The following is a 144,179-nucleotide window of genomic DNA, read 5'->3' as shown; positions in this document are numbered from 1 at the left end:
CATCTAGCTGTGTGAGCTTGTTCACATTCTGTCTAAATATCCATAATATTACCGTCTCCAGAAAAAACACCGGAGTGACTTTTTTCAAGCAGCCATAATATATTTTACGTAATCCGTATCCACCGCTGTAGTAGTGTATACGTTGACCTTGTAGGCATTATTTGCACACTGTTTTCTTCAACCCGCCATCTAGCTGTGTGACCTTGTTCACATTCTGTCTAAATATCCATAATATTACCGTCTCCAGAAAAAACACCGGAGTGACTTTTTTCAAGCAGCCATAATATATTTTACGTAATCCGTATCCACCGCTGTAGTAGTGTATACGTTGACCTTGTAGGCATTATTTGCACACTGTTTTCTTCAACCCGCCATCTAGCTGTGTGACCTTGTTCACATTCTGTCTAAATATCCATAATATTACCGTCTCCAGAAAAAACACCGGAGTGACTTTTTTCAAGCAGCCATAATATATTTTACGTAATCCGTATCCACCGCTGTAGTAGTGTATACGTTGACCTTGTAGGCATTATTTGCACACTGTTTTCTTCAACCCGCCATCTAGCTGTGTGACCTTGTTCACATTCTGTCTAAATATCCATAATATTACCGTCTCCAGAAAAAACACCGGAGTGACTTTTTTCAAGCAGCCATAATATATTTTACGTAATCCGTATCCACCGCTGTAGTAGTGTATACGTTGACCTTGTAGGCATTATTTGCACACTGTTTTCTTCAACCCGCCATCTAGCTGTGTGACCTTGTTCACATTCTGTCTAAATATCCATAATATTACCGTCTCCAGAAAAAACACCGGAGTGACTTTTTTCAAGCAGCCATAATATATTTTACGTAATCCGTATCCACCGCTGTAGTAGTGTATACGTTGACCTTGTAGGCATTATTTGCACACTGTTTTCTTCAACCCGCCATCTAGCTGTGTGACCTTGTTCACATTCTGTCTAAATATCCATAATATTACCGTCTCCAGAAAAAACACCGGAGTGACTTTTTTCAAGCAGCCATAATATATTTTACGTAATCCGTATCCACCGCTGTAGTAGTGTATACGTTGACCTTGTAGGCATTATTTGCACACTGTTTTCTTCAACCCGCCATCTAGCTGTGTGACCTTGTTCACATTTTGTCTAAATATTGATAATATTATCGTCTCTAGAAAAACCACTTGAGTTACTTTTTTTCAAGCAGCATTCATATATTTTACGTAATCCGTATCCACCGCTGTAGTAGTGTATACGTTGACCTTGTAGGCATTATTTGCACACTGTTTTCTTCAACCCGCCATCTAGCTGTGTGTATTATCGTTTCCAGAAAAACCAACTGAGTTTTTGTTGTTGTTGTTGTTTTTTTAAAAATAATGCCAGGCAAAGGCAGGCCGCCACGCAGAGGCCGTGCTAGGGGCCGTGCTGCTATGCAATCCTGTGGCCCTAGCAAATTGCCCAGTTTTAAAAAGCCAATGACCCTGAACTCCCAAAATGCTGAAGAGGTAGTTGACTGGCTTACACAGCACACCCCATCCTCTACCGTTTCTAACTTTACCACAACATCCTCCTCATCCTCCACTGCTATGGCCACCCCACGTAACACTTCCTCCACCACCGGTGCCCCTTCTTCACTGGGGTCAGAGGAGTTATTTTCCCATGAGTTTCTTGAACTGAGTAATGCGCAACCATTATTGCCAGAAGAAGATGAAGGAGATGAGGACCTTACACCAGATTTAATTCTGGCAGAGAACACGATAGAGATGGACATAATGAGTGATGAGGAGGAGGTCCCCGCTGCTGCTTCCTTCTGTGATGTGTCAGAAGAAATTGATGCATCTGAGGAGAATGATGATGAGGAGATTGATGTTTTGTGGGTGCCTAGTAGAAGAGAGCAAGAGGAGGGTAGTTCAGATGGAGAGACGGAGAGTCAGAGAGGCAGTAGGAGAATAAGACTTAGAAGAAGCAGGGAGGACAGCCCGCAGGGATCAGTAGGGCAACAACATGTATCGGCACCTGTGTTCAGCCGGCCAACGCACCCGCCATTGCCGCCAATGCCGCCAACTTCTACTGTTACCGCCAGATCGCACACTTCCAAAAAGTCAGCAGTGTGGGATTTTTTAATGTGTGTGCCTCTGACAAAAGCATTGTAATTTGCAATGAGTGCAGTCAGAAACTGAGCCTTGGTAAGCCCAACAGCCACATAGGTACAACTTCTATGCGAAGGCACATGAGCGGCAAGCACAAAGCACTTTGGGAGCAACACCTCAAAGGCAACAGGCAAACTAAAAGCCACACTCCTTCTGGTCCAGCATCTTACTGCTCTACCTCTGCTCTCCTTGACCCGTCTGAACCACCCTCCACTCCGCCTTCCACCTTGACCACCTGTTCCCATTCCCAGTCATCTGCCACCAGCCAAGTTTCTGTGAAGGCCATGTTTGAGCGTAAGAAGCCAATGTCTGACTGTCACCCCCTTGCCCGGCGTCTGACAGCTGGCTTGTCTGCACTCTTAGCCCGCCAGCTTTTACCATACCAGCTGGTGGACTCTGAGGCCTTCCGCAAATTAGTAGCAATTGGGACACCGCAGTGGAAGGTACCCAGCCGCAATTTTTTTTCTAAAAAGGGAATACCACACCTGTACCAACATGTGCAGAGCCAAGTTACCGCATCTCTGTCACTTAGTGTTGGGCCAAAGGTCCATATGACTACTGACGCATGGTCCTCCAAGCATGGTCAGGGCAGGTATGTCACCTACACTGCCCACTGGGTGAACTTGGTAATGGCTGGGAAGCAGGGAATGGGTAGCTCAACAACAACAGTGGAGTTGGTGTCACCGCCACGGATTGCACGCGGTTCTGCCACCACCTCTACTCCTCCATCGCTCTCTACCTCGTCTTCTTCCTCTTCTTCTTCTTACTCTGCTGCTGGGTCCTCCTTCTCCTCCTCCACACCTGTGCACCCCCAGCTCCCCCTAGGCTATTCGACGTGCCAGGTACGCCGTTGTCACGCTGTCTTGGGGATGACGTGCCTGGAAAGCAAAAACCATACCGGATCTGTACTCCTGTCATCTCTGCAGTCACAGGCCGATCGGTGGCTGACCCCACACCAACTGCAGATCGGAAAAGTGGTGTGTGACAATGGAAGCAATCTGTTGGCTGCGTTGAGACTAGGCAATTTAACACATGTGCCCTGCATGGCACATGTGTTAAATTTAATAGTCCAACGTTTTGTCTCCAAGTACCCAGGATTCCAGGACGTTCTCACCCAGTCCAGAAAGGTGTCGGCCCATTTCAGACGTTCCTACACAGCCATGGCACGCCTTGCTGACATTCAGCAGCGCTACAACATGCCAGTCAGGCGTTTGATTTCTGACAGCCAGACTCGCTGGAATTCAACGCTCCTTATGTTGGAACGTCTGCTGCAACAACAAAGGGCCGTCAACGAGTACCTTTTTGAACTGGGTGGTAGGACTGGATCTGCACAGCTGGGGATTTTTTTCCCCCGTTACTGGGTGCTTATGCGCGATGCCTGCAGGCTCATGCGACCTTTTGAAGAGGTGACAAATATGGTCAGTCGCACCGAAGGCACCATCAGCGACCTAATACCCTTCGCTTTATTCCTGGAGCGTGCCGTGCGACGAGTGACAGATGAGGCTGTAGACCAGCGTGACGAGGAGCTGGAAGCGCACGATTTCTGGTCGGAATCACCAGAACGAACCCAGGCACCTGCTGCAACGCAGGGAGAGGTGCCAGAAGTGGAGTCAGAGGAGGAAGGTGGCTTTGTGGAGGAGGAGGAGGAGGACCAACAGGAGCAGGCTTCCCAGGGGGCTAGTGGTGACCTTTTGGGGACCCCTGGTCTTGTACGTGGCTGGGGGGAGGAGACCGTGGATGATGCAGTCCTTGATAATGAGGAAGCGGAGATGGATAGCTCTGCATCCAACCTTGTGAGAATGGGGTCTTTCATGCTGTCATGCCTGTTGAAGGACCCCCGTATCAAGAGGCTTAAGGAGAAGGACCTGTACTGGGTCGCAACGCTACTAGACCCTCGGTACAAGCATAAAGTGTCAGAAATGTTACCAACATACCACAAGTCCGAAAAGATGCGGCATTTACAAACCAGCCTGCAAAACATGTTGTACAATGCTTTTAAGGGTGATGTCACTTCAGGAACTCATCAACATTCCAGGGGCAGAGGTGCCAGTAATCCTGCCACGAGCACACCTGCAAGGACAAAGCCCTTTGGCCAGTCTGTAACGTCAGACATGCAAATGTTTTTCTGTCCAAGGCAGCGCCACAACCCTTCTGGATCCACCCTCAAAGAACGCCTCGACCGGCAGGTAGCGGACTACCTGGCATTAACTGCAGATATCGACACTCTGAGGAGCGATGAACCCCTGGACTACTGGGTGCGCAGGCTTGATCTGTGGCCAGAGCTGTCACAATTTGCCATGAACCTCTTGTCTTGCCCAGCCTCAAGTGTGCTCTCAGAAAGGACCTTCAGTGCAGCAGGAGGGATTGTAACTGAGAAGAGAACTCGCCTAGGTCACAAAAGTGTCGATTACCTGACCTTTATTAAAATGAATGAGGGGTGGATCTCGGAGGGTTACTGCACGCCGGAAGACTTGTTCTGACTTCTATGCAGCTGTCCTTCTCTTCAAGCCTCATGACTCCACACACAGCTGTCCTTTAGCGTTCTCCTCCTCCCTCCGCCACCGTTACAAACTAGGGTCTTTGATATTCAAAGTCGAAGGATTTAACTTCGACAGTCGAATATTGAGGGTTAATTAACCCTCGATACTCGACCATAAGTAAATTTGCCCCTATGTGTTTGGCCGAATGGAACTGTTAAATTTAGGTAATGGCTCAGGGCATATGATCACACCTCTGGGGTTCTAAAATTGAGCATATTCTCGCCCCAAGGATGTGTGCTTAGCCCTCTTCTATTTACCCTGCTGACACATGATTGTACTGCCCAGTACAGTGCAAATCACATCATCAAGTTTGCAGATGATACAACAGTAGTAGGCCTTATTAGGAAAAATGATGAGTCTACATACAGAGAAGAAGTCAGACATTTTGGCAGACTGGTGCCAGAACAACAACCTGACTCTAAATGTCGAAAAGACTAAAGAAATGGTTGTTGACTTTAGAAAGAAGCTGCTCATCTACCACTATTCATCGATGGCTCCTCAGTTGAGATAGTCAACAGTGTGAAGTTCCTAGGAGTACATATAGCAGATGACCTCTCCTGGACCTTTAACACAAACTCTATCACAAAGAAAGCTCAACAACGCCTACACTTTCTACGGAAGCTAAAGAAAGCCAGTCTTCCCCCACTGATTCTCACAACATTCTATTGAGGCACCATCGAGAGTGGTTTGGAAAACTTGTAGGTGACTATTCTGGTTGGCAACATCAACAGTAATGTTTGAATCCAATGTTAATAAATATGTCCCCAGCTGTAACTCAAACCCTGGTCAGACAGGAAGCATCAACCAAGTAGTTGCCTGTGCCTTCTGATCATTTTTTATTACCACCAAAGCAAAATTAAATTATCTGCCTCTTGGCTTACGGTGTGATATGTCATGGCCTTGTTCATTTTAGACATCCTGTTGTATATTATGCATCTCTGGAACCATTATTAGATGACATACACCGTAGCAGTTTGGGTTATAGAAATTCCAAATGATACATTGCTCAGTAACCATTAAACCAGTACTGGGTATGATGCTGCAGGTCATGTGGCAACACCAACTGACAGATGCCACACTCTTGCTGAGTGACAGTACTTTAAAGGTCCTCTCCACCTCAACCTGCTCTTGGCTACACTAAAGAAACAGCAGGATCAACTGGATATTCAGATATTACTTCTGCATCTTTACCTACTTTGACTTGGAGATCTTAAGTAGTCATTCCCTTTCACACTTGGACTGAATGTTCCTTCCTCCCCTGTTTTTGTTGGTTGATTTTCCACCACCTCCTTGACAATCTCACCCATTGACATCTCAAAAGGATTCTGGAAGGATTTCTGGCTTTCAGATTCCTTTGTGTCCAGGCTGGCTTTAAGTTTATGTGTTAATCCAGTTGGACCAAGCCAAGCAGGTCACTAAGAGATCACTTGCTAGGTTATTGTCTGTGTTAATGTCCACTTTAGCATACCTGAGGTACTCCAACCCTTCCACCAATATCCTGTCAAGAAGGTACATACTATGGAGTTGAAACATCTTAGACTTAGACTTTGTGCTGGTAACCTACATTATTTAAAGGGATACTGTCATGATATTTAAGGTGTAGTTTTTATTTCTAAATTAGGTTGTTTACACTGCAAATAATTCACCCTACCATATACAATTTTATTTCTGAACCAGCAAATATATATATATATATATATATATATATATATATATATATATATATATATATATATATAGTTGTAATATTGGTGTGTAGGTGCATCTCAGGTCATTTTGATTGGTCATTTGCTTTCAGAAAGTGCCAGCACTTTAGGATGGAACTGCTTTCTGGCAGACTCAATGTAACTGAATGTGTCGCAGTGGGACCTGGATTTTACTATTGAGTGCTAATCTTTGATCTACCAGGCAGCTGTTATCTTGTGTTAGGGAGCTGTTATCTGGTTACCTTTCCATTGTTCTGTTGTTAGGCTGCTGGGGGGAAAGGGAGGGGGTGATATCACTCCAACTTGCAGTGCAGCAGTAAAGAGTGACTGAAGTTTATCACAGCACAAGTCACATGACTGGGGGCACCTGGGAAACTGACAATATGTCTAGCCCCATGTCACATTTTAAAATTAAATATTAAAAAAATCTATTTGCTCTTTTGAAAAATGGATTTCAGTGCAGAATTCTGCTGGAGCAGCACTATTAACTGATGTGTTTTGAAAAACCATGTTTTCCCGTGACAGAGTCCCTTTTAGAATTCATAGGATCCTCTTTCAGCCCTCCACAACTTCAAAAAAGTATCCCAAACATAATAACAAATGAAAGAAAATTCTTCAGTAAGAACTACTCTTACCGGTGCCATCTTAGACATATTGGGGGTAATTGATAAACACTGGGCAAATTTGCAACTGGGCAGTAACCTATTGCAACCAATCAGATGATTGCTTTCAGTGCTCAACAGGAAGCTGGCTGAAAAATGCTAATCACTGACTGGTTGCTATAGGTTACTGCCCAGGTGCAAATTTGTCAGCTGTTTATAAATGAGCCCCATTGTTATCAGGGGTTTAACTACAGAGGAAGAAGACCCTGCGGCTGCAGGGGGCCCAGAAGATATAGAGGGCCCCACAAGGCCCCAATTAATGAGAAATTTCAATACATATTGGTAAAACAGGAAACCTCTGGTTATGTTGGGGCTCTAAAATGTATTTGCTGTGGGGCCCAGTAACATCTATTTACACCACTTATGTGTAATGTGGCAATGTTGATTTTTCAATATTACATTTTAAATAAATATCACAAGGGTAGACATAGGGGCATATTTATCAAGGGTTGAATTTCGAATTTAAAAAAACGTCAAAATTCGAATTCAAAAAGATCAACCGAAATGAATTCAAAGCTTTTTTTTGGTCGAATAGGTTAGTTTTCGATCGAATAAGTCCGTATTCGGACAAATTAGAAGGAATATCGAATTCTATTCAAAGTTTTTCCCCAAAAAAACTTTGATTTTTCAAAGTCCACCAATTGACTCCAAATAGGTTCTATGAGGTCCCCCATAGGCTGAAACGGCAATTCGGCAGGTTTTAGATGGCGAATGGTCGAAGTCAAATTTTTAAAGAGACATTACATGATAAACTTAAAAATTTTTGAATTTTTTTCAAATTACACAAAAAATAGCTCGAAATTCGATTTTTTTTCATTCGAAAATGCACCTCGACCTTTGATAAATCTGCCCCATAGTGTCGTTTAGGTGTTAGGAGTTAGAAGATTCATGGTTCATGCCTCCAGATTTGAACAGGAGTAACAAAGAGCAGACCATAATGTCACGGTTGGCACCGTAACTTCATAACCGATGCTAAGCACCTTGTTCTCTGCTTTTGTTTCTGCCTTTAACAGCCGCCTTTCACCTCGAGAGGAGCCCTCAGCTAGTCGGATGCCGCCAGGTCTTATTAAGAGAGGTGCAAAGCAAGGGGTTCTGAACAAGAAAAGGGGCACAACGGTAATGCAAAGTCTTTTGGGCAGAAGGTCGTGGTACAAGGCGTAGACAGAAAGCGTAATCAATCAGGCCGGGTTGGGGCAGGCAGAATACAAATGGAGTCAGGCAGGCAAGGGTCAAACCAGGAGATCAATCAGAAGGGTTACAGAATAGAGGAGTCGGTTACCAGGTAGGGTCAGGATTTTGGAAGTCAGAATCGTCAGAAGCAGGCAAGGGTCAAACCAAGTAATCAAAATCACAGAATAGCAAAAGCTCAAAAGCACAGAAGCACCAGGAAACTCATAAACAAGATCCTATAAAGGGCAATGATCACAAGCCCAATTGCGCCTTTTAAACATTTAAATGTAAGCACGCCAGCGCGCATGCGCCACTAAAGAAAGCAGAGGTGCGCCCGCGTGCCCTAGTACCAGGCGTCCCTGCCGTCCCCCCCTATACCACCACGGTATTTTGTTACACATACATTGAGCAGGTAGGATTCTCTGGTCTTGGAAATTCGGAGAATGCTTCAATGAACCAAAGACTGATAATACTAAACTTCAGTGTTACTTTTGCCTTGTTCTGCCAATTTTATGCACTTTGCTGGCATTGTTTAATCACTTTCTTTTCTGTATAAACAATATTGGTGTTTGCGTGGTTCAGGAGAGAAGATATGTGAGAGTGACAGTAGTCAAAGGTATCACTACCTGCAAGAAGCAGAATCTAAGAGGAATGGAAAATTCAGCGAGATGGCTGGTGAGTCACCTGTGATAAAGAGAATAAATAACAAGGGCTCAGTGCTGTAGGGTCTTTATATATCAATATGAAGACCTTTAACTCAATCCTTTAAGGCTCATCTTAAATGCACAACTCATTAACTGTGCCGCTGATGTATTGGCAAATCTGTCTGCCATTGCCTTACAGTAATATATACAACTGCGTTTAACACCAAGAACATGACGGATCACGATGTGCCGTTGGCAAAGGCTAGCAGAAAAAGACAAATCACAGGGGAAACAGATGAGGGCGAGTTACAGAACATATGGGTGAGAACATGTGACGACATTACCCTGTGCTATCATTTTTTTTTATTCTGCTATCAAAAAGTCACAATAGATAATCTAGGTACGCTCTAACAGATTAATAATCTTAAAGGAGAAGCAAAGCTACTGAGGCATTTTATTGCCAATAGATTAGCAGCAATAGTGCAAGATAGAATGCTATATTTATTCTGTTGAATGTTTTACCATACCTGAGCTTTAGAAGCTCTCTGTTTGTTTAGGATAGAAGCTGCCATATTAGCTTGGTGTGACATCACTTCCTGTCTGAGTCTCTCCCTGCTCACTTATAGCTCTGGGCTCAGATTCCAGCAGGGAGAGGAGGGATGGAAGATGAGCAAACTGAGCATGCTCAAGCCCTAGCCCTGGAGGTTTATGCTGAAAACAGGAAGTTTGATACAGAAGCCGATGAGTACACAATAGAAGGAAAGAAATGTGGTGTTTCATTTGACAGAGGACTCAGAGCAGCATTACTTTGAGGGTTTACTGGTGTATTTAGGTGGACCTTTCTGATAAGGCTTACTTAGTTTTAACCTTTCCTTCTCCTGAAGGAAAAGGAAATATACAGAAATATCTAGGGAGGGAAGTCACTCAGATTCAGAGGTTTAGTTCATGCCTCAATTATAAATAGGCTGTAGCTCACCTTTAGTATATGTAGGTGGATTCTCCTGCAAGGTGTCCTGTGTCCACACCCAAATGGATATAGTCAGTATTATAATAGAAAGCAGGACAAATCCAAGGCAGTAGCTATGACTGCAAAGTGCTTTTATTGGGGACCATTTTTCCCCAATAAAAGCACTTTGCAGTCATAGCTACTGCCTTGGATTTGTCCTGCTTTCTATTAGTTCATGCCTCACCTTGGTGTTCAAACAATAAATAACAGAGAAGACACGCGTCCTATCCAACGTCATTTCTGGACGCAGACCATCAAGTTTAGCGGGCGTTCATCATCTGCGTCAATCAGCGCATTCGCTCTGTGTATTTAAAGACACCAGGGACCATTGGCAGATTGCTAAGTGATCTTTTGCTCCTGAGGTTACTAAGCCTCGTTCCTGCTTTTCTGATTTGATTTCCTGGTTTGAACCTTGATTCTCTGCTGCCTGACCCGATCTTGGCCCGTTTTCCGGTTATGATTCTTGGCTGCCTGAACTGACCTCGGCCTAATTCCCAACTTTTGAAAGAATGCATTCTAACTTTAACAGGACTGCCCATTCATTGGCTGATGGGACCTAGAATGTATGTCCTTTGGTTACTGTAAGTACTAATATAGTACCATGTCTGGTTGCTCATAGTACAGTGGTAGTGATTTTCAGGCTACCATACGGCCCTTCAAGGATGACTTCTTAGGCAATAAAACCAGAGCTACTTTAAGCTACCAGTGGGTTCAAGGCAATATTATCATTGGTGGGCCCCACAATTGCCCCAATAAACTTGTCTTAGGAATATAATATAAATATAGTAAGGTAAGAAATGTCTGTACTTAAAGGAGAAGTAAAGGTTAAAATTAAGTAAGCTGTATCAGAAAGATCTATATAAATAAACCAGTAAACCCTCAAAGTAATGCTGCTCTGAGTACTCTGTCAAAAGAAACACCACATTTCTTTCCTTCTATTGTGTACTCATGGTCTTCTGTATCTGACTTCCTGTTTTCAGCTTAAACCTCCAGGGCTAGGGCTTGAGCATGCTCAGTTTGTTCCTCTCTCCCTTCTCCCTCCTCTCCTCCCTGATATAATCTAAGCCCAGAGCTATGAGTGAGCAGGAAGAGACTCAGGAAGGAAGTGATGTCACACCAAGCTAATATGGCAGCTGCCATCCAAAACAAACAGAGAGAGCTTCTAGTGCTGGTTTCTCAGTAATGGAAAAGCATTCTACATAATAAATATAATAATAATATAGTGTTATAGCCTGCACTATTGTGGCTAATCTTTTTAGCAATAAACTGCTTTGGCAGCTTTCCTTCTCCTATAATGAATTAGAACTGAGGTCCTAACTCTTGGCCTGGACCAACAACGATGGAAGAAGATAAACCATAAGCCCAAATACCAGCTGTTTATTAATAATATCCTTTAGAAAAATTTGTACTAATATAAAGGTAAGGTAAATTCAAATGAAATGGAAGGATTGTACAAAGTCTTTCCAGCTACTTGAAATGAGGGGTCTGTCATTTCTGGGGGATGCTTCAGACAAAAGCTTTAGCAGATAAAAGGTCTCATAGTAGGCCCCTAGTCCTGATGGGCTCTGGACTTTTGCCCATTTATTAAAACGGCCCTACGGTCCAGCCTAAATATAGCATTTCCCGAGTTCCACCAGTAATGAAAATCAGGATTGTATATTACAGAGAGCACTCAAATCCAAGAGTCCCAAACTAACCTCAGACTTCTTCAGTCCCTCAGTTCCACAATGGGCAACTGTTCACCCATCATTTATTTTTACGCATGGTTTGAAATTTATCCAAATTTGATTCTCGTGTTCATTATTTTTCACCATAGAATTCTGACAGTGGAGTTATTAATATCTTTATAATTAAACATAAGGCTTTTAAAAAGGTTAAAGACAATATTTATAGACCTGGACCATGTATTAATTAGATAAGGGGCCAGGCAGGTCACCTACAATCTCCTTATCTTCAAGGAGCTCGGAGCAGAAGGGTGTGCAATCACATGTCACACTTGGATAATAGAACTAAAACAGCGGGTTAACAGCTCTAAGTGAGATAAAATAGCTGGATAATTTCATGGCACATAAAACACTGACAGTTCATTTATTTGGAGTTAATTGAAATTAAACCTTTTTTTTTTTTCTTCCCTACTGACCCGGCCCTCGATAATTAGCTTGTCTGGAAATTGGACAGAAATGTGCAGCGTGTTCTTGAGTAGCAATACAGTCATGTCAATAAATCACTTGTTTTCAGTCGATCGGGCATTAAGGGCTATGGCACAATTTAAATGGCTTTGTCTGAGTCAACATTTAATCGTTAATTCCCTCCATCTAACTGTTGTTAATGTAAGAACATTATAAAAATGAATTTAGGTACAGTAACCGGCACTGGATATAAGTGTATTTAGCTGTACCGTCCTCAAGGGGTGTCATCAGGGTCCCTCTGGGGCCCCATGTAATATACTAAACAGTCCCAAGCAAAGGTTTCTGGATTATTGAAGAGGCCCCTATAGCTCTACCAAAAAAACTAGAATGAATTGCATCTAGAAGCAAAGATTTCTTATTAGCCTTCATCTTTGTGCATTGCTTTTGTGTAAAGGAGAATGTGTAATGAGTCTGTGCTTTCTGTGTCTCAAGTTTACAGATATGGAGGAGTTTATTTTTTTATACAGGGGGTTTCACAGGAAAAACAATGTAAATAACTTCATCCAAGGGTCATTTATCTGCATGGTTTGGGTGTGATGGGCTCAAAGGAGCCAAAAATCCCTTCACAATGCAAAACATGACGTGTAAAGCCTTCTGAAAATTGAAGGTATTTACATGCCTCATTCTACACACATAAAACTGCCTTAAAGGAGAACTAAACCCTTAATTAAAAAAAAACACTACCCCCCCACCTACATAAACCCCCCTCACTGCTCCCCCCCCCGCCAGCCTAGCTGTTACCCCTGGTAAATGCTCCTAACTCTTTACTTACCCCTCGATGCAGATTCAGGGCATCAGAGTTCACGGGCGCCATCTTCTTCTCTTCGGTAATCTTTGGGTCTTCTTCCGGCGCATCTGCAATTTCCGTCAATTTCGGCACATGCACAGTTGACAAAACCCAAAGACTGCTCCAACTGCGCATGCGCCGATATGGCACTTACTTCCCGAAGAGGACCGAAGAGAAGAAGATGGCGCCCGTGAACTCTGATGCCCTGAATCTAGAATATGCCGTACAGTTTTGGTCTCCATCACTCAAACAGGACATAATTGTAATAGAGAGGGTTTAGAGAAGGGAAACTGGTAAAAGGTATGGGAAATCTTAGCTATGAGGAAAGACTGGCCAAATTGGGGATGTTCAAGCTAAAGAAGAGGCGCTTCAGGGGTGATATGATAACTATGTATAAATATATAAGGAGGTCATATAATAATCTCTCTAATGCTTTATTTCCCAGTAGGTCTTTCCAGCTGACACAAGGTCACCCATTCTGATTAGAAGAAAACAGGTCCTGCCTAAATATTGGGAAGGGGTTTGTTACAGCGAGAGCTGTGAAGATGTGGAATTGTCTCCCTGAATCAGTGGTACAAGCTGATACATTAGATAGGTATAAGAAGGGGTTGGATGGTGTTTAGCAAGTAAGGGAATACAGGGTTATGGGAGATAGCTCATAGTCCAAGTTGATCCAGGGACTAGTCTGATTGCCATTTTGGAGTCAGGAAGGAATTTCTGCTTCAGTCCACTCTCCTGCTATCCCGTCCTCTCCTGCTTTCCAGTCCTCCTGCTACTCTATCCCCCGTCTGATCCGATCTACACCGTCCTGTCCTATCCAGTCTGTTCCTGTCCTGACTCCTCTCCCTCTTCATCCTGTTTAGTCCAGTTCTGATCTTTGCCCTCTGTCCTGTTGCGCTCTGCACCTGTTCCACTCTGACAGACTACGCCCTCATCACCCCTTCCCTTTATGTGTTCCCTGGGCACAGCCAAGACAGACATGGAGGAGGTGCATGGAGGCTGAAATGAAGGCAGCCGGATGGACATGGGCTCAGCTGAAGAAGACCGCTGCGAACCGAGTTTGTTGGAGGATGTCGTTGAGGCCCTATGCTCCCCGCTGGAGCAAACGGACTAAGAGGGGCACAGCCAGTCCCTGCCTAAAGGACTCACCTTCCTCCTCTACCTCCACAGCGCCCCCTACCTAACCCTTGACACATAGCCTGAGTCCTTTTCCAGGCTGTGGTTTCTACGCCGGCAAGGTATCAACCTTTGCGCTATAGTTACCCCACTAATTATTCTTGATGGAACCCAGGACTACTCTTGCTCACGAGCCCTGTTTAACTTACATCCCAAAAAGTTGGTTACCTTAGGACTTGGTCTTAGACTTCTGTACTGACGGTTTAACTTCTACTAGTGAAATGAAGTCCAGAAAAAGAGAAAGATCTATGACCTCACTTGTATTATATATCCTATGAAGAGAAACTGGTCACAAAATTCCTGGGTCAGTAGGGAAACTCCTTTCCACAGAGGATAGATGACAAAACTCAGACTTTCTGATCAGTATCATTTGTGAACCCTTTGGGTCCCTTCAATGAATAAGAACAATCTTGGAAAAAAGACCCATAAAAATGGTCCTCTTGCCTTGCCTGAGAATCTGCTATTTGTAAATGTAGAGTAGAATGCTTTGTAGACCAAGACCAAGTTATGACAATCTATCCTATATCAAGCCACATGGAGAACATATCAGTTACCCTCAACAGAAAAATAATTGTCCAACACGTTCCTTGACTTGTTGCATTGTGCATATCTACTCATGTTTGTCTACCATGTGATGGGTTGGAGACTTTGTTGGTAACCAGGCACCTAAACGTCTATGGCAGAGCTTAAATGTTAACAAATGAAAACTGATACAGAACAAGTTGCATATAGTTACCCAAGCATAGGCTTATTAATAATGAAACAAGCTTACAACATTGTAGTGTTACCAATGAAGTCACAAAGAATATGTAGTGAGAATTATTCAACATCTAGCATACACAACTGTTGCTGAGAACAAGGGTGAAAGTAAAGTCTCAGGTTTGTTGGAGGACAATAAACACAACAAGATGCTTAATTCATGTACAGCAAAATGTCAGAGGGAAAGCACAGCAGTAGGGACTGTCAGGGGGCCAATCGGCTCCCAGAGGGAGTAGTCTGGAATGAGGAGGAAGCCCAAAAAGGGTTAAAGTCGAGTATGCAGTACAAATAGGAATCAGGCACAATCGTTAGTAAAAGTCCAGGCAAGAGTTCAAACAGGCAGGCAGATACGGATCAGAGTCAGGATGGAAGCAGGGATCAAAACCAGGAATCAGACGGACAATAATACACCCAGGTACTCACAGGATTGAAGACCTATAATTGGGCAGGGTTTCAGCGTCCAGGGCGCCCTTTTATTACAAAATCCTAGCACCAGTGATGACGTCATCATGCAGCGACGCAGCACCCATGTGTTCAGCATGGGTGCCGCCATCTTGGATTTTCAATGCGACCGCCGGGAAGGTAAACAGTGCCATCGGGTGCTTCGGGCAGTCCTGACAGGGACAGATGATACGATTCAGAACCATGGAACCTCCGAATCCTTTGCGAAAGATTCGGCCAAATACCGAAACGGATCCTAATTTGCATATGCAAATTAGAGGTGGGAAGGGGAAAACATTTTTTACTTCTTTGATTTGTGACAAAAAGTCACACGATTTCCCACCCCGCCCCTAATTTGCATATGCAAATTAGGATTCAGATTCGGTTCGGCCGTGCAAAAGGATTCGGCCGAATCCAAATATTGCTGAAAAAGCACGAATCCTGCCCGAATCCCTAACAGAATCCTGGATTCGGTGCATCCCTACATGGAATGCAATGGGTTGTTGGCTTGCCTATTCTGCATTATCGAAATATCTGCACTGTGTTAAGCAGTGGCAAGAAAAGGAACATAAAATAAACAAATTCATGTCATAAATGTACAGCACCTACTGTATATACTCCCTCTAGAAGAATAATGTAACCCCTTTTTTGATGGAGGCTTCCAATTACAACCAAGTAAATGACCAGAAAGAAAATGGCACCGCAAATAAGTAATTCCCCTATAGTACTGTGGGACTTGTTATACAGAAGGTTCAGGACCTGGGGTATTCTGGATAACCTATATTTCCCTAATTTGGATCTTTAAGTCTACTAGAAAATCATGTAAACACTAAATAAACCCAATAGGCTGGTTTTGCTTCCAATAAAGAAGCAAAACCAAGTACAAGCTACTTTTTTACTACTACAGACTGAGAAAATGAGAATTTGGATAAAATGGAGTCTATGGGAGATGGCCTTTCCTTAATTTGGAGCTTTCTGTTTAAAGGGTTTCAGGATAATGCATCCCTAGTTCTACGGTACCATGATACCATACTGCCAAAGCTTTACAGTTCAGAGGTTCTCTTTGACTATCTCATGTTTACTGGCTAAATGTCATTAGTGGTCATTACAAAAGACACCCACAAGTGTCAGGACTCTAACACTGATGCAATAGAGAGTGGCCATTACAAAAGTACCCACAAGTTCCCGGGACTCTAACACTGACGCAATAGAGAGTGGCCATTACAAACACACCTACAAGTGCTGGTACTCTAACACAGACACAATAGAGAGTGCATATTGATGCAATTCATTAAGGTACTTGCTCCTGGACTCATCTCACTCCTGGACTTTCACAAAGTCGATCCTGCTTCGTCTGATGAAAGATGGACGAATGCGCCTGTTAACATTGAGGAGCCCTGTAGCTACCACCACCATGGACCTGGTGGAAACTCATCAGATTGCATTGATAGGCACATCAGATTTGCCGCCCAGTGAATCGCCCAGAGGCCATTTTAAAAGAACACTCTGGAAGTGATACAACCAACCACTAGAAGTACTAGAGTTGCCACCTTTTCTTCAGGCCCATACTGTTAATGACTTAAGGGGTGGGGCTAGATGAAGCAATGGGCGAATTTGTCCCGTTTCACTTCACCAAAAAATGCTTGAACTTCCAGCGAAATGCACGAACCGGCGAGAAATTAGTGATACGAATAGAAGTCAACGGGCTTCAAAATAATTTTTTTTTTAGACGCCGGCGCCAATTTTTATACACACGCCTATTTTGTCCAAATGCATTGAAGTCAATGGTCATCCAAATAACATTGACACGGGTCAAATTTGGGCGCGTGTTAGAATAGTCGCGCACCCACATTTTTTTGATGCACAAACTTTTCCAGCAGTTTTGCGAATGTATGCGCCTCCGGCAAAACGCGGAAATTCGCTGCGAATTCACCCATCACTGGACGCAAGTCGGCAGGGTTTAGGGTATTTAGTGGGAGGGAATGGGATTGGGGCAGATGGAGGTGGGCTTGGTGCAAACAACTAAGCATTGCAAATTTAGTCTTTCAGTCTTGGCTGATATTTTACTGGCTTGGCCTGTACGACAGAGTCATGTGATTTTCATCAGTTCTATAAACTGTCATCCATGGAAGACCTAGGCAAACTATAGTGAGCGACAATTATTTTTGGAGAATATTTGAGTCAATGGCAGAGATTGGGAGGAGTAGCAATACATTCCCAGAGCTGTTACATTTGCATATCATAAATCAACAAGATGACACTAAAATAATAAGGGAATGTTTAGCAGCAATAGTGTCACCTCTGATCTAATATTGTATCTAGTTGCTAATGTGCAATATCAGGCCGTCATTTCTTACTTTGTTTGTTTTCAGCAAATAATCAGCAACTGGCAGCATTCTGAATATGACAGATCAATGGCTGGCGAGGTGACTTGGAAGGAAAAGTTCATACAGGATTTTCCAGTCTCGGCTAGCAGGACATTTTGGGCTATTTTTTGGAAGGTAAATTAAAGGGATCCTGTCATCGGAAACATGTTTTTTTCAAAACACATCAGTTAATAGTGCTGCTCCAGCAGAATTCTGCACTGAAATCCATTTCTCAAAAGAGCAAACAGATTTTTTTATATTCAATTTTGAAATCTGACATGGGGCTAGACATATTGTCAATTTCCCAGCTGCCCCCAGTCATGTGACTTGTGCCTGCACTTTAGGAGAGAAATGCTTTCTGGCAGGCTGCTGTTTTTCCTTCTCAATGTAACTGAATGTGTCTCAGTGGGACATGGGTTTTTACTATTGAGTGTTGTTCTTAGATCTACCAGGCAGCTGTTATCTTGTGTTAGGGAGCTGCTATCTGGTTACCTTCCCATTGTTCTGTTGTTTGGCTGCTGGGGGGGGGGGAAGGGAGGGGGTGATATCACTCCAACTTGCAGTACAGCAGTAAAGAGTGACTGAAGTTTATCAGAGCACAAGTCACATGACTTGGGGCAGCTGGGAAATTGACAATATGTCTAGCCCCATGTCAGATTTCAAAACTGAATATAAAAAAATCTATTTGCTCTTTGGATTGAAATGGATTTCAGTGCAGAATTCTGCTGGAGCAGCACTATTAACTGATTCATTTTGAAAATATTTTTTTTCCCCATGACAGTATCCCTTTAAGCATTTTTTATGATTTTCCTTTGTGCAATGGAAACTAAAAGTGGAAGAAAGTAAGCTATTGCTGTTGCAGGGTTTTCCTTAAGCCCATAGAGTTGTTTCTGACTGTGCTCAAATTCTACATTATATGTGTATGCAGAACGCTCGCGACATGGAGTTTTCCGGATAATGGATCTTTCTGTAATTTGGATCTTCATACCTTAAGGGGCTACTTCACTAACCTCTGGAAATTTGCCAGTGACCGATTCGCTCACAGCGCAACACTTCGCCAGGCGTAGATTCGCCAGGACAACACTAATTCACTAAAATCCGAAGTTGCGTCCAGAGCGCGAGCGAAGTTGCGCTAGCGTTACTGTGACAATCAAAGCGAATTTGCCCTAGCTTTGGCTAATTTGCATACGGCGGGAAGTTAAAGTTGAATGGACGTTTATGTTGCAGCAAATACATTACACTACACAAGCCCAGGGAACCTTAATAAATAAAATAGAGTTGTTATATTGCCCTACACATGAGCCCAGTGTATAGTTTATGTGCCATATGTTAGGAAATGTAGGGGGGAAGCCTTTACCACAAAAAAAATTTACGCTCTTTTGCAGCCTATCACTATGAAAAAAGGGAAAGACGCCAGGATTTTTATGGGACTTTCCAACTATTTTTTGAGGAACTCATCTACTCTATTGCACTTCTCCTGGTCAGAGGTGGCGAAGGCAGGTCTGGCGCAAGAGGTAACGGTCAGTAAAATCCGCATCTTGGTGAATTTGTGTAGTTACATCCATTCGTCAGAGCGCAACTTCGCCTGGCGTTAGGGAGCGAAGTACCGCTAGAGTCTATCTCCTTCGCTAGCGAAGTTACGCTGGCGACCGTTAGTAAATCGGCCAAGTTACGAAATGACATCACGCTGTAACATAGACCCTCCCCTCCAGCCTAGCTGCTACTCTGGGCAAATGCCCCTAACTCTTTACTTACCCCTCCATGCAAACTCCGTCCAGCTGAGTTCACGGGTGCCATCTTCAGCCGCATCGGTAATCTTCGTAATGAGACCGGCGCAGTGGTGCATGCGCAGTTGGAGCAAATTTCTGTTTAGCGATTGCAGAAGCGCTGGTCTCATTCTGAAGATTACCGAAGCAGCTAAAGATGGCGCAGTAATACTCCACTCGACAGAATCTGCATGGAGGGGTAAGTAAAGACTTAGGGGCAGTAGCAGCTAGGCTGGGGGGAGGAGGGGTCTATGTAGGGTAGGGGGTAGGCTTTTTTTAACTTTAGAGTTTTGTTCTCCTGTAAGGTGACCATAGATGTTTTTTTTTCTCACTAAGGGCCAATTTTAGTGATTTTTAGATTTTTAGAATGGCAAACGCAAACCCCAGGGGAGTGACTGGATTCTTGTCTAGACTGACTCTCCTATTTTTCTTCCCAAGCCCCCTCTGTGTCTCTAACGCAGGGGTCCCCAACCTTTCTTACCCATGAGCCCCATTCAAATGTAAAAATCGTTGGGGAGCAACAGAAGCGTAAAAAAGTCCCAGGGGATGCCAAATATAGACTGTGAATGGCTAATTGCTAGCTCTCATGTGGACTGGCAGGTTACAGGAGGCTCTTTTTGGCAGTACCCCGTGTTTTTATACAACCAAAACTTGCCTCCAAGCCTGGAATTCAAAAATAAGCCCCTGCTTCAAGGCCACTGAGAGCAACATTCAAGGGGTTGGGGAGCAACATGTTACTCACAAGCTACTGGTTGGGGATCCCTGGTCTAATTTAATAGTAAATATAATACAATGATGATGTCAAACAAAGCCATGACTATGCTGGGGATTAGTTATAGGGGAACTTCTCCTGTTTCGCGGAAAAATTTGCGATTTTCCCGAAAAATTTGCAAAACAGCAAAAAATTTGCGAAAATTCGTGAAATCGGAAAGTTCCCGGAAAAATCAGGAAATGTTATCGTTTTCACTCAAAAATTGTGAAATTTGAAGGATTTCACAAAAAAATCATGAAATTTGAAGGATTTCACCAAAAAAATCATGAAATTTGAAAGTTTTCACAAAAAAATCGTGAAAATCAGACATTTTCACAAAAAAAAAAAAATCGAAAATTTTCACCGGCGAATTTCCCGGTTGATTTGCGAATTTATTAGCCGGCGGCGAAACGCGGAAGTTTGCCGCAAATTCATGCCAGGCGAATTTATTCGCCCAGCACTACTGGGGATCACATCCAGAGACAAAGGCCTGAACTAGAAGAACATAAACAGTGAAGCCCTGTCTTAAATATAAAACAAAATTGATAAGGGATCAGCCTCACTTTCCATCCTGTACGTTTAGGTTCAACATCTTTCTTCTCGTTTAAACTCCCCGCTACACAATGCCGGGAATTAATGGCGTGTGCTTGAAATAACTTGTTTAACAGCGTGCAAACGACGGCATGAAATAAATGAATCTCTAAACACCGCCGGTTTCCACTCGGAGGGTTTTTATATTGCGCAATATTCCACAGCTCATAAACTTTTCCGACACTGACGGTAATTGCCGCCTCATCAACACAAGAGGAGCAAAACCCTTAAGGCAATTGTGTTTTTTTTTAGTCTTCTCCCGTGATGTGGCTGTATATCATCCTATTTGTTCCACTTGTTAACTCCAATACTTGTTATATTATCATGAAAATTAATTTTCAAGGGTTTTGCATTTCTGTTTCATTCTGTGACTAATGTAGATCGGTATAAGGCAGTCGCAAACCTTTCTTTAAAGCTTTCGTTGTTTGTTTATTTTTACAGGAAACCTTTTTTTTTATTTTTATGAAGACTTAAGTATTATAGTATTTTGTTTAGGATTTATAAGGTCACACAATTTCACCATTTATTTTCCGCTAGCGTTACTTCGGCAGTGCGAGTCTTTCGTTTGCGCCTAGCAAAAATTCGCTGATGATCTTACCCTTTATTAAATCTACCCCTTATATGGAACTAGCAGAGAAATTAGATTGGTTGTCGGGTGGTCCCTCACTCCAAATGTATCAAGGTTCTGCACAACAGAGTAGGTGGCACCGTCCAAGCCACAGTATATCCAAGATAAAAATAAAAGCAAAATATAATCAGCTTCTATGTATTTTAAGTCACGACATGTTTCGGACAGATATGTCCTTCATCAGGTGCTAGTTACAGGTGCTAACTAGCACCTGATGAAGGACATATCTGTCCGAAACATGTTGTGACTGAATAAAATACACAGAAGCTGATTTGGTTCTCCAGAGTTCAATTTTATTTTTATATGGAACTAGCAGAGAAAGCTTGTTCAGAGCAGGGCCAGATTTGATGGTGGGTGGGACACCTCTAAGTGAAACGAGTCCTATTGTCTCCCATTGACCGTATTGCAACCCCCTGTCATACTGCACATTTTCATCCCAAGACCCACAAGTACTGGCACTTTCAGGTGGTTTGGAAGACATCTATTGTAAATTATTGCCTGCTTGTCATTGTCTAGTGATTTGGAAGACAAAAAATATGACCTCTTGCTCTGTCATTAACTAAAATTGAAATCTGACTTTGATTTTGTAGGTACAGGTATTTTAGGGCAGGAAAATTCTGTACCACCCACAAGCAGCATGGGGCAACTGGGGTCAGTCTCCTTAGGTTTCAAAATGGATTACTCACATCATTCAATATTTTAATGAACAGATCATAGTGACATGCTTTTTATTTCTCCAAAGTCATATTTCAGTCAGTGATGAAGCTCCTGAAACTGGAAGGGTCTTCTCCAAGTGACTATAATGCAATCCTCCTTTTCTAGTGACATTTTCAGGTCAAGGCCACCAAGTTCTGACACTTTCAGGTGGTGCAGAAGACACCCATTGTGAGCTTGTGTGCTACCAATCATTACTATAGTGGAAATCTCGTTTTATATACAGTAAAAGCGTATCCAGATCCAAGAAACATGGGGTAGACTCACCATTTGAAGTAGGTACACAAGTCCCAGACCTTCAGTTGGAGGAGGTTATAGACAATTTCTCTTTCCAAAATAACAGGCTGGCATATGACCGAACCATCCAGGCAAATGTGATGCAGTTGAAATTCATTTTAGTTTTTAAAGAAGCATCTCAAAAAGGACAAGGCTTGTTATGTTTTCTTCCCTTGCGATAAACTGGTCCTCCACAGCAGGTCAGGCTTGGTGTTTGCACAGAACCAAACTATTTGGAAAAGATTGACCCTGGCCATGTGCCATCTGTTAACAAGTAGAAAGACTTGCGCCAGCCCACCCTGCCATAAACTACCTTGGACAGAGGTGTGTGTTGGCCTGGGGTACGAGAAACGCAAATAAATTCAAGGGAAGTGATTAAATCACCCCCCCCCCACCACCACGATTGGCTTAAGGCTTAGTCCACACCAGGCGATTCGGGGAGATTTAGCGCCTGGCCACACGAGGAAACTTCAAGCAACTACGGAGAATGAAGCGCCGCGTGTGTCATAACTCTGGCGACTCTCATTACAGCCAGCGCAGGAGAAGAGGAAGCGGTGTGGGGAGATTAGTCGCCTCAAAGGAGAGGCGATTAGTCGCCAGGCGCTTAATCTCCCCAAATCGCCTGGTGTGGACTAAGCCTTACTTGTGCTTTTGCATTACTCAAGTAACAAGAAGTCAGAGAGAAGGTTTATTAAGAAAGGGTCTGAGAAGAAAAATGCAGACTAACAAAACAAGAAAAATGCTTTCCCTGAACCCTCACAGTTCATCTGTTCCTTGCTTGCCAGGGTCAGTGACCCCCAACTATAGCATTTTCAATTTCAGGTTGGAAATAGACAGGCTAATAATTAAACACACAGCATTATAATAAAGACCAGTTAAAGGTTCATGATATAGTTTCATATAAACATACTAAAATTTAAGTTAAACGTGAACTTCCTTTTTTAATAGTGGAGTGAAACCCTCTGCAATTTGTAATAGGGCAAATAGAGCTTATAGGACAACAAAAACGGGGATGGCTCCTTTTATGATACAATATTTGCTCTAGTGCAGAAAACAAAGCAGATATCCTATTGCCTTCAACATGAACATTTTGCTCCTATGATGATATATAATGATGCCAAAGTGAGCAACTCCACTGCTCTTCTTTATACTTACAAAGACAAGTAGAGAAATACTGACGAGAACTTTCCATATTTCGGGATTGGGCAGGTGCTTGGCTTCCACAAGACATTTTATTGAATTATATTTGCTTGGATATCACTGTGCAGATGATGTTGTACATTCCAAGTAGTGAACAGCAGGCTGCCCAATCTTTCTGCTGCAAGCTGTCAACACTCATCTCCATTCTCCACTGTGGAACCACCACATATAAACACTCTGTGGATTGTGTAACATGCCCCTTGGAACACTCCTGTGAAACCATCATTCTGACTGGGGATGGCACATTTGCTTGGTAGAAGATGAAATAAGTTTAGATTCAACAAGAAATGTCTACAGGAAAAGTTGGAAATAAATATCAATAAAAGCCTCTCGGTTACACTTAAATAAGAGAATATTGGACACAATCCCGGGTGTATTCTCTATTACACTCAAAAATGTTGTGCTAGCCTAAATGTGTGTTATAGGAAGCTGGGGTATTAATATACAAAAATTGAAGCTTTCAATTCAGCTGTCAACTTGGGCCACGTGCCCTCAATTGTAGAGGCAAAGGTTGGCCAAGAAAAAAAGTCAATAGTCTTCCTTACTTTGGTGCAGATATTGGAAGTGCCATTATCCTGGGATGGTCCACGGCTCTTTGCAGACCATCTGCTGTAAATAAAATTAAGATGCAGACTAGTTCCTGCCCCGTCTGCCCTCTGGCTTAGTAAGCAAATGAGCCTTGGTCTGTAGGAAGCTCCTTCCAGCAAAGAGACTCCTGCATTCTGTGCATCACAAATAATGCAAAAGTATTGAATGGGTTCCGCCTTTGCAGTACTTCTGTATTGCACTTCCCCCACAACATTTTTAATGGATAGTAAAAAAAAGTGGAAAACAATTTACCATTTAAAGGATAAGTAAACCTTAAAAATAAGTGAATGTAAAATTTATGAGGGGGCTATTCTAAGCACTTTTGTAATTTACATTCATTATTTATTTTGTTTTTATTCCAAGATATTAAGGGATACGTGTACTGTTAATATGAATGAATTTTGTTACAACAGCGCCACCTGCTGGTCAGTTTCCAACCAGTCTGACCACCAAGTAGTCAAGGAAGTTGTCAGGAGAAAGAAAGAGGCTGCTCTGATGTTCTTCTGCTTAGGAAAGATTTGAGAAAGGTTTCTATTTTTATTCCTAAGCAGAAGAACATCAGAGCAGCCTCTTTCTTTCTCCTGACAACTTCCTTGACTACTTGGTGGTCAGACTGGTGGGAAACTGACCAGCAGGTGGCGCTGTTGTAACAAAATTCATTCATATTAACAGTGCATTTATCCCTTAATATCACCTGAACAAGACACAGCAATTACAGGGAGATCTACATTATTTTAAGGGAAAAATGGAGTAATAAGCAAGTTCTTGAAAAAAAGTCAATGCAAATCGATGAATGAAATCCCCTGAAGGGCAGTAGTACCACTGATATATGTGACATGGCCGGTTGTCACTTTGTTGTTATACAACTTTTATTGGGGTTCAATGATTACTACTATCCATAGTGTTCTTTTGGGGAAAAGGAGATGAATGGCCAACTTTAAGGCTTGATATATGCCAAAAAAATATTCCAGCATTCAGACACAAGACATCCATGTTTATTTTAATGGGGAAAAATCATATAAAACACATTGTTTGTTCTATAGATAACTAGTCAATACAATGGCCCTATCAAATAAAATAAAACAAGACTCATCGTTTTATAGCTGCTCTCAGTTTAGCAGACCGCCCACGTGGGTTTTCTAAAACATCTTGGTATTGGGGTGTGAGCACTTTTTTTTGGATAACAGTCCAAGCTGAACTAGATTGTGGCATTTCAAATTCTTCATCCTCAAACTCTTTGCTGTTTCTCTGGCCTTGCCTTATTTTATGCCTCGCCGCTAAATTTGGCTTATCAGCCATGTCTATTCCATGGAGGAACCTCTTCACAATGCGGTCTTCAAGGGAATGGAAAGAAATGGCAACAAGCCTTCCACCGGGCTTTATGAACCGCTCGGCTGTGCTTAGCCCTGCATAAAGTTCATTCAGTTCATTATTTACAAAGATTCGGAGCGCCTGAAAAGTTTTAGTCGCCACATGTGCTGGCCGTTGAAGAAGATCTGTCCGAGAATGAATCGAAGCACCTGAGAATAAGAGGAAATGTAAAATATTACAGACAGAACATTGATATAAAATACTTTATCAAATAAAATGAGCTTAAATGCAAAGCTTAGTAGCCCCAAACACAATCAAGGTCCATTTCCCGTGAAGCTGGCCTTACTTGGGTCAATAGAAGATGTAGATTCAGCCCCTTCAGACCACGGCCCCAGTTTATTGGCCCATGTATGTGGTCCTCCCCTTTGTCTACTGGACAGATATTTGGCCATAATTCAGCCCATTATCTATAGGGCAGTTTAGTAAATCATGTCAATGATTTGGATCAATGATTGGATCAGACTGACTTGGTTTAAAAGGTTTGGAAACCCAGAAATACAGTACAATATGTTCTAAATGTATCTTCATTTTTCTTAAGCATCATTTTATTTTTTTGGTGTGCTTAAATTCCCTTTAATTACATAGTTACATAGTTAGATCAGGTTGAAAAAAGACCAAAGTCCTTCAAGTTCAACCTCTCCAAATGAAACCCAGAATCCATACATACACACACTGACCCCTCCATACACTCACATAAATTCTATAAACCCATACACTAACTATAGAGTTTAGTATCACAACAGCCTTGGATATTCTGCTTGTCCAAGAAATCATCCAAGTCCCTCTTATAGTCATTAACTGAATCAGCATCACAACATCACCCGGCAGTGCATTCCCCAACCTCACTGTCCTCGCTGTGATGAACCCCCTACTCTGTTCCTTCAAATGAAAGTTCTTTTCTTCTAGTCTGAAGGGGAGGCCTCTGGTACGGTGATCCACTTTATGGGTAAAAAGGTCCCCTGCTATTTGTCTATAATGTCCTCTAATGTACTTGTAAAGTCTAATCATGTCCCCTCACAAGCGTCCTTTTTCCAGAGAAAACAACCCCAACCTTGATAGATTACCCTCGCAATACAAATTACGTTAAAATTCAAATTTGAATCGAGTTTTCCGAAAAAAAACTCAAATATCAGGAAGGCAATCAAGATATTCAAATGGTTCAACTGTCTTGTACATGAACTCAGAAGGTTTTAGGTGCCGAAATTTCGAACTAGAACTGTTTCCAGGGATAAATCTCACATTCTAATTAAAATTCGAGTTGGTGATTTAAAATGATAATTTTTAACCGAACAAAATTAAAAAGAATTTGAATGTACCATTCGAACCTTAATAAATCTGCCCTTTAGTGTATAACTTGCATTTATATTATTTTTGCCAAAATACATAACCTGCATTTATCAACACTGAACCTCATTTTCCAGTTTGCTGCCCAGTTTTTCGAATTTAGTCAAATCATTCTGCAAAGTGGCAGCATCCTGCATGGAACCTATAGTTCTGCACAATTTTCTATCAGCAAAGATAGAAACAGTACTTTCAATGCCCACCTCCAGGTCATTAATAAACAAGTTGAAAAGCAAAGGACCATCTACAGAGCCCTGCGGTACTCCACTAACAACACTGGTCCAATTAGAAAATGTTTCATTTACCACCGCTATCTGCAATCTATCTTTTAGCCAGTACAAATATCCAGGTACAAATACTATGTTCCAGGCCAATATTCCTTAATTTAACCAGTAACCTCCTGTGTGGCACTGTGTCAAATGCTTTAGCAAAGTAAATCACATCCACTGCCATCCCGGTATCAAGGTCCCTGCTCGCCTTCTCATAAAAGGAAATTAAATTATTCTGGCAAAATCTATTACGCATAAAACCATGCTGGCAAAACTCATAGTATTATGATTTGTGATGAATTCCAGTAACTTCCCTTAATACCCCTTCGAAAAGCTTTTCCTAGCGCTGATGACAGACTAACCAGTCTATAGTTTTGAGGCTGAGAATAGGATCCCTTTTTGAATAGTGGCACCACATTAGCAATACACCAGACTCTCGGCATAATGCCAGACCTCAATGAATCCTGAAAAATTAAGTAAAGAGGGTTGGCAATCACAGAGCTAAGCTCATTTTGATTTTTATTGGCCTCCTTGTACCTGATAAATGTTTCTGCTTGAATGCTTGAAAATGTCCAATTTTTGATCCATGTTTAACCCTGTGAAAAGCATTTCCCACTTAATATGTTGCAGAGATGCCCTTATACTGTTGAAGTTTGCACGTCTAAAATGTAGCGTTTTAGTTGTTCCCTTATAGAGTTGTTTCTGCAACAGAATCTCGAAGGAGACCATGTTATGATCACTATTCCCTAAATGCTCACCCACACAAATGCTAGAGATGAGTTCAGTATTGTTAGTTATTACAAGATCCAAAAGAGACATTCCTAGTTGATCTTGAACAAGCTGAAATAAAAAGTTGTCATTCAGCATATTTACAAACCTACTAGCTTTTGGCAACTCCATTTCCCCAGTCAATGTCTGGATAATTAAAGTCACCCATAGTAATAACTTGACCTAGTTGCAAAGCCACTTCTATTTGTAAAAGCAGCTGGGCTTCATTCTCATCACTTATACAAGGTGGTTCATAGCGTACACCAATGATCATTTCTTTGTAATCTTTTGCCCAGTTGAAATCTCTACCCATAGGGATTCCACACCCTCCCCAATGCCATCAATGGATATTTCTTTAATGCATGGCTTTAATTCTGCTGGAATTAGTCCGAAAGTCAGACTATTTCAGGCTTTTCAGGCAAAAATCGAAAACATTCTGGCTTTTCAGGAAAAATCTAGAAAAGATTGAGCGATTTGGTGAAAAAAACATGCGAATCACGGTTTCTCTTAATTTTATCGAGTTTTTCCCGATCTGATTAAATCAAGCTTTTTTAATAATAAATAAGGTCAAATCGTGGATTTTAGTTTGGTCGGACTTTTTTTAATCAATCAGAAACATTCGGGTTTTGATAAATAACCCCCTTAATGCAGGCCTCTGCTACACTGTTAATTGATCTTCAACAAGGGCTGTCTTGCCCACACCTACCTAACTTTTCTAATATTGGGAGTCCGGAATCACGGACACCAAATGGGGTGTAGCTTAACGGCACGTGGGCAGGGGCTCGGGCAAATTATGGGTCATGTCCAAGTATAACTGGGCAGGATTGGGTGGGTTTTTCAATGTCAAAGATTGCAAAAGATTAAAACAAAGCCTCCTAATATGTGATTATGGGTCCATATACTGTATAATAATTATAATTATAATACCATGACAAATCTACAATCCAGTTATAGATTAGAAAAGGATTATTATCAGCAATGGGCGAATTTGTCCCGTTTTGCTTTGATACGCGAATTGCCAAAAAATTTGCAATACGAGAATGTTGATGCCTGCGCCAATTTTGACACCCGCATTAAAGTCAATGTCCAGATAATGTTGACACACAACAGTTTTAACGCTGACACAACGCAAATTTATTCGCCGGTGCGGAAATGCAGAAATTCGCCGTGAATTTGTGCCTGCCGAATTTATTCAGCCATTACTAATTCTTGTTATATTTAGGCATGCTCTGTTCCTGAATGGGTTAAAGTCCTGGAATATATGTGGAATAGAGCAAATAGCCGGATGCTAATTCACCGAAGAAAATCATATTACAAGTTAAACAGAATCTCGCAGGGTAATAGAACAATATGATAATAGAGAAGCATTTGTATTCAGCCGGCAAGATGGATTTCATTCATAAAAACTCGGTGTGCTTCTGGCTAGATGAATGATTTGAAATCCCAGAGAAAGAAATTAACATTTCCCGTGGTAGGAGACTGTAGGGCCCTGCTTCATTTTTTTTTACTCCCTGTTCTTTTAACTGTTTAAGAACCAGCAACCCAAGCATCGTGCAGGGATGCAGAGCCCACCAGGCAGAGGAATGGTTAAGCATCGGGTAAGGTTTCCCAATGAAACTGCGCTGGAAATTTTTTAAGCTCGTGGATGAAATAGTCAACGTGCTGTGGCTGTCAATGCGATGCATGAAAATCCCCAGAGTGAGAGTGGTGGAGTTTAAAAATTAATTCATCTCTCGCACCTGTTTGCAGGAATCTGGCTATTGAATTTGCATTGCATTTAATAAGTCTCTCTGACGCATTTCATGTCCTTTTGTCTAGGCTGCTTAATACAGTGTTGAATTCTCACCAATCTAAAATTCAAGTGATATTACAATTTTCTAACTGTTAATTAAAGTCCATGAACCTAGATATAACGGGCTTTACATATTTAGGTTGTCGTAAAGGACACGGGGAGGAGGGGGAAACTCTCAATGAACATCATCGTAAAGTTTTAATACGAAAGCTGTTGCTTTGGCTTTAAATTCAACAGCCACCCTCCCCTTTAATAATCCTTTCTCAACGGGGTTTTTAATTTGATAAACCAATCATCAAGATGCCGTAAGGTACAATTAAGCTTCTAGCCTGAGTTTTGTGTCTGAACTGAGCAATTAGGATGTGAGTAATAAAGGCAAACTTGAAACGAGACTGTTGAACAATGATTACAAAGGAAATAAGTAAAGATAATGGATTTGATTTAGTGGCAAAGACCCAAGGCTCTCGCACCTGTTAATATGACCCACCAGCTGTGCATGGTTTAAAGATATACACACAGTAGCACAGGCACAATATCAATCTACCTGTGAAGAGGCATCAATATCCCTAAAACAGTTACCGTAATCAGAAAAACTGGTTTGAGAAGCTATACTGTAGGAGCGGAATCCAATCTGTAGGGCTCACCCAACTAGGAGGCCCAAGCTGAGACCAATTAGGCTACATGAATGAATGTATAATACCTGTTTTAGATACTCCTAAGGTATTGTTTCTAAAATCAGTCCTCTTGAACCACGAGCCATGCACTGTGAACACCAAAATTGTTGGTTAATCCACCAAGGCTTATCAACAAACCATGTAGACTTCATTGGTCATGCTAAGAGCTGGGAGAGCCTTGGGTCTCAGCCACTGATTATTACCTCTTCCCTTTGTAAGTCATTCCTCACCAATCTCATTTCGGCAAGAAGAATGACTACAAAAAAATGGTCTCATTTTAAGCTGAAATAAGACTGGTAAAGAATGGCCACAAATAATATAGGTAATAACAATGGACTATTTTCAGTGCATTGTTTGTAGATATCCACAAGTTATTAGAGGTGGATTAATCACTGAACCAATCTACTAGTGATGTTGCATTGGCGCTGCTGCTATAAGGCAAGTTGAGAAATTAGCCTCAGGTGGCAGCAGCCGGGACGTTGCCAGGGATGGCAAAAAAGCAGCTCCTGGTAACTTTAGGAGCCGAAATTCCAATATTTAAATCTGAATTTTCGGCTTTGCTTGTGCGGAGAGTGATGCGGCCCCCTACACCTACACAGGTGCTGACAATGGTATGCGCCAGGTGCGAGGGAGCAGCATCAGAAAGGCAGCAAGAGACCCACGAAACACTTCTGTGCATTAGTAGCCATAATAAAAGGGGTGTCCATGTGTCATACTGGTACCATAGACCAGGGGTCCCCAACCTTTTTTACCCGTGAGCCACATTCAAATGCAAAAAGAGTTGGGGAGCAACACAAGCATGAAAAAGTTCCTGTAGAAGACAAACAGGGCTGTAATTGGCTATTTGGTAGCCCCTATGAGGACTAGCAGCCTACAGGAGGCTTTATTGGCAGTACCCCATATTTTTATTCAACTAAAACATGCCTCCAAGCCTGGAATTCAAAAATAAGCATAAGCTTTGAGGCCAATGAAAGCAACATCCAAGGGGTTGGTGAGCAACATGTTGCTCGCCAGCTGCTGGTTGGGGATCACTGCCATAGACTGTATTGTATGGGCCCCTTGTATAATTATACAAAGCGATGCCCTTCAAAGCCTAATGCCTGGTAAAGACTGGCCAGATCTTCTATACCTTTTATAAGCTTGGTCATTGTCCTCTAAACACTATTTCAGTAATTTCCTTTGGTTGTTCTTCTCTGAACATTATTTCATTAATGTCCCTTGGACACCAAAACTGCACTTTCCTGCCATCACTTTACCCCATTTAAAAGAGAATATCTTGCTGAACTTCTAGGTTCTTCTCCATCAAGGATGCATCTATCTTAAGTGCAAACCTTCTATTTATCAACAATGAATGTCACAATTAACAGATATATCGCTTTCAGTGATTTCCTGCAAGTTAATAAATAAAAGTATACAACTGTAGAACACTATGGCACATCTTTTGGACTCAGCGATTCACAGCAGCCAACTTCTTCTTCTCTGGTGACAGCATTTTTGGTTCATGCGCATTCGGAGTAAATTTACGGTGCTGAACAACTGCGCATGTGCTGAAAGTCACAAATATTTCCGACAAATTTTCATGACTTTCGGCACCTGTGCAGTGGTTCGGAACCGGAAATTTATTCCAACTGCGCATGCACCGAAACTTCTGAAAAAGACAGAAGAAGGTGGCTGCCGTGAACTCCAAGGCCAAAATCTGCATGGGGGGGGCATGTAGGCTGGGGGGGGATGAGGGTCTACCCAGGGTAGGGGGGATGCTTTTTTTTTTAACTACGGGTTGAATTCACCTTTAATTGCTGGAATTACATTATATTTACTCCCATTTGTTGGAAAAATAATAGTTAAGGGGAAGTGTGATAAAGTCTTAACAAGTGACCCGGCTAAATATAAGAGCTTTAGGTGCACATATAATGACCTGTGTTAGTCACTAACTACTACACTGTTAGGCTTGTAACACTGGCTCATGGTCCATTTTCTAATGGATCCACACTCTTGACCTGCATCTTTTTACTGTTGATATACTGAGATTGATCTTTGCCAGTGAAGCAATCAATTCCTTGTTTTCTATTTTTGCCTTCTTCAGTGCTGTTTACAACTCCAATATTTTTAGACATTACAAAAAAATGTCTTACAACTATAAAGGGGTCTCTCTAAAGGGTTTAAATGTTCTCTTCATCCTTCTTATTAACTTCCTTACTTATGATTTAAGCCTCATAGGTTGTCCCTTGCTGCTTTTACTTGTCTCTGAAATGCATGGATTTATGGCTATATGACTCTATAGAGCAGATTTATTAAAGGGCGAAGTGGCCGTCGCTAACGAAAATTCACCAGAAACGCCATTCGCAGGGACATCGCCAATTTACTAACAGGCGTAGAGGACAACTCGCTAGCATTAGAGTACATCGTTAGCAAATTTTCACACCCTATCGCCAAACAAATTTTCAATGTGAATTTTATAGAACGTTACCTCTTTCGCCAGAGTTCCTTCCCCATCTTAGACCTGGCAAACTCATAAATTGAAGCTACATCCTCCTCAATCTTATGTCAGTGACATCATATCCTGTATTCCAAAAAGTTATAAAAACAATAAAAAAGCTGGTGTTTTTTCAGCGGGATTGTCTCTAAATTTTGTAACTATTATACATTTTTGTTTGAACTTTTTTTTTCTACCATTTGAGGGGCATGGCACATTTGTTTTAGGGTGGGCTCATGTCTAGGGCATTAGAGGATCTCTTTTGTCTTTGTTTTGCTTCCTTGGATATTTTTAATAATACAGTAAGTGGCCACTTCAAGCATTTGCACCAACATCTCTAATAAAGACATATATATATATGACTTAATATACAGTACCTTGTCTAGCAACAATTCTAAAAAGGTTTGTAACCGCCATTTATATAGAGAAAAATGTTGCTAAGATAAACTTTAGGCTATATATACCTTAGCCTTCACCCTTGTAGCAAATTCAGTTGGTTTTGTTATTAGGCCAATGTTACTCCATTATTGCTTTCATTGCACCCTGGTTTTCACCTTCTCGTTTTCCACGTACAATGAAATTCTATCTTACAGCCGTTTTTAAACTGTTCTGGTTCAAGATCCTGGTTGCAAATCTGATATTAATGCCTCCTGTGTATTATGAGGGTACATGGCGTATATTATTTATGTCTCGTGTATATTACTGTCCTGAGAAACATATTGGAGCTTTTTAAAGAAGCAAAATGTGCAATTTTTAACACCAGAACAGTTTTTATGTGGGTATATTTTTACTACAAATATAGGTGGGTTTGAAGCGTCTCTCTGTGATAAGAAAATAGCTGATGTAAGACAGTTTGCAAACATTATTTAGCGGTGAGTAATACAGAAGTTATGTAACACTGGCTTTCACCCACACATTCTACATACCCAGATGCGAAACTGAACCAACAGCTTGGATGACCCACGTTAGGCTAAAAACTGTTTTTTGCGTATTTGTTTACTGCTAGATTGCTATAGTAACTTACAGGATCCCCAGCAACTGTCACTTTCTCATCATATGAAGTGAGAATAATAGGGGTACAAAGAGGGAAGGAGCTGATACATAGGGTAAGGTACCTTACCATCAATCCGAATATAGATGCTGTTGCATAGCATTCCATTATAGAATAAAGTCTAGTGATTATGCTATGAAACCTAATTGAAGGAAAACTATGGTTCAAATTCTTCTTATGGGAAAGAGTATTTTATAACATAAATATTTTGCAGCAAAAAAAGGTGACTCTTGACTACCACATATAGCTTTTCTTTTCTGACCTAAACCCACAAACCTGCACCCAACTTGTACCCACACCGTCTTGCACTCTTTTGTACACTACTTATATGTATCTTCGGAAACAGAGGAGGAATGTACTTCCCCAGTTTGACGCACACCTAACCTGCACCTGCAATGGTTGGCCAAATTTCAACCCAAACTCACCCACAGGCTTTGGGCCAACCGTACTATTGCCTGTGTCTGGAATGATCATGTAAATTGAAAGATAAAGACTTTTTTTGAACACTAAAAAGGTTCAGTTATGACCGCAATATGGTACATAGTGTAATTTTGGTAATTTATGACCACAAGTAGGGGTGCTGTTACACTACAATGGACACAAATGTTGTATTGACGCCATTCATTATATTTTCAACCAAACAAGTATAGTTGTGTTGATCAATATTGTGTCCATCCTGACAACTGCACCTATTGATGCTAGAGAAACTTGGGTGGAACCTTGGAACAGTCAACACTGGGCAAATTTGCCCATGGGCAGTAACCCATGGCAACCAATCAAATTGCTGCATTCATTGTTCTACTTGCAGCTGGCTTCAAAAAGCTAAAAATCACTGTTTAGTTGCTATAGGTAACTGCCCATGGGCAAATTTGTCCAGTGTTGATAAATGAGCCGCAGTGTGTTTTTCACCCTTTCTCTCGTTGATTAACACTTTCCTTGTCCTTTAAAGGAACAGATCAGTGTAAAGATAAAAACTGGGTAAGTGACTTGACAAAGAGCCTCCCAGGGCTCGAAACACGTAGTGCTGAGAATAAAACACAGAAGTTTGAGCAGTTAAACTGCAGTTTATTCAACTACAACGCCCTGGGATAATATTGCAGCACCCTCGGCAGAGGCGCTAACAAGAACCTTGGCTATATAATATATAACAGTCACACACAGTTTACAATTAAAAACTGGGTAAATAGATAGGTTGTGCAAAATAAAAAAAAAAAATCTAATATAGTTTGTTAGCCAAAAATGTAATGTATAAAAGCTGGAGTGGCTGGATGTATAACAGAACAGAATAGAACCCCACATCCTGCTTTTCAGCTCTCTAACTCTGAGTTAGTCAACGACTTTAAGGGGGGCCACATGGGACATAACTGTTCAGTGAGTTTGCAATTGATCCTCATCATTCAGCTCAGATTCAAAAGCAACATTTACGACCCATTTGGCCCTCCCTCAAGTCACTGAGCTTCACTGGGGAAGGGGCTGATGGGAACGAATTCCTATACAGCACTATGGAATATGTTGGCGCTATATCAATATAGCAAACTAAATTAATCAGCCCTGTCCTCCAAACATCAAGGGAGCAGCTCATGTGAATTAGCAGCTCAATCAGCCCACAGAAGACAAATGACAATGGTTAGGCAAATATTAAGACAAATATTATGACAGTGAATTGTTGTTGTGGGCCGTACTTATTACTAAACAGTATCAAGCTAACAAAGTCACCAGCTGATTCATGGGAACCCAAGACTGTTTTTTTTCTAATTCATGAAAAGAAATATGGAGGAACAGGAGCTGAAAGGGAAACTCTCTGGAAGTTCATTGTGCCTTTGTGTAGGTTAATGTGCTGAAATGTAGATAGGGCTCTTATCAAGCTGCTCGTTCGCAGCAATTCACCAGGGATGCTTGTACATGACAGCTGATAAGGACAGAGGGATAAAAACAACATGTTAAAGTAATCACTTCAGCCTTGTTCTACATAAGCGTCTCCGTAAGTGACAAACAGTGCACATTGTTCTTCTGCATTTATCAACTTCGCTTGTTACAGTATATTATTCTCCTGCGGAATGGTTATAAGTGCAAGGAGAACCTCTGCTGACCTGTATTTACGCTCTCTCTCTGTAGGGGTTATAGGGTTGTATGGGTTCATTGCTGCTACAACTATGCCTCTATTGTTCCATTATAATCCACATTCACAGTTATGGCAGACCGTGCCCTTTGATCTTTTTGTCTTAAGCCCCACTGACTATTTATAAGGCCTGATGAATACTTGGTTATTTGACCAGAGAACGATGTCAGTAAAGACACCCTTCCCCTGCCTGTAAACTAGGGATCCCCAACCTTTTGAACCCATGAGCAACATTCAGAAGTAAAAGTAATTGGGAGCAAAGCAAGCATGACAAATGTTCTTGGGGTGCCAAATAAGGGCTGTGATTGGCCATTTAGTAGCCCCTATGTGGATTGTCAACCTACATTGAGACTCTGTTTGGCAGTACACCTGGTTTTTATACAACCAAAACTTGCCTTCAAACCTGGAATTCAAAAATAAGCACCTGCTTTGAGACCACTGGGAGCAACATCCAATCATCCATCACTGTTGAGTGCAACAAATCCCCCTCTGGAGTTTTAGAAGGGACCAAACTACAGGTAGGCAGACAGAAGATGCATGTGCCTAGACACATCCACCTATGCTCCAAAGACATGTGCCACTACTATCTGCCTGGCTTGGGGCACCTTTGGCATTTGGGCTGGCACTGGAGGGTGGCAACAATGTTAGTGCAAAGAACACAATTAAAAAGCCACATTTCCCGTTTGAAAACAGAATTTCAGTTCTTCCCAGGGATGGCTTGCATGATATTTATTAGTACCTTCAAACTATCAATTTGTGCATTACAGCCACCTAGTCATATCTGTATCTTAAAGACTTGAGAATAAATATCTAAAAAGAGAAGAGAAACCCAGTGGCAACCGCTGTGATTGAAATTTGTAATAAAGAATCGCTCAGGACCCTACTTTTGTGTATGCGTATCATGTATATTAAATCCTCCTCCACCAATGTGTACCCATAAACATAACTTTCAATACAGATACATATAAATATATATGACATTTATTGACCGGAAAGCTTATGAACGGGTCCTTTTTATGAAGTTTTCCAAAATGTAGGGGTTTGGTCCTAATTAATAATCAACATAACACATATATATATATATGCAACATAATTCCGACTTATAAGTATAATGCACATGTTTCCATTACGAATCAATGATTTGCTCAAGACATTGGCTACTGCACTGAGATTAATTAGCGCTCTTTCCCATCAACGTTGACGCCGGAAATTGTTTTCCCATTTCACTAATGTAAAAGCAAGTTGGAACGGACTCGCAGAGATCATGACGGCAAAGACAAAAGGGACCGGCAGCAATTATCGAACGTGCAGCAGAAGAGCAGATTCAGGCTTCCTTCTAGGAAACCCTGAGTTTGTAACTCCCACTGAGACGAGCACAAGCAAATGGACAGTGGTTAAGGAACATCGACAAAAGTTTTCAGCCTGGGAATAAAGAATCCCTGCCAGACACGTCAGAACACACAGCGAGCCCAACAAGGTGACCTGAGCTGTTTCCCGGTTACAAAAGTGGAAGCAAATTGGAACAAGAAATAGCAATTAGGGTTATGATGCAGTGGCAGCCAATCACAATTGCAGCCGACACCTGATCACCACCTCCTGACAACTGCTAAATGAATGCATAGATATATTGCCCTTACTGGCTCCCACTGTAGGGGAAGGTTTATAACACATTCTTGCATTTCATAAACCAAGGAAATTAAAACAGACACTAGATAAACTAAATGTGATTGAAAACACTTTCTACATTTAGATTGCATTTATATTGATGTAGAGCTGTTGACCCAACATGAACTTTTCGGATCCCTCAACTCAAGGGATGAAAACATGATTTTGCCTCTTTATAGGTCCCTGGTAAGGCCTTACCAGGAGTATGCAATCCAGTTTTTGCCTCCAGTCCTTAAGAAGGATATAAATGAGCTGGAGAGAGTGCAAAGATGTGCAGCTAAACTGGTTAGAGGGATGGAAGGTTTAAATTATGAAGTTAGATTGTCAATGTTGGGTTGTTTTCTCTGGAGAAATGACGATTGGAGAGGACATGATTAGAAGACATTATAGACCCCTATCAGGCAATTTTTTTCCATAAAATGGATCATCAGACCAGAAGCCACCCCTAGACTAGAGGAAAAGAACTTTAATTTGAAGCAGAGTAGGTGGTTCTTCATTGTGAGGACAGTGAGGTTATAGAATGCCTAGCTGGATGATGTTGTGAGGGCTGATTCCATCTTTAAGAGTGGCTTGGGTGATTTTTTGGACAAGCATAACCCAAGACTTTTGTGATACTAAAATCTACAATTAAAATATATATTGGTATATATATAGTATCAGAGGGTGAATGTAGGTATGTGGGCTGGGTTTCATTTGGAGGGGTTGAACATGATTCAACCCAACTTAACTATGTAACTATATGTATTCAGAACCCACTGATAAATATACTCAACCACTTACTCCGTCAGAAGTAATTTCTGATTGACCTTAATCATACTGGACTACAGTGCAACCAGGCAGAGGATTTTAGCTGCCAGTGCCTCTTATCAATCAACCCTGAAGGTCAGTGTTAGACAGAGGAGTTAATAGTCATACCCTTCCTTCTGCTTCCCTTGGGGTCTTTTCCAAGGCATGAAGGAATGGTATCTAAAATAAGCCCACCAGTTGCCGGCATTTCATCCGCTACAGTTCTGCATGTCCAAAGCTCTCATCAATGGCACTGGGCACTATACATACATGAACAGCACTTTTGTTTATTGGTGGTACAAGTTTAGCCCATTTTTAAGAGCTAATGCTCTTCTAGAAGATATTATCCATCTTTTAGGCAATATATAATAGATCTATATTGCTTATATATTGTCATCTATTATCAGTGGTCCCCAATCTGTGGCTCTTGAACAACATATTGCTCTCCAACCCCTTGGATATTGCTCAAAATGGACTCAAAGCAGGTGCTCATTTTTGAATTCCTGGTTTGGGGGGCAAGTTTTGGTTGCATAAAACTAGCTGTCCTGCCAAACAGAACCTCCTGTAGGCTGCCGGTCTACACAGGGGCTACCAATAGCCAATCACAGCCAATAATTGGCACACCAAGGAACTTTCTGCAAGCTTGTGTTGTTCCCCAACTCTTTTTTTACATTTTAATGTGGCTCACAGATAAAAAAAAGTTTGGGGATCCCTTCTCTAGATGATGATACATTATAGAAGTGCATTATCCTTTAAATTGAAAAACATTTGCAAAAATTTTAAAACACTTTTATGCATTTTAATTACCCCTAATGTCTACGGGTGTTATCCCATGGCAGGCTTGATTATCTAGGATAGGTGTGGGCCCTAGTGGACACTTGATACACAGCCAGCTACACACGGCATATCATGGAAAGGGCAAGCAAAGGAGCAATACCTTAAAGGGGAATTCAACCCCCCCAACTAATAAAACCCCCCTACCCTAGTCCATAGTCCCCCCCCGCACAGGTGCTAACACCTGTAAATGCCCCATAGCCTGTAATTACCCCTCGTTGCAGAGTCAGCGCAGCGGAGCTCACGGGTGCCATCTTCAGTGCTTCGGTAATCTTTGGTAAGTAAGTGTCGTATCTGCGCATCTGCATCAGTTGGAGCAGTCTTCCGCTTCATGATAACTGCGCATACGCTGAAAACGATAAACATTACCGTAGTGCCGGAAGAAGACCTGAAGATTACCGAAGCACCGGAAGATGGCGCCCGTGAGCTTCGATTGCCCTGACTCTGCAACGAGGGGTAATTACAAGTGTTAATACCTGTGCAGGGGGAGAAGGGACTATGGAGGGTAGTGGTTTTTATTAGTTGGAGGTTGAATTCTCCTTCCTACATCTTCATACCACAAATATTGGTATGAGGTGAAATCACTGGGGTGCAAAACTGTTAGGCATCTCCAATGCTTTTAGTTAACTGGGCTGGGGATCTGCATCAGCCTTGGGTAATGTCCACTGAGTGTTTTACCACCAAATTCTTTCAGTCTTGCTGGCACCCCCAAGTGAATGTATTTACTTTCCTCAAACCCCAGGTCGTTGCTCCTATCAGCAGAAAACTGCACCGGCCCGGGGTTTTACCAGTGAGCACCATGGAGCGATCCTCTTATTCTTTCTTCGAATTTCCCAGGGCAAACTCATGCACAGCGAAATAGCCGACTTTTAAGTTGAAGTTCAGCTATTCGTTCTACTGCGCATGCGCAGCCGCGCGAAGAAGAAGGAAGACGGAAGAGGATCGCTCCGTGGTGCTCACTGGTATAACCCTGGGCCGGTGCAGTTTTCTGCTGATAGGAGCACCGGCCTGGGGTTTCAGGTAAAGCTGGCCATAGACGCAAAGATCTGATCGTACGAATCGAGGATTCGTACAATTTTCGGACCCGACATTTTTCGTCTGGCGGAGATCGGTCGTTTGGTCGATCGGACGGACAGGTTAAAAGATTTCGGTCGGCTGAGGGTAATATCTCTGCATGTATTGCCGATCGTACCATTTTTAGAGGGAGACTAGCTTTGGTTGGACATAACTTTAGTACGATTGCTGTCAGGGGCCGAACTGTTCTTTTGTACTTTATTTGATCGGAATGGTTAGTGGCAGGTCGGGAGATGGGGAAGTCCGATGGTATGTTGATTCATACAAAAGGATCTTTGCGTCTGTGGCCAGCTTAAGTCAATACAACCACTTGAGGGTGCCTAACATTTGGCACCGCCAAGTGTACGATGCCTTTCCTTCTCCTTTAAATAATTGAAGACAGAAGTTGAATGCCATGACATGCTTGAGCCATACATGCAACCGGAATGCTAACAGAACGGAACGATCAAACATCACCCTCTCATATTCCGCCCTGGCAGACAGATAGGAGAAATCAATTCATGCCCAATCTATTATTAAACTAATCAGCAAAGATAGTGAAACAAAGACACTGATGCCTCCATCAGAAGGAGAGAAAGGCTTAAATCCTGCATGATTTTTCAGGACAAATAGATCCCTCTGGGACCGCATGGATTAATATATTTTCTTTCCTTTTTTTTTTCAGACACAGTTCAGAATTAATGAGGATACCTGTAACAATGCTGGCTAGCTGCTGAGTTCTGGTGATGGGGTATATGCTACGTGCTTGAACGATAGCTGAAGCTATTTTCTTGGCGTGTCTCTCCTCCCCGTATGTCTTCAGGATGGACGCAAGCGCCTGTTGATCTAAGGCATTCACAACATCCGCAGCGGTGGGCATGTCAGGGTACCTACGCACAAGGATAGCCAATTAGTTCACTGACGTCAGACTTCATTGACGAGAGGTGAAGTTTCGCAGCTCCGAGACAAGAAGCCAAGCACACACTCTGCATAGGTGTGTGCCTTGGAAATTTTAAGCTAACTCAAAGCCGTCTGGAAATAAAATTGGAAAGAGCTTTCTGCTTTTAAATCACCACCTGTTATGTCAATTTCTGTGCCTGCTCTGACAAAAACTACCTGGGCAGTTTCACAGCAATAGAACATCTATTTTAAACTAGGGATGCACCGAATCCAGGATTCGGTTCGGGATACGGCCAAGATTCGGCCTTTTTCAGCAGGATTCGGATTCGGCCGAATCCTTCTGCCCGGCCGAACCGAATCCGAATCCTAATTTGCATATGCAAATTAGGGATGGGGAGGGAAATCACGTGACTTTTCGTCACAAAACAAGGAAGTAAATTTTTCCCCCCTTCCCACCCCTAATTTGCATATGCAAATTAGGGTTCGGATTCGGTATTCGGCCGAATCTTTCACAAAGGATTCGGGGGTTCGGCCGAATCCAAAATAGTGGATTCGGTGCATCCCTATTTTAAACTTCCTTTAGCTACACAAACCGATGCTTTCTGCATCGCTAAAAAACTACCTGTCTGATATCTGAAACCAAGCAGTCAATGAAGAACTAGAGAAACACACCTTAAAGGGTAAAGAAATAATTCCAGATTCTTTTCTGTTGTGTTAGTCAAGCAAAATAAACTATATTTACACTATATAAATTATTTAAATTCTGTTTCCTTCAATCTTGGAATTAAATACTCACAGCAAGCCGGCAGCCGCCATTTTGCAACACTTTTATTAAGAGAAGCTTTGCGTCCTGCCATCGGAGATATGATGCCCATTCCCATGCAGTGGCTACACAATTAGATGGGTAGGAGGGACGGACAAAAACATATAGAAAAAGTAGAATGGAAAGTGAAAGTAATTGCCTGCCCCGTCTCTATGCCTGAGGCATAAAGGCAGGGCAGGCAATATATGATTGACAGCTGAGATTTTAAAATACCTTTACAACGGGTAAGACTGTTGGGGTTTCATTTATTGATTTATTATACAATTTTTTTATTGGTGCGTATCAGAAGCTTAAGAAGGTGACAATTGGATCAAATTCTCCATCAGTTTGGTAGGAGTTTATTATTATTACGCAGATGCCTACAGTCACCTTTTAGCACCCATTTCCGTGCCTCTTGCCTGCCCAAGTACAGCATTTCCCTCAGACTATACACAGGGGATAATCTCCACTTGGTGTAAGCAACAACCTGAAGCTTGGATGTATACAACAATGCTGCATGTTAAACAGCATAATCAGATGCTGCTGTGGGTGGAATATAATTACTCCCTTCTCTTCTTCTATGATTCAGCAAATTCTAAGAGGGGAAGGAAAAAAAACATCTTAAATAAAAAAAAGTCACTTTTATGGTAACGGCTATGGTAATTAGCTCATGAGTGGGTGGCAAAATGCTGTAAAATACCTTTGCATTGACAATTGAGCTGCTGGTGCACCTGCAGATGAGGAGATTTAAAAGCTCTCACGTATACCACTAAGGTCTGGTCTTAAACCAAACAGCCTGGTTTCTCTTTGGGACTGTTGGGTTCAGCATTGCCTCAATGGTCTGAAACCTGTACAAAACTCTGCCCCAATGACTACCTGTGAAGTTACCGGCACATCTCTAAACACTATCAGTCCACCCAGGGACGGGCCAAGTCACTGACATGCCCAAGACACAGCACGCTCATGCCCCAACCTCCCGCATAGCATGTGTAAGCACTTGCTTGCTCCAAAAGTCATCCTCTTCAGTAGATAGGAAGAAGAGGCATGTGCTTGGTGCCCCTACACCTAGGTATGTATCTCCTCTGCCTAGTCCTAATTCCGGCCCTGACCCCACCCCTAACATCATAGTCTCACCCCTAACATCACAGCCTCCATCCCTAAAGGTGGTCATAGACGCACCAATAATATCAATATTCGCTGCGTCTATGGACAGAGAGGAGCCAGCCTATATTGGCAGAAGACTTGGATATTGGCTCGTTGATCGGGCTGGCCAGAAAATTTTGATCAGGTGCAGTTGAAGGTACCCGAACATCGGCCACTGTTAGTGCTGAATTGTACAGGTACAGATACAGGTAGAATTAGATTGTTTCTACTTGTATATCAGACAATTCAGCTCTAACAGTTAGTATTGAAAACTAACCATTGGTTGCAGGAAAGATTGAACTTGTAACGTCTATTGCCACATTTAGTCTAGTTTCTGGCAAAGGTGGCTACTCTAACAATCACCCTAAAGGTGGCCATAGACGTAGAGATTCGCTAGTCTGGCGATGTTGCCAAGCAATTGGATCTCTCCCCGATATGCCCACAATGAAGTGGGTGATATCTGGCTGATCCGATCGAGGGCCCTAACGCCCAATGATTGGATCATAATGCACCCAATATGGGCGGTCGGATCGCGGGACCACATAAACGCACAGATGTGGGCACAATCCAACTTTTGGGCAGATATTGATCAGGAAAGCCCGTCGGATGGCCCCACACATGTCCCAATAAGCTGCCGACAGTTTTTATCAGCCCGTATATGGGGGCCTTAACTGTCATCTTAAAGATCATTTCCAGCACTTTGTCACCCAAACATGTCGAATAATAGCTAAATCTTCTAAACTATTGGAAAGTCACTCTAGACCCCCTAATACTTTGGTCATCTAACAATAAAGTGGTCTCTCTATGGCAGGACCCTGAAAAACAGCATATAATGCAGTGTAAACCACTGGCACAATAATAATAAACCAATTATATAAAAATATATCATTTTAGAGTCTCTGCTGCCGAGTGGCCAAATATATATGTCTACAAATTTCATTATTAGGTGCTAGGGGAAATCTGTTTGAAGCACTTGCTTATAGGAACAAAAATTGGTTTACAGACTATTTTTGTTATGTTTGCAGCCTACACACTGGAGGAGGAATTTAAGATAACATTTATTACACATTCTCTGTTCTCAGCATATGAAGGAAAAGTGGGAGGAGGTTTTCTTTAACCCAAACTTTATAATTGGACTTTGACTTCTGCCGCCTTTGTCTCAATTTGCGCTTTCAGTGACTGACGTCTTCGTTGATTTGTAAGAGATACGGTTTAAAACCCGGCCAAGCAATTATCTAATAATCAGAAAATGCATGCTGTTTCCTTTGTGTACACTGTTCAGTTTGCTCATGGGGAGATTTATTTTGCCAAGAAACAAACACATTTTTGATAAATTTAATTTCGGTGCTTTTATAAGACGGGTTTAGCAATTGTTAGAGAAATAAATTCCAGCAACACAAACAACCTGGGAATGCAGGCATTATCTCTTTGTACAATGAGGGATTTGACTAGGGTTGCCATCTGTCTGGATTTGACCCAGAAAGCCCAGTTTTCAGGGCTTCCCGGGTCAAGACAGTCTGCCTGCCTGGTCTGGTCACCTTCTAGTGAAGAGTTTAATTTATGGCCTTGTTCACCTGTTCTCTACAAAATTATGAAAAGAAGGGCAGATATAAGGACCATGGAGAAGATTTCATGAACATTACCTACACTGTTTCTATGTTTCACCTCAGTTGACCAACTCTTGACTGCAAGACTTCTCCTGAACTTGTTCCTGTCTTTGGAATATGTTCTTATGGCTTATCAAACGGTGCCCTTGCACATTCCCTGAAGACCCGCCATTTTAATGATGACTATGTTACAGAAAATCAAAATTCTATAGTGCACCTTGCTAACAATACCATAAGTCAATTGTTCCTCAAGCTCATTATATTGTGTGCAGTAGAGTTTAAAATCAAAACACACAAAAGCCTCTAATTTTCCAACTTTAATCAGTAGCCCTTAATATTGGAAAGCAAATAATGGACTCTAGATGGACTCATCATAAAACATTGCCTGAGCACCTTTTGTTCAGATCCCAGCAAATGCTCATTGAGTTGCTGGTGAAATATATCAGAAGGCACAGACTTCTAGGAACTATAGGGATGCCTGCTGGGGCTTAACAAAGATATAACAAAGAAGTGACTGAAGAATTATGCACTTAGCCAATAAAATGATGTTCCTATGGGACATACTTCTTCAGTTGTAGCGGGTTATAAACCAAGGCTTAAAGGGATACTGTCATGGGAAAAAAAAATATTTTTCAAAATGAATCGGTTAATAGTGCTGCTCCAGCAGAATTTTGCCTTGAAATCCATTTCTCAAAAGAGCAAACAGATTTTTTTATATTCAATTTTGAAATCTGACATGGGGCTAGACATATTGTCAATTTCCCAGCTGCCCCTGGTCATGTGACTTGTGCTCTGATAAACTTCAGTCACTCTTTACTGCTGTACTGCAAGTTGGAGTGATATTCGCCCAACCCCCAGAGGCCAAACAAAAGAACAATGGGAAGGTAACCAGATAACAGCTCCCTAACACAAGATAACAGCTGCCTGGTAGATCTAAGAACAGCACTCCATAGTAAAATCCAGGTCCCACTGAGACACATTCACTTACATTGAGAAAGAAAAACAGCAGCCTGCCAGAAAGCATTTCTCTCCTAAAGTGCAGGCACAAGTCACATGACCAGGGGCAGCTGGGAAATTGACAAAATGTCTAGCCCCATGTCAGATTTCAAAATTGAATATAAAAAAACCTGTTTGCTCTTTTGAGAAATAGATTTCAGTGCAGAATTCTGCTGGAGCAGCACTATTAACTGATGTGTTTTGAAAGGATCCCTTTAAAGTTGCTGTTTCCCTTTACTGCAGGCAGTTGAGGTGTAGTTTAAGCAAATGTGGGTGAACAGAAGGAGCAAATGGGAGTGTAGCAAAAGAAAAATGGGTAAAGATCGGATAGATCCCATTCCTATGTATCTGCTGAGCTAGTGAGAAACATACCTGTCACCATCCATCCTCATGTCCAAGGGACCATCTTTAGAGAGTGAAAATCCCCTATCCGGTGTATCAAACTGCATTGACGAACATCCAGCATCCAGCAGGACCCCATCTATGGATCCAGGCTCTACTCCTGCAGATTTCAGTAAGTCTTCAGCTTCACTGAATCGCCCCAACAATGGTTGAATGTTGGGCCTGGAAGACATTTGTAAAAGAAAGTGTTAATAGCTCCATGGTGGAATATGTGTTCTCTTTATATGTAGTGTTTACTGCATGATGGACTTGTTGCTGGCAGTCCTGGCTGCCTTTGAAATGTAACAGGTAATGCCACTTCTTTGTGTTATTTGATTTTGTTGGCAGAAATATAGATCAGAATTAACGTTTACCAATGCTAAGGTGAAGGTCAAGTTTTTCTGTTTTTTTGCATGCTGTATTGGCCTCCTTATACCTGGTAAAAGTTTCCGTGTCAAAGCGAACTTGATTGTCTTAAAAGTACGTTTTTTTTCTTCAACCTCAACAACAGCACTTCTATCAAACCATAAAGGTTTTGTTTTGGGAAGTCTTTCCTTGACATTCCATTGTCCTTCTATTTTCACCTTGTGAAAAGTAAACAGTAAATATATTGATAATAATAGAGATGCCAAAGTTTGCACACCTACATTTAGGGGCCGATTCACTCACTAAAAAAACTTCGAATTTCGAGTAGTTTTTTGTGCTCCTCGACTATCGAATTGGCGTAAATTCGCCTGAGTAGAATGATTCGAATAGATAGAGCGCAAAAACGCTGCGACTATTCGCCATTCGATAGTCGAAGTACTGGATCGAGCGCAAAAACACTGCGACTATTCGCCCATTCGATAGTCGAAGTACTGTCTCTTTTAAAAATACTTCGACTGCCTACTTCGCCACCTAAAACCTACCGAATTGCTTTAAAAGCCTATGGGAAAGTCCCATAGGCTTGTTTTCCAAGTTTTTGATCGAATAAAAAGGCATTCGATCGAATGAAAATCCTTTGAGCGAATATTCGATCGAGCGCCTATTCGCCTGACGAATATTCGCCAATTCGACTATTCGCCAGCGCGTAAATTCGCCCGAATTGTCTATTCGATTCTATTCCCCAGTCGAATTTTGAGGGATTAAACCCCTCGAAATTCAACCCTTGATGAATTTGCCCCTTAGTGTTCCAGTTACTTCTTTATAGAGTTGCAACATAATCTCAAAGGAGACCATGATGACTCTTCTCTAAATGCTCACCCAAACAAATGCTAGAGATGAAATCCATATTAACTATTACCTGATCCAAAACAGAATCTTTCCTAGTAGGTTCTTGAACTACTTGAAATAATAATATGCAGCATGATTTAATGTTGCCTTTAACACAACAAAGTTCAACATGATTTTGTAGTGACTGGTTGTTCTGTGCTTATCCTTAAAAATTCTCTTAAAGTCTATTCCATATGTACCAATGTTCTGGATGTGAAATAATAAAAACTCTACGTTATTAATAAGGTGAAAATATTAGTTGTTAGTTGTCTTGAAGACACGGCTGTTAAGGCCCAGGCACAATATCATGTACGAGTTTTTAGCTGCCCCCCCAATAGTTTCAACTGTCACATCATAAAAAGTTTCAGGGCAATTGACCAAAACAGGGAAATAAAATCTAAAACTGACAGTTTAAGTTCCTTAGCCTGAAAACAAGCGGACGTGATCCAACAAATCAGACAAGCAATACACATAGCCTTTGGCTGTGCAATCTATCCATAATGAATGAGCTTCAGTGATTTTGGTGCTTGAAGGGAACCAGAATACCAGACTGTGTTGTGACCAATAGAGCTTCTCAAATGAAAAGACAAAGGGACAACTGTCTCCAGCATTGGCAGAGACCCCAAGAACTGAGTATGAAATAAAACATTTCTGTCACTCACATGACACTGTTAGAGATAAACTCTTGCCACCACACTTCTTTTCACAATCCGTGACAAGACAACAACATCATGTTGTTTTCTGGTTATTTAACAATTGTTCCATAATTAATCACCACTAATACCATCTGTGTAGGTTTATATAGGTATATTATACCCTCTGTTGCAAAATGTAAAAATACTAATTGAGGAAACCTCTACTAACGTGTAAAACATTTTTTTTAAAAAAATAAACATTTATTGCAGGTAAGAACTCCTGTATTAAGGAATGTTCTAATGTCATTGGTAGGTGGACCGGTATCAAGGATTGGCTGGTAAATCAAGCTTGTAGACACAACCAAGCTCAACACGTTTGAAATCCCCTATGAATGTGGTTTCTGCTTTAGCAGTGCAGTGCTGGGCAGTTCTCGGATACTTTGGAATGGCGAAATTTAATTGGAGTAACGGATAGAACAGTGAGGCTCAGCATGTTTGAAAATCATTAGGTAGAAAATCCACTGCTGAGTCTTCTCCAATAGCATTTAACAGGGTCATCTAATTGGTCCGATTTGTGATTTTTAGGCAAGAGAATGACAGATTGAGGCTTAGTGCCTTTAAAAACTAGTGATGAGATTTTTCACCAGGTTTAAACGTTGAAAAGACTCCGATGGTAAAAAGAAAGGCTGTGCATCAACAAAATTGGTCGCGCATCAAAAACAATTGTCCCCCGTAGACTTCAATAGATTTGGAGAATTTTCAGCTGTTTCTTGGATTTTCATCGAAGCGATATGGGTCAGATTTCGCCCCATCACTATAGAAAACCCATGGGTACGTGCTCTTAGTTGTAACCTATGGAATGCTGAAATCTGATTGGTAAGACAGAATGGCAGGCTGTCCCATTGATGTTCCATTGGAGGAAAGGATGGTTGAATTCCATTCCAAATGTGGGAACGTGAAATAATGTATAATACAGGGGAAAGTGTCTTATAAACCAAAAGTACTTCTTGAAGTTCCTCATGGATGAGAAGTTCGTCTGTAAGAAGTCATCCCCTGCCCCAACACATAAACTAAACATACTTTCTTCTTTATATAGATGGAGGTCAATGATTTCCATGGCCACAAAGGCAAAGAGCCAATTGATATTATACAGGTCATGGAACCCCAGTGAATCAGTGAATCATCAACAGTCATTGGTTGGAACTGTTATAGTGCAGGAGTGACACTTCCATCCCATCAGTGGTTAGACATGTTATCATTAATATCCTTCAATATAATCCTTCAGCTTCGGGAACAAGCTTAGGACAACCAGTCAACCTTTGTTTTACCATGCAGATTCACACACCCTTTCCACTTGCGTCTTTTTAAAAAGAAAGTCTATGACTGTTGCTAGAGGAAAAAAAAACAAGAAGAAAAGTATAATTCATAACACAACTTGGAATGGTTCATTTTACACAGTTTTGTAAACTCGGTTGGGTAACTGCCCCTCTTTCCTAGAATTTCGAAAGTTTCCCTTTCCAAACATGCAATGCGGTAGAGCAGAGAAGACCGGAGCCAAGTACAAACGGACCAAAGGCAAAACAACTGTTGACGAGCAGATGTTTTGGTTTTACAATTTCGCTTAGAGGGAAATATAAACAGGTGTTTTTACAAGTGAGTGAGCTGCTTGCATTTCATTCAATCAAAGTCTGGAAAATTCTGATTTCTGAGAATAGGTATTTTGCTATATTTTGCTGCAGTTTTGCCACCAAACATTTAAAAAGTCCTGCTTGACAAGTACGGCTTTAAAATAATTGTTTAGACATAGACATGGTACTTTACAAAATTAGGCATTTCCAAAATTACTTAAATATAACAATGCCCAGGAATGTAGAGGCAGAAGAGGAACACTTCCTTGTTCAACACTAATTCAACTAAATGGGCTTGTACTGAACATAATTTTTGCCTATTATTTTAATGAATTAGGGATGCACCGAATCCAGGATTCAGTTCGGGATTTGGCCTTTTTCAGCAGGATTAAGATTCGGAGGAATCCTTTTGCCCGCCCGAGCCGAATCCGAATTTGCATAAGCAAATTAGGGGCAGGGAGGGAAATTGTGTGACTTTTTGTCAGAAAACAAGGAAGTAAAAAATGTTTTCCCTTCCCACTCCTAATTTGCATATTCGGATTCGGTTCGGTATTCGTCCAAATCTTTCGCAAAGGATTAGGGGGTTCGGCCGAATCCAAAAAAGTGGATTCGGTGCATCCCTATAATGAATGTAAGTTCTTTGTTACTTCTATAGTAGTATTGGGGGAACTATTCTTTGGAAAGGGACTGTGAATATGAGACAGCAGGTATATGGGGAGAGATGAGGCCTATAGTGTATAACAGTTGGATAATAGTCTCTGGGAAGGGAGTGTGACTGTGGGATAGCAGGTATAGCAGGGAGAGATGGTGTCTATAGTAACAGTGGATAATAGTCTCTGGGAAGGGAGTGTGACTGTGGGATAGCAGGTATAGTAGGGAGAGATGGTGCCTATAGTAACAGTGGATAATAGTCTCTGGGAAGGGAGTGTGACTGTGGGATAGCAGGTATAGTAGGGAGAGATGGTGTCTATAGTAAACAGTGGATAATAGTCTCTGGGAAGGGAGTGTGACTGTGGGATAGCAGGTATAGTAGGGAGAGATGGTGTCTATAGTAACAGTGGATAATAGTCTCTGGGAAGGGAGTGTGACTGTGGGATAGCAGGTATAGTAGGGAGAGATGGTGTCTATAGTAACAGTGGATAATAGTCTCTAGGAAAGTAATGTGACTGTGGGATAACAGGTGTAGTAGGGAGAGATGGTGTCTATAGTAACAGTGGATAATAGTCTCTGGAAAGGGAGTGTGACTGTGGGATAGCAGGTATAGTAGGGAGAGATGGTGTCTATAGTAACAGTGGATAATAGTCTCTGGGAAGGGAGTGTGACTGTGGGATAGCAGGTATAGTAGGGAGAGATGGTGCCTATAGTAACAGTGGATAATAGTCTCTGGGAAGGGAGTGTGACATTGGGATAGCAGGTATAGTAGGGAGAGATGGTGCTTATAGTAACAGTGGATAATAGTCTCTGGGAAGGGAGTGTGACTGTGGGATAGCAGGTATAGTAGGGAGAGATGGTCCCTATAGTAGCAGTGGATAATAGTCTCTGGGAAGGGAGTGTGACTGTGGGATAGCAGGTATAGTAGGGAGAGATGGTGTCTATAGTAACAGTGGATAATAGTCTCTGGGAAGGGAGTGTGACTGTGGGATAGCAGGTATAGTAGGGAGAGATGGTGCCTATAGTAACAGTGGATAATAGTCTCTGGGAAGGGAGTGTGACTGTGGGATAGCAGGTATAGTAGGGAGAGATGGTGTCTATAGTAACAGTGGATAATAGTCTCTAGGAAAGTAATGTGACTGTGGGATAACAGGTGTAGTAGGGAGAGATGGTGTCTATAGTAACAGTGGATAATAGTCTCTGGAAAGGGAGTGTGACTGTGGGATAGCAGGTATAGTAGGGAGAGATGGTGTCTATAGTAACAGTGGATAATAGTCTCTGGGAAGGGAGTGTGACTGTGGGATAGCAGGTATAGTAGGGAGAGATGGTGCCTATAGTAACAGTGGATAATAGTCTCTGGGAAGGGAGTGTGACATTGGGATAGCAGGTATAGTAGGGAGAGATGGTGCTTATAGTAACAGTGGATAATAGTCTCTGGGAAGGGAGTGTGACTGTGGGATAGCAGGTATAGTAGGGAGAGATGGTCCCTATAGTAGCAGTGGATAATAGTCTCTGGGAAGGGAGTGTGACTGTGGGATAGCAGGTATAGTAGGGAGAGATGGTGTCTATAGTAACAGTGGATAATAGTCTCTGGGAAGGGAGTGTGACTGTGGGATAGCAGGTATAGTAGGGAGAGATGGTGTCTATAGTAACAGTGGATAATAGTCTCTGGGAAGGGAGTGTGACTGTGGGATAGCAGGTATAGTAGGAGAGATGGTGCCTATAGTAACAGTGGATAATAGTCTCTGGGAAGGGAGTGTGACTGTGGGATAGCAGGTATAGTAGGGAGAGATGGTGTCTATAGTAACAGTGGATAATAGTCTCTAGGAAAGTAATGTGACTGTGGGATAACAGGTGTAGTAGGGAGAGATGGTGTCTATAGTAACAGTGGATAATAGTCTCTGGAAAGGGAGTGTGACTGTGGGATAGCAGGTATAGTAGGGAGAGATGGTGTCTATAGTAACAGTGGATAATAGTCTCTGGGAAGGGAGTGTGACTGTGGGATAGCAGGTATAGTAGGGAGAGATGGTGCCTATAGTAACAGTGGATAATAGTCTCTGGGAAGGGAGTGTGACTGTGGGATAGCAGGTATAGTAGGGAGAGATGGTGTCTATAGTAACAGTGGATAATAGTCTCTAGGAAAGTAATGTGACTGTGGGATAACAGGTGTAGTAGGGAGAGATGGTGTCTATAGTAACAGTGGATAATAGTCTCTGGAAAGGGAGTGTGACTGTGGGATAGCAGGTATAGTAGGGAGAGATGGTGTCTATAGTAACAGTGGATAATAGTCTCTGGGAAGGGAGTGTGACTGTGGGATAGCAGGTATAGTAGGGAGAGATGGTGCCTATAGTAACAGTGGATAATAGTCTCTGGGAAGGGAGTGTGACATTGGGATAGCAGGTATAGTAGGGAGAGATGGTGTCTATAGTAACAGTGGATAATAGTCTCTGGGAAGGGAGTGTGACTGTGGGATAGCAGGTATAGAAGGGAGAGATGGTCCCTATAGTAGCAGTGGATAATAGTCTCTGGGAAGGGAGTGTGACTGTGGGATAGCAGGTATAGTAGGGAGAGATGGTGTCTATAGTAACAGTGGATAATAGTCTCTGGGAAGGGAGTGTGACTGTGGGATAGCAGGTATAGTAGGGAGAGATGGTGTCTATAGTAACAGTGGATAATAGTCTCTGGGAAGGGAGTGTGACTGTGGGATAGCAGGTATAGTAGGAGAGATGGTGCCTATAGTAACAGTGGATAATAGTCTCTGGGAAGGGAGTGTGACTGTGGGATAGCAGGTATAGTAGGGAGAGATGGTGTCTATAGTAACAGTGGATAATAGTCTCTAGGAAAGTAATGTGACTGTGGGATAACAGGTGTAGTAGGGAGAGATGGTGTCTATAGTAACAGTGGATAATAGTCTCTGGAAAGGGAGTGTGACTGTGGGATAGCAGGTATAGTAGGGAGAGATGGTGTCTATAGTAACAGTGGATAATAGTCTCTGGGAAGGGAGTGTGACTGTGGGATAGCAGGTATAGTAGGGAGAGATGGTACCTATAGTAACAGTGGATAATAGTCTCTGGGAAGGGAGTGTGACTGTGGGATAGCAGGTATAGTAGGGAGAGATGGTGTCTATAGTAACAGTGGATAATAGTCTCTGGGAAGGGAGTGTGACTGTAGGATAGCAGGTATAGTAGGGAGAGATGGTGTCTATAGTAACAGTGGGATAATAGTCTCTGGGAAGGGAGGGTGACTGTGGGATAGCAGGTATAGTAGGGAGAGATGGTGTCTATAGTAACAGTGGATAATAGTCTCTGGGAAGGGAGTGTGACAGTGGGATAGCAGGTATAGTAGGGAGAGATGGTGTCTATAGTAACAGTGGGATAATAGTCTCTGGGAAGGGAGTGTGACTGTGGGATAGCAGGTATAGTAGGGAGAGATGGTGTCTATAGTAACAGTGGATAATAGTCTCTGGGAAGGGAGTGTGACTGTGGGATAGCAGGTATAGTAGGGAGAGATGGTGTCTATAGTAACAGTGGATAATAGTCTCTGGGAAGGGAGTGTGACTGTGGGATAGCAGGTATAGTAGGGAGAGATGGTGTCTATAGTAACAGTGGATAATAGTCTCTGGGAAGGGAGTGTGACTGTGGGATAGCAGGTATAGTAGGGAGAGATGGTGTCTATAGTAACAGTGGGATAATAGTCTCTGGGAAGGGAGTGTGACTGTGGGATAGCAGGTATAGTAGGGAGAGATGGTGCCTATAGTAACAGTGGATAATAGTCTCTGGGAAGGGAGTGTGACTGTGGGATACCAATAGTCGGTTAATATCTGGTTGATGGATGAATAGTATGGAAAGCTGCCCATCATTTGCTTTGTCAGTGAGCCACTACCACTCAGCATGCCGGGTAGAAAAAGTGCAGATTTCCTGGCATTTACAGAGCACTTATCTCCCCATTCCTACTGAGCCAGAGAGTGATTATATACACATTAACTGCCAGTAAATACATTGCTCTGCAGCAGGGGTTAAACAAGGCTCCAGTCATTTGCATATTGTGAACAATCACAGACCAGGCGACTTTAAAGTCATGTATGCATGAAGTAGGAGCCTATGGGATTCCCGGTGGGGGGGGGAAATTAAGCAAATTATCTTAAAAAACACAAAAGTCTCAAAAAATTATTACACTGCAGAATTTCTAAGCACAGAATATTGTTACAGACAGTGGCTCTAATTCCAGTTCAGAGTAGTACAGGTATTGGACCTGTTATCCAGAATGCTCGGGACCTGGGGTTTTCCGGATAAATGATCTTTCTTTAATTTAGATCTTCAAGTCTACTAGAAAATCAAGTAAATATTAAATAAACCCAACAGGTTGGTTTTACTACAGAGAAAAATGAAATCGTTTTTAAAAATTTGGATTATTTGGATAAAATGGAGTCTATGGGACACGGCCTTTCCGTAGTTCGGAGCTTTCTGGATAACGGGTTTCCAGATAACGGATCCCATAGCCGTAGAACGTAAAATAATCCCTTTATTGGTTAATATCCATTTTTTAATGTTGACCAGTAATGTGCCGTATGTATATGGATATATATATATATATATATATATATATATACACACACACTCTCACACACACACAATCACAAGCCCCTTCTCCCTCCTAGTGCTAAATATAGAGAATAATTGGTCAAAACCCATTCATAAAATTTTAACTATGAGCCTGAAAACAGAAGCGCCAAAGGGTAAGGCACCGCTAATGGTCTCCGGTGACATAAATAGCTGCGCTGACGTCAGAGCTTCCACTCCAACAACTGCCTCGCTAGGGGTTTCAGGTACAGCGATGCTTCGGGTTTTTAAATAAAGTTACAGAAATAGCAGCAAACCGAGAACAAAAATTGTCGCTATGCAACCTCACATTTCTACGATTTATGCCCAGCAAAACGTTAACTAAGGTGATGGATAGTTTAGAAATAGCATCTTCTGCAACAGCCTGCCCTAATCACTGGATTACACGTCTTCAAAACACTGAAAACAAAGGGGAAATAAAAAAATAAATGAAGGATTTTAGAAACCGTGGATGAAAAGAATTGACAAATACAAGAGTCCTCTGCACTCAACCCATTATCAATATATTTAAGACATTTTGTGCATACTGATACTGAAAAATGCCTTACCCTTTAAACAAAACAGGGATTGTTTGTCCATATGTTGCAATATATTTAAGCTGAACAACTACGTCAAAGTCATCCCATATCTGGCCAGTCCTACGCTCAATTTTCATCTGATTCATTAAAGGGCATGTAAAGGCAAAAAAATTAAATCCCATTTCTACTTTTTTTAATGAAAAAGAAACCTATCTACAATATACTTTAATTAAAAAATGTGCACCGTTTTTATAAGAAACCTGACTGTATGCATTGAAATTCTTCCTTCATTTACTGCTGTGGATAGGAATTGTCAGATGGTCCCTAACTGCTGAGCAGGGAAACAATCATACTTATGAACAGCAGGGGGAGCCCCCGCCTTACTTCCCAGCCATGCAGAACTCAAACAGCTTTGTTTCCTTGTTTTGATAATTTATGACGATCCCTAAGCAGCAGCCCAGACCACACTGAGCATGTGCACAGTCTTGGTCTTGCAAAGATGTATAACAAAGTTACAAGATGGTGACCCCCTGTGGCCAACTTTGAAAGCATAAATCATTTGTTTGATTAGGCTTGTGGTGCAGTAACTTCATGTTTATGTTTAGTATACAAAATACAGCATTTCTACCATTGTTATATTTTAGACTTTACTTTCCCTTTAAGAATTCTATTGCTTCATTATACATTTTACAAAGGGACTACGTTTTTCCTGCAACTCACTTGCTGCTTTCAAAGTAAAACTCCCAAACTTGGCTGCCCTTTTATTAGACACCAGTGGGATCACCTGACTATAGCTGGGAAGGGTGGGAGCTACAACATGGAGCTGGTCACTGCTCCAGTATAACTATAACAAACAAGGGAAAGTTGTGCTCACCACTAATTTTTAAAACCATTAGGCGGGGGTGCAATGAGGCTGTGACCACAAAATACATATAGACACATGCAAGAGTCCTCTGCACTCAACCCATTATTAAGACAGAGTGCATACTGCTACTGAAAAATGCCCTACCCTTTAAGCAAAATGGGGATTGTTTGTCCATATAATGCAATATATTTCAGCTGGCCAACTACGATGAAAAGAATTGAGCAAGGAGATCATTCTATTCTATTGGCAAAAAAAAGTCAAATTTTTGTAGTAGAAAACTACTCAGGATTGTGATGTGTGGGGCGACCAGAAGCCCGCGGGACCCACGGCTCGGGCAGCTTCGGGTCGCCTGCCGCACACGGACGACCTCCAAGTGCCCCACTTCTGCCAGAGACCCTCCTTTTTATATACTCAAGCCCCACCCCCTCCGTGATGTCACAGAGGGGCAGGTGTGTGGGTGGGCCCGATACCCGCGGGATCCGTGTGTCGGGCTGGTTTGGGTCTACCTCGCACCCCCCTTGATGCCAAATTGATCACTATTTGGGATGGTGGTTGGCAGAAATGAAATGTGCCCAATATAAATTGCTGAGTTTCAGATTGGTGCACAGATTTCCCAGCGTAAAAAAAAGAGACGAGCCTGCAAAGTTTTATGTATCTGACATGGACCAGGGGTGAGAGGTGCCATTGTGCACAGAATAGTCATCTGAACTCAGCATCGGAGAACCTCAGAAACACAGCCCCTATAGGCGAGACCCACATCAGTCTGAGAGAAACTCTTTAGATTGTGCGTGAGCTCAGCCAGATAAATGTTTTATTCTTCCATCTGTCTCCACCGCTTCCATGACTTCCAAGTGGATGTACTCGCATTTAATCACAGGTGAGGACAGAAGGGAGAAACCCCACATGCGGGAAGCTGTTCTGGCCCCACTGAAAGTAAGAGATATATTAGCATTCATACTGGAAAAAGTAAAGACTGTGCATATACTAAAGTGAGGAGGCACACAATTGCGCATATTCCCGTTTAGGTGCAATTATTACAATTTTGGGCCCAATTTTAGTGTCAACATAAGGAAGCTACGTTATATACAATGTATCTAGCTCAAGGGGCATTGCAAATTCCAAACACCCAAAATGTTATTGTGTTAGGAAGGGAGGCACAGTGCAGACCCTTGTAATTCTCTAGGATGCCTCTCATGAGGGTAACCAGATGTAGCACTGGCCATTCCAACAAATGCTGAGTGTAACTGATGCCTGAAACACCCATTTGTCAACTCTACCTGTTGTTCTGTAACATCTATGTCCTAGTCGGCCTCTCCCTACTACACACTTATGTCTAGGGGTTCTCCCTGCTGCACTGCTGTGTTTGAGTTACAGACTCAAAATGATTAATTGGCTAAAGGACAAGGACACCCCCAATTTGATGGATATGGTAAGGGAATTGCCAAGTTCTTGCAATCATTGCTGGACCCCCATCGGGACAATTTAGCAATTCGCATCACTGAGGGATGCCCAACACATTGAGGTTTTCTTGTCTTTTGAGAAGTGGTACCAAAAATTAACCTGTGTCTCTCTACTTTTCCGTCACGGGGGGCAGATGATGATAGGGGTGGAGCAAGACTTTTAGGGGCTGGCTTGTTATATCAGAAGCGGGGCTATACCACAGCAGCCAGGGATTGGCTGACAGCTGTGCCAATCAGTTCAGAGTTCTGTCTGGATTTCCAAATGAAATCTGGGCTGGTAGTTTTGAACTGGACAACCCAATGTAGAGTCTTGCATCAGGTTGGGTACCTGTTATACCTGTAAAGTGATCAGGTTTTTGGCAGAAAGACCCCAGTTCCCTGACCATTGGGGTGATCCATCCATGTGGAGGCCCGCATTCCTCCCACCTCCTCAAGTTGAAACTAAGGGTTTCCCCCTGACCTGGTTGATCCGCCTCCATAGTTACATCAATTCCGCCCACAAGTGATGTCACTTCCAGTTTGTGTGGGTCCCAGGTCAGGCCTTAGTTTGGGGCAGTTCGAATAGGTTATGGCAGTGGTTACTGGGCATGTAATAGCGGCCAGTGGATCCAAGTTGGGCACAGTGCTGCCCAACTGGACCACATAGGACTCTAATCCAATGTGAAAAACAAACGTTTCCTTAAATAAATATCATAAATTCTATAATTGTTGCACCATAGTTTGATATATCATATATTTGCCTTGCTCATACAACTATTTTTGTCAACAGTTTTACATAAAAAGTTTTGCTCCTGCCATTATTTAACCAACTGAAGGCCAGAACAAAATGCCCCATAGCCTGTATGATATGATCATGTTAAAGGAACTGGCCTAGCACAAGAATTATTTAAACCTCTTCGTTATGCTGTCCTCACGTCTATCCATTCAATAGAACAAAACACTTTGGAAAAATTACCTTCCACTTAATTTGGCATATTAATAACTGAACGGTTATTATTGGCAATGGCTTTCTATATTATTTTCAATCCCTGAGATGCACAATAACTGAATTTGAGATTAAATGTCTTTAGAGTAGGACTACAGATTAAAACCTTTATTACATGAAGTCGAGCCAGTACTAATCCTATCAGGCTCTTGCTGAGAGCTACACGCTGGTAGTCACTTTAAATAAACCTGAACTCTAATGAGTAACTGATTTATGTAAGTACTGCACAGTTCCTAGTTGCCATAAAGGTAAATTAAGCAGAGAGAATGGCAATTTAAAGGGGTAGTTTATCTTTAGGGTAATGGCAAAGAGGGAGACAGAATGTTCAGAATCAATTCCCCCCATTTACTTTTAATGGCAATTGTCAGGCTCTCGAAAAACGTACATTTTTTTAATATTGTATTCATGCATTACAAGGCAAGAATTCAAAAGTAAAAAAATAAAATTAAAGACCTAATTATGTTTATGTTTAAGTGACAATATTGCTTGCCTTACACTCCTTACACCACTGCTCACTAACCAGCAGAACTTGGTCTGTATGTCATACGCCACCCAAATTCTCCCCCTTGATTGGTCCTCACACAGGCCCAGATTTACAAATTTGACACCCATAGGCTGGCCCCAATCGTTGCCCCCTTCCCAGTCCCCTTCCTGTGTGCGCTCACGCCTGGGTAAGTTCTGTGTCCTCAGGTCCAGAGCACTGGAAATTGGTGAGCGGGAGATTTATAGAGCTAACAAATTTCAGTATGTCTCCAGTGTTTGGAACCCATTCAGATGCACCTGGCGGCCTAGGCCTTCCAAATCTGGGCCTGTCCTTACTGCCTTTCTGCACATTGCTCACTCACTTCTGCTGCTCTCTTCATGCCCTCACCCTACCACTCGCTCCCTGTCAAATGAGAGGATCTTTGTCAGATCTGACCACCAACACCCTTGACCAAAATGGGCTGATCCAAATATCTAGAGCAGTGTTCCCAAACCAGTGACTCATGAGCAACATGTTGCTCCCCAACCCCTTCGATGTTGCTCACAGTGGCCTCAAAGCAGGGGCTTATTTTTGAATTCCAGGCTTGGAGGCAAGTTTTGGTTGCATAAATACCAGGTGTACTGCCAAAGAGAGTCTCCTGAAGGTTGACAGTCCACATAGTGGTTGTCAAATAGCAAATCACAGCCCTTATTTCGCACCCCCAGGGATTTTTTCATGTATGTGTTGCTCCCCAACTCTTTTTACATTTGAATGTGGCTCATGAGTAAGAAAGGTTGGGGACCCCTGTTCTAGAGAAAGGGGTCTTTTAAAACAGGCACCGCAGTTGAGTTACCACAAATTTCTATGCAGTCAGTTTTGCTAAAACCACATTCATTAAATGCACTCTTTGCACATCTGTATAGTTAAGTTCATTGCTTCCCGCCTCTCATTATGAATCGAGTGCAGTTGCACCTACTGATGCAGAGGAACCCTGAAACTACTGTCTCTTCTGGACCAGGCGGTAATGCCAGGGTCCCCTCAGTGCTATGGTTCTAAAGAATTGGGCACGCATCATGCTTGCACCAAACACCAAGTCAATCTGACTTTAAGCGTGCTTTCATCAGAATTACGCCAAAGTGCAAGCTCAGTTGCGTTAACATCAGTCATAAATTTGTCAGGGGCAAAATTTGGAAAAAAATTCTACACTATACTGCACTTTGCTCATTTCACTTGCGATCATAATGGACTCATAAAGACTATATTATGCAAAAATTTGGCTTAGTATCGCATTTGGCTTAGTGTATGTTGGGCAGGGACTCACACCTCTTTTGTGGAGCTTGTGGAGGGAGAAGATCTGGAAAACCCTGATAGAGCGGGACAAAGATTAGCGCAGCTTATTTTTACCCCCAAGCATCAATTGCCTCACCTGAACCTATTTTGCTCTGTGATCAGTCAATACTTTCCACAGTGGTGTCCAGTTAACAAACAATTCGAAAATTAGAAGTAAAAAAAAAAGTGACTCAAAGGCGACGTTAAAGTCGTATCAATCGTTAACTCACTATCCTGAGCAAACTGGTGTACATCTAAAACTTGATTATAGAACCAAACAACATCAGAAAATCAATAATCAGGGAGTGTTTGCTTAGCCCTCGAAATGCATCAGCGAGTATTTCCTTCCACTGAGCTCTGTTCAAATTGCCATTGAGACTTAAAATATTCCACAGCCTGACCTTTCTTGTGTGATGTGCGTCAAAGCTGTAGGAAATTATCCTCTGACGGATGGCTGGAATCAGGACAATATGAATGAAAGTATTGGATCAACATGCAAAACTAATACATAAATACAAACACGGCTTCCGAAAAGTATTATTAATACACATTTAGAATATCTATCACCGAGATTTCCCTTTGGGAAGGAAAACTCATAAGTCTTACAAGCAGGATATTTTAACCCTGGTGGCCTGGCTGCTTATAAACAGCAATGAATTGTTAACTAGGCTACCATTACTGGGAGCAACAAGGGTTTTAGTATAGAGGGGTTATTTATCATTTGATTTGCTTCCAAACATTTGATTTACTACAAACAAAGATGACCCCTGACAAAGCCAGATGACCCTTCCTAGTAGTGGGCATGCTCTTTCTAGTGGCTTACCCCTAAATACAATCCCTGGGGTGCATACAAATTGGCATTTGACCCACCAGGGCGCCCGATTATTTCTGGCATTGGTTCTGTATTAGAACCGCTATCAAAGTTGGTTGATGAATATTTGCAACCCATAGTATGTTGTATACCAACTTGTTTACGTGATACCACTGACTTACTTAAGACAATTGAATAACTTAACTCTGCCCAATCAAGATTTACACCTCTGTAGCATAGACATACAGAGCCTATACACCTCTATTCCCCAGAATGAAGGATTACAGTGTGTAGAGGTTTCCCTGTTAGAAACTAACATAGAACATCATTTATTGTATTTTCTGCTGGACTGCCTTGCATTGGTGTTACAAAAAAACTATTTTAGATTTGAGGATAAATATTATTGGCAACGCCAAGGCACGTCTATGGGCGCGTCCGTAGCTCCTTCCCTTGCCAATATTTTCGTACACCATTTGGAACAAAAAATTTTTTTAAAGGGCCCCTTTAATAAATACATCTTTAAGTATTGGCGTTATGTGGACGACATTCTTATTTTATGGCAGGGTTCTGAAGAGGATTTTAATAATATGCTAACTTCAATATAATATATAATATATATATATAATTTATGCCACCCTACCATAAAGTTTACGGGAGAATGGTCCAGCACTTCATTACATTTCTTGGACGTCAAACTTAGGATTAGTGACAATGTCATTACCTCTGAGATGTATTCGAAACCCACAGATCGCAATACCCTTTTGCTCCACACGAGCTACCATAATCCACGTATATTGAATGCTATACCAAAGAGTCAATATCTACGTGCACGCCGCATAGCAACTACTAACATTGAGTACAAGAAGGCGGCTGATACTCTTACACATAAATTTGTTAAACGTGGTTATCAGGTTTCTAAATTGCGTTCAATACAGAATGACATTGACAAAATGGATCGACAGGCACTGTTGAAACAGTCTAATAATAAACGACAAAAGTCTGATCGAATCCCTTTTGTGTCCAAATATGGCAGACAGAGTAAACAAATTGAAAATCTTGTCAAAAAATATTGGCCCATTCTGCAACAAGACCCTAAGTACGGTGCCCTTTTTAAGTCTAGCCCCATATTTAGTTATACAAGAGGTCGCAACTTCAGAGATATTCTCTGTCCCTCTGATATTGCCCCACAAAAAAAGGACAAATTATTTTGGGGTCCTCCGAAAAGAGGAACATATGCTTGTTTGAATTGCATTTGTTGCTCCTCTATTATTAGAGGGGATACAGTCAACCACCCTACTAAAGGGACGACTATTCGTCTTCATCATTTCTCCACTTGTGAAACAAAAAATGTAGTTTATATGCTGAAATGCCCCTGTGGAATGGCATATATTGGACAAACTTGCCGAGCGGTTAAAGAACGCATTAAGGAACACAGGGGCAATATTAGAAATTTTAAAGTAGGTACTCAATCTGATACACCGGTATCAAGGCATTTTGCCTCGTTGGGACATAACCATATGCAATTAAAATGGCTAGTTTTGGAAAATATTACATTGCCAAAAAGAGGGGGCAACTTACAGAAATTATTGCTTCAACAAGAGGCTAAATGGATTAAAAAAATGAATACTTTGCTACCTATGGGCCTAAATGACCATTGGAGCTTAACACCGTTCCTATAATCCATTTTAATACAACTTTTCTCTTTTCAGATTTTGAAAACTTACGTTTTCCACACAAGGGTAAGAGCTATTGCCTTGTATTTAAAAGTTGGGCAGGGACAGCATATATATTGTTATTATGTAAGGCTACATGTGTCTGAGGGTAAGTAGGCCCTATGTGGGCAGTTCTTACTCCTTATATCAAGTTTCTATTGGTTTTAATGATTTCAAAATGGTTTTTACTGTTTTTTATATTTATATATGGATATGCACTTTATATATTTTAATCACAGCCTAAATGTTATGTTTTCTAACTTTCAGGATCTTTTTCAGAGTCAACTGGCATTTTTATGACATTTTGCAACTTTATAGATTTATATTGACACTATCACAGTGCATCTTATTTCTGTGCCTAATTGATACTTAGTTAGGTGCCAGGTGGAAGTGGGTGTGGTTTTACTCCACTGTGTGGTTTTATATGTTGTATGTCTTCACTTGTGTTCACACTTGAGAAAGGACACATGCTGTCCGAAACATGTTGTGTGGCTAATAAATAGCACATTAGCAGGAACCCTGCAGTTGCGTCCTTCTTTCCACACCTTTGGATAAACTATATTGTTGTTTGCGGTGCTAAGACGGAGCACCTGTGGAATATTGTAAGGACTTTGATTTTTCTCACATTGTGTATATATCTTCACTCTGTTAAATTGGCATTCTAGTTGCTGACCTGCTACTCTAGATTAGTGTTCCTCATCTTCAAAAGAGCACCAGCCAAAGATACTGTTTACTGAGCACATTGTCTCCATTTTCTTTTGTTCTTCTAGGAGTCATCTGCACTAAGTCTAGTAGAGCGCATGCTAGACTCATACATGGATCAAATGGGCAGACCTGTGACTGAACTAGATCTGCTGAAACCCACTAATGCGTTATGCACCTTCTCCATCTATGCTCTATGATCCAACCTGCAAGGTGTTAACTTGTTATCCAACTCAGGACCCATCGGAGGTCATCACTCCAGGTCATCACCGGGTTTGGGGGGGAATTATCTTTTTCTTCAAGGAGATTGGGGTGGAGCATGCATCTACCTACTGTAGGTACCCAGGCATGGTACATGTGGAGTGCCTGCATGGTCAGGCAATAACGGACTTTCCACCTGAAATGCGTTTTGTGGATATTCCACTCATACCCAAATTGATACAGGACTCTACAGGACTATGTTTTTGGGAAAAGTTAAGTACTGTGGTTGTGCTTAGCCAAAACAAATGATATCCAGATACCACACCAGATAAAGATGGCTCTCAGCAGACAGTACTCAATGCTGGAAGAAGAAGAGTACCAGTCAGGGGCAGATCACTTTAGCTCTGCCTGCTCTTGCAATATATGGATATGGAATGGATTATAAAAATCTTTCCAGCATTGTGCGTTGTGCAGTTTGACCATGAACTGCTTCAATAGGCAGCTTTGACATTGTTACAAACAGTTGGAAAATATTTTCAATATCTGAATATTTATATATCTAGCAGTATCTACAGTAATTTTCAAAAGACTATATTCATTGAGCAACTTTCCAGGCTTTAATGGCAACAATAGTTACATAGTTAATTCGGGTTGAAAAAAGACAAAGTCCATCAAGTTCAACCCCTCCAAATGAAAACCCAGAATCCATACGCACACACCTCCATACTTTCACATAAATTCTATATACCCATACCTATACTAACTAAAGAGTTTAGTATCACAATAGTGATATTATGTCTGTCCAAAAAATCATCCAAGTCCCTCTTATAGTCATTAACTGATTCAGCATCACAACATCACCCGGCAGTGCATTCCACAACCTCACTGTCCTCACTGTGAAGAACCACCTACGTTGCTTCAAATGAAATTTCTTTTCTTCTAGTCTAAAGGGGGGGCCTCTGGTACGGTGATCCACTTTATGGGTAAAAAGGTCCCCTGCTATTTGTCTATAATGTCCCTGTACTTGTAAAGTCTAATCATGTCCCCTCGCAATCACCTTTTTTCCAGAGAAAACATCCCCAACCTTGACAGTCTCCCCTCATAATTTAAGTCTTCCATCCCTCTAACCAATTTAGTTGCACTTAGTCTCTGCACTCTCTCCAGCTCATTTATATCCCTCTTAAGGACTGGAGTCCAAAACTGCCCCCATACTCCAGATGAGGCCTCACCAGGGACCTATAAAGAGACAGAATTATGTTTTCATCCCTTGAGTTAATGCCCTTTTTATACAAGACAGAACTTTATTTGCTTTAGTAGCCACAGAATGACACTGCCCAGAATTAGTCAAATTGTTATCTACAAAAACCCCTAGATCCTTCTCATTTAAGGAAACTCCCACCACAATTTACATGGATAGATGTGTTAAATGAATTTTGCATTGACAGAGTCGCAATCGGCACCCTAAGTCCAGAACAAGGAGAGGAGAAACAGGAACTACCAAGTTGGAACCAAATGGGAACCTCGGGAACTGCGGTTACACTACTACCTAATTATTCCTTTGGGTTGGAACCAGAATTTTGAATAAAGACACAGTGCTTCCTAAGCATGCCAAACTTTTATCGTGTTCCTAAACCTAAATATAGCATAGCACAAAAAATACTCCTAACATTTTTGTGATTAAAAAAAAAAGCAGAAGGATTTTGCCTGCCTGTTATGCACGAATCATGTCATATTCAGCAGTTAGAAGGTGAAATAGGATTGCCATTTCTACTTCTCACATAAGGTTAAGCCAAGGCAACCTGCTGCTTGTAAAAAGGATATTAGATTCGCCATAGAGTAATAAAGTCTATTCCCAGTAAACAAAAGAAAAAATGTGTATAGAAATGTAACTGCACCTTACCCATGCCATTTACTGACCTACTGTATCTATATTTGGTGTGTGCTGCTATGAAGACCTCATGAGCTCTTATTCCATCCTTTTTTTGGTTAATGTTCTGTAGTAGATGTGGCCAAGAATTTACAGTCTTTGCTTTCATTAATGAACTCAAATGAAAGATAGCTGGCTACAACACTTACTTGATATCGTTCTGTCCATTACTTCTGCTTCCCACCCAAAAAAGCTAAACTACTCCCATTAGTATGCCATTAAGGGTCCTATGAGCCACAGGTCCAAGTTCTCAATGCAATTTTAAAAACATATAGCCCAGTTATTTGCCAAGACTAAAGCTGGCCAAAGATGCAAATATTTAGTCGTACACTTTGTTTCATTCGATTTTCAGATTTCTGTGGGGTCGTCCGGAACGATAATATTGTCTGACAACCAGTGTGTAAGAGGACACCAGAACATTCTGGAATAGTAAAATGAGCATGAGCAAACATTTAAACACACCTAGTTCCTACCCCCCATCATGCACACAATGTTATGAAACCCACTGGCAGTTTATAATGTTTAAATACCTCTTCTACATAAATCCAACTGATTGATATAAAGTCAAATAGAGGGGTATGTTATGCATTACAAAATGTCTATACAACTACTGTAGCTACAGGCATGAATAGAAGCCCAAGTTAGTAAGTATTCTCCACGCCTCTGAACTTCTGCATCACCCTCTCTCTTGGTTTTATTCCTAAACCTTGTTCCGTTATGTGGGTAGTGTACATCATAGCTATCTCTTAGGTCCTTTACTATTATCTACTTGTACATCCTTCATTGCCCAGCTGCTCAATCCCTACAACTTTCAATATAACACTTACATTGACCAGCTATCTTCATCAATATGTCTCAGGGCTACCTAAACCCAAACTTATCAAACAAATCAGTCGTTATCATACATAACATCAATATTCTTCACTTTACTTTCACTGTTTACAGTTCCCTGATAAAACTCTTGCCAAATACCCAATCCCAAGGCTACTTCAAACCATGTATGCAGCCAGTGAAATTACATTTTGTATGGTGAGCCCACTGATCACCTGATAGCAGCACTAAAACTGAACAAACAAACAAACAAGGAAACACCCACTATTACAAGAAGATAAATAGTTCAAGCTAGAATTTTAATGACTTTAAAGGACCCTCAACACTATCACAACATTCCCCTTTTAACCTTCTCTGTGAGTCTTCTCCTCATCGCCCCACCAGATTTCAGAATTGTCCACTATTCTAAACAATCGCTTAAACCATAATTCTCCAGTTTATGCCCACGCTCTTCTAGCTCTTAGTTCTCTATGAGGAAATCATAGTAAAAAACCTACCTCACTCCACATATCTAATTCTTTCAAAATGATTAACTCAAAGGTTGTATTACTCTGGTTTCTTATTACACTTTGGGATGTAAGTTTCAACCAAAATAGTCACCTTGTTTATTGTTCTTAGCACTATTCAACAACATTGTAAAATATTTTCCCAGTAGATGATCGTGATTCTTTTGACCTAGACCACAACTAGAAAGCAGACTTACAAATGACTTAGCATCTACTGTAATGTCTACTGTATTGTTGTTTTAAGGAACTTTAGAGTTCAGTTCAATTAATTTCAGTATAAAAATGACTAAAGTCTTTTAGCACTGTTTTGGATAAGGTTTAGACCATGATTTTGATTGCACACACACATATATATAGTTACAGTTGATGAATGCATTGCTTTGTGCTTTGAGTTGATTAATTAGAAAAATTGGGTGACTCAGAAATTCCAATAGAAGCACTGATCATCAGCATACTAATGTGGTAAGTTGCCTGTGAAAAGAATGTCCGCAGTAAATATCATCATACACACATAGCTAAACGAATTTTCATCTCACTTGATACAAAATCATTATATAAAACTGCCACTGCAGATGTGTTAGAATCTTCTGGGATGAAATCCTTCATGTTCCCATTGCCTTTACTTAACTACCAGGCTGGGAAGGCAGTTGAAAGGTTCATTGTAAATTTTAGTTTTCTGTCTGCAAACCAAGGAGTGCCTAATGCCTAATGAACGGTAAAGGCCATTTAGATCAACCCTCTTGCCATTTAAACCCTTGCCTTTTCCCAATCTTATGATGAGCTTTAAGGCATAGACCCAATGTGGCCACTATGCGCCCCTGCAGTTGAATCCTGGGGCAGGTATAGGATTGATTGTCCAGAATGTTGGGGATCTTACCCTATTATTGTGCCCATTCCTGGTTTTCAAACTGCATTGTTCCTGAAAAGTTATGTTCACCTTTTTAATAGTTCTGCCTTAGTTCCTGATTCATTGTTCCAGTCCTTGTTCTCCAGCCTACAACATCCTCCTTTGTCCTTTTCCCACTCCATCTCTTTACAGCAATGTACTCTGAGGTTTACTGGGAAACTAAAGTAGGTTCAAGTAATGAAAATAATGGAAGCCCTTATATTTCAAAAGACTCAACAGAACTTCAACTACTTTCAAGTAATGAAAATAATGGAAGCCCTTATATTTCAAAAGACTCAACAGAAATTCAACTACTTTCTTTCTCTCTTGCCATTGGCCACCATGATGAACAACCCAAGTGTCAACAAAACACTAATGGGATACTATTTCCATTTACTACCATACTTTTGTAGTAATTATTAATTAGTAACTATTAATGTTTTAAGAAATATAACAGTAAATTGTTCCCCTAGTCCCCATTTTAGTGCTATAGTGACTTCCCACCAGGCTGTCCAGGCTTACTTTCTATAAATTAGTGACCTCAATATTTTACCTCATTCCCTCCAAGCTTTAGACTGAGAGTTGTGCTTTACAATGACACTACTCTCCACATCTCCATCTTTACAGCAATGTACTCTGAGGTTTACTGGGAAACTAAAGGTTCAAGTAATGAAAATAATGAAAGCCCTTATATTTCAAAAGACTCAACAGAAATTCAACTACTTTCTTTCTCTCTTGCCATTGGCCACCATGATGAACAACCCAAGAAAAAGTAGGGTACATTTAATGGCTGAAGTATGTCTCTATTGTTTATTTCAGCTTAATGGAGTATTAGAATCTTTCCAGTCCATTGCAGAAGAAAGGAATAAACATTTTATTACAGGAAAAACATTTTAACTGGCTAAATGGAGAGGGTGTTCTTTGGCAACGGTGCCTTTATTATCTCTCATAGTGGTGCCCTGTTTACAGCAGGTCAGTAGCAGCTTCCAGCAATTCCAAACATCAGAGCGACGTGTACAAAGGATATTTCATTCATCTGGGCATTGGCCAGCTGATCAGTTATGTTTCCCGCAGACTTTGTACTTTTTAGTCTAAATCAAACATTTCCCAAATGCTAGATTTTCAAAGGGGTGTCTCCATGCAATAACCATATACTGTACATTAATAAATGCAACACTAAACAGACATAGAAATATGCAGAACTTTCACACAGCATATAAATATATCAAGAAAAAGGATAGCATGCACACATGTCTATGGTGTTAGTTACATAGGCAAGGTATCCACCAGCCCAGGACCCAGAGCAAACAATCAAATGAAGCAGACCATACTAGCTAACTGCTGATTGATAAGTGTGAATGCTGCCCATGTTACTTCACAACCTTCATCAAGCTTTAACCTGCCCTAAAGAGGTGTCCAAAGAATTGGCCTGCTGATGAACAAAATCATGACAGCTATTAAGCCCCATCTACTGGCTAAAGTTGGCACTGAAAACCAATATTCTCTTTATGATGTTAACATTGGGTAGCTTGTTTATGGTCTGGGTGATTCCAAACATGATATTTATGTTTGCCAAAGGGTTACATTCAATTATGTAGATAAAGAATTATCTTTCGGTTTCCGACTAGGTTGCCAGGGAGCCACCAGAAAAACCTTAGCTAACAGGCTATTCCCCTTAATTTTCCTCTTCTCCTTACTGAACCTCTTTATTGTCCACTTTATTGTGCTTTATAAAGATAAATTAGCAAATTGTTAAATATTATGTGATTCTGCTGCAATCATCAATCCAGCTTCAGTTTTGGACTAGGGTGCCAGGGACCCACCAGAAACCTTAGCCAACAGGCCCACACTTTAGATTAATTTTCCTCTTCTTACCCACTCAACCTCTTTATTGTCTGAGTCTCTTTTCTTTACATGCTAAAATCTATCCTACCATCTTTTTCTCCTCCTTTGTTCCAATACTGAAATAGGGAATGTCCATGAAGAATAGACCAAATGGTTAAGAGTCAGAGGGTCCACTAACACCTGGGCCACTAGGAAGTTTTCCTGGTGGTCGAGTCCAACACTGCCCAGCTTTTACACTTAATAAGCAGAACAGATGACAAACAGAACATATCTGACAATGCCTCGTGCACAGTAGGACAAAGCCTGAGTAGTCAACCTTCCAAGGAATAAACCAGGCAGAGTAAACGGTATAGTTGGGACATAAAAAGGGCATTGTCGTGATATGATGCTATAAACATGGTAGATTTGCTTAATAGAACGTTGACTTCATTGCAAAACCCCATCCAGATCTAAACTATCCGGTCTTTACAGTGCCCATTTCAGAGTGATTTATTTCGGTGTAATGCAATGAAGTTACAATATCAACAGAAGTGTCACACTAGAGGTGGTAGACCATGTGAGAATGATTTTGTACACAGCCTAGAAACTCCCCAATGTCAACTATGTGCTATGTGGCAACAGAGCAAAGGACAGGCAAGCCTCAGCCCTCTATCCTTCAAAATAATATATTTTCAAATATCCCACACTCTTTTTCACTCACTTTACAGCAGTGATCCCCAACCAGTAGCTCGTGAGCAACATGTTGCTCTTCAACCCCTTGGATGTTGCTCTCCATGTCCTCAAACCAGGTGTTTATTTTTGAAATCCAGGCTTGGAAGCAAGTTTTAATTGCATAAAAACGAAGTATAGTGCCAAGTAGAGCCTCTTGTAGGCTGCCAGTCCACATAGGGGCTACCAAATAGCCAATCACAGCCCTTATTTGGCACCCCAAGGGACTTTCTCATGCTTGTGTTGCTCCCCAACTCTATTTACATTTGAATGTGGCTCACAGGTAAAAAAGGTTGGGGACCCCTGCTTTACAGTTTTGACTTAGATGGCATTGTCTCTCAAGTTGACAACCCACCCCTTTAGCATGCACCATAGCAGTGTTATCAGGCCCCTGTAACTTATAAAGGGCACAATAGTCATAAATGGAACCCCTCTTGAACCCTCAAGAAGACTCACTATGTTTTCTTATAACAGATTCAGCGATTTAACAGAACTATGACTGTCTAAGCACCCAACACCCTATCCCCCTAAACACAATACATCCTGGAACATTTAAGTGTACAGCAGCCTTTTAATTAGTCAAAGTCTATATGAAATTCCTCAATATATAGATTCCAGAACTGCATCTACAACTTCTAGAAAGCCAACTGAATAACCCCGGTATCATACAATCTACACAGCTGGATTACTCTTAGTTCAGAGGAATTTTCATCTTCCATGGGCAGACTCTGCAGTATAGGCTTAAAGAATTTATTGGCCTTTATAATTAAGAGATTTCTTGTTGTTTTTCGCTGTAACACATAGGGGGAAATATGTCTATTTGTGGTGTGCATATAAAAGATCACCTGTTTGGTTTTACATTGACTGCCCAACTCACAATGAGGGACCATAAGAAAAATATGGTTGACTCTGTTGAAAGAAGAAACTTAGCAGGAGGACAGATAAAAAAAGAAAAGATACAATAAATTGATTGAAAGAAGTACAGGGCTAATGGAAGCTGAAAAGAAAAATCTGATAGTAATAGGCAGTGGACAATATAAAATCAAGTGCTCTACTCCGGTTGCTTGAAAACAAGTCTTTTGCGTCAGACACCAATGAATTATTTGGTGGTGTATGACCTTTTGAGCCCCAGGAGAAACTCTTCAGATATAGAACTAGTTATAGGTTGGAACATTCCAAGGGAAAAAAATATCTCCAATGCCTTGCTGCCTTGTTGGTATTGATAATAAAAAGCACGGCACCTTCTGATTGCGGATCATCAAAACCATGCTGGAAAATCATATTTTCTCCCACTTCTGAAATACATATAAAGTCGTGATCACGAAGTAATCACAGGAAAAGCAGAACAGAATATGTTGTATTTTTTGAAGTATGTCCAATACATCATCTTATTGCAGAGAAAACCAGTTGCCCATCAGCCTGAATTTCTTCACAGCATTGTGCTTAAAGCTCAATGACAAACCACAAACTTTTTTCAACAAAATGCATCCATTAAGCCAACAAACTGAATTGAGCTTAAGAACATTTCCAAGCAACAGCTGGCTGACAAGCTCATACACATAAGTATTTTGAAGCACCTTCCATGTAGGTCAAGGGTGGGTTTGGTCATTTTGGGTGCTTTGATCTAAACTTCTGAACTACTGAAAGAAGCAAGTGCCAAAATGCTTTAAGTCTCTAATCGGATTGTTGGCTGCAAAAAAACTCTTTTTACTATTTCTCTTTTTATTACTTCATCACAAAACACAAAGTCCTAGAAGGCAATGTAGCACTTCCCTATGGTGCAATTGTCTCTGAAACAAGTTCAGCTTGGAACCTCAAAATAATTTCTCCTTAAAGGGGAAGCAAAGTCTAAAATAGAATAAGGCTAGAAATGCTGTATTTTGTATACTAAACATAAACAGAAGCCTAATTAAACAAATAATTTATGCTTTAAAAGTTGGCCGCAGGGGGCTGCCATCTTGTAACTTTGTATAAACATCTCTGCAAGACCAAGACCATGCACATGCTTTGTGTGGCCTTGGCTTCAATTGGGAGGTTAAGCTTATCCGGATATCCACAAAGCTTAGGGATCGTCATAAATTATCAACCCAGTAAAAGTCAAATAACATCTGCCACAGAAGCCGATACAGCAAGACTAAGGATTAATTAATCAGAAAATGCAGACTGCACTGGGTCTACGGATACAAATCTTTACACAGTCGCCGGCTGCTTTACAGGGAAACAAACAAAGCTGCTCAAGTTCAGAGAAGTAAGGTGGGGGGCTCCCCCTGCAGTTTGAAAGTATGATCATTTCCCTGCAGAGCAGTTAGGGACTGTCTGAAGTTTCCTATCCGCAGCTGTCAGATCAAATAAAACGAAGGGGGAATTTCACGCATACAGTCAGGTTTATCATAAAGACGGTACACATTTTTTAATTAAAGTATATTGGAGATAGATTTTTTTTTCATTAAAGAAAGTAAGAATGGGATTTAATTTTTTTGCCTTTACATCCCCTTTAAAGAAAACAGATTCAGCAGCAAATATACTGTAATTTACTGTTCTATCCTTTTCAGCTGATGAATCAATTTTGTGGGCTCTAAACCCACCCTTGTGCCTTGTATATCAGTCTTAAAAAATAACACACTGGGGCCCGCTTTTGAACATGGACACAACAGCTGTAGAAAATGCTCATATTTATTACATACGTTACAAATGTATCTGATCTTCCCCAAAAATCTGCTGGTAGCGCTGGATCAACTGGTTCTTTACAGCAAAATGTATCTTTACAATTTTCTGGTAGGTGAATATTTGGACCATTAAGTGCAGTTCACTTGAGCCATGGACTTATGCACTTTGAAAGTATAAGCAGAAAACACAAGGTTATATTCAATAATTTATACAGTACTAATGTATTGATTCAGGCAGAATTTCCTGAGAAAGGGAATTTCCCCTTGAGCAAAATTGTGGAGAGTTACCAGTCTTTTTTAAATGTTCCTTTATTTATTTAGTCCACATTGGGATCTTTGGTACCATTGGGATCTATGAAGAACAGTACTTGAAGGATTTATGCAGAATTGCCGATCACTAAATATTATGACACAAAAGATATTTTGGAGCTTCATATGTTATGACGACAACTTGCTAGAGGCAGTGCGGACTGGGATGTCCAGAGTCCACTGGGCTTCTACCTTAAAGGAGAAATCAACCCTTAACTGAAAAAACCCTACCCCCCCTACTCTACGTAGACCCCCTCCCCCCCCCCCCGCCCGGGGAAATGCCCCTAACTTTTTACTTATGGCAGCCATCTTCCAGGTCTTTGTGTCTTCTCCCGGCGCTTCAGCAATTTCAGTTCATTTCGGCGCATGCGCAGTTGTCCCAATACGGCAAATTGCTCCAATTGCACATGCGCCAATTCGCCGGTCTCAGTCTCAGATTACTAGGGATGCACCGAATCCACTTTTTTGGATTCGGCTGAATACCGAACTGAATACGAATCCTAATTTGCATATGCAAATTAGGGGTGGGAAGAGAGAACATTTTTTACTTCCTTGTTTTGTGACAAAAAGTCAGGCAATTTCCCTCCCGCCCTGCAAATTAGGATGCGGATTTGGTTAAGCCGAGCAGAAGGAATCATCCGAATCCAAATCCTGCTGAAAAAGGCAAAATCCCAAACTGAATCCTGGATTCGGTGCATCCCTACAGATTACTGAAGACCCTGATGATGGCTGCGGTGAAATGCGATCCCTGAATCTGCACCGAGGGGTAAGTAAAAAGTTAGGGCCATTTCCCCCGTGGAAAGAAGCTAGGCTGGGGGAGGAGGGAGAGGGGTCTACGTAGAGTAGGGGTTTTTAGTTAAGGGTCGAATTCTCCTTTAAGGGGCCCTCTCCCAACGTCCCACAGGTCCTACTCCCAACTTCCACACAGACACACAACCCCAAGCCATCAGGAGTGCTCCATTGCAGACCACTCCACTTTTGTAACAAAGATGATGTGGTGAAGCTTGATGTCATCGAGCTGTGGACTGGCACAAAGATTTGAAATAAAAGGATGACGTAGACCCAGGTTCAATGCCTGAATATAAGTTCTACCTGAGTGAGTTCCTGGCTGTGCTATATTTGCTATTTTGACTGATCCTTGGTTCCTGGCCCTTCTCTCGGTTTCTGACCAGTTGCATGGGTCTCATTATCCCTAAGTAAAAATGAATAGGTTAAACCCGCAGCACAGAGAAATCTTTATTTGTAAAAAAAAAAATAATAAAAAAAAGTGAGTGAGCAGAGATTCTCCAGGATTCATTAATTCCTCTTTCTGGGACACGATTTCCAATACTATGCAGTGTATTAAAAAGAACACATTGTCTCCCGTGTGTAGGCTATGCGTAGGATTCTCCGATTTAAAAGTTTGCAATGATATCGGTTAATTGGGAGATACTGTGCCCCTTTCTTGCCTTTTTTTTTTCAGTGGGCGTGAAAGGGTTTATTTGTAATATATATTGCTGCTGACAGAATTTTATCCATGTTCTCCTAGAATTTCACTAGCAATTCCCTAGTCAGTGGCTTCCCCAGAAAGCTCGTCAAAGGATTCCTACCCACGCAATGAATAGATAACAAGACCTGACCCATTTTTTTCCTTATTAAAGTAGCAGTACAGTAAAGCAAAAAAATTGCTCTCAGGGAACATGCAGATGTTTTAACCTCTAGGGAACTCCTGTCAGCTTTGCAGTTAGCCCAAATTATATGAAAGTGGCATCCCTGCAAGGTGTTCACTGTATTCCTGGGGGAATGGCAAGAGGAAGTTTTTAAATAATTGCTAGAAGCCGGAAGTTATATATTAGAGTTGAAATTGCAATCTGGCTTCAATAAAAGGGCTCCTATGGTCCTGCAAAAAATAATTTGTTGATAATGACTTTGGTTTGGCTTAGTTATACCATATTCCTAGCTGTACTTTCAGTGCACCACAGTAGACCATGTCACAGTATTCATTTCTGCGAAGATAAAAGTTTAATATCTCTTCAGGGAGCCATCTGACCCTACAAGACTCTACATGAAGTTGGAATCATCTGTCACTGAAGCTAACGGTAACAAGTCCTGGTTTGGGACATTGCTTTTTCAAACTTGAGCAAAGCTCATGAAAGGAAGTCCAGGAAGAAGCAAATTACATATACTGGAACCAAGAGAAGTGCATTCAGCAATGAACCAAAGAGTTAGTGGGGTATAAATCATACCCATTATAGACAAAATGCAAGGTGGTACAAGGAACATGAGGAAGAAACGCCACTTCTTGGCCAACAAAAACTGGCAAACACAGGTAGATGGTCTACAAAAGTTAGACACTTCAGGCCCCACTTGATGGTCTAACTTTTGGTGAGGACCCCATTGGAGATCCAGCCTTTAGTTAGGATCCTCAGCTCATGAAATGAGAACAGATATAGAAAAAATCAGGGGTTGAGTCAGTAAGTGATAGTTTCCAAGGATCACTAGTACTGAAAATACAAATGCACCCTAATCTCAACCTAACTGACCTTCAAGCTGGGTTTTCAATTGCATCTAGGAGAGCAAATGGCCATGCTCTCCAACACTCTTTAGTGTTCTTTAAACTGAGCACCTGTTGTCACTGTTCCAATCCCTCCTAGTATTGGCAGTCTGGCAGTTTGGGAACCACTGGTCTGCAGCAAATGACCGAGCAATAACATTGGTTTAATCAACTAGAGAAAACTTATCTGTAATGAAATGATAATGCTGTAAAAGGGCCAGCTACCGGTATAACGCTTCTGCTGTCTGATACGCACCATCACAGGCTCAACCACTAATGACTATGTTGTAATTTGTTTGCTATTGAGCTTCCAATCTGCAACAAACAGTCAACAGCTGATTGTTATGGGTTACTAGACCTGGGACATAATTGGTACCTTTTGTTACACGCCCCATTTGAGTGTTGACATTTAAATTTTGAAACTCTCCCCTATCTTCTCTTATTGGTTCAAGGCCTTTTTGTACATGACTACTGTGACTATTAGAATAAATTAAAATAACTGATGCTCTAACATCAAGATACCATTCTCAGGACTGTCATGGAACAATCAAAAAGCTCAAACGAGTTCTCTGTAACACTATACATTGCTGAGAGTTGCATTTCTAATTGCAGACCACCTTAAAATGTTTCCATGACAGGAAATAAAGAGCTTGCATCTATAATCATCCTAAATGCCAAACCTGCCAAATCATGGCACAAAAAGGTCAGAATCTTTTAATTCATACACTGCAAAACAGGGAAGAAATGGAGTCCGCTTTAAAAGTACATTAGTGGTGTGGCTAATCACATGTCCATGTGAATGTCAATAAGCCACAAAAATCCAAGATAACATGGAGTATAAGTCAAGATAAATGTCTTAAATATATAGGAAAGGATTTCAAAGAAATCCAGAAACTTGTTCTCTGGAAAGTTCCAAATTATGCAAAGGCCATCTCTTATAGACATGATAATCCAAATTATGGAAATATCTGTTATCCAGAAAGGCCCAGGACCCAAGCATTCTGGATAACAGGTCCCATACCTGTACTGTGTAAAACAATGCAAAGAAGTCTACTGCATTACAAAGCAGTAAAGAACTAGATCATATTGGTGCAACCTCCCTTTCATTATAAATAGCAGACCCAATGGCAAATGAGGGGCCCAGGAGTGTTGTTAGATGGCCTAGAGGCAGTTGTAGGCAACTCAGAACAGATAATCTTTTCCATAGATTGGTGGATAATGGGTCCACAAAGGTTTTGTGTATGCTCAGTCAATCCCTGCCCACCTTCCCCTGTCACACATGTCATTTCTCCAACAGTGGAGACTGATAAAGTCATCTTCTGCCCTGAGAATGCAATAACTGGCCCCAGTCTTTAAGAAGAATACTAATGAGCTGGAGAGAGTGCAGAGACATGCAACTAAACTGGTAAAAGAAATGAAAAAATTTAAGTATGAGGAAAGACTGTCAAGGTTGGGGTTGTTTTGAACAGAGAAAAGGTGTTTGCGAGGGGGACATGATTTCTCTTCTTATTCTTAATGATTTCTATTTTTTATAAAAAACAATACCTTTAATATGAAGCAGTTAAGGTGGCTCTTCGGGGTGAGGGCAGTGAGGTTGTGGAATGCCCTGTAGGGTGGTATTGTGATGACAGGCTCTATTGACGCCTTTAAAAGTGGCTTGGATGGATTCTTGTTCCAAGAAATTGTCCAAAGTATCCACTTTTTGCAATAACGATGCACCCCCCCAACCGGAGCTGAAGCTTTGGAGGGTAAGGGCGGGTGTGGCATTGGAAATGCTGCTTCAAGGCAGCCAAGGCCACATTAACACCCCCAAGAAAACCCTTTACCCTCCCACACATGAAAAGTGGATTACCCTACAAAAATAAAGAGATCTGTAAAAATAGCCCTACTCGTCATTTTAAAGTATAAGTCATTAAAACATTGTTTATATAATGTCACAGCACAGCAGAAAATCAGAACCTAAATGATAAAGACTGGAGGACGCAGACTCATGTATTACATACTGGTGCCATTTCAGCTAAATTCTAGAGCTAAAGAAATTTTGGCAATAACTGGGCATCTAAATATATCACCCAGGGAAGGCAGATTATTCAGGTAAACTTTCAGGTCATTCCTAATTGTGTAAATCAATTTTAGTGAGCCTGAATTACCTGACCTTATTTCTGACAGCCTTACATTTCAATCAAGTTAGTTTAGTACAGATTGGCCAAGACAGCCTAAAGCTCCCCATAGACGCGACGATTCTTCTTGCCGAACGACCGATTTTAGGGAAGCCCGACCAATCCTTCGAAATTATCGTGCGGTTAGTGGGATTCGAACGATCATACATCTTACGATTTTTCGGCCGACATCTGTCAGGAAATTGATCGGCCAGGTCAAAAAATCTTTGTCCCAGTGCAATCTATCTATGTTTGCAGGGCCAAGCAGGCAGCTCCCCTTTGTTTTCCTGGCAAATTGGTCTTTTTAGTTGATGGATCGTTCTGAGAAGAACGTGGTCTCACGATCAGGATCTGATCTTTTAAAAATCTCAACATCTATGGCCAGCTTTAGTTTGAATGCACATATCTAATTGAGGTCTTTAGACAACATTCCCGTTTGAATGCCAAAGTCCAAATAACCCTCTGCCATCAATACTGGCAAAAGTTAAAACAAAAATTTAATTCAGATTGGTAACGGCATTATTACACCCATAGATATAAACGGACTATTCCAGACTCATTCATTTACTTCTTAAACTCAAGATTACAGACTTACTTATATTTCTTCTAGAAACCGATTTAGTGAATTCACATGAGCATAATCTTCCCTGTGGATTGTCATTCATTTTAGGGGCAATATCAAAAACACATGTGACTTATATTGCATGACCCCATTTTGCTTTAGAACATGAAACATGCATATTATTCCCAAATTTAAAAAAAATCCAACACAAAATTGTGATTAGAAAAGGTATATAAGATGCTCATTTAAAGAGCTTGGTTTATGGCATGAATATGTCTCTTCTCTGTGGACCATAACTATATCAGCTTGCACCTGGTAACGACAATTGCAGGCATTAATAAAAATGGCAAGTTCCTAAGTGGTAACGTTAAAATATAGACACATTTTTATTCTCCCCTATACACCAGTTGCTCCTTCAGTAAAAAAGCCATCTGCTACAATACAGGCTCAATCTACAGTAGGAACATTGATAAAGAAACTGTTGTTGAGGTGGTGGAATGATTCTCCATCATAAACCTCTGTCCAAGGAAAAAAATGCATTATCCTGTAATGTTGTATGGTTTACATACATATATTTATCACTGTTTCCAATAAAATTAGTCATACTTTAGGTCACACTTCCAACCTACTCGGTCACAACCAGTAATGTCACCAATCTGGCCAAACACTGACCACTGACAGGTCAAACCTTTCCTTAGGGAATCAGGACTAGACAAAGGACGTACATTTACAGGTGGTGGAAAGATGGCAACTTTCCACCAACCTGTACAGTGTCGGACTGGTATGCCAGGGGCCCATCAGATAAACTTAGGCTAAGGGCCCACTTTCCAAACTATTATACCTCCACTCCTCATTCAACCACTACTTGTCTCTTTTCCCTACATACTATACTCTATTCTTCCATTATTAAGCCTCTTTGTTCCTATAAAGAAATAGGGAATGACCATGAAATCGGCCAAATGGTTAGAAGCAAGAGGTCCACTGACACCTGGGACCACCGGGAGTTTTCCTGGTATCCCGGTGGGCCAGTCCAACACTGAACCTGTAAGGTTTCTAAAACATAATTGACCAGGCACTACTGCAGGAACTTCATGTAAAGAGAGTGACTGTTCCTTGGCATGCCTTTAGCTTGTTCATCATTCAAGAACACCAGGGGTCACAAAGCACAAAGAAACCCTGTACTCAAAAGACAACAAATATCAATATATGTCAATATATTAGTAAGCCTGGCGAATTACGCCACTAGGCTGTTTTCCTGGCCGAAGCTCCATATTGGTACAAAACTCATCAGTGTTGGAAAGTTTCATACTGCTGCACCTTAAACAAGGGCCAGATTCAGTTCAGGGAGAAATAGTTATCTCGTGGTTTATCAAGGGAAAACTCATGGACAAGATTCATTTCGAAGAGGAAAACATTTTCTCCAAATTCAGCTCCAGTTTTTTCTCCATAGACTTCGATAAAGTTTAAAGATTTTCTGAACTAAATCTCAAATTGAATCTCGTCCATGAGTTTTCATGTGATAAACCTTTTTCTCACTGAATTGAATCTGGCCCAAAGTCTGATAATTTTACTCTAATTGAGGGACATCATTGAAGGGAATGGCTGTGGCCATACTCAATAAAAGGCAGCATGGGCTGCTGATTCCATATACTACCTTCGATTTCAGTTACAAATAGGAAACGTTAGGTTGTGTCCAAATGAAGATTTCCATCTAGCAAAAGATTTTGCAGGCAACCCTTTACAGCTACAGATGTGGCTTGAAGTTGTTGTGTGTTTTTTTCCTTTCATTTTACAAAATAAATCTGTAAAAGTATTTTTTTTTTTCAGCAGAATGTTGAAACAAAAAAAACAAAAAAATAAAAGAATTGATAAGTCGTGCAGTGACCATGCAAAATTAATGCCACAGAGCTGGGACCATATAAAATAATTAAAGCGTAAATTATCTGACTAAATAAATGTGACTAAACCATGTTGTTTTTATTACATACTTGTTTTTAACTAAACTTGGAATTTGTGAGCAAAGTTTGGAGCAATGAAATCTGTTAGTTCAGCCATATGGCGATTACCTTGAAAAAAAAACAGGATTTTTTTCTACTCGTGTTTCATAAATAAAAGCAAGAAACTTACACAAATTAGAAATCTAGAGATAGTCATAGGAGTTACAATGTAGGCAAGAATAAGAAAAAGTATAGAGGTCATCTGGCCATATAAAAGCCCCCTCGTATACTTAAGGCTAGATTACAAACTGAAGAAAACTAAATGACACATTGCAAAAGAATGTGTCAAGCAAGAACATGATTAAGGTGACCACATAGACCAACGGTGCCATCAATCTCTTGACTATTCAGCAGGATACTGACTGATCAGTCACTAAGTTGGCTAACTCTATCAGAGGCTATCAATGTCTAGTGCAATCCTACCAGATATGACCTGTCAAAGTGAATATTCCATGGGCATGCTACTTTCCCAGACTGCTTCTTTTTGGGGTCCATGATTCTGGACTGCCCTGCAATAATTGAGACCATTTTGCAGTGAAAACTATGATTGGCTTGTGACGCACATCTGAAATTTGCTCTACAGCCACTTATGACCTCCCCAACCAGCCACCCATTTCTGATTGTTCCCAAACTCTGCTCTTCTCCTCACTTCAGTGCTTAAGAGGCTAAAACACCATTTTCACTGCTCTGTAGTCAGGGGAGGTACCTTGCAAAGTACTGGGTTCAATATGCACAATATTGCGCAATCTACCACAGGTTTTTGCAGTTCGCAACCTGTCCTGCACTTTTCTGAATTTCTGCAACTCTCTATGCTGAAAAATGGAGCACAGAGATCGGTGTTACCCCTATGGATACAGCACTGCCTAAGTTCAGAGGCAGGGAGAGGAACATAGGTGTTCATCCTACGCTCTCCCTTAGTTGACCGTCATCCAGATGTGCAAGTTAAGTAGTGCTGGAAGGCAGAGTATTCAACAGAGCAATCTACTTATGACATTTTCTATGGCTGGCAGTAAGCACCAGACAGTGCTGCTCTCTATCCTAGCACCAGACCTCCAACCCAGCACCCAGTGCAGTCATACTTTGGGTGCAAGTGCTTGTTAAATGAGTACTAAGGGGTGTTGTTTTGAGTCCCCTTAGTGGTCTAGTACTTGCATCTGTGGTCACAATAAATGACCCCCTAGGATCTGGTGGAGGAACCTGCAGTTTTTTGCTCCCTTTAACAGCAATTAGATTTGTCAAGTTACTTGAAACAGTCAATAACTTGGCCAACTACTAACAATCAGGGGTCTGAAAACTGTATGATGTTATCCTAGTATTGGAGGAGGAGGGAAGGTCTAAAAATATGACTGACACGCTAATTATGTGACACTTGACAGATCTATCTAGCTAGAGATCCAACTGTACGTCTAACAGGCTAAACCATCTGATCAGTGCAATCTGTTCAGCCACATGGCTAGCCAAGTTGTATGTGATCCAATAAACAAAAAGTTCCAGTAGTAAAACAATTTGTTATGAATTTCTGTTTTCAAAATCAGAAATGCAGCAAGTGGAATACATATTTAGATATTTACAGTACTGGATTATTCTATAATAATAATGGGCTACTCTTTGTTTGCCACATAAAAACACACACTGGCAACACCAGCTCGTAGAGGACAGTATATTTGGGTCTGCCTTAGATTAGGAAATGGGCCCCAAGTTGGAAAACAATAAAAGCAAAATAAAAATATCATGAAAACTGGATAGTTTGATTTAAAAGACAAAAGATTATGTACAAAGACCTTTGGTAATAAACGCAAGCCAATTGTAAGGTTTGCAGTGTGACACAACTAGTGACACACTGTGTGGGAGGGTAAAGGTTTGTGCTAACCTTTATCTCAGACATTCCCCAGGAAAGGTTTTGACCAGCTAAGCGTTAGGGCAGTTTTAGCCTAGACTCTAAAAGGAGAAGCCAACATGTGCTCTGCCTTGGTTCCAACTGGTTGGAGGAGGTGCTTTGCTGGAGAACCTGAGGCGGAGGTAGGCCTCAGTAAGTACGTGAAGCAAGTGCTACGGCCATTTTGAAATAGCTTGCTCTAGGAGTGAGAGACAGATTCAGGTTAATTAGTACAGCAGCCAGTGGCTTTAAGAAGGAGACCAGAAAGTGTTAGTACCCACCAGTATAGGGGCTTAGACAATAAAGAGTTAACATTTTATTTTTAAGAAACGCTGGCATCCAAGTTTATTGGAAAGAGCAGCTTTGTGGGTGTGAAGCATAGCAAGAAGTACGTGAGTAAAAGAGTTGCATTTATCAAATGATCTGCTAAGTGAGCTGTGACTTGCAAAGCCAAGTCTGAGTATCAGCATTTGCAGGTAATACAGAGGGTATATATAGAGTAGTATTGTCTTAATTAATAAAAGTTATGAAGCCCATAGAGACACAGAGTGTTTAAAAATGGTGCCTGGAGAGCTATATAGTGAATAAAGTACCCCCTCTTGTAAAATATAAGGATATCATAAGTAACCGAGGAGTTTCATGACCATATAAAAGTACGAGGCCAAAAGGCCGAGTGTTTTTATACAGGTCATGGAACTCCAAGGTAACTTCTAATATCCTCTTATTTTGCAACTGGGGGTACTTTATTTATTATAATACACAAGTTTCAGTGAGTCATGTGACAGAAATGACATCAGAACTCACCGTTTATAACTGATGACATCAGAACTCACCATTTATAAGGATATAATTGACAGCATATTCATGGCTTTTGTGTATTATATATATATATATATTCACCGCTGTGATATTCTTCAAGATTCCCCTTTCGCGTATATACTCAATTTTTGTTAGGGATGCACCGAATGCACTATTTTGGATTTGGCCAAACCCCCGAATCCTTCCCAAAAGATTTGGCCAAATATGGTGCCTGGAGAGCTATATTTAGGAAATTTCAGATTTCTTTAGGATATTTCAGAGTTTGGATGATAGTTGAATTTTTCCAGACTCCCCTCCCACCAACAGACCTACAGGTCTAACAGTACTAACAGGAGCGAGAGTTTGATCTGATATAACCATCACTCAGGGTGCTTTTCATTTATTTTTAATAATAGTCAGCTTCAAAGATAGAACAGGCTAGAGAGAACATTTGTCTTGACTCTATGCTCTGTAGTGGATTCACTGAGGAAAATAAACTTCTGAATTCACCGTAAAGTAGAAGGCAACTTCCTTTATAGTGATTCTTGCCAGATCTGCCTAATCTGGTCTGCTACACCATAGCACTTGTTTTGCCTTATGATAGGACCATACGTAATTTACAGGTGTAGGGAACTCATTGAGTCAATGCCCCTACTGGTTTAGCAAGTCATGGTAGCTGTAACCTGAGACCTGGGGGATGGATGTGTTCCCAATGGCCCAGTGGTAGGGTGAGTAGTTCTGGTAAGGAGGGTTATATAAAGAGAAAGGAAAGGTCTTTCTCTTGAGACTCCATCTGGTGCCGGGGGGACAATGTGTTAGGGAACCTGTAGCATAAGGACCCATTTACAAGAAGTTTAGTGCCTTAAAAGGAGGAGGACCCTTGGTGAAGTTGTGAAAAGGGCCCTGTGACCAAGATATAGATAATGCATTGCAGAACTTGTTATAGCAGTGGTGAGGTAGACATGGTAGCTAGAAAGAGCAGTGTTGTGCTCCTCAGATAAAGTACAGGTTGGTTCCCCAGGTGGTACTTGCTAGCATAGAGACTTAAGTGTGTAGGGATTCAACAAACCCTAAAGCTGGCCATAGATGTTGAGATTTTTAAAAGATCAGATCCTCATCGTGAGACCACTATCTTCTCGGAACGATCGTACGAATTTACCATCAACTAAAAAGATCAATTTACCAGGAAAACAAAGGGGAGCTGCCTGCTTGGCCCTGCAAACATAGATAGATTGCACTGGGACCGACAAAGATTTTTTGACCTTGCCGATCAATTTCCTGACAGACGGCCGAAAAATCGTAAGATGTATGATCGTTCGAATCCCACGATAATTTCGATGGATTGGTCTTCCCTTAAATCGGTCGTTCGGCAAGAAGAATCGTTGCGTCTATGGGGAGCTTTAGATTACCCTGAGGCATCCTAAAGTACTGGGAGGCAATATCAGTGCCGTGTGACTAATACTCCATATTATTAACTTGGTATGTGTGTGTGTGCCACTGTACCTGATAAATGAGGGATACTTAGACATATTTGCTGCTACCTGTTAATAAATCATTTGTTTCAAGAACTTCTGGTGTCTTTCATTCTGCAAACCCAATTCAGTTTCCTCAGACCACTTTCATTGCCCACTGTGAGGGCTCATCTGAGAGAGAAGGTTGTAAATGTGTTCTGCATGGAATTTGGATTCAGGTAATACCACCAATGAAGTGTTACACGGGTAAAGTCTTAAATTAGGGATGCACCGAATGCAGCATTCGGTTCGGGATTTGGCCAGGGTTCAGCCTTTTTCAGCAGGATTCAGATTCGGCCGAATCCTTCTGCCCAGCAGAACCAAATCAGAATCCTAATTTGCATATGCAAATTAGGGGTGGGGAGGGAAATTGCGTGACTTTTTGTCAGAAAACAAGGAAGTAAAAAAAATTCCCTCTCCCAGCCCTAATTTGCATATGCAAATTAGGGTTCGGATTGGGTTTGGTATTCGGCTGAATCTTTCGCAAAGGATTCGGGGGTTCGGCCAAATACAAAATAGTGGTTTCGCTGCATCTCTATCTAAATGGACACTATAAATACAAATACTGTGTAGCTCTTTTGGGGGAGCTGGGTAAAAACAAGGGGACCATCCTTAATTCAAATGCTATTGCACAAGTAATATCAAATAGGCATTTTATTTTGACAGCCTTTGAGCTACGAGTTTGCCGGCCAATTAGATGTATGGGAACCAATTTTAATAATAGTTATTTTCTGAAACAGATTTTTGGTGCATCCATACATTCCAATACTAGAGTTGAGAGCTAGTGAAAGCTAGGCTGAGCCAACAATAGGCTAAAAATAACACCTGCCATACAATATCCTGTATGAAGATAATGAAACACTCAATCAGTTCATTTTTGTGTACTCTTTTTGTAAATAAATACTTTTATCTATAAGTCAAAAACGTACTTTTTTTTAAGTCCAATCATCTTGGGACATGCATATTTTTATAGGTATTATCCATAATTGATGTGCTAAAAAGAGGTTATAGTTCAACCATAAAGAAAGAAGACATAGCCAAACAAAACTTTATAGAAAAGTGTAGTATAATAGTTATAATAGGCTTTTAAATAGTATTTGCAGCATGTAGTTAGATACAGTCCATCTGGCCATTAGATGGAGAAGATGTGCTGGATATGTCTTGCTGAGTTAAGGTAAAGTAAACTACTTAATTTGTATTTGTAACACTGAGGACCTGAGGAAGGACCCATGGAGGCTCAAAACACAACGTTGCTGCTTTTGTCCATTATACTGGAGTGACAAATTAGTGGATGATATTTTCAATCCTGCCTGAACGACCAATATGCATAATGGTGGGGATAAACAGGCCACTATGCACAAACCAAAAAATTAGTATGATAGTATTGGTATTAGTGATGTGTGGGCTGGCCCAAAACCTGCAGGTCGCGAGGGTTTGGGATTTTGCTCTATTTATAGGCGCAAACCTGCCCCAACCCTTTCATGATGTCAGCGATGGGTAGGTTGGGTTCGGGTCTTTAAATAGTGGCAGCGCTTGGTCAGGTAGGATTCGTGTTGGGTACGCTTGGGTTAAGGTCAAGTTCAGGTCCATTTTCTGACGCGCACATTCCTAATTGGTATATATATATATATGGCTACCTTAACTGGACCATAAATGGACCCCTGTAGTGGGGACAACAATCTAGGTTTACTCATAGCCTTTAGAGAGAAACATTGAATGTATATGAACGGAGTACAATTCTACAAAGAGCTATAGGGGGACAGGAGCCATTTAAATAAGGCAGAAAAGTTAAATGCTAGTACTTACCCATAACCGTGTGCTAGTTGTTGTGCTATAGCAAATGCAGCTGGGTCTCTGTCAAGGGCCAATATTTTAATATTAGATGCCTGCCTTAGGATAGATGTGGTATGACCACCAGCTCCGAAAGTCAAATCCAATATAGTCTAAAAAGAAAATGACAAACACAGCTTTAAATAATTGTTTTGTAAGCTAATGTGTCTGATTACTAGAACTAACCAACTCTAACAACACTACTATTGTCCCTCAAACCTCTCCAGCGTCTCTCTGAGCCACATAGAACACAACATAAAAAAACAATATGTAAAGCATTTAATAACATGAAACGCAACACCACTTCACCCATGCTGGTGCAAATGATCAGCCCTCCTCCCTCTCATCAACAGTATGGAACTTCCTGGGGCTCAAGGTAAGATACAATTGCACTAATGCCCAAAGTATTTGCCCAGAGTTGGTAAATGAGCCATATTGAGCTTGCATAGAGAAAAAGCTTAAACTTTTGTATATCTAATAAAATGTATATGACAGAGTGCCAAAATATAGTGTCTTTCAATTAAAAAGTCACTTGTATTGATCATATTAAGAGGATGAAGTGTCAGTGGATATAAGATCACATTAAAGGACCAACCGCTTAACGCAATTCATGGGACAAGCCACTAACCACAAAATTCCTGAAATTAAAGAAACGAGAGCAGGGGCACCGTGACGGATTGGGGTAGAAAGGTGGGTGGAAAGGTGGCAAAGTATGGGGGAGGAAGAGAGAGTGTTACATTATTTTTATGTAGTTAGGCACTATGGGTTAGAATTATTAAGAGGACACTATGGTTTCTGTGATGCTTTTGTGGGTATACAGTATTTTGAGCTTGGACATAAACAGATCCAAAAGAGGTTTCTTTGTCATAGAACAGTTTCTTGAGCCCTTAAGGAACATGCGGTCTTGTGCTTGAAAAAGGACCAATGTATTGGGTCCATGGGATCAATAGGCTTTATAGCTACCTCTAAAGAATAACACACTCCTGCCACACACCTGTGTTCCTTGTGTCCAAATCTGGTCAGGTATTTGGCAGATTTCAAGAATTTCTATAGTAGCTGATCGAGTGAAGGTTTGGCGGACTGTTCTACAGTCAATTTGCAGTCAGTATATGGAGAATGTGAAAATATCTGTTGAATTGCCCCTTTCAGTAGGAAGATGGAGCATCAGCAGATAGGGTTGCCACCTGTCCGGATTTGACTCGGACAGCCCGGGTTTCAGAAGGACTGCCCGGGTCAAGACAGTCTGCTTGATTTTCCAAAAAAGGATAACAGGGCAGGATCAAAATCAGGCTGATCCAATTGTTTGCCCTGGGGTTAATGATCGGATAACTCACAGGGACCAACTGAGGCCAATCAGATAAGGATTGCATCCATTGTCGTCCAATGGATTTTCAAACTTTTCCATACCTGCCCAAAAATCAGCCTAAGAGATTCCTAATATTCCATTGATTTTATTAAAAGAAAAGTTAAAGTTACTATGCTTTGGCTGATGAACAAAGAGGCCCTGTTCAAAGAAAAAGGCAAAAAATTAATTTGAATCTTATTTTTTTCTAAAATAGTTACTGCCAACCAGTCTGTTTGTCTAGTGGAGGCAACCATTTTAAAGTTTTTAAAGAGATAATTTTCTTGTGTAAAAAAAAAAAAGAAAGGAAAAGGGAATGGTGAGCTAAAGGCATCTGTTCAAATCTTATTTGTGTGGTTTGGGAAACCCACGTTTGGTCTGCAAATGTTACCGAATGATTCACGAACACTGTTTATATGAAAAATATATATATTTCTTTCAATGTGTTTTTATCCAGAGCTATGTTTTTTTTTTTACACCTTGCATCTTAAAATTAACACTATATGACTCATCCAACGTGTGTAAGTGCCAGTTCATTTACTAATATGTAAAAGCAAAAGAATAATCAAGACTCATTTTCAAAGAAAAAAGAAACTGGCTAAAGCAGAATAACTGCTTTAACCGGTTCAAAATAGCTTTACCCAAACCAAGACTTCTATTTAAATTTATTAAAATTCGATATGAGAAAATCTTGGCAAAAAAACCCAAAAGTTTTTCAAACTTAAATCTGCTAAATATATTAATTAGAACTTGAAAAAATGTTTGAAAATTTCAAATAAAAAAATTGGACAGCTAAAAATTGGCGAGCATCTATAGAAGTCAAAGGTGCATTTTCAACAGATAATTATACTAATGATACTAATTATAAAATTGATGGCAGAACAAATCTAACAGTTTATTTCATGGTCAAGTTTAAGAAAAAAAATGTAATTTGAATATTAAAAAAATGTAATTTGAATATTAAAAAAAATCGAACTACCCGCAAAAACGTGGAACAAACCATGTTTGGACTGATTTATAAACAACTGCTCCAGTGGAGTAACCAAAACCAACCAATCAGATCTTTGCTTTCATTTTCTAATTTGAAGTAGAAAGCTAATTTCTGATACAGAAATGGGATGGCCAAAACGATCCAGTGGATCCTCCAGTCAGATCACAAATCAGAAGGACTTGTGAAGGTTAGACCACTCATGCTGAATTGGGTTTTTGGTTATGACTGGGCTGCCAGGACACCAGAAAAAAAACTTAGTGGGCACCAGCCTTCATGGGCCCCGCCGACCCAGCTCACTCGCCGACCATGACTGTCCTCTCTCTCCCACACCAGTGCCAAATTAAGAAGGAGGCTAGGACGGAATAATGCAGCAGCGGTGAACCCTTGAATGGAAGATGGCCCTTCAAGTTCACACAGAGGACCCTAGGGTCCAGGACTCCCCAGTTTGAGCATGTATCTGATTCCTTCCCCCCCGTTCTTCCAATCTCCGCCACTCACTGTATCAGACTGTGCACATATAAGTATAACAGTGGCCATACATATCAGAAAACCCACTAAAGCTTAAGACAAATTTGGCATTTTTGGATCATTTATAAATAGACATAAACACAAACTCGTATGGAGTTGGAACTAGAACCCCAGGACTGCAAGGCAGCAATGCTAAGTACTGACCCGCCACGCTGCTCCATTGATGAGTCATTAGCAAAATATTGATAAAATTGAAGACATCTTGAGAATAATTTATTAAATGTAAATCTTTGTTGGAGGAGCAGTATTTATGGATGGCTGACAAGTCAAATATGGGAGAGTTTGTGTTTAAAAATTGATTCGGAATCTGTGAATGTAACATCTCTTTGGACATTACAAAACTGCAGTTTTAGATACCAAGACAGACAATAATTCTTCAAAGGCCTCTGGTGCTTGTTTTCATGATCTATGCCAAGATTTGGGCTGTGCGGTGATTGATATGATGGCGCATTGCTTTAAGCAATGTAGAAAATGCTTGTCGAAGGGAACCACACTGGCAAGCTAGAAAAGGCATGGGCTCACATCTTGATAAAGCAATATGCTGTAATTACAAGTAATTTAAGTCATTGAGCCATTATTAGAATATCTTTAACTGACCCAAAAATCTAAACCCTTTCTTCAGTTAAAAAATAAATAAATAAGATTCATCAATGGATTGAATCTCATTATAATGTCTTGGACTAAGCTAACACAAAGTCCATTCTTACTGCACCAAAAGGAAGAAAGACGTATAGGTTTTCATTCAAAAACGCAGAGCTGTATCATTCCTGCAGTGCTTCGTGAGGATCTAGCCATATCGAAGGAGTTAAAGATATCACGCTGTGGAACCAGGTGAATGTCAGCACATGTGATGTCAGCTTGATTTAAGAACTGTAGGCTGGCGTTTTGGGCAGCGTTCTATTTAATCTTCAGCAGGAGATATATATTTATATAGGAAAAAATGTCAGCATGTGTTTACTTTCTGGCCTTGGGTTTTGACCTGTCAATGAGCCACCCCCCTGCGATTGGATGTGCTACAGGATTTAATCAAAGGATTAGAGTGTTCTTTGATCTAAGGCCACCAGTGTCAACTTGGCAAGCAATCAAGATCCTACTGATGCAAGTCCAAGTGGTTCTGCAGGAGACAAAATGTCACATGTAAAGCGTGCAAGCTGGTGGTCTTTGTCGTCATCCCCAATGTCATTTACATATACAATTCCTAAGATATCTACAACTCTTTATTTTAAGTTCTTTTCATCATTACAGTATCATAGGTTGTTGTACATTAAAATGACAGGGTTCCATGCAGGTTTTCCACGCTATATTTGAGATATTTATTTAAAAAAAAAAAGAAAAATGACCAATAAATTCTACACTACCCCCTTAAAGGAGAATTCAATCCTAACATTAAAAAACCCCGACCCCCCGACCCTACATAGACCCCCCTCCTCCTTCTCCCAGCCTAAGTGTTACCCTCGGGAAATGCGCCCTAATGTCTTAATTACCCCTCTGTGCAGATTCAGGCCTCGGAGTTCACGGGGGGCACCTTCTTTTCTTTGGAAATCTTCGGATAAGATCGGTGTGGCAGCGCATGCGCAATTGGAGCAATTTCCTATTTCACGACAAATGCGCATGCATCAAAACTCACGAAAATTGTCGAAACGCCGGTCGCATTCCGAAGATTACCAAAGCGGCTGAAGATGGTGCCTAAATCTGCACCGAGGGGTAAGTAGAACGTTAGGGGCATTTGCCCGGGTTAACACTTAGGCGGGGGGAGGAGGGAGGGGGGTCTATGTAGGGTGGGGGGTAGGGTTTTTTTAACATTTAACATTAGGGTTGAATTCTCCTTTAAAGGAGTTGTTCATCTTTGAGATAACTTTTAGTATGATGCAGAGAGTGACAATTTGCAATTGGTTTTCATTTTGTATTATCTGTGGTTTTTGAGTTATTTAGCTTTTTATCCAGCAGATCTTCAATTTGCATTTATTCATGCATCAATTGCCATGCAATTTGCCATGCATTAATCTAAATAAGACACTGGAATATAAATAGGAGAGACCTGTATAGAAACATGAGTAATACAAATTAGCAATAACAATAAATGTGTAGCCTTAAAGGGCATTTGCCTTTCAGAAGGGGTCATCCACATCCATGTGGAGTCAGAAGAAAAAGGCAAATAATTATAACCCTTAAAAAAATAAATAATGAAGACACATTGAAAAATTGCTTAGAATTGGTCATTCTATAGCATACTAAAAGTTACCTTAAAGGCGAACCACCCCTAGTAAAGCATTAATGCCCTTTCAACATCAACTTTAGTTTGCCTACTTTCACACTTTAGTCCCAATAATGGTAGGGTGGGTACGTCATCTAGGTTGGCCCTATCTGAAGAGCACTGCTCTCGTGAGAAGCTTCCATTAATGAGGAAACCTGATTATGTGGCACTTTCCATGGTCATAAGCATTTAAAAGTCAAAACAAAATCCCTTTGTACAAGCATTTGTTTTCAGACCAAAATGCTACAGTATATTTTTGTCTTCACAATAAAAATGCATAGAAATTTGTAATTTCACCTTATAAAAGGAATCATATCACAGTTGAGACCCCACGGGAACACAATAAATACCTGGCAGCGTGCAGTCTATGCAGAAAGTCACTATATATAGATCATTGAATCAGAATATTTACAGAAGCAGCATCATTGATCCAGACTGAGAAGATGCCACAATAATCAGTCATTGTGGGTCCTGTGATATGCCGGGTATGATAGCGAAACACAACGATGTGTAAAACAGTAAAGCTGCAATGAATATTGAAAAAATGGTACACAATACAAGTCATCTTCGCCATCACTTTGTAATAAAATTTAAAAAAATTACCTTGAATAATCCCTATGTAAAGCTAACTTACCTTATAATGTAAGGAACAATTATTTCCCATAATATATATATCTTTAAAGGGATCCTGTCATCAGAAAACATGTTTTTTTTTCAAAACACACCAGTTAATAGTGCTACTCCAGCAGAATTCTGCACTGAAATCCATTTCTCAAAAGAGCAAACAGATTTTTTTATATTCAATTTTGAAATCTGACATGTGGCTAGACATATTGTCAATTTCCCAGCTGCCCCAAGTCATGTGACTTGTGCCTGCACTTTAGGAGAGAAATGCTTTCTGGCAGGCTGCTGTTTTTCCTTCTCAATGTAACTGAATGGGACATGGGTTTTTACTATTGAGTGTTGTTCTTAGATCTACCAGGCAGTTGTTATCTTGTGTTAGGGAGCTGCTATCTGGTTACCTTCCCTTTGTTCTTTTGTTTGGCTGCTGGGGGGGGAAAGGGGGTGATATCACTCCAACTTGCAGTACAGCAGTAAAGAGTGATTGAAGTTTTTCCGAGCACTTGGGGCAGCTGGGAAATTGACAATATGTCTAGTCCCATGTCAGATTTCAAAACTGAATATAAAAAAATCTGTTTGCTCCTTTGAGAAATGGATTTCAGTGCAGAATTCTGCTGGAGCAGCACTATTAACTGATTCATTTTGGAAAAAAATTTTTTCCCATGACAGTATCCCTTAATAATAAAGGAAAAGCTTCTTCAATCAAGATTTCCCTAAAAAAAACTCTTACTTATACTGTACCAGCCAGACATTCCATGTTTGGTAGCTGCTCAGGCTACTCAGTAGAGTCAGAGGAATTCAAGTTTTTTCATTATGCCCAGTCAAGTTTCATCTTTAGGGCAGCAGCTTGCAGACCTGAAAGGGAACTGCAGTCGATATTTCCCTGTGTGAGGGCAAAGCTCTGATTATCTCCCCCACCATATCTGGGAAGGACAATTAGAAAAGACACCACTTAATTGTAACACATACATGAACCAAAAAGGCTCCAATAATGTATGCACCTTCATATAGCCAGCAGTTACCATCTCTGGGTGCTACTGATGTTATAATAAAAAATTGTAGAATAATAGCTGCATGCACCAAATGTCTCAATGTCTTAAATATATTGATAATGGGTTGAGTGCAGCGGACCTCTTGTATTTGTTTGTATGATTTTTGTGGTCACAGCCTCATTGCACCTATGCTTAATGGTTTAAAAATTAGTGGTGAGCACAACTTTCCCTTGTTTGAATATGTTAAAATATTAAAGTCGACATGCCAGATCATAAAGTAGCCCAACCACCAGTCTTAACCCTTTTTTTTGGCATTAACTGCATTTTGTGACCATAGGTTGAACCTCCCCCCGAATATTCGATGAATGGTTGAATTTACTGAAGAGGTGTTTTGGCAGGGTATATGTTAGTCCTGACACCTAGCAGATGGAGCAGAGGCCTAAATTTAAATTTATAGCAATCATAAGACAAACAGGAAGCAGAGGATCAAGGCATTCTGTACATTCCTAGATTTGGTCAGGCAGTTTGGCTGATTTTGGCCAACTAAGTATGTGTAGAAGTTCTAGCTCTATGATCCTGTTGGCCAATCTGTCTAAATTGAAGATTTAATCTGCTGATGGACTATGTTGGTGGCTACAAGGTGCCACCACAAATATGGCCACCTGTATATCTGTGGGTCTCATTCAAATGCCAAGAGCATGAAAAACAAGACTTGGGCTTCAGCATGCCTTCCAAGAGGAAAATGCCACGGGAGCCTGCAGTGGTGAGTAATGCTTACATTATCACTTTAGGCAAAGATTTCCATGAGAAATATCTAGTTCGGCACCAGTATTAAGCTTTATATATGATAAAATAACAGCTCAAATTCAATTATTCCCTGCCAATTTGATAATCCAAGATGCAACTCTTGATAAGTCATTTCATTAAAATATATAAACCAGGGATGCCTAAAAGGTAGATCGAGTAGACCTTTAGCTGGTGATCAGTAGATCTCAAGACTCAATCTTCAGGTCTTCTTCCGCGCTTCGGCAATTTTCGAGACTTTTCATCGGTGTAGCGAAACAGACGATTACTCCAACTGTGCATGCACCGTTACGCCACTCTATTCCCGGAGAGAAGAAGATGGCGACCGTGAACTCCGATGCCTCTAAACCGAGGGGTAAGTAAAGAGTCAGGGGCATTTACCAAAGGCACCAACTAGGCTGGGGGGGAAGCAGGGAGGAGGGTTTATGTAGGGTAGGGTTTTTTATTAGCAAGGGTTTGGTTCTCCTTTAAAAATGCTGTGGGTGGTCGGTAGGTTCAGTAATCATGGGTCATGAATACATTCAAATAAGTCCTGGGAGCATATACAGGTTTCATGAATGCTCCTCCCTGCAGGTTAGAATCATCAAGCAGAAAGTATATTATATGACTTGCCATAACCCTATTATAACAGTCTGCCTCTTTAATATGACTGCATTCATGTTTTTTTTTTTTTCGTGCAACCTCCCCTTTACACAAAAGGCAACGCACAGCTCGTTACAATAAGAGAACATTACGCTAATGAGTACAATTTACTCATTACTTATTCTGCTTTATGGAACTCTAGAAGTTGAGCAGCCAGCATTCCGGGCAAAATCCTCCCACTTAAGTTACTGTTCCGCAGTCTCAGACAAAGTCGGTTTACACCGTCTCAGTTACAGAGAACAATCTAAAATACCCGTCCCTGTTCTCTCCGGAGAAGCTTATTATGGTAACAAACAACCTATGAAAATGAGATTGATGGCAGGAGGATCACTTTCATTTGGTTAAACATACAGTAGGGGGTCTTTTTTCCTGTCATCTGAAGTTCATGGCTGGCTTCAGCTTACCACTTGTTTACTGATCCCGACCACATATAAATCTCACAGCTGTTCTTCTCTAATCAGCCCTCAAAAAAACAGGCTGCTATCAAACACCCACTAAAGTCATGATTACACATATTATATGCTATCCTCAATGCTAAACGGCTTCATAAAAGCAGATTCATGCCAGCGTCTCCTCGACATTAATCAGCAGTGGGGTACAAGTCCGCACAAAGTGATGAAAAGGTAATAAAAAAAAAAAAACCTCTTTCCTGAAGCTGATCATAAAAAAAGGCAGAAAATTTAATTATATCTATCGAGGTGGCAGTCACGCAATACATAAAAGTGACATCCAATATTTGGCGTTTGGCTGATAAAGGTCAATTGCCATTCTTCAGTAATAATAATAATGGCACCAATATTATTTTACTAAGATTTAATGATTCTAATAGTGCCTCATACATTAAAGGAACAGTAACACCAGAAAATGAAAGTGTTTTAAAGGAAAGACAATATAATGTAGTGTTGCCCTTCACTGGTAAAACTGGCGTGGTTATTTCAGAAACACAACTATAGTTTATATAAACAAGTTGCTGTGTAGCCATGGGGGCAGCCATTCAAGCACAGGATACACAGTAGATAACAGATAAGTACTACTATAGTTTATATAAACAAGTTGCTGTGTAGCCATGGGGGCAGCCATTCAAGCACAGGATACACAGTAGACAACAGATAAGTACTACTATAGTTTATATAAACAAGCTGCTGTGTAGTCATGGGGGCAGCCATTCAAGCACAGGATACACAGTAGATAACAGATAAGTACTACTATAGTTTATATAAACAAGCTGCTGTGTAGCTATGGGGGCAGCCATTCAAGCACAGGATACACAGTAGATAACAGATAAGTACTACTATAGTTTATATAAACAAGCTGCTGTGTAGCCATGGGGGCAGCCTTTCAAGCACAGGATACACAGTAGATAACAGATAAGTACTACTATAGTTTATATAAACAAGCTGCTGTGTAGCCATGGGCGCAGCCATTCAAGCACAGGATACACAGTAGATAACAGATAAGTACTACTATAGTTTATATAAACAAGCTGCTGTGTAGTCATGGGGGCCTAGTTGAGAAGAGAAGCTGTTTTCCTGTCCAGTTTAAAGTGTTCCCTGGCAGTTCTCTAGTTGACCAGGGGGGTCAGGTTTTTCTAGTCTTTAAAAAGGGATGCCACCATGTACTTGGTCTCTTCAGACCCCACTTGCACGAGGGGTTGATGGCCTCAGTAGAAGAAGACAGTGTAAGGACAAAACTATGATAGGGTTCTCTAGAAATGAGAGGTGGGATTAGGATAGTTACTGAAGCAGCCAAAGGCTCCAACTAGGAGACCAGCAGGGTTAGTACCCTCCAGTGTCACCCGCCAGAACAGGGACTCAAGCGGTTAGGGTGAGGTTACAAGGGGCAATTGGTGCCCACAGAGCTTGCTTCTACTGGATATTCTGGAAGTCCATCATGATCTCCTAAATTCTGTCTACTAGGAGAGCATATCCAGTATGCCTGTGGATCTCTCATTATTAGTTGTGCTGGTTATCAGCAAACCAGTGGACATTCGCCAGCTGCATTGAGTTGGGTCGCTCTGATCACCCATGCTACGCAATATGTTGGCGCTATATAAATACATGTTAATAATAATAATAATAATTCAGACTTTGTCTAGCCATGCTTGGAATTATTCATTTTAAACATGTCTCTGAAGACATTTAGGGGCCAATGTACTTAGCTCGAGTGAAGGAATAGAATAAAAAAAACTTTGAACTAAAAATCATTCGACTATTCGACCATTCGACCATTCGATAGTCGAAGTAGTGTCTCTTTAAAAAAAACTTGGACCCCCTAGTTCGCCACCTAAAACCTACCGAAGTCAACGTTAGCCTATAGGGAAGGTCCCCATAGGCTTTTGAACAATTGTTAGGTCAAAGAAAAATCGTTCGATCGATGGATTAAAATCCTTCGAATCGAACGATTTGAAGGATTTAATCGTTCGATCGAACGAATTGCGGTAAATCCTTCGACTTCGAATATCGAAGTTGAAGGATTTCAATTCGGCAGTCGAATATCGAGGGTTAATTAACCCTCGATATTCGACCATAAGTAAATTTGCCCCTTAAAGTTGCCCTGTTTCCACATAGAATGGACACATCTCCATGAATATTGTTTGAATAAGAAAGTGATAATAAAATGGTATTTAATTATAATAAGATTATTTTCCTTTCCTTTCACATTTATATGTTCTCATTCCCTTTGCCTTTCACATGTTTTGATTTGCTCTTCAATTTTCTCTTACCTTTGCCCTTTTCACTGTCTTTACCGATCACCTGTGTGGTCTTCAGCTTCTCGGTTTTCCATTTTATCTCCCCACTTATCCTTCCTTCTCATGTTCTATTCCTTGTGGCTGCTTTGCATTGGGCTCCTTTTCTCTGTTGCAATTACCTAGTGCAGGGATACCCAACTTTTTGAACTGGTGAGCAACATTCAGAAGTAAAAGGAGTAAGGGACCAACGCAAGCATGAAAAACGTTCTTGGGCTGTGATTGGCCATTTGGCAGCCCCTATGTGGATTGTCAACCTACATTGAGGCTCTGTTTGGCAGTGCACCTGGTATTTATGCAACCAAAACTTCTCCTCCAGGTCACCAAGCCTGGAATTCAAAAATAAGCACCTGCTTTAAGGCCACTGCGTGCAACATCCAAGGGGTTGAAGAGTAACATGTTGCTCACGAGCTACTGGTTGGGGACCACTGACCTAGTGCCTTGAATCTAAAGATATAAGGTCAGTTGCATACATATCATTTTATTTCAGAGTTTTTTCCTCAGCAGCAAAATCACCAGATACTTACTGAAATTACATCCATTTCAGACATAGTAACTACTGGCCAAGGAGCCTGTTATTAGTTTAACTAACACAATTGAGTTTTTTCAAGACAGCCACTGTCATATCAAGTGATGACAAGCTCCGCGGCAGTGTTTGCCAGCTGAAAATTGCCAAAAAAAATAATATGTAGCATAAGCCTTAAAAAGAAAAAAAAAAACATTTGTGCCACTGCCTTTTCTACTGAAAAGTGATTTTTCTTCCGATTTCTAACCTTTAGCCCATGGACTTGAGAAGCATAAGACTAATTATCATTTGGAGGAAGGAAGCAAGAACTACAGGAAAGAAATTGTAAAGAAAAGGGAAACCCTGCATAGATGGAGAACAGTGATTAATTCATCTGGATAAAGTAGTATTACCTTTAATAGACAAGCTAAAAATCTGATAGGCTAGGTCAATATAGTACAAATTTAAAAAACAGAATTCAAGACAACTTCTAGGAACAAAGGACATATAAAAGAAAAAATCTGAATTAGGAAAGGACCTCCGCAGGATGAGATTGACCTCAAATAAAATATCGGAATATGTAAATGTGGATTATTGTGAAATAATCTAGTAATACAAATAACATAAAATAAAGTTTAATACATGCTCTCCAAAGTTGAACACTTATTGAGTATACATGCCATGAATCCAGCATTGCTTAGGAAATACAGCTAAACCCCAAGATTTGGTGGTTTCTCACAAAGCTTTAGAATTTGATCCCCTGTTGTCATAAGGATTTACAGCTCAGCCACCAGTTTGGAAATAGAAACCACCAGTTTAATGAAGTTGCTTTAAACTGTATATGCAAATTAGAGTATTAAAACAAACTCCTAAATTGTGTGTCCTGATGATGCTCAAATTAGGGAGGCAGAAACATGGGATGCCTACAGTACATGCCTGTCCCTTATGAATACAGCTCTGTTAAATGCAGGCAGCACTGTATTCATTGAGGGAAGGAAGGATTCTGCTCAGAGACCTGCATCCATTTTTCAAAGTGCAAAAGGCATGAATGATTCTTAGACACTGCAACTTGTCCTGCACTAAAAGGACTTAAAGGACTTCTGAGCTATAGATTTTCAAAAGCACTGACTAATGTATACAGTGGTGTGAAAAACTATTTGCCCCCTTCCTGATTTCTTATTCTTTTGCATGTTTGTCACACTTAAATGTTTCTGCTCATCAAAAACCATTAACTATTAGTCAAAGATAACATAATTGAACACAAAATGCAGTTTTTAAATGAAGGTTTACGTTATTAAGGGAGAAAAAAAACTCCAAATCTACATGGGCCTGTGTGAAAAAGTGATTGCCCCCCTTGTTAAAAAATAACTTAACTGTGGTTTATCACACCTGAGTTCAATTTCAAAGGTTATAAAGCCATTTCTAAAGCTTTGGGACTCCAGCGAACCACAGTGAGAGCCATTATCCACAAATGGCAAAAACATGGAACAGTGGTGAACCTTCCCAGGAGTGGCCGGCCGACCAAAATGACCCCAAGAGCGCAGAGACAACTCATCCGAGAGGCCACAAAAGACCCCAGGACAACATCTAAAGAACTGCAGGCCTCACTTGCCTCAATTAAGGTCAGTGTTCACGACTCCACCATAAGAAAGAGACTGGGCAAAAACGGCCTGCATGGCACATTTCCAAGGCGCAAACCACTTTTAAGCAAAAAGAACATTAAGGCTCGTCTCAATTTTGCTTAAAAAACATCTCAATGATTGCCAAGACTTTTGGGAAAATACCTTGTGGACCTACGAGACAAAAGTTGAACTTTTTGGAAGGTGCGCGTCCCGTTACATCTGGCGTAAAAGTAACACAGCATTTCAGAAAATAAACATCATACCAACAGTAAAATATGGTGGTGGTAGTGTGATGGTCTGGGGTTGTTTTGCTGCTTCAGGACCTGGAAGACTTGCTGTGATAGATGGAACCATGAATTCTACTGTCTACCAAAAAATCCTGAAGGAGAATGTCCGGCCATCTGTTCGTCAACTCAAGCTGAAGCGATCTTGGGTGCTGCAGCAGGACAATGACCCAAAACACACCAGCAAATCCACCTCTGAATGGCTGAAGAAAAACAAAATGAAGACTTTGGAGTGGCCTAGTCAAAGTCCTGACCTGAATCCTATTGAGATGTTGTGGCATGACCTTAAAAAGGCGGTTCATGCTAGAAAACCCTCAAATAAAGCTGAATTACAACAATTCTGCAAAGATGAGTGGGCCAAAATTCCTCCAGAGCGATGTAAAAGACTCGTTGCTTGATTGCAGTTATTGCTGCTAAGGGTGGCCCAACCAGTTATTAGGTTCAGGGGGCAATTACTTTTTCACACAGGTTTGGATTTCTTTTCTCCCTAAATAATAAAAACCCTCATTTAAAAACTGCATTTTGTGTTTACTTGTGTTATCTTTGACTAATAGTTAAATGTGTTTGATGATCAGAAACATTTTGTGTGACAAACATGCAAAAGAATAAGAAATCAGGAAGGGGGCAAATAGTTTTTCACACCACTGTATATGGGTTACTGTAGCTTAGAAAATAAAGCAGGTTGAATAAAATTAAGTTCCACCACCAGGATATTGGTTCCTAGGGGAGAGACCTTTGCATTTGTTACAATTTTTTTTACTGAGCTGTCAGTATTGCTGTAATATAATCTACCTTTACATAACTAGTATATAATAAACTCACCCTACTGCCCCCCAAAAAAGAAAAGTTGAACAGCCCTGATGAACAGTAAGTCACTTAAAGGAGAAGGAAAGGCAATTTACACTTGGGGGTGCAAAAAGTTAGGCACTCCCAAGTGACTGAATTTATTTACCTGACACTGGGCCGGTGCTCCTACCAGCAAAAAAAACACACAGCCCAGGGATCTTCCAGCGAGCAGCATGGATCGATCCTCTTTTGGCTTCTTCTTTCAGCTTGCGGCTGCGCAAGCACAGTAGAGTGAAAAACCGAACTTTAACGAAAATGGCGGCTATTTTCATTCTACTGTGCATGCGTCTGCCCTGGGAAATTTGAAAAATGAAGAAGCAGGAGAGGATCAATCCTTGGTGCTCGCTGAAGGAACCCCGAGCTGGTGCAATTTTTTGGGATTTGGGGGAAAATAAATTCTACACTTAACCAGCAATTGCTTCCCTTGTGTTACGAAAGAAAATGCAACCTTCCAATATATATTAAAGGAGAAGCAAAGGTGTTTTTACTTTGTGGTGCCAAAAGTTAGTTTTGTAGATAACAAGTTGTCTAGTTCTGGGCAGTGTCATTCTTTGGCTACTAAAGCAAATAAAGTTCTGTCTTGTATAAAAAAGGACATTAACTCAAGGTATGAAAACAAAATTCTGCCTCTTTATAGGTCCCTGGTGAGGCCTCATCTGGAGTATGGGGGCAGTTTTGGACTCCAGTCCTTAAGAGGGATATAAATGAGCTGGAGAGAGTGCAGAGACTAAGTGCAACTAAACTGGTTAGAGGGAGGGAAGAGTTAAATTATGAGGGGAGACTGTCAAGGTTGGGGTTGTTTTCTCTGGAAAAAAGGCGCTTGCGAGGGGACATGATTAGACTTTACAAGTACATTAGAGGACATTATAGACAAATAGCAGGGGACCTTTTTACCCATAAAGTGGATCACCGTACCAGAGGCCTCCCCTTTAGACTAGAAGAAAAGAACTTTCATTTGAAGCAACGTAGGGGGTTCATCACAGTGAGGACAGTGAGGTTGGGGAATGCACTGCCGGGTGATGTTGTGATGCTGATTCAGTTAATGACTATAAGAATGGCTTGGATGATTTTTTGGACAGACATAATATCAAAGGCTATTGTGATACTAAACTCTATAGTTAGTATAAATATGGGTATATAGAATTTATCTGAGCATATGGAGGGGTATGTGTATGGGGCTGGGTTTTCATTTGGAGGGGTTGAACTTGATGGACTTTGTATTTTTTCAACCCAATTTAACTATGTAACTATGGGGCAAATTTAATAAAGGCGAAGTGACAAATGCTGGCGAAAATTCGCCAGCGTGACGTCATTTCGGTACATCGGCAATGACAAATGCAGGCGTAAATTCGCAAGCGAAAGAGACTGCTGCTGGCGCTCATTCCCATTCACTCGCCAGGCGAAGTTGCGCTCTAGCGAAGGGACGTAACTGCGCAAATTCACTAAGATGTTACCTCTTGCGCCAGACTTGCCTTTGCCACCTCAGACCAGGTGAAGTGCAATAGAGTAGAAAGGACTTCCTCAAAATTTAGTCGAAAAATTTTCGAAGTCCCAAAAAGACGCAGGCGTCTTTTCTTTTTTTCAGGGTGATAGCCTACAAAAGAGCGTAATTTTTTTTTGGGATAACCGGCTTCGCCCCTACATTTCCTAACATATGGCTCATAAACTATACACTGGGCTCATGTGTAGGGCAATATAACAACTTTATTTTATTTTATTAAGCTTCCCGGGACTTGTGTAGTGTAATGTATTTGCTGCAACATAAACGTCCATTGTACTTTAACTTCCTGCCGTATGCAAATTAGCCAACGCTAGCGCAACTTCACTCTGCTTGCCGAATTATTGCTAGCGCAACTTGCGTTAGCGTTCGGCGCCCTGGACGCAAGTTAGTGAATTAGCGTTGTCTGATCGAATTTTCATCTGGCGAAGTGTTGCGCTGCCTGTGAAGCCGTCACTGGTGAATTTTCGCCGCTTAGTAAATTTGACCCTATGTAACTATGAAGGGAGATTAATGAGCTGGGATTCTTTAAGGCATCAGATGAGAGATGAAGCCCCAGGACTGCTAGAAAACCCAAAATTGCAGGACTTCTGTTTCAAATTTCAATGTACAGAATAGGAAATGCAGTTATGCCAATGTTTTTTTTTTCTGAGTGTTATTGGTACTTTTAGGGGCAGATTCACTAAGGGTCGAATTTCGAAGTTACAAATACTTCGAAATTCGACCCTCGAATTGAAATCCTTCGACTTCGAATATCGAAGTCGAAGGATTTAGCGCTAAACGTTCGTTTGATCGATCGAAGGGTTTTTCGTTCGATCGAACGATTAAATCCTTCGAATCGAACGATTCGAAGGATTTTAATCCAACGATCGAAGGAAAATCCTTCGATCAAAAAAAGTTTAGCAAGCCTATGGGGACCTTCCCCATAGGCTAACATTGACTTTGGTAGGTTTTATCTGCCGAAGTAGGGGGTCGAAGTTTTTTTTAAAGGGAAAGTACTTCGACTATCGAATGGTCGAATAGTCGAACGATTTTTCGTTCGATTCGTTCGATTTCGTTCGTATTCGAACGAATTTAACCAATTCGATGGTCGAAGTACCCAAAAAATACTTCGAAATTCGAATTTTTTTCATTCGAATCCTTCACTCGAGCTTAGTGAATCGGCCCCCATATGTTATATAAGGTTTCATCATTTTATCACTAACAATCATCTGATATTTATGAGGTTGGCTGCCAAGTTGACTATTTTTTTCATCGCCAGAACTAAAAACCAAACACTTATTTGGCTTCATTGTGAGTGAACCGTTCTGTTAAACGCGGGGAAGCAAGGAGACTTTAATGACCTCAAGTACACCTTCCCAGCAGCTGCTCTCGTTCTCATCTGTTATGCAGGTACAATAACCTAATAAATAATGAAAGACCAAGTGGTTATACGGATTTATGTTGATGTGGGGTCAGCAATATAAAGAGTAACGGATGCAAGATTCATTTCTCTCCACAGGCAGCATGATTAAAAAGAAATTATATATATATATATATATATATATATATATATATATATATATATATATATATATATATATATATGTAGCCTATCAAGAGGAATAGAACAGTGTTACACATGCTAAGAAATAAAACCAAATGCACAGGGGCCTTAGATATTTGTACAGACTTTGTAGTTGGCAAGTACAAATAGTCATATTATTTAATATGACTATTATTGGCTCAGCAGTCAAACTTTAGGATATCTGCGTATAAGCTCCTGTATTGTCCTAATGTCCCAGCAGTGAAGTATGCTCTAAATCAGTACTCAATTGGGTGAGTTCTCCCAAGAGACCTGCTTATCTTAAATAGTTCCAATTGTTTCTTTGCTTATCTTAAATGGTTACAAATGTATGTAAGTGCAGATGCTAACTGTTCTGGGCTCTCTGCCACAAGGCCTCTTATTTTAATTAAAGGGGTTGTTCAACTTGGAGTTAACGTTTGGTATAATGTAGAGCAGGGGTCCCCAACCTTTTTTACTCGTGAGCCACATTTAAATGTAAAAAAGAGTTGGAGAGCAACACAAGGATGTGAAAGTCCATGGGGATGCCAAATAAGGACTGTGGCTGTTTGGTAGCCCCTATATGGACTGGTAGCCTACATGAGGCTCTGTTTGGCAGTACACCTGGTTTTTATGAAACAAAAACTTGCCTTCAAGCCTGGAATTCAAAAATAATCACCTGCTTTGAGGCCACTGAGAGCAACATCCAAGGGGTTGGAGAGCAACATGTTACTCACGAGGTACTGGTTGGGGATCACTGATGTAGAGAATGATACAATTGGTTTTCATTTTTTATTATTTGTAGTTTTTTATTTTTTAGCTTTTTATTTAGCAGCTCTCAGTTTGCAATGTCAGCAATCTGGCTGCTAGGGTCCATATTACCCATATAAGAGTCCTGCAGCGTGTTGGATACCCGCAAAAAAGCGGGTAACCTGCGGGTAACCTGCAGGTTGCGTGTAGAAGTTTTGGGTTGCGGGTATAGACGCGAGTCGGCAGTTCTGACTGTTTGCGGGTCGCGGGTCGTCTAAATAGTGACTTTTACTCGTTTTTTTCTTATCACGCCTACTTCTGATTATGTCACTTCGGGTTTACAATGACAGCACTTCCTGATTCTTGATGGTCAGCGGGTCGCGGATCAGGTTTGCGGATAAGGTACTTGCAAATCGGGTCGCGGTTAAGAATGCAGGTTGCAGGTCCGGGTCCCGGGTCGGGTTTAACAAATTGGTTCTGTACCCTAGCAAGCATGCACTGATTTGAATAAGAGACTGGAATATGAATAGGAGAGGACCTTACTAGAGATGAGAAATACAAATTAGCAATAACAATACATTTGTAGCCTTACAGAGCATTTGCTTTTTACATGGGGTCAGTGACCCCCATTGGAAAGCTGGAAATTGTCAGCAGAAAAAGGCAAATAATTATAAAAATATAAATAATAAAAACCAATGAAAAAGTTGATTAGAATTAGCCATTCTGTAACATACTAAGGGGCAGATTTATCAAGGGTCGAATTTCGAAGTGGAAAAAACGTCGAAATTCGACCATCGAATTGAATTACTTTGAATGTCGAAGTCAAAGTTTTTTTTATTGAATTTGGCCGTTTTCGGTTAAATGAAAATAGTTCAAATGATTCGAACGATTTCATTGATCGATCAAACAGTTTTCCTTCGACTTCTAAAGACTTAGCCAAATGTTGGCTATGGGTTCAAGGAGGTCCCCATAGGCTAACATAGCAATTCGGCAGGTTTAAGATGGTGAAGTGTCAAAGTCGAACTTTTTTAAAGAGACAGTACTTCGATTTTAGAAGTCAAACTATTTACTTCGCATCAAAGTCGAATTTAGGCCTATTCGATGGTCGAAGTACCCAAAAAAATTGTTCGAAATTCGAAGTTTTTAACTTCGAAAATTAATTTCAATCCTTAGTAAATCTGCCCCTAAAAGTTTACTTAAAGATGAACCACCACTATAAAGGGGCCATACACTGAGAGATCCGCTCGTTTGGTGATGTCGCCAAACGAGCAGATCTCTCTCCGATATGCCCAACTTGAGGTGGGCAATATCGGGCTGATCAGATTTTGTAAATTGAATATACAAAAATCTGTTTGCTCTTTTGAGAAATGGATTTCAGTGCAGAATTTTGCTTGAGCAGCACTATTAACTGATTCATTTTGAAAAAACATGTTTTCCCATGACAGTAACCCTTTAAGAAGGGGTTGGATGGTGTTTAGCAAGTGAGGGAATACAGGGATATGGAAGATAACTCATAGTACAAGTTGGTCCAGGGACTAATTCGATTGCCATTTTGGATCAGGAAGGAATTTATTTCCCCCTCTGAGGCAAATTGGAGAGGCTTCAGATGGGTTTTTTGCCTTCCTCTGGATCAACTGGCAGTTGGGCAGGTTAAAAAAAAGTTCAACTTGATGGACGTGTGTCTTTTGGCAAAACATTCCCAGGTAAATTTGTGGAAGCAGCATAAACAAAGATAAAATATTTGCATATTTTCTTAAAAAACGAGTTGTCTATATGGTCATAATCTATAGTCACACCAGTTTATCACATTAAAAAGCATTAAGATACAGGCGCAACTCATCAACTGTAAAACTGTACTTCTGTTGGTAGGATTTGAAGGAGCACATCCCAAGAAGGGTAAAGATCTTCTACAAGTCTCTATTGAAATCCCAGCTGTAGAACTTGAATGTGTTGAACTGGGCCATTTTTCTCCCTGCCTTTATCTGCCACACTCACGACACAACCAATCTCCCTTAAAACGACCTGTTTCGGTCAAGCCCAACCACTATTGGATCTATGAATCAGATCTGTTGATATAAAAATGAACAGTTTGACGGTATACAATGCCGCACCACTGTCTGAATGTTCACCCTAATTCTACCTACCACCCGCCTTTGAAAATTCTCGAAATTTACTCTAACTACCCCAAACCTCAACTGTCGAATACAAATGAAATTCTTATTGTAGGAAACCCAAGTATTATGGCAGTTTGTTTCTGTTGGTTCATGGAAGTACGCTTCCATATTTTTTTTCTCTTCTAAGCTCCCACCTCTTGAATGCGACATTTCAGCTTGTCGAGTATCATTGACAATTCCTGCTCATGCTGTATAATTATACCCCAATTTCATTAGTCATAACAGAGAGTGTTTATCTGAAATATTTCTCAATTGCACTGCTATCAGCTAATTTGTAAATGAATGGTAATTTACTCCTGCCACACTTATCGTGCACTCGCTGCGCAATTACTGTCAATCTTCTGAGTCGTTCTGTAACCTTTGTTTGCTTTACGCTGTATGAACAGTTTTATTCACATGCGTGCAGCTGCTAGTTTAGTGGCATTTTCTTTTTAATCTCCTGCGTTACAAATTAAAGGACTTGACCCAAACAATGGGAGATCAAGTTTGCTTGCATTCAAGCCGTCGATAAGAAACCGCAGCCAGGCCGTCGATAAGAAACTTGTGTAAATGGCAGTTAGGCTGATACAAATACATGTTTTTCTCAAACCCCCTAATAGGTTACAGACACTCATAGGAGATTAAAGGGACAAGCACAGGTCACACAGTAGACAACAGAAAAATTCTGAAGAATCCCATTGTATACTAAACTTATCTATAATCTCCTGAGTATCCTGTCTTTTCTTCTTTTTCAGCTTTGAATGGCTGCCCCAATGGCTCCACAGCAGCTTGTTTATTTAAACTATAGTAGTACTTATCTGTTATCTACTGTGTATCCTGTGCTTGAATGGCTGCCCCCATGGCTACACAGCAGCTTGTTTATATAAACTATAGTAGTACTTATCTGTTATCTACTGTGTATCCTGTGCTTAAATGGCTGCCCCCATGGCTACACAGCAGCTTGTTTATATAAACTATAGTAGTACTTATCTGTTATCTACTGTGTATCCTGTGCTTGAATGGCTGCCCCCATGGCTACACAGCAGCATGTTTATATAAACTATAGTAGTACTTATCTGTTATCTACTGTGTATCCTGTGCTTAAATGGCTGCCCCCATGGCTACACAGCAGCTTGTTTTTATAAACTATAGTAGTACTTATCTGTTATCTACTGTGTATCCTGTGCTTGAATGGCTGCCCCCATGGCTACACAGCAGCTTGTTTATATAAACTGTAGTAGTACTTATCTGTTATCTACTGTGTATCCTGTGCTTGAATGGCTGTCCCCATGGCTACACAGCAGCTTGTTTATATAAACTATAGTAGTACTTATCTGTTATCTATTGTGTATCCTGTGCTTGAATGGCTGCCCCCATGGCTACACAGCAGCTTGTTTATATAAACTATAGTAGTACTTAGCTGTTATCTACTGTGTATCCTGTGCTTGAATGGCTGCCCCCATGGCTACACAGCAGCTTGTTTATATAAACTATAGTAGTACTTATCTGTTATCTACTGTGTATCCTGTGCTTGAATGGCTGCCCCCATGGCTACACAGCAGCTTGTTTATATAAACTATAGTAGTACTTATCTGTTATCTACTGTGTATCCTGTGCTTGAATGGCTGCCCCCATGGCTACACAGCAGCTTGTTTATATAAACTATAGTAGTGTTGCTGAAGCCAACACACCAGTTTTACCAGTGCAGGGCAACAGGACATTATATTTTCATTACTTGAAAACACTATAATTTTTTGGTGTTACTGTTCCTTTAGGCTAAAGAGGGGAAATAGTCAGGCTACTTCCAGCTAATACCACATACATTTCCAAATAGGATAGAGACTTCTCCCACTGACATATATACAACCTTAGAAGGTCTGAGATGGCAGATTTTCAGATTCTGACTTTTTGCAGCATTGGGCTTTAATAAACCCTGAAAAATTCAGATTATATAGTAAAATAAAACTAAAATTTTTCACATTTTTGGCATTCAGACATTAATAAATAACCCTCAAAGTTTTAATTCCAGCATCTTGCTCTACCCTTGTACAATCACCATCTTGCCATACTAGATTTACTTTCTTTCCAATCATGCTGAAAACAGCTGCTACTGTTGTCCCTTAAACTGGCCATACGCAGGGAGATCCGCTCATTTGGCGTTGTCGCCAAATGAGGGGATCTCTCCCCGATATGCCCACATTGAGCTGGAAGATATCGGCTGATCCAATCGCGGGCCCTCTGGCCCAACGATTGGATCAGAATGGAGGTGATACAGGCGGTCAGATCGCGGGACAGATGCGCCCATGATTTTACGGGATTTTTTACCCTGCCCGACTTTCAGCCAGATATCGATCGTGACGCCCTTCACACGGGCCAATAAGCTGCCCACTTGCTCTGTCTGCGGTTTTTATTGGCCCGTGTATGGGGGCCTTTATATTCATCAAAAATCTCACCAAAAATAGCTTGTGGGATCTTCAAAAACTGCATTAAGTATGAGCTTAGCCAAGATAAAAAGATATATACATGTAGTGCAGAAAGTTAAAACACAGCCTGTAATAAGGTTAATATTTTGTAACTGAAATGATGGTCGTCATTAATTACAGCAGAAAAGCTTTCAAGAGGTTTCTCAAAAGTGACTTTGGCGACGGTGGAGAAGATTCTCGAATCCTTGTCTACCGTAATTGACTGCAAGTTCAGCTTCGAAGTACTAAACACAGGAACACGCATTTATTTCTCATCTGTTCAACCCAACTGACCTCTATAAAGTTAGACAAACTAAAGAAGTGAGATACAATGATTCTGTAAGGCCGTACACCACTGTTGTTCAGGCGAAATGAATCTGTTTTTCAATGAATAAGGAGACGCTCGTGGGCTTCAACCACCAGCACGACATTATTGTTCTAAATGCTTCTGAAAACGTAAATCACATGAAGAGCAATCAGACACGTCATGTTTACGGATTATTATTAACGCTGCAGACAATGATCAAAACATAAGAATTAAATACCAAACAACAATTAAACAACTTGCTAAAGACAAAATGCTTCAGTGGGATGTCAGTCAGGAACAGGGAACTGACAACTGTGCTTTAATTAAATTTGAGACTGTTTCCAATTAGTTAGTCTGGAGCACTGCAGGCTTCATGCTGCCTATGACTCAGCCAGCTGACTCATTCCGCAGGAAAACTTTTCTAACAGTGGAAGAAATACCCAAGAACAAGCAAGGATGCAGGATCAAACAGAAAGCAAGTTCAACGACCTTCTCGGCAAACGCTCGCCGTTATTTTTAGTTGGGCAGGAGAAATAACAGAGCTGTTTAGTATAGTGGGCATTTGTGTGGTGTGCAACGAAATTCCTCTAGATTCGTTAAAGGGCAGTGATAATTAGGTAAATAACAGGGTTATTTTATTGGCCAGATTCAAAAGTTAGGAAAAGATACATATAAATGTGTTAGAAGATGAATAAAAGGAGGTTGGTTTGTTATAACAGGGATGTAGCTGGGGTCGTAACTAGATGCCTTTGGGCTCCATGCAACATCTGATCCAAGGCCACTTCATGGTCCCAGTCTAAACCACCTCTAACCACCTGCATAGAGGATACCAATTTACACAGTGCAGATGGGTCTTCTGTTGACATCACCAAGGGCAGATTTATAAAGGTTTGAGTTGTTTTGTCCTCGAAATTCAAGTTTTCGAGTTGTATTTTTTGGTAAAAACTCACATGTTCTGGTTACAAAAAAACTCAAATTGATCGCGTTTTTTTTTTTAAAACTCAATCAACTTGTCGGAGGTTCTGTAGAAGTCAATGGCAGAGGTCCATTGGAACATTTAAGGGGCTTAATAGCCTGCTTGATTTTTTTTCGGAGGGTTTTGCCCAAAAATTGAAATCAAGAACGCAATTTGATAGATTCACATTTTTTTCGACTGCAGAATCAGTTTTTTGCCATTCGAGCATCAAGGTCATTCGAATAAAAAATACTCTAAGGGGGTTATTTATCAAGGTCTGAATTTATCTCAATATCGGGTGCTACAAACTCCGATCTAAGCCGCTCGGGTTTTTAACGCTTATTTATTATTAGATTTTACCAAAAATTACCTTTTCGTGAAAAGCTCAGATTTTCAAGATTTTTTCATGAATTTTCCCCGAAAACTCACAAACTGAATTTTTCGGAGTTTTCACCTGAAAGCTCAGAAATTGCCCGAAACCCCCGACACAACCAAAAATCAATGGGTCTGTTCCAATTGACTTTTATGCAACCTCGATAGGTTTGAGATGCTGTGTTTTTATATTCAGGCTTTTTAGCCCTCTGGTTTTAAAGCCTATTATAACACAAAAAATCACCAATTTTTAGGGTTTCGGGGAATTTCAGGTATTCGGAGCTTAGTAAATAACCCTCTAAGACTAGACCTTTGATAAATAACCCACCCCAAGTCTTTGCACAGTGCACAGAGTTGTTTTTTCCCCGAAAATTCAAGTTTTCGAGTTGTATTTTTTTGGTAAAAACTCACATGTTCTGGTTAAAAAAACTCAAAACGATTGAGTTTTTTTTAAAACTCAATCAACCTGTCGAGGTTCTCTAAAAGTCAATGGAAGAGGTCCCTTGGAACTTTTAAGGGGCTTAAATGAGAAGGAAAGGTTAAATCTAAGTAAGCCTTATCAGAAAGGTCCATCTAAATATACCAGTAAACCCCCAAAGTAATGCTGCTCTGAGTCCTCTGTCAAAAGAAACACTGCATTTCTTTCCTTCTATTGTGTTCACATGGGCTTCTGTAGCAGACTTCCTGCCTTCAGCTTAAACCTCATTGCCCTGGGCAAGAGCATGCTCAGTTTGCTCCTCTCCCCACCCCCTCCCTTCTCTACTGTAATCTGAGCCCAGAGCAGGGAGAGACTCAGGCAGGAAGTGATGTCACACCACTTTAATACTGCAGCTCCTATCCTAAACAAAAAGAGAGTTTCTAGAGCTATTTACTCAGGTATGGTAAAACATTCTACAGAATAAATATAGCATTCTAGCTTGCACTAGTACAGCTAATCTATTGGCAATAAAATGCCTCTGTAGCTTTCCTTCTCCTTTAACAGCTTGCTTGATTTTTTTCCGGAGAGTTTTGCCCAAGAATTCAAATCAAGAACGTGATTTGATTGATTCACATTTTTTTTCTGCTGAAACTCAATCAATTCGAGTTTTCAGGTTGCGGGACTGGAACTCGCAGAATCAGTTTTTTGCCATTCCAGCATCAAGGTCATTCAACATAAAAAATACTCTAAGACTAGACCTTTGATAAATAACCCCCCCCCCCAAGTCTTTGCACAGTGCACAACAACACAGAATACACATCAAAGAAAAAAAAATGTGTGATTGTGAATGAATTTAATTGACTTACATATTGGAACATGGTGAGACACCTGAGCCAAATATCTTGCTAAAGTTGGTTTTGTTTGTAAAATATTGATTGTGTTGGTAAAAGTAGTTTTTGGAACAGGAGAACTTTGTTCACCCCTAACATCTTTAGAGGGGTCAGGAATTCAATTTTGTAAAATGAAAAGGGAGTACTGACCCTTCGGTAATGTCATATTTATAGTAGGGAAAGTGACTGATTAAATGACATTAAACAGTATTGGCCTTTGCCGCTTTTGAGTTTAATTCTGATGCTATATGGCAGTCCATGTGTCCAGAGGTAGCACCACCAGAAAATATTTTCACTATTAAGTGTGGCCCCTTTTGACTGTAATACAAACTCCTGTGACTGTAATAAAGGTGTGGGACCGGTTATCCAGAATCCCCGGGACCTAGACTTTTCTGGATAACAGATCTCTCTGTGATTTGTCTACTTAAGTCTACTGGATTTGCTTCCAATAAGGATTATTATATCTTATAAATATCTTATTATTATATCTTAGTTTGGATCAAGTACAAGCTACTGTTTTATTAATACAGAGAAAAAGAAAATATTTTATATGATTATAATGGAGTCTGTGGGAGACAGCCTTTCCCGGATAACGGATCCCATTCCTGTACAAGAAAATAATATACCTATACTGACAAGTCAAAATGTTGGGAATTAAAAAAAAAAAAACCCACTATTTTAAAAAGGAAAATGGGCTTAATATGTAAATTCCAGTAGAATGTAGACAACCATATTTTAAAAGAATTTCCAAGTTCCTTATATTTTCTTGTGTCTTAAATTAACTTTTTTATGGTGAATTTATGAAGTTCATTATCAACCTGTAATGGTATAGGAAAAAAAAGTATTATGGATATTAGCATATTAAACAATATGTTCTAGAGTTGAGCTTGAGTTTAAGACTGTTGCTCTTGACTTGCCCTATGTATTAGATTTTATTTACAGAGAATATCTTGGCCTAATTTAATTCTACTGTTTAAGTTTATATCCTAAATTATACAGTGGGACTAGTGGGGTATATATCCATACATAGCACCCATATTGAAGTTTTCATGTTTTGTCATAGAACCTAGAACCACGGCAGATTTAATTTAGTTGCACATCCGGACACCGTCATTTTAACCTATTCCTCTTTGTCAATTTGCTCCGTCAGGTTACATCAAGATCAGGAGGGAATAGACTTTTTCAAGTCCAGCCACAAATTCTCCATTGGCTTGAGATCTGCTCTCTAACTGGTCATTTCCGGACATGAACATTTTTGTTTTTTAAGTCATTTTTGTTTAGTTTTGCCTTTCTACTTGGACTCATGTTGTTGAAAGATACATTTTCTACCAAGGCTCAAGTTTCTTGCAGACTGCATCAGGTCTTCCTCCAGGATTTCACTTTACCAATGCTACTCTCAAAAGAATTACAGAACCTGCTGTAGAGAAGAATCCCCACAGCATAAAGCATAAATGACCACCATGCTTCACATTGTATTGTTTATGATGATGTTCAGTGCCTGACTTACGCAATACATAATGTTTAGTGAGATGGCAAAGAGCTAAATTCTGGTATCATCAGATCAGGGAGAACCATCCATGTGCCTTCTGGCAAGCTGTAGGTGAGATGTTGTGTGAGTTTCAGTTAAAGCTGGCCATACATGAAGAAATCCGCTCGACATCGACAAACGAGTGGAGGACTGATATCGGCAGATTTATCTGCCAGTGTATGGTCACCTTAACAGTGGCTTTCTTTTTGCCGCTCCCCCATAAAGCTGTGTCTGGCGAAGCACCTGAGCAACAGTAGTTGTAGGCAAATTCTCTCCTTCAGAGTTCTCTTAGTGGCCTTCTTGTTATCTGCTTTTTGGTGTTCTTGGCAGATTTACAGCTATGCCATACTATTAAAAAACTGATTAAAAACTGATTTAAATGTACTCAAAGACATAGTCAATGATTGGAAGTGTTCTTGTATCCATTCCCTGCCATTTCAATAACCTTTTCAGAGAGCTAAATCCCTTGACTATACACAGTATGTTTTCGCTTACATAAAAAATCTATTTCTACTGTCCAGTGGCAACATTCAGTTTTTTATGTTCTATGACAAAAACTTGTCTGAACATTTTTTTAGGCACTGCAGAGGAAGAAACAATAATCTCTCTGAATGGGCTTCTGCTTCGGTTTTGGACAGTCTCTCCTGTGGTCAATGGAGCACTTATCAAGAGACAACAACATAGAATGCTGAAGACGGATTATAGAACTAGAAAGAAAAGGCATTTCCCAAGGGTCTCAATCGTAGAAAGGTCATATTGCTGTGTCAATTTACTTGATGAAAGCATTCTATTTTCATTCTACTTGATGACTACCTTTCCCCCTCCCAGAATATATTGGTGAGAATGCCAACCAGGCAGTCAACATGACTTTCTGCAAATTCATTCTCTCTCTCAGAATAAATTCACCTTGTTACTTTCAGTCCCTTACATCTAACTAATCTAATGAATCGAAAGAATTAAAATGTGCTACTTTTCAAAGGTGGATTATTTCAGTGGCCTTTTTATTACGGGATTTTCTCAGCATCTACCTGGCCCCTACCTGTGATTTCTGATTCATTTGTGTCAAGATTATTGACTGCCTAGGAAATTAGCTCCACGGTCAACTAAGAGTCCGAGCACAACTAAAACATCTTTCTTTTCAAAAAGTAATAATATGGTTCCAACAAAGGCACCTCGTCAACTCTGAAACATATTTTTCGGGAAACAGGGCACATTAATTAAAAAATGGCCTGTGTTCTTGTTTTAGTCTGTTCAAAATGATTCTATTTAACAGTAATGGCTTAAAAAGTCACCCACCGTCTCTTCAACAAGAAAAGAAAGTACATTTACAGAACTTAATTGGACATATTCACTATTTTCATAAAAAATTAGATTTTACGTTTTGTGCACTGTACTTTAATTCAGAATACACATGAACTTGATAGTAGATATCTGTGTCTGGGCCAAAACTCACAGTGCCACAAGTCGGGCAGGTTCTGGGTGGTGTAGAACTCTTCCAGGTTGAACTCGGAGGTTGGGTTTCCATGCTTAAGAGGAATTACCAGCAGCACACTGCGTAAATTGTAATGGTGCAAAACCACATATTCTAGCAAAAAAATTCACACTGCCCTCAAGTTGGGCAGGTTCAGGGTGGTGTAGAACTCTTACAGGTTGAACTCAGGACTTGGGTTTCCATGCTTAAAAAGCAGCACACTGTGTAAATTGTAGTGCTACAAAACCACATATTCAGCCCAAAAACATACAAGATAAGGCCCTTCAAGCATCAAGCATTGATATGGCACACTGTCAAGCGTGGGTCCCCCAGTACAGTACCTGACATCACAATAAAGGTGTTTCTTTCTCAGAGATATCGAGCTCTCCACAACGGTGGATTTCCATGCTTAGGCACCAGGCATAGATGATGTATTGGCTCTCCAGATGCTATTGAACTAAACCTGTCATTCTTCTCATAAACCAAACTAGCAAAACAAAATTGGATTGCTCCAGTTCTATAACAGCCTGGGAGATAAACATTGTCCATGTCAACCACGTTGATAAGATGTCAACCATGGGATAAGATAAACCACTCCTTAAGCTGGCCATAGACGCAAAGATCTGATCGTACGAATCGAGGATTCGTACGATTTTCGGACCGTGTGTAGAGAGTCCCGACATTTTTCATCCGGCGGAGATCGGTCGTTTGGACGATCGGACAGGTTAGAAAATTTCTGTCGGCTGCCGATAATATCTCTGCGTGTATTGCCGATCGTACGATTTTCAGTGGGAGACTGTCACTAGCTTTGGTTGGACATAGATATCGTACGATTGCTGTCAGGGGCAGAACATTGCTGATCTGTTCTTTAACTTTGATCTGAATGGTTAGTGGCGGGTCGGGAGATGGGAAAGTCCGATCGTACGATGATTCGTATGATCGGATCTTTGCATCTATGGCCAGCTTAAGGATGCTTTTAACTACAGTGTCCCGACAAAGTCATTCTTCCCATACACCAAACTAGCAAAACAAAAAGTGGTTGCCCCAGTTCTAGAACAGCCTGGGAGATCAACATTGCCCATGGCAACCATTTAACCACATGGCATAAGTTAAACAACTCCTAAGGACACTTATAACTAAAGTTTCCCCACAGAGTCACATATCGTTCAGGAAGACTGGCAAATCTCGTCGGCTGAGGTCTGCAATGGGATGCACAAGGTCCACCAACAAGAAGAAGCACACAACTCTTGACATGGAACAATCAAAGAAAAAAATGTCTTTACTAAGCATTACAGCTTATAATTCAATATATAATTATAATATAATTTTGATCATTTTTCAGAAGAGAGATAAAATAAAACTAAATTAAACTGCCTTGTTATTGAGCTGTGAGGCATCTTCCATTTTGGGAACACTTCATCAAAATATAATGCATAATAATAAAATATAATGTCTGGGCTGATGGTGCACATTTGTCCTGTTGTACCCAAGGCAAACATCCATTTTTTCCCCCATTTGTCAAAGCAGCTGGCCAACCATAATTACTTTTCTTTCGAAAATCAACACAGCCTGTGCAAAATGACTTTCCCAGCTCCCTTCCATTTCAAATGGAAATTAAATATAAATAATTAGGTAACAGAGCAGTAATAGCGTCTAATTCAATCATCTTCACAGATCTATGACTGATACGGAGCATTATTAAAACTATCAGAATTAAATTAATCACTGCAGTTTATAACAGCAGACTCATAATTTATTCCTGTCAGTATGGAGTTTATATCTAATTAAGCCATATTAAAGGAGAACTAAAGACATTTCCCACTTTGCTATCGCTTCCTCTGTTCTTCTGCTGCGCTTCTGTTCTATTAAGCCTCTATTAAATATCAGAGAGCAGGAAGTTGATTTGGCTTGTGGCAGATCAGATTCAGCTTCACTCACTTTTTCGGGTTTTTTTTTACTATAAAATCCACATTTTAGAAGGAAAAAAACTCGAAATATACCCAGAAGATGCAAAAAGTCTGAATCCGAAAATCCACCATCTCAGACCTGCTGAGGTTGTATATAAGTCAATGGGAGAGGTCCCTATCCAATTTGGAAGTTTTGTGCAAAAATCCAAAAAATTCTGACTTTTCGGGAAAGTGCTGAAAAAAATCAAGCAATTTAGGAAAAATCTCTGAAAAAATTGTAGGATTCTGGGTTTTGCTCTATTTTATCAAGTTTTCCCACAATCCTATTAAATTGTGTTTTTTTAATAATAAATAAGGTCAAATCGTTTATTCTAGTTTGGTCTGACTTTTTTATTTTAAAAAAAATCTGAAAAATTCAGATTTTGATAAATGACCCCCTTAGTGTTGAACAGTCTGAGATTCCGTAGTGTATGAATGGATGATAGTAGTTTAAAATTTAAACTAATGCCACTTATCCCTTCACTTTATGGTGGTACCTGTAAGGAGACAGTTCTGAGCTAAGTAAGCAAATGTTCAGCCAAAAGGATCTTGAAGGACGATGATAAATAGTCTTGAGAGAAGCAAGGGTTTCATTGGCTTACAGAGGTCTGCAGGTTGCCCACACCTGATGTATTTCATGAAAATATCTAATTGCTGATACCTTCCACTGCTGGTCTTATTAGGGTCTCATGAATACCGTACCCAAACGGCGACATTAAGATAAAGCAACTTCCCAAAATGGTAAGGTCTCCTTTAGTATATTATATGCATACAACTGTCCCAAAAATTACTGTTGCTCCAATAATTTGCTGAATATGCATAGAAGCTGCTGTGATGTGTATCAATGTGTCAAATTTCAGAAGAGAGAGATTTTAGCCTTAAAGGAGAAGGAAAGTCTTCTTGCACTTGGGGTGCCAAATGTTAGGCACCCCTAACTGATTGTATTGACTTACCTGAAACCCCAGGCCAGGGCTACGATCAGTAGAAAACTGAACCGGCCCGGGGTTACACCAGTAAACACCACGGAGCGATCCTCTTCCGTCATCCTCTTTCTTTGCGCGGCTGTGCATGTGCAGTAAAGCCAAACTTTAACTAAAAAGTCAGCGCATGCGCCTGCCCGGGGAAATCTGAAGAAAGAAGAAGATCGTTCTGTGGTGCTCGCTGGAAAAACCCCAGGCCGGTGCAGTTTTCTGGTGATAGGAGCACCAACCCAGGGTTTCAGGTAAGTAAATACAATCACTTGGGGTGCCTAACATTTGGCACTCCCAAGTGCAAGACGACTTTCCTTCTCCTTTAATAGGTAAAATTAGGTTTTTACTTCCAGGTGAGAGAGCCAGCAAGCCTTCTTCTTTAGACTGCATAGGTTTATCAATGTCCAGTTTTGAATTAGGCAGCAGTTTTTCCATTGGCTGTCTGGTAACATACTGTCTGTCTGAATTTTAGAAGTCTGAAATACGGCCAGGACTCTGCACTGATCAGCCAGTCACAGACTGCCGTGTCATAGCCTCACCCCAAGATGTCACAAGCCTGTCGTTCAAACATTATCCTGCCCCTGGTGTCATAAGCTCCATCAGCTACATGACCTGCCCCTCTCCTGAAATTCAACCACACAACAGTGCCAACCCTAAGACTTGTGCCTCTGCTTTGGGACCCTCTCTGGGAGCAACCACATAATTGAAGAACTGCTGATGTGAAAATCAGTGTTTTGGTTTTCTGATTTAAAGGGGACCTGTCGCCCAAAATAATTCCAAATCCTATTTTATGAAATTACTCAAGCAAAATAAACTTTAATTACACTGTATTAATTATTTGAACCTAGTTTCCTTCTAACTGGGAATTCATAATTATAACAAGCAGGCAGGAGCCATTTTGGCAAGCCTTCTGTCATCAAAATCTTGTTTATGCACCAGAATGGGAGACCTGATGTCCATCCCCATGCACTGGCTACACAATTAAATGGTAAAGAGAGAGGGGGAATATGGGGAGAGCAGTGATATCTAGTAAGTGCTGAATGGAAAGTGAAAGTAATTGTCTGCTCTGCCTCTAGACATAGAGGAGGGGCAGGCAATATTTGATTGACAGCTGAGATTTTTAAATGCGTTTATAAAAGCTAGGAAAGTTTTAAGAAAAAAAAGAATTTGGAATTCATGTTTAATTTGAAAAGGACTTTTATTATACAGCTTTTTGTGTGGGGGTGACAGGTCCACTTTAATTCAAATTCATTTTGAAAAAAATAGCAAACATTCAAAAAAAAAGTCAATTCTACTCAATAGCGGTAACATTTGGGAAGGCAAACTGTTCCTTTAAACAACATTGATATGGTAACAGGGGGCTGCACAACTATACCATACCTACATTAAAAAGAATATGAGCTATGGAACCATGCTTTTAAAAATAATTTTCCATCATAAAAGACATTTAGGAAAACTTTTTATCTTTTATAAAAACTGTTCGGCAGGATTGGATTCAGCTGGTGTGTTTGTTGTTGGTCTAGCACAATGTGTGCTTCCAAATAAAGCTCCATAAAGCCAGGGAACCAACTACAGGCATCTCCAGAAATACATGCACACCCACACACACACTACTCCGAAATAATAACAAAATAATATTTTTTAAAAATATATCTGTCAATTTATAAACTCAGGAAAGTCACCTTGAGAAGAGTATGCTATTTTACTACTGAGCTGGCAGCCCACACACTGCTGAACTTAAAAGTCTGTCCCATCTCTCCAGTCAGGTCTGACGTACATGCTGCACCAGACACAGAGAGGTGAGCAGACTTCTAGCTTCAGCTGTCAGCCAACACCGAGCTGCGCAACTTGACAGCAGATAAAAACAGACACAAAAGGCTCTGTCGAGCCGGGGCTTCACACTTTCATGCTACAGAGCACTCTGCCTTGTTGTTTCAGTGGGAGAAGTAGATTATGCGCAGCAGTAGGTGCAGGAATGATTTTAGGGGAAGGCAGAGACAGAGGAGGTTTGCCCTGAGCCACCAACATCAGAGGGGCCCTTGTCCATCAGTTGTTAGATATCTTCAGTATCTACATAAGGGTTGGCCAAGATGCACTTCAGCCGCAGCTGAAGCTTGAAGTCAATGTTATTAATAGGGTAAAATGCTAAAATTATAGGCCAATGTTTTTTTTAGGAGAAGATGGTAACCTTATGTCTCCCCTATCTTCCTTCTAAGCTTTACAGAGCAATGTGTATCTGCTTCAACAATACGCATAGTAATGTTATGCATGGGTGTTTGCGTCCCCTTACTCAATAAAGCAGTTGTGAGAAACTTGCCTGGTGGTCTAGCGGGGACGCCCACTGCGTCCGTCCTCTTCAGCGCTGCGTCGGTGAATGTGCTTCTTACGGGTTTTGCGCACTAAGCAGTTTCCGGCTATAACCAGAAGTTCCCGAGCGTAACTCAAATATTTAGAGAGCTTTCAATGAGGAAATCATTGCCCAACGTAAAGGTGTTTTCTTAAAGTTCCTGGGTGCGATTCTTCTGTGTATTCCTGTTGTTACTGATTCTACCTGGCCCTGATTCTCGTCCTGTCCTGATTGTTGCCCAGTTTGACAAGTCATATGGATTCTGGTTTTGTACTGCGATTCTGGTGTGTTTGACCTGCCCTGTGACCCTGACCATTCCTACGTCTCCTGCATCTGTACTGTATTGACTGTTTGTTACCGACCCGGTCTGGCTTTTGACTACGTTCTTTGTTTCCCATTCTACAATGCCACACTTAGTTCCCTTGCTCGCTCAGAACTCTCTCCTTGGTTCTCCCACAATAAGACCAGGCGGCATCTAAATAGCGGAGGGCAGAAGAGTGGGCCGAGACCGGAACCTTGGGATTTGTTCTGGGTTTGGGATACCCTGCGTTACAGCAATGCTGAAAGAGCTGGGTTTTGATAGCCATACTCCAATGGCTGTTGTGGCCATGTCATTGACCCTGGGAGCAGGGTCATAAGATTGGAGTGCCAGTCTACACAATGTTTTATAGTTTTTTTCACAACTTAAAGTAGAGTTGCCACCTTCTGCCCCTTTGCAGTTTGGGCAGGGGACAGAACCTGTCACATTGGGTCGTGGAGGATGGCATTCATCATTCCTTCAATTATATGACGTCTGCCAGTACCACAGCCTGAAAAACAACCCACACCATGATTTTCCCACCTCCAAACTTCACTGTTGGTATGGTGTTTTTGGGGTGATGTGCAGTGCCATTTTTCTGTGTGTGCGATGACATCCAAAGTGTTAAATTTTGGTCTCATCTGACCAGATTATATTCTCCCAGAATTTCATTGGTTTCTCCAAATGTTATGCAGCAAACTTTAAACGAGCTTCAACAAGCTTTTTCTTCAGCAGTGGAGTCTTGATCAATGAGAGTGCATAGAGGCCATGTTGGTTGAGTGCATTACCTATTGTTTTCTTTGAAACAACTGCACTTGCTTAGTCAAGGTCTCTTCTGGTTATTCACAGTGCTCACTGCAACATTCAGAAGCTTAGAAATAAGTCTGTAACCAATGCCATCAGTATGTTTTGCAACAATAAGGCTGCGAAGGTCTTGAGAGAGCTCTTTGCTTCTACCCATCATGAGATGCTTCTTGTGTGATACCTTTGTATTGAGAAAGCTTTTTATAGGCCATCAATTATGACTAAACCAGCAGATCTTAATTTGCACTGATAATGGGCAGGATACTTTCTAAATACTGACAGATTTCAGCAGGTTTCTTGACTTTCCATGCCTTTCCTGTGTCATTCCACTTTATTACACATAACTTAATTTATGGATTTATTTTGAGTTCTTTGTGTTGATTACTTGTGTTGTTACCGACATCTGGTGTACATTTCATGTCAATAGCCCCATTAGAAATATATTTACCAAGAAAACATTGATGTATTCAATATTTATTTTCACTGCTGTATGTGCACCACTTTACCCTTACCTGTGTCTGTCATTGTGAAGAAGTCTTAAATCATCATCATCATCATTTATTTATATAGCGCTTAAATCAAGAATTTAAAAGAGGGCAGGGCTTAATAAAAAATTGGAGGTATTTGCAGGAATGGGATGAGCAGTAAAGCCTGTAGTGAGGTATCTTTGTGTACAGCAAAGATTTGGGGTAAATTTTGTCACCTGTCAATGGCTGCTGGGCTTAAGACCTTTTATATAGGAACTACTGGAGTTCCAGGTGGTTATGAGATGTGTGCAAAACATACACATGACTTTTTTTGTTCATGAATAAATCGTTAATGAAAGATCAGAGCAAGGAGGGAGAGTAGACGTTGACTTCTTCAGGTTTTTTTTTTTAGAATAGGCAAACTGGAAAACACAATGCAAGTGGAAGGAAGAGAGTTGGGAGGGATAAAAGGTGCAGATCCGGTCTGAGAATCAAAATAGGCTATGGTGTTTCATGTACACAGAGGCCCAAACAGCCCTCCAAAGGCCCATTAAGTAGTGACTATCTATGGCACCTTACAGCAGCCACTCTGGGATTTACCAGAACCTACAGATTGCCAGTCCAGTGTGCAAGCAAAATATTGGTCCCGAAAGATTTCAGCTTCACCTTAAAATGTATACAAACATGATTCCTCATCACCGCAAAAGCCCCTATTAAGGTGAAATAGTCCAGATTTGTAGACCTGAAATAGTGTTTTACTTAAGCAGACTTCAGAACTGGAGGCAGAATGTACACTTGTGGTGGTACTACCATTCTATTAACTACTGTTTTCTCCCCTCCCCTTTTCACACAATTACAATCTAAACAGGTAACATGAAGGGAGAATTTAGGACATCGGCTAAACTGAATTTTCCAGTTTGGGATTTTGTTAATGTTTAGACTGTTAACTAGTTGAGTGAACAGAAATATGCAAAGAGGGTGCAATAGGAATAAGGAAAGAGGGAGGATGTTCTTTATCTGATGTTGAACTATGAATTCAGGAATTCTCAAACAACAGGTAGAAAGCCTGATGAATAGACATCCCACTACCAGCTGTAGATAAACCACCTCAGTCTCTCTATATGCAGAAAGCTCTTCCTTACCAGAATGTAAACCTGCTTTCAACCCCTGCCAAAAAAAAGGATGAATGAACTCACTTGTCCTTCTTGAGGTGCCAGACACTCAATAACTTCATTCACCATTACAGGAACATGCAGCACTGTCTGGTTGGCTTCACCTGGAGGCTCTGGTGTGAGCTGAACTTCCTTGGCCTGAAGAAGCGACGGAGGCGCCCCTCTCCGAAACCTGCTGTAACTTCTACACACGTGCCTGAGGGAAGCCAGCATGGTTCTGCAGGAACCAAAAAGAAAGAAGGAACTGTATTAATCAGGGTTGTACAACTCGAGGCCCTCCACAAGATTATGTATTGCCCTCAATCTGCTCAAGGGCTCCATAAATTACATATGACACGGTCATTTTGAGATATTCATTTTGAGCATGGGGTTGGAGAAATATTTAGCCCACTTCATGTAAAAAGTTGGACAACACTAGTGATGCTTTTGTTCTAAATTACAAAGCATGCAGGGCATTCATCTAAAGCCCAATCCCAGGGAGATTGGTAGCAATCAAAATAGGTCTTTGCCTTTTATTCTTCATGGATAAGTACCCCCATGTGTCATAAGTACAATAAGGGAATTGTCCCAAGAGTGTTTATACAGTTCTATGGAGAGTGTTGAAAAGTATGATAGCTTACAATCAGTTGCTGCTAGTATGTGGAAAAGCAGTGATCCCCAATCAGTGGCTCAACCCCTTGGATGTTGCTCCCAGTGGCCTCAAACCAAGAGCTGATTTTTGAATTACGGACTTGGAGGCAAGTTTTTATTCCATATAAAACACATATTCTGCCAAACAGTGCCTCAAGTAGGCTGACAGTCCACATAGGGGCTACCAAATGGCCAAACACAGTACTTATTTGGCACCCAAAGAACATTTTTCATGCTAGCGTTGCTCCCCAACACATTTAACATCTGAATGTTGCTCACGGGTTCAAAGGGTTGAGGATCACCGTAGTAAATGAATTTTCTGTGCACAATATTAAGGTTTTTTTTTAGATTTGAAATGAATCCTGCAGATGATTGAGTTTCTTTATTGCATTCCTATACCAGGGATAACACCGGCAGATTTCAGACAAGGCAGTTTTAATTAGAAATTGGAATAACAACAAGCAACAATTTTATAGGCATGGAAATTTCCTTATAATTAGCATATCCAGACATGGACTGATTAAATTAAAATTAATATTATATGCATGTAGCGTTATATTATTATTATATATTATATATGTGTGTGTGTGTGTGTGTATATGTGTTAATTAAGGAAAGAGAATAATTTCTGCAGCCTGCTAAGGACACCAGTTCTGAACAAACAACTAAAACAAGAAAAGGTTAAAAATCAGCAGGATAAAAAAATAAATAAAAGCGAATGAATTAAATTATCAAAGAAAAGTTAACAGGCAAAAATTCAATTATACATTTTCTATTAGGATTTAACAGTAGACAGTGAGTCATCTCTCTCTTTCATTTGAGGATCTGAGGTGACGGGGGAATATATGCATATTTTTATTTTAAGGCAACAAGAGGAGCTAACAACCATGATAACTACTGTTAAGCCTCGTGACATATTTGGACTTTGGAAATAAAATGTATAGGCAATTATAATTGTTTCCGCAGGTAGGTTTCAGAGAAAGGTAAAGCCGCTATTATTGAAATGATTTCGAGTTTATTAAGGAGGACGATTCCAGGAACCCTGGGTATTTGGTAGACAGTGTTGTGAATTTAGCATAAAACTCCACCATTTCCCCAGATAAAACACTAATAATTAGGCTTGGATCAGATGCAAACTGGCCTGCCAGTGTACCAGGGATGTCCCGATGGACCCAGGCCCTAATGAACCCCAGCTGAGGTTAATTTCCTTCAGACTTTCCTTATTTTCAACATAACCTTCTATATGTAATTCTTATGAAGGTGGACCCTGGATGTCAGGTTCTCTGGTGGGCCCTAGGAGACCAAGGTAAAGCTGTATTCTGTCAAATACAATATATGTCTATAATACTTTCTGCATGCCCAGATGAATTCCATGAAAGATCAACTTTAGGTTAGTGCCAGCCCAAAGGTATACAATTAGTGACAGCTCTTTCCTACAGTAGAAGCCCAATCACTTTCTGAGACATTAAAAAAACTGCTAGCATGATGGACAAAATGAACCATTGAAATGCCTGCTCGAAACGGTTAAAACGGTCATCGTACCAGATGATCTTCTGTCAGGACCCGATCCCTTTGTTATTTCATAGGTCTATATGCAACCTACTACATTAAGCAAGGTCTAACTCTAATTGTTGTGAGAGTGTGTCCTCAGTCTCAGGTTTTTTATGGATGTTTCAACAATGGCAGGTCAACAAAGGATGCCTATACCACAAGGGGTCTTCTGCCTCTCCCTAACTTGCACATCTAAATGACATACAAATTAGGGCACAGGCAGAGAGGGTGGGAAGGGAAGTGTCTTCTCCCTCTCATCACCCAAAAATATACAAACAGATGCAGGTAGCTGCAGTAGACCAGTAGCAGTTCTTCAAGAGGTGGTTCTTGGAACAGTGCCTCAGAGGTCATGACTCCTAGCGTCTTTCAACTTTTAATTTGTTCTATATCCATCTATTCATATGGATATATAGCTCCATCAATATATCTACTGTCCATAACAGCTGCATCAGAAAGGGTCACACTTAGTGAGAAACATTCCTATCCAAGAATTTACCTTAAAGGAGAAGGAAAGGCTTGAAGAACTTGGTGGTGCCAAATATTAGGTTTTGGAACTATTGTAAATATTAGGGTTTGTAACTACAATCACTTGGGAGTGCCTAACATTTGGCACCCCAAGTTCTGTAAGCCTTTCCTTCTCCTTTAAAGGAGAAGGAAAAATGTCAAAATTGAAGGCACCCCTAGTGTCCAGTGCAATGAATATAATTGCTTAGTTAAGACCCAGACCGGTGCTCTGGTTCCCTGAATACTGCAAAGATGAACTTAGAAGCAAAAGGCTAGCTTTTCACTCTACTGCACATCCACACTCATCCAGGTCTGCAGGGAAGATCTGAAAAGCTAAAACGTGTGATTGTGAAGCTCCTAATGAAGTACCCAATGTCAGTGCCGTTTTTAGCAAACAGGAACAACAACCAGGGGCGTCAGATAAACATTTGGCATCCCCCAGTGATTACACCGTTTCTTCTCGTTTAAAACAAGCAGAAATAGTTACAAGCAAGTGAGAAGTAGAGGACCACCACCAGTCAAGTGAGGGCATTTTCCTTTTTAGTTAAAATAAAAGGCAAGCTGCAGAGATGGTGCAGAAAGCAGCAATAAGAGTTTGGGAGATAAAATACAAAATGAAAAATAAGAGGCACAACAGCAATGTTTTCTAAGTTGGCAGGAAAGCATCAGCTATGACGGAGATGGGATCCTCAGCACTATCCTGCTGCATATACCACCCCCGTATCTCAATTTATAGCTCAAACACAGAGCTTCCTCTCATTAATAGGGCTAGCAAACAGCATTTGTATTTCATCACCTTTCACTCCCACCTACAGCAGCAACCCAATTATTCAGTTTCATTACTGTGTGTTTTGGTGTCTGTGCTTGTCGTCTGCTGGTAGGATTTATCCATTCTGCTTGCTGGCTCTTCATTAGAATCCACACCTGGTAACACTTTAACATCTCTAATGTGCCATTAGATGTGCTGCATAGTGCAGCCTCAGTCCGGCAAGACATCGAAAAGAGTCATTTCAGCCAGTTTTAAGATAACACAGATTGACTTCCAAACTTTTTCCTTTGGGGGTGTGCATACAGGTACATTGATGTGTATTGATAATGTGATATTAAAGGAGACCTAAACCCCCCCCCCCCCCATAGTCCTGCGCAGGTCCATTTTTTGGAACCCGCAACCTGCTATCCGCAACCCGGACCCGCTACCCGGCCTGCAAACAAGTACCTTATCCGCAACAAGAACCCGCTGACCATCAAGAATCAGGAAGTGCTGTCATTGTAAACCAGAAGTGACATCATCGGAAGTAGGCGTGATCAGAAGAAAGGAGTAAAAATCGCTATTGAGAAGACCCGCAAACCCACAGAACCGCGTCTATACCCGCACCCGAAACTTCTACCCTCAACCCTCAGGGTACAGCAGGTTTTTGCCGCGAGTACCCCACTCGCTGCAGGACTCTACCCCCTCTTCCAAAAGCCCCCCATAAACTTTCAGGCATTGCCCCCCTCTTCCTCCCCACAATGTTTATTTTAAATACTTTAAAAAAAATCTGACCCTTAAAGGAGATTTCAAACGTTTTCCAGAAAAAACCCTACCCCCCACCCCACGTAGACCCCCCTCCCTCCTCCCCTCAGCCTAGTTCCACCCCCGGGGAAATGCCACTAACTTTATACTTACCCCTCGGCCAGATTCAGGCATCGGAGTTCACCACAGCCATCTTCCGGGTTTTTGGTTAGCTGAGTGGGAGACCGACGAATCGGTGCATGCGCAGTTCGAGCAATTTGCCCGTTTGCGATAAATGCGCATGCACCGAATTGGACGGAAATTGCAGAAGCGCCAGAAGAAGACACAAAGACCCGGAAGATGGCTGCGATGGCTGAATCTCTGCCAAGGGGTAAGTATAAAGTTAGGGGCATTTCCCCGGTGGGCAGTAATGCTGGGGGGAGGAGGGATTTTTTTGGAAAACAGTTGAATTCTGCTTTAAATGCAGAGAAGTGCAGCAGAGCTTCCAGTCACCATCTTCTGGCTCTTCATGTAGACTTCAGGTCTCCTTGCTGACACACAGCCTGACAGGAATTGCCTTCAATCACACATGCGCAAATCGGTGTTGAGACCCGAAGACTTTACAAAGATCGAGGAGGTGACAACTGGGATCTCTGCTGCGCTTCTCTACATTTAAGGATCCGTTTTTTTGTTTTTTTTAAACTAATGCACATGGCGGGGGGGGGAGTGGAGGGAGTCAATGTCTGAAAGCTTAGGGGGGCTTTTGGTTGGGGGGGTTCAGTTCTCCTTTAAAGTGACACATTGGCTAAATTGCAGGTACACATTTCATGGAAATTTTAAGGAAATAGTACACAGGTGAGATTTTCAGCAAGGACAGTTTTCACATAGCAGGGGTACCGCTGAGCTAGCGGGACACCGTGGAAAACCCAATAGGTCCCGCTGACCTGTGGCCCACTCCTGTGGAACTGTGGGCTCCCTTCCTTCCCCTTGTGCTTCCGATTGCGTTGCGGTGGACCGGAGATGGCAGTCCCAGTGAATACCAGACACTAGTGATGTGTGAGCCGGCCCGATACCCGCGGAACCCGACCTCGCACTCCCATTTGCTCTTCTTCCTGCTCTCCCTGCCCGCCACCGTGCACTGGCAGTTTCCAACTTCCGGCGCGGGTCTATAAAAGGATCCCGGAAGTCAGATGTGGGCGTGCGCGGGTGGAGGGAGGGAGGGAGGAAGGGCGCGGATGGAGGGAGGGCGTGTTCAGGTTGGGTGCTGGTTTTACCCGACCCGAACATTAACAGACAACTCAGTCCGACACTATAGGGACCCCTCTTGAATACAGCACTTCAGGGGATAGCCACAGGTCTCTGCACAGTGATATTGTGATACAATTTCCAACTAGTTTTCATTCAAAAACCACAAATGAAAACCAGTTGCAAATTGTCTCAGAATATGCCTCTCTACATCATACTAAAAGTTAACTCAAAGTTGAACGACTCCTTTAATTTCTGTTCCTTTGATCTACCTGCTCCTTTTTTTTTGTTATTTTTTTTAAACCTAACCTGAATACTTGCCCTATAAACAACAGCCGTACGAGCATCGATATCCTAAGGAGAAATAATCAAAATTATGAACGAATATATGTAAAATAATTGCAAGGCACCACGTTTTATATTATAGGAATCCTGCATAAAAATCACTTGGAATATTAGATTTATTTAAAGGCCAAGCCTTCATTTATCGGCTAACGAATATTTCAGATTGCTGAAGTGTTTCACAGATACTCGGGTCACTTCTTTTATTCGTTTTCCTTTTTTTTTAAAAAAAAAAAGAATGAATAAAACATGGCAAGTTTATCCAAAGTTCAAACCCTACATAGAATGGATGGATGTGCAGAAGTTTATTTGTGTGACGCAAATAGCGAAGCATAACAAACAAAGAAGGGACATGAATCACTGGCGTATCAATCAGAAAAATACACAGACACCTATGTGCAGACACTCGCTCAGCCCACGCAAGGGCACGCCAGTGATAATGATGATAAGGGGGAACAAAATGAGAAAATACAGAGTTAGAAAACCTTGGGGACATGGCTGTTTAATACATAAAATAAATGTTGTTCTAGCTGCGGAACTGCATGCTCAAGCTTTAAAGGGATACTGTCATGGGGAAAAAAATTTTTTTTTCAAAATGAATCAGTTAATAGTGCTGCTCCAGCAGAATTCTGCACTGAAATCCATTTCTCAAAAGAGCAAACAGATTTTTTTATATTCAATTTTGAAATCTGACATGGGGCTAGACATTTTGTCAGTTTCCCAGCTGCCCCAAGTCATGTGACTTGTGCTCTGATAAACTTCAATCACTCTTTACTGCTGTACTGCAAATTGGAGTGATATCACCCCCTCCCTTTCCCCCCAGCAGCCAAACAAAAGAACAATGGGAAGGTAACCAGATAGCAGCTCCCTAACACAAGATAACAGCTGTCTGGTAGATCTGAGAACAACATTCAATAGTAAAAACCCATGTCCCACTGAGACATATTCAGTTACATTGAGAAGGAAAAACAGCAGCCTGCCATAAAGCATTTCTCTCCTAAAGTGCAGGCACAAGTCACATGACATGGGGCAGCTGGGAAATTGACAAAATGTCTAGCCCCATGTCAGATTTCAAAATTGAATATAAAAAAATCTGTTTGCTCTTTTGAGAAATGGATTTCAGTGCAGAATTCTGCTGGAGTAGCACTATTAACTGGTGCGTTTTGAAAAAAACATGTTTTCCGATGACAGGATCCCTTTAATTCCTTTAGAAAAACCAGTTATAATGCTGAAAGAATTAAGTTTTTGGATTTATGTTCTACATACAGTGCTATATACCAGCTCAAAATGCCATCACCCTTACCTTTGCATTAAAGGAGAACTAAACCCTAAAAATGAACGTGGCTAAAAATGCCATATTTTACATAGTGAACTTATTGCACGAGGCTAAAGTTTCAGCTTGTCAATAGCAGCAATGATCCAGGACTTCAAACTTGTCACAGGGGGTCACCATCTTGGAAAGTGTCTGTGACACTCACATGCTCAGTGGGCTCTGATTGGCTGTTGAGAAGCTAAGCTTAGGGCTTGTCACTAATTATCCAGCAGAAAAAGAGCTTCCCTGGCTGTAATATAAGCTGATGCTACAGGTTTGCTGATTATTCAATTCTGATACTAATTGCACTGGTTTCTGTGCTGCCATGTAGTAATTATGTGTATTAATTACTAATCAGCCTTATATTGTGACATTTCTATTCTATGTGTACTGTATATTGTGAGTGGGTCCCTAAGCTCAGTAAGTGACAGCAGCACAGAGCATGTGCAGTGAATCAGCAGAAAAGAAGATGGGGAGCTACTGGGGCATCTTTCGAGACACAGATCTTCACTGCAAACATTGTTGCTTTGGGCTGGTAGAGAAGCCCAAATCATAATGTGCAGCGTGTCTACCCTACTTCTTTTAAAACGTTGGTCCTCCTTTAAATTCCTGTATAATAAACTCTACCGCTTGGAACACAACATCTAGTTTACTCTTAAAGGGGTGGTTGCTAGGAGAATATGGACCCTAGCAACCCGACTGCTGAAACTGCCAACTGGAGAGCTGCTGAATAAAAAGCTAAATAATTAAAAAAACACAAATAATACAATTAAAACCAATTGCAAATGGTCTCCGAATTTCACTCCCTACATCATACTAAAAGTTATTGTTAAGGTGAAAAACCCTTTTAACATTCATGGGCTTATTGTCCAACCAGTGACAGGTGCACCGAATCCAGGATTTGGTTTGGGATTCGGCCGAACCGAATTTGAATCCTAATTTACATATGCAAATTAGGAGCGGGAAGGGAAAGCACATGCATTGCAAAAAAAGGAAGTAAACTTTTTTTCCCACTTTTTCCTTTCCAGACCCTAATTTGCATATGCAAATTAGGATTTGGTTCAGTATTCGGCCAAATCTTTTAGGAAGGATTCGGCCGAATCCCAAATAGTGGATTAGGTGCATCCCTACAGGTAAGTGATCTGCATACCACCCAACTGTCCCGTTTTTCGTGGGACAGTCACGATTTTATCAGTTCAACCAGCAGTCCTGGATTGTTACTGAAATGTCCCGACTTTCTCTTTGATCTCCTGCACTGAACAGCCGAAAAAGATAAAAAAAAGTTTTTAAAATTGAATTGGCTTTTGGCAGCGAGCCCAGAATAGTGGCTGGTGCACTTAGATACATTTGTAACAATATAAGATAAGCAAAGAAACAATTGCAAATATTTAAGATAAGCAGGTCTTTTGGGGAAACTGTGACTTGCAGCTTAAAGGCCAATTCGCCTTCATTAGTGAAAACTGTAATAACACATAAAAACCACAGAAATGTGTTCAAACTTTCATAACCTGACAAATTTTGTAAAACGAACATGGTAATTAGGGGGTGTGGCCATCAAATGGGCATGGTCAAAAAATGTTTGCCCCGCTCCGTGTGCCAAATCGTTTTGTCCCTCTTTCTATTTCTAAAATGTTGGGAGGTGTAGGTCTGAGCTCGGTGCATGTGGCCTCCTAACCTATGGGCTTAAAGTGACAGTGACAGTTAGTGCCATAAGGACAGAGTCTATCATTGAATGGTTTTGTCCCCTGGAGTAATGATGCTGTACCTCCAGGTGAATTCAGCAGCCATATCACTATGATACATCAGTTGCACATGAATGTTTAATAAGTGCCAAGGGGGGAGGGATTAAAGGGGAAGTAAAGTCTAAAATAGAATAAGGCTAGAAATGCTGTATTTTGTATATTAAACATAAACATGAACTTACTGCACCAGAAGCCTAATAAAACAAAGGATTTATGCTTTCAAAGTTGGCCACAGGGGGTCATTTGCAAGACCAAGACCATGCACATGCTCAGTACGGTCTGGGCTTCAGTTGGGAGGTTAAGCTTAGGGATCATCATAAATGATCAAAACAGCCCAAGTCAAATAATATCTGAAATAGAAGCTGATTAATACCGAACCGAATTTGAATTTGCACATGCAAATACAGGGTAGGAAGGGGAAAACATTTTATATTTCCTTGTTTTGTGACAAAAAGCTACGTGATTTCCCTCCCCGTCCCTAATTTGCATATGCAAATTAGAACTAGGATTCGGTTGGGCCGGGCAAAAGGATTCGGCCGAATCCTGCTAAAAAAGACTGGATCCTGAACCGAATCCTGGATTCAGTGCATCCCTAGAAACTTCGGGCGACTTTGGAAAGCCAAATTGACCGGAGTGCCATCCCGCTAGCTGGCGGGAAGGCATTTCAGGGAGATTAGTCGCCCGAAGAAGAGGTGATTTGTCGCTGGGTGACTAATCTCCCCAAGTAGCAGCGTGTGCCACCACCCGAACTTTTATGTTATAGAATGGTTCATTCTAAGCAAGTTTTCAATTGGTCTTCATTTATTTTCTTTTTCTAGTTTTTGAATTATATGCCTTCTTCTTCTGCCTCTTTCCAGCTTTCAAATGGGGGGTCACTGACCCCCATCTAAGAACAAAATGCTCGGTCAGGCTACACCTTTATTGATATTGCTACTTTTTTTTATTAATTTCGTCTTTCTATTGAGGCCTCTCCTATTCCAGTTTCTTATTCAAACCAATGCCCGGTTGCTAGGAGAACATTGACCCTAGCAACCAGCAACAGCTGAAATTGCAAACCGGAGAGATGCTGAATAAAAAGCTAAATAACTCAAAAAACACAAATAATAAAAACCGACTGCAAAATTGTCTCCGAATATCCCTCTCTACGTCACACTAAAAGTTAATTCAACAATGAACATGGCCTTTAAAGGGGATGTAAACCCCAGAACATCTGTCCAATGAACACATTCTAGGCAACTTTCATTAACAGATTTTCAGCAGGAGGGGTAATTGCATTTGAAAGCAGAGTTGTGTTGTCTCTCCCTGCACCGCTGCTTGTGGCTCATGAAACAATGTAGCAAGGCTCAATTTCCCACAATGCCTTGCCCGCTTCTCTGCAGCTCTGGGAATCAGCTGCTACATTATGTCAAGGTCAGAACCAGCGAGGCAGGAACATTTCTACTGACAAACAAAGGCCATTTTCATTTATTAAGACATAATTGTATTTTAGTTCGACACCATCATAATTTGGAACCGAACCTTCTGGTTTCCAGCTGCTCTTAAACTACAACTCCCAGCATTCCCCAAAGCCTGTATTAGGAGTTTAAGGTTAAAGCTCTGCAGCAGCTGAATTGCTGGGCGATTAAACATACAAAGATCAGCGGCTAAGTCTATAGATACATCCCCACCGCTCTGAAGAGATTCCACTTACTGAAGCCTGGGAAGAGCGCGCTGCCTGCTTATATCTCTGGCTGACACCAGCTGACGTCACTCAACCACGTGATGGTTCCAACCAGGGAACGGAAGTCGAGGCTATTGAAGCCGGAAGTGAAGGGACTAAGAGACCGGGAGATTTGAATGGAGTCAGCTGTGAATGACCGACATTGCGATCAGCAGGCAGGGTCAGTGCTTGGCATGAGAAGAATTACGTTTTGTGACAGAGTGTGTGGGGGAGGTGCTCGCTGATTATATTTACATGAAACAGCAGCGACAATAATAGTCGGGGAACTGGGGCACAGGCTTGTCCATAGCGGGTTAGTATGGGTTTATATTTAATGGGTACATTGGGGGGAGCAGCTGAGACATTCGGGGTGCTGCACATGCGCACTCTATTGTACTGTACGGGCAACTGAGGGATAAACAACAGTACAGGGGTACAGGTGTGCTCCACACTACTCAGTACTGTAGGACAAACTGGTCTCTAATCAAAAACACAGAGAGGCACACAGAGGCATGTGTCACAGACATGTTTGACTGGGAGTCAAAATAGGCCCTGGCAATTCAGTTACACAGAGGCCCGAACAGCCCACTAAATACTGACTTTCTATGGGACCTTATAGCAGCCCCTCTGGCATTTGCCAGAACCCACAGATTGCCAGTCCGGGCCTGTTTGAGAAGGAGCTGGAGTATGCACAAGATGCTTCACCCTGAACAAGCTGCAGAGGGATGTGCCACATCTCCACCCTGGAGGAGCTAGGGGAAGCCCCAGAGGGGTCCACCCTGGATTAGGATCTGAGGATTGTGCCAGGTGGTCCACCCTGGAGGAGGAGCTGAAGGGGAAGCCCCAGTTGGTCCACCCTGGAGGAGGAGCAGAGTGATGCGCTAGATGGTCCACCCTGGAGGAGGAGCTGAGGGATGTGCCAGATGGTCCACCCTGGAGGAGGAGCTGAAGGGGAAGCCCCAGTTGGTCCACCCCAGAGGAGGAGCTGAGGGATGTGCCAGATGGTCCACCCCGCAGGAGGAGCTGAGGGATGTGCCAGATGGAGATGAGAAGGAAAGTAGATTCCGCACACCGGCTTGTCAGTTAAAAAACATCATCTTTATTCGACCATGTGTTTTAACATGGTCGAATAAAGATGATGTTTTTTAACTGACAAGCCGGTGTGCGGAATCTACTTTCCTTCTCATCTCTATTTGCACATGGCGTGGGACGCCGAAGTTCCTGCACCTGGACTTGATCAGCAATTTGCCGGCTTTTGAATTCACAGAAACTGCGGTGAGTCGGAGCGGTTACTTTATATCTCTTTCGTTGGATGTGCCAGATGGTCCACCCTGGAGGAGGAGCTGAAGGGGAAGCCCCAGTTCGTCCACCCCAGAGGAGGAGCTGAGGGATGTGCCAGATGGTCCACCCCGCAGGAGGAGCTGAGGGATGTGCCATATGGTCCACCCTGGAGGAGGAGCTGAAGGGGAAGCCCCAGTTGGTCCACCGTGGAGGAGGAGCTAAGGGATGTGCCAGGTGGTCCACCCTGGGGGAGGAGCTGAGGGATGTGCCAGGTGGTCCACCCTGGAGGAGGAGCTGAGGGATGCGCCAGATTATCCACCCTGGAGGACGAGCTGAGAAATGCTAGCAAAGAGGATTAGGGATAAATTAGCTCCCCATCTTCTTTTCTGCTGTTTCACTGCACATGCTCTGTGCTGCGGAGTTCACCTCCAGATGTACCAAAATGTAGATTTTGCCACTAATACTTTAGCATTTTCTCGGATGGGTTTTTTTTATTCTGTTTTTGCATCTTAAGGATGGCTTGTGTCACCTGCATGGAGAGCTCCTTTGACCGCATGTTGTCTGTTCATAGCAAAATCTTCCACATAAAAGCACCCCCCCTCAAACAACTCCAGGGCTTTTATCTGTTTCATATAATGACATAACAAAAGAATCGCCCACACCTGCCCATGAAATAGCCTTTGCGTCAATTGTCCAATTACTTTTGAGTCCCTGAAATTAAGTAAAAGGCTTTAGTTCCTCACATTTTTATGCAATCTTTTTTTCAACCCACTGAACTAAAGTTGAAAGTCTGCAGTTCAACTGAATCTGAGTTGTTTCATTTAAAATTCATTCTGGTAATGTACAGAACCAAAATTAGAAAAAAAGTTGTCCAAATATTTATGGACAACTAACTGTAGTTACATATTTAATTTGGTGGGGAAAAAAGACCATCAAGTTCAAGCCCTCCAAATGAAATCCAGCATTCATACACACACACTAACCCATCCATACAAAACATAAATGATATATACCCATATCTATACTAATTATAAATTTTAGGATCACAATATCCTATATGATATTCTGCTTATCCAAGAAATCATCCAAGTCCCTCTTATAGTCATTAACTGAATCAGCATCACAACATCACCCGGCAGTGCATTCCACAACCTCACTGTCCTGACTGTGATGAACCCCCTACGTTGCTTCAAATGAAAGTTCTTTTCTTCTAGTCTGAAGGGGTGGCCTCTGGTACGCTGATCCTCTTTATGGGGAAAAAAGTCCAATTAGAAAATGTTCCATTTACTGCTACTGTTTGTAATATATCCTTCAGCCAGTGTTCTATCTAAGTACAAATACTAAATTCCAGGCCAACATTCCTTAATTTAACCCTTAACCTTCTGTGCGGCACTGTATCAAATGCTTTAGCAAAGTCTAAGTAGATCACATCCACTGCCATCCCAGAGTCGTGGTCCCTGCTCACCTTCTCTTAAAAAGAAATTAAATTAGTCTGGCAAGATCTATTACGCATAAACTCATGCAATTTGCAATGAAATCCAGTATCTTATCCCTTAATACCCTTTCGAAAAGCTTTCAAACCACTGACGTCAGACTAACCGGCCTATAGTCCTGAGGCTGAGAATGGGATCTCTTTTTGAATAGCAACACCACATTAGCAATTCGCCAGTCTCTCTGCACCTTGCCAGACCTCCATGAATCCTGAAATATTAAATAAAGAAGTTTGGCAATCACAGAGCTAAGCTCATTAAGTACCCTGGGATGAATACCATCTGGCCCCAACCCTGTGTTTATCTTAACATGTTCTAGTCTCTTTTGCATTTCCTTGCGTGTGAACCATGCAACATTAGTTGTATTTCTAGCATTGGGACTGTTCTGAAGGAAACCTTCATTGGCTTGTTCCTCATTTGTGTAGACCAGTGATCCCCAACCAGTGGCTCGTGAGTAACATGTTGCTCACCAATCCCTTGGCTGTTGCTCCCATTGGCCTCAAAGCAGGTGATTCTTTTTGAATTCCTGGCTTGGAGAGAAGTTTTGGTTGCATAAAAACCCAAGTGTACTGCCAAACAGAGCCTCCTTTAGTCTGCCAGAGTGGCTACCAAATAGCCACTCACAGCCCATATTGTTTTCATGCTTTTGTTGCTCTTCAAGAATGTGGCTCACAGGTAAAAAAAGGTTGGGGACAAAAAAATAACAGTTCGAAATCTGTGCTTTTTCTCTGTTCACATCCACCAACTGACCCCCCCCCTCTGCTTTATCTTTTTATTATTTACAAATTAAAAAAAAAAATTGTTTTCTTTTTACTCCTTGCTGCAAAACCCTTTTCCATCTCCATTTTAGCTTGTCTGATAGCTTTTTTGCATGCTTCATTGGCCTATCCCAGCTAACTTGAAAGCCTTAAAGGAGAAGCAAAACCTAAATGAGATTTTTGTAAATTTCAGCACATGCGCAGTTGTTGCAAGAGAGAAAATTGCTCCAGCTGTGCATGCGCTGCTATGCCGGTCTCATTCCGAAGATTACTGAATTGGCTGAAGATGGCGCCCGTGAGCTCCGATGCCTGACTCTGCACCGAGGGGTAAGTAAAAAAATCAGGGACATTTGCCCGGGTTAACAGTAAGGCTTGGGGGAGGAGGATCTATGTAGGGTAGGGCTTTTTTAACTTTTGAGTTTGCTTCTCCTTTAAAAGCACGTTTTTTCTCACCCACCTCAACACCAACACTTCTGTTGAACCACAAAGATTTTGTTCTGCAACGAAGTTCATTGCTTCCAAGGGCAATATACCGACATGTACTGTATATTTATTAAGCAACATCCCAGTTTACTTCTGTGTTTAATCCTGTGAAAAGCCTTTAACAGTAGTGATGTGCGGGCCGGCCCGAAACCTGCGGGACCCATGGGTTGGGCGGGTGTGGGCATGCACCTGCACAAAATCTTTGGGTCGTGGGCGGTTCTGGGTTGAGCACTTCTCTTACTCTCCCTGCCCACAATCTAGCACAGCCCGCATCTAAATGTATAGACTCGAGCCTGCCGATTTTGTGATGTCACTGCAGGGCGGGCGTGACTTGAATGTTGCAGTTTTTGTCAGTCCGATTTTTTTTTCCATGTTTTTTTAATGATAAATAAGGGTAATTTGTGGATTCTAGTTAGGTCAGATTTTGATTATTTTTATTATCATGAAAATGTAGATTTTAGTAAATAAAATTAAATAAGTAAATAAATAGTGACTACCGACTCCTCTGGCAGTGCAGAGGTTAAACAGGGCTGCGGAATAACGTCTGCTTCTATGTACACATCCATTAATCACGATGAGGATATCCCTGATGAATCCCTTTAGGAGGAGAAATTTGCATTGGAAAGATGTTCGGCTCCCCTGAGATGTGAGGGTGGTAAGTGTCTGTGTACAGACATCCCTGCTGCAAAGAATCTCATCAGCATCAGCAGCTGCCATCTGCATCCCACACACCGAGCACTTCAGTGCATCTGTGATTTGTTAGGCTTAGGGATATCCCTGGCATATACTCGCTCTCACCGCCCCCTTCTTCTATAACCTCAGCTACAAACAAGTCACAGCCTACAGAAAAAATACGGGCTTCCCTATCAAGAGCTGTCAAGCAACAGTCATATCAGTGGGCTCAGAGATGTCAGGCAGAGATCTATTTAGAGCTGCATGTCTCTGTCATCCATTATTGATGGGCTCATTAGGAAATACTTCTTCCTATGCTCATGCCTGAACTGGGGTATTTTTATGGTCCAAACCAACTCTAGTTTAAAGTGCTGTATAAACGTATTTCCCCCAAAATAGTTCCTTCAATTGTTCTAATAGGGCATGGAAAACCAAAAAAAAAATAAGTTTTCCCCAATGATGTCATTCTGAGCAACTTTACGTTCATTAAATCTAATGATTGGCTTTAGTGATAAGTAAGTGTAAGTTTCCTTGAAAGTAGCAATTATCTGCACTCCTAGTTCTGACTCTTAAAACAAGGTATCAGACATTCAGCTCTCTCGCTGCCAAGATTCTACTACAGCTGGAGGGCCACACACCAGACTTCCTGTATCTGAAAGCTGCATTTTAATAGTTCTTTTTCTACGAGCTTCTTCAACAAAGGTTTTCCTTATATTTCTCACTTGCTGGAAAGATTTTTCAGCATGAGTGGCACCCTGCTGTCTTTGCGCTATGTACAGTGTGAGCTGTAAGGGTAAGGCCAGACGAGGAGATTCGGGGAGATTTTGTCGCCTGGCGACTTATCGCCACGTCTTTTGCACGACTATCTCCCCGAACTGCCTCAGCGTTTTTTCGCCATAGGCTACAGCGCAAACTCTCCTGCGCTAATGCACATGCGGCGATGCGTTTTCAATAGTCGCCCAAAGTTGCCTCAGTTGTGTTGTACACTTTCTAGGATAATTACATTCGATTTAAAGGAGAACTTAAGCTTAAATAAAGAAGTAAGTAGAAATGTTGTACATGATGTTTTGTGCTTCTGTACCAGCCCAAGGCAACCACAGCCCTTTAGCAGTAAAGATCTGTGTCTCCAAAGATGCCCCAGTAGCTCCCCATCTTCTTCTGCTGATTCACTGCACATGCTCTGTGCTGCTGTCACTTACTGAGCTTAGGGACCCACTCACAATATACAGTACACATAGAATAGAAATGTCACAATATAAGGCTGATTAGTAATTAATACACATAATTACTACATGGCAGCACAGAAACCAGTGCAATTAGCATCAGAATTGAATAATCGGCAAACCTGTAGCATCAGCTTATATTACAGCCAGGGAAGCTCATTTTCTGCTGGATAATTAGTGACGAGCCCTAAGCTTAGCTTCTCAACAGCCAATCAGAGCCCACTGAGCATGTGAGTGTCACAGACACTTTCCAAGATGGTGACCCCCTGTGACAAGTTTGAAGTCCTGGATCATTGCTGCTATTGACAAACGGAAACGTTACGCTGGTGCAATACGTTCAGTATATAAAACATGGCATTTTTAGTCAGATTCATTTTTAGGGTTTCCGTCTCCTTTAAAGGGCAAGTCCAGGTGCATCTTGGCCACACCCTTGCACCACAAAAAATACACTGTTCTGACCAGGACATGCCCCCGGTCTTGCTCCATGTTCCTAACTTTAAAGGAGAATTCAACCCTACCCTATGTAAACCCCACTCCCTCCTCCCCCCTAGCCTCCCCCCCACGGGGGAAATTCCCCAAACTTTTTATTTAACCCTCGGTGCAGATTCAGGGATCGGAGTTTACGGCAGCCATCTTCTGGGTCTTCGTGTCTTCAGGCGCAAGTCTGGCGCAAGAGGTAACGTTAAACAAAATCCACATTTTAGTGAATTTGCGTAGTTACGTCCATTCGCCAGAGCAAAAATTTGCAAGGCGTTAAGGAGCCAAGCACCGCTAGAGTCTATCTCCTTCTCTAGTGAAGTTACGCCGTCGATTATTAGTAAAATGGCGAAGTACCTAAATGATGTCACGCTGGCGAATGTTCGCCCATGTTAGTCACTTCGCCCTTTAGTAAATTTGCCCCTGTGGGTTAGAACATTGTGTAGCTGGAAGTGGTACAACTACGCTGTCTGTTCGTGAATGAAACTGTTTGCATGTGCATCGTTTTCATTTTATTGTCATTATAAAAAGCTTTTATGACTTGGAAAGAACTTGAATTATTCCCTAAGGAGAGGCTTTTTTTGGTTCAGACAATAACTGGCAAACTCACTCTCTCGCACACAATGCCCTAGTGAAAAAGTGCCATATTTCTCTCTCACCGACTACTGCTTCCCACTTTTATGAAGAAATAACTTTTTTTTATGACTTTGTTCTTTAAAACCGAGTTCACGTTTAAAAAAAGAAAAAAATGCTTTTGCGCTCTGAAAGCCCAAATGACACATAATCTGAGTAAATAAGTCGTTTGGTGTTTGGATGTGTGAACACATTAAGTTCTGATAGCCAAGTGTACGAACACCTGAAGTGAAAGAAAATGCTCTTTAGAGATTGCCGAGAACATGTTGTTTCTTCCTAATAAAGGAAAGTCATGGTACAGCGTGAGCTATTAGAGCTAATTGTCCTATGCAACGAAAAGTTGTGAGTTTTCTCCAAAATTAAGAAATAAAAATCAAATAATTTAGTAGGACATACAGATGACTGCCTAACGCGTTTCATGCCTACTGGGGCACTTACTCATAGGTTAATGAGCACACCCCTGAACATCTCTTTTAAAGGGGTTGTGACCAATCACAAACGGTGTATACCTCAACCAATTATAATTGAAAAACAACAGCATCTTTTAGGGATGCACCAAATCGTCTATTTTGGATTCGGCCGAATCCTTCGCGAGAGATTCGGCCGAATACCGAATGAATCCTAATTTGCATATGCAAATTATGGGTGGAAAGAGGAAAAATTTTTTCCCGCCGCCCCTAATTTGCATATGCAAATTAGGATTTGGTTCAGCCGGGCAGAAGGATTCGGCCGAATCCTGCTGAAAAAGGCAGAATCCTGGATTCGGTGCATCCCTAGTCTCTTTAAATATAAAGCTAATCCAATGAACAAAGTGGGAACGAAAATGCCATTTAGAATATCTATATACATATAAGTGGTTAATACAGAACACGCAATCAGTATATATTTATATAATATAATAAAAGAAAAAGGGAAGAAAAAAAATATAGAAATTGAAATTGTCCTATGCTATTATGTTTGTCTTTACCTCTTTATAATTTGTCTTTCCTTCTTCTATATAATTCCATGATCTGGTTCTAATGCAGCGCCTTTCTGTATACTATACAGGTATGGGACCTGTTATCCAGAATGCCCTGAATCTGGGCTTTTCCAGATAATGGATCTTTCCGTAATTTGGATCTTCATACCTTAACGCTACTAGAAAATCATGTAAACATTAAGGGGGTTATTTATCAAGGTTCGAATTTATCTCAGTATTTCTAATATCCAATTCTGAATTCCCGAATGGAAAAAAGCCCGAAAAAATATTTTTCCGCAAAAACTAATTTTTACCCTGAGTTTTTTGCGCCAAAATCATCGGATATCGGTACGGACATCAGTGCAGACATTGGGACCTTCCTCATTGACCTATACAGGACCTCGAGAGCTTTTAGATGCCGGGGTTTCGGATTCAGAGTTTTTAGACCATCGGACTTTAAAGGAAAACTATACCACCAAAATGAATACTCGAGCAACAGATAATTTATATCAAATTAAGTGGCATATTAAAGAATCTTACCAAACTGGAATATAGATTTAAGTAAATATTGCCATTTTACATCTCTTGCCTTGAACTACCATTTTGCGATGGTCTGTGTGCTGCCTCAGAGATCACCTGACCAGAAATACTGCAGCTCTAACTGTAACAGGAAGAAGTATGGAAGCAAAAATACAGAACTCTGTCTGTTAATTGGCTCATGTGACCTAACAAGTACAGTTTGTTTGTTATGTTTGTGTGCTCTGTTAAACCTACAATCCCAGGAGGCGGCCCTTATTTTTTAAAATGGCAGTTTTCTATTTATGATTACCCAATGGCACATACTACTAGAAAAGTATATTATTATGAAAATGGTTTATTTACATGAAACAGGTTTTATGCAACATCTTTTTATAGAGACCTAAATAGTTAAAGTTTTCCTTCAATAAATCTCCAAAAAATTCATAGGTTTTTTTTTTTTCTCCATGAACTATGAATTATTAGAGGTTCGGATATATTCGGAGCTTGATAAATATCCCCCTAAATAAACCCAATAGGCTGGTTTTGTTTCTAATGAGGATTAATTATATCTTAGTTGGGATCAAGTACAAGCTACTGTTATTATTACAGAGAAAAAGGAAATCATTTTTTAAAATTTGGATAAAATGGAGTCTATGGGAGACAGCCTATCCTCAATTCGGAGCTTTCTGGATAACGAGTTTCCGGATTAACGGATCCTATACCTGTATTCGATAATAATCCTTTTTCACAAATAACTTTTAGAAATCTAAAAAGTAAGGCCCATGAAACAGATTTATTGAACTTCCTAGTATTTGTTTTGTGTTTTTTTGCATGAAAATTTTAAGCAATTGATTAGCGCGCTTTCTATTTGCAGCTTTGGGGGATTTGGTGGATTTGAAAGAGTTCCCGTCATTTATTTCAAGGATGGAACCTCGCACAGCCCAAGGGTCATTTTCCTGACCCGCTAATGGAGACCAAAAAGATGTTTAATGATAGCGCCAATATCTGGCTCCGCTCCCAGTAGATACTTGTCCTTTAAAAGCTTTTTATATGTTATCGCACCAGTTCTTAAGCTTATTGATGACTTTCCTTAAGCATGCACTTGATCTGGGCCCAGCACTGTCCATATCTAATAGAATTTATTAAGCCAGGGCAACTCTGGGCTTTAGGTTAATATTCTTTATCCCTTGGTAGCATGGAGCACTCGAGCAGCCATTAACCCTATAATTGCTCAGGGTTAGGAAGATTCTATTTTGATAGCTCTGACCAAGAGATCTAATGTAAGCTGCTTGTTACCCACTAGTTCAGACTCCTATTGATTCGTTGTCTTGTTACTTTTCAGATGGTTAAGTCTGTTTTGTAATTTTGTTTTATATTTTTTGTGCTTTATGCCACCATAAAATACATCTGTCTCTGTATACAATGGTATCTGATTTCAGTGACTTTCTTCGGGAAGAGAGTGTATCCCACAGTCACACTCCCTTCCCAGAGACTATTATCCACTGTTACTATAGGCACCATCTCTCCCTACTATACCTGCTATCCCACAGTCACACTCCCTTCCCAGAGACTATTATCCACTGTTACTATAGGCACCATCTCTCCATACTATACTGCGTATCCCACAGGTCACACTCCTTCCCAGAGACTATTATACCACTGTTACCTGTTACTATAGACACCTTCGTCCTACCCTACTATACCTGCGTCATCCCAACAGCACACTCC

The 144,179-nt window shown here is 41.0% G+C and overlaps 1 protein-coding gene across 3 annotated transcripts; it reads right to left on the bottom strand.

Moving 5' to 3' along the window:
* Positions 1–25,085: 25,085 nt before the first annotated feature.
* On the bottom strand, positions 25,086–134,088 carry mettl15.S (methyltransferase like 15 S homeolog). 3 transcript variants are annotated; one of them, XM_041591300.1, is made up of 7 exons: positions 133,949–133,998; positions 131,217–131,218; positions 123,465–123,657; positions 86,888–87,024; positions 46,129–46,320; positions 41,020–41,198; positions 25,086–25,632 (listed from the first exon to the last, which is right to left on the bottom strand). In XM_041591300.1, exons 3-7 carry the CDS (start codon positions 123,651–123,653, stop codon positions 25,202–25,204), a joined length of 1,128 nt encoding a protein of 375 aa, XP_041447234.1. In that variant the 5' UTR covers positions 123,654–123,657; positions 131,217–131,218; positions 133,949–133,998; the 3' UTR covers positions 25,086–25,201. The 3 variants fall into 3 exon arrangements, with proteins under 3 accessions (XP_041447234.1, XP_018115060.1, NP_001085383.1); XM_018259571.2 differs by lacking the exon at positions 131,217–131,218 and having other exon boundaries at positions 133,949–134,088; NM_001091914.1 differs by lacking the exons at positions 41,020–41,198; positions 131,217–131,218 and having other exon boundaries at positions 133,949–133,987.
* Positions 134,089–144,179: the final 10,091 nt, after the last annotated feature.

This window comes from Xenopus laevis, chromosome 4S (assembly GCF_017654675.1).
Source record: "Xenopus laevis strain J_2021 chromosome 4S, Xenopus_laevis_v10.1, whole genome shotgun sequence".
NCBI classification, from domain to species: domain Eukaryota; kingdom Metazoa; phylum Chordata; class Amphibia; order Anura; family Pipidae; genus Xenopus; species Xenopus laevis.
Note: the sequence above shows the minus strand (reverse complement) of the source record. Positions and strands in the feature narration are given on the sequence as shown.

Excerpts from the sequence above, each read along its gene's own strand:
- mettl15.S (XM_018259571.2), bottom strand. The coding sequence starts at position 123,653 with ATGCTGGCTTCCCTCAGGCACGTGTGTAGAAGTTACAGCAGGTTTCGG. Across the intron at positions 46,321-86,887 it reads CAACTAGCACACGGTTATGG|GCCCAACATTCAACCATTGT; the intron begins GTAAGTACTAGC and ends AATGTCTTCCAG. Across the intron at positions 25,633-41,019 it reads GCTAGCCAGCATTGTTACAG|GTGCTTCGATTCATTCTCGG; the intron begins GTATCCTCATTA and ends TCTTATTCTCAG.